At 45.8% G+C, this 144,179-nt stretch overlaps 1 protein-coding gene and 2 long non-coding RNA genes across 9 annotated transcripts; all 3 read left to right on the top strand.

Annotated features, from left to right (window-relative positions):
* The first annotated feature begins 3,807 nt into the window (after nt 1-3,807).
* Nucleotides 3,808-8,587, top strand: LOC126540252 (uncharacterized). Of its 5 annotated transcripts, XR_011893220.1 has the most exons (6): nt 3,808-5,079; nt 5,215-5,275; nt 5,348-5,439; nt 5,513-5,669; nt 6,231-6,395; nt 8,391-8,587. It is a non-coding gene; the product is annotated as an uncharacterized lncRNA (long non-coding RNA). The 5 variants fall into 5 exon arrangements; XR_011893221.1 differs by lacking the exon at nt 5,215-5,275; XR_011893222.1 differs by having other exon boundaries at nt 5,215-5,439; nt 6,248-6,395.
* A 29,340-nt stretch (nt 8,588-37,927) lies between these two features.
* LOC140216647 (uncharacterized) lies at nt 37,928-41,044 on the top strand. Its single transcript, XR_011893217.1, has 3 exons — nt 37,928-38,085; nt 38,738-38,800; nt 40,823-41,044. It is a non-coding gene; the product is annotated as an uncharacterized lncRNA (long non-coding RNA).
* A 12,964-nt stretch (nt 41,045-54,008) lies between these two features.
* LOC126536902 (protein RER1) lies at nt 54,009-126,449 on the top strand. 3 transcript variants are annotated; one of them, XM_050183953.3, is made up of 7 exons: nt 54,009-54,191; nt 54,355-54,454; nt 56,637-56,844; nt 73,857-73,935; nt 88,044-88,179; nt 97,874-97,956; nt 126,288-126,449. In XM_050183953.3, the coding sequence occupies exons 2-7, from the start codon at nt 54,389-54,391 to the stop codon at nt 126,304-126,306; spliced, it is 591 nt and encodes a 196-aa protein (XP_050039910.2). In that variant the 5' UTR covers nt 54,009-54,191; nt 54,355-54,388; the 3' UTR covers nt 126,307-126,449. The 3 variants fall into 3 exon arrangements, with proteins under 3 accessions (XP_050039910.2, XP_072143515.1, XP_050039935.1); XM_072287414.1 differs by having other exon boundaries at nt 54,009-54,257; XM_050183978.3 differs by having other exon boundaries at nt 54,011-54,191; nt 97,874-97,982.
* The last annotated feature ends 17,730 nt before the right edge of the window (nt 126,450-144,179 follow it).

Genomic DNA, 144,179 nt, shown 5'->3' with positions numbered 1-144,179 from the left:
GTGGTTCAGGCAACAATTGAACAACACTTTGAAATTGAGCCTTCAGGCCATGCGTTCGCACGCGCCAGTGCGTTCCGACAGGCTGCGCAGTGCTTTGAAGAAGTGAGAGGCAGCAATTTTTTGTTGTTGTTGCTTTAGCGTAACAAATGTTGACGGACGAATATATATAATGACGGAATATATACCAGCTGTACAAAACCGATGACGGCGGTTCATCACACGGGGAAAAACAGCAACCATCACATACAGACGTCAGTGACAGTTCATCTGGCAGTTAGATCACCTTCCGGCTAAAGGATGGTTCTGTGTTTTATTCTGAACTGATCGAACTCTAGTAATTAGAGTGAATAATGAAATCAGAATCACATTTATTTTCGCCATATATGCGGGTGCGCATGCAACGACCACTAGTATGAGAGCAAGAGTACGCGGAGATCAGTGTGCAAGTCGCAAGAAGAAGACATATCGCGTAAGTATTACATTTGCTTTACCAAAAATCACAATATTTCACTACTTCAAAAACACTATTGTGTCGTTCATTATTGCTTTCTTCTTTTGTAGTTAAACTACCGAGAAAATAACTATTTAACGGGGAACGAAATTTAATCAAGTGGATATTGCATTAGACAGTTCTCGTAATAGTCATCCGAACTGCGGAAAGAGTCAAACAAAACTGTTCGCGAACGGCGCGTTAATTGTAAACGGCCCTGTCGCAGCACAGCAAAAATCGTCAAACGATCTAAGCGCAGGCGATTCGTGGACTGTACAGTTCTATAAGGGAAACATTTCAGTTAGATGTTTTCACTGGGGAGGGTGAAAGAAGCGATTATACGAAGCCGAATTGTGAAGAGATGTCAAAATCTGCAATTTTTGTAGCTATTGTCGATTCATCTAAGAATAATTAAGGCTGCATGCCAATAAATGTAAATAAAATGGAGCATTTCTGCTGTCGACGTGGATTTGATTGGGAAGAACTAGAGTTAGATCAAATTCTTCCAATTTTTGCTCAATTAACTAATGACGTTCAACAATCAAGCAGTTAAGAATTAATAAATTCATGGTATATCATGAGTGTTTTTTCAAGCGCCATCTCCTGTGAAGCATATCTACCATTTTCGCATTGATTGTGTATGCATGCATGCACCTAACGAACTTCGTGCACATATAGACGTGATGCTTTGACGATAAATACTTATTAAAATTCACATTATTTATTTCTGCCTTGTAAAGGTACAGACAGCGGAGGCGCAGAAAAAGCTGTCAGATACAGATTGACAAAGCCGCAGCCCCCTTTCGCTTGGCAGAGCCTTTACAGCGAGACTTTTAAAACAAAGACAATTGCACACGGTAATAACAGGTATACAATAATGAACAAGTACAAAAGGAAACAAAACAAGATTATACAATATCTATACAATACTCCCAAAAAATGAAACAGAACCTACATGCTAACGTGCATAGCACCCAAAGTACTTCATGGTTATATTGCGCTCAGTTTTACAAACACGATATTAAGGAAGGGCAGGACGTGGACGGATGTAGCGCAAACTACCAACTGTTTAATACTGTTAAAGAACGCGCTTATATACAAGGAGATATGGAGCGGGGGGGGGAGGGGTTACATATAAGATATGACAAGGTGACGACGTGTGATCATAGTTTGGGTCAGGCATACATTGTTCACATGCACCCGTTCGCCCTGGCAAACTCGACCTCAGCTTTGATAAGCGCGATGGACGGAGTGCTTACGCACATCTCTTTTTCTTTAGCTATCGCAAGCGCCTCCCATATTTCTCGCTCCGTTTTTGTTTTTGATGTTCCAATGACTGTGGTGCTTTCTATTAGCGGGGAGCATTTGCATTGCTTGCAATGTGCGGCCAAGTTGCTAGGTGCTGTCAGAAGCTGACACGTGTATTTGTGCTCCCGTAACCTATCATTTAGACAACGTCCAGTTTGCCCAATGTATACTTTCCCGCAATCTAGTGGGATTTGGTAAACAATTGAAGTAGCGCATTCCACGTACTTTTTCGCGTGCTTAGTCTGACAGACCGTAGCACTAGGGTTGGCCTCTTTGGATCCGGCGTTCACCCTCTTGCACATGCCTTTTAGTTTTTGCGGGGCGGAGAACAGAACTTGAACATCATGGCGTTGGGCTGTCTTTTTTATCCGATGTGACAAGCCATGGATGTAAGGCAACACCACGCGTTTTTTCAATTTTTGCTGTGTTTTCTGCCTTTTCCTGTTGGCTCTGATTTCGGGCAACAAGTTTTCACAGATTTGCACCACCATGCTGTTCGGGTACCCACTGTTTCTCAAGCGACTTACTTGCAAATCGATGCTCTCCCTCACGGCATGGTGGCATGATTTTTCAATTGCTTGACTGATGCAAGCCTTGGCGATGCCTCTTTTTATGATTTTAGAATGGCCAGAGTCATACCTCAGGATTTCTTTTTCTCCTCTAGTTTTGTAGCACCAGCAGATGTGGCAGCCTCTGATCCTAATGTTTATATCAAGGTACTGCAATCGGCCTTCGGTAGGAGTCTCGTACGTGAACTCTAAACCTTCATGCGCTTTTTTGAACATGCTGATGACAGTTTCTACGCTAAATGGATCGGTTTGGTTTTCTTTCATGCACACCAAATAATCGTCAACATATCTGAAACAGGTAGTTATGTTCGTTTCTCCAAACAAGGCGGCAAGTTTCCTGTCTCCCACACTCAAAAATAAGTCGGAAAGCACGGGGGCTATACAAGAACCAATAGCGATGCCATCCTTCTGCTCATACACACTGTCACCATATTCGATAAACGCACCATGTAGATACAGTTTTAACAAGTTCACAAAACTAGAAATACTGCTCTTGCACACGTCCTGAAATTTGGTGTAGCCCAACGTGTCGATGGCTTCTTCTACTGCTTGTACCACCGCTTGCCTCGGGACACTGTAGAACAGGTCCTTCAGGTCGATTGAAAAACAAGACGTCGGCGGACTACTCTTTAGTGTTGCAATAACTTCGTCAGAGTTGCGGATCAAAAACGGGTCGTCGAAGGGTAAAGAGTTCAAGCAGGCCTGAAGGTAGTCCGCGATGCATCTTTGCCATGTTCCGCGATCTTCAATAATCGTCCTAAAAGGAATTCCCTCTTTGTGGGTTTTTACCGTGAAAAATGGCTTCAGAGTGAGTTCTTTGCTCTCTTTCACGCGCTTTGCCAATCTTGTCAAGCCCATGCTTTCACATGTTTTGCTTGCTTCATTTTTCAGTTTTGCAATTGCTTTGTACGTAATGTCGCTTATTGCGAAATTCTTACGGATCGCTTCTTGGGCGGATTTTTCGTATTCAGGAGCGTTCATCACGACAAACACGCCTGTTTTGTCTGAGAGTAGCAGTTTTAGATTTTCTTTCTTGAGGTACCTAGTCACTCTGCTTGTTCCTGCAGGTTTGGGTTTTTCTACTAGGCTCTTTTTTGACACTCCCGTCAAAACTTCTTGGATGCAAGTCACTTTTTCTGGCTCAGGGGTTCTTTCCGCGACTGAGCGTACCATGGCCAGGAACTGTACTGCCGTTACTGGAGGTTCAATTGCGTATTTTGGTCCCTTATTTAGGGTCTGTTGCACATAATCTGGGATGTTTCGACCGGATAGGTTGACAGCACCGCTTCCTTGAGGCTTACGCTTTTCTCTTCTAGGGAGGCTCTTGAATGAGCCTTTTTACAAGCTTTCGGCATGCAACTCTGCCAAGTTGTAGAAATACCTGATCATTGCTCCGCCCCGCAAAAACTAAAAGGCATGTGCAAGAGGGTGAACGCCGGATCCAAAGAGGCCAACCCTAGTGCTACGGTCTGTCAGACTAAGCACGCGAAAAAGTACGTGGAATGCGCTACTTCAGTTGTTTACCAAATCCCACTAGATTGCGGGAAAGTATACATTGGGCAAACTGGACGTTGTCTAAATGATAGGTTACGGGAGCACAAATACACGTGTCAGCTTCTGACAGCACCTAGCAACTTGGCCGCACATTGCAAACAATGCAAATGCTCCCCGCTAATAGAAAGCACCACAGTCATTGGAACATCAAAAACAAAAACGGAGCGAGAAATATGGGAGGCGCTTGCGATAGCTAAAGAAAAAGAGATGTGCGTAAGCACTCCGTCCATCGCGCTTATCAAAGCTGAGGTCGAGTTTGCCAGGGCGAACGGGTGCATGTGAACAATGTATGCCTGACCCGAACTATGATCACACGTCGTCACCTTGTCATATCTTATATGTAACCCCTCCCCCCCCCCCCGCTCCATATCTCCTTGTATATAAGCGCGTTCTTTAACAGTATTAAACAGTTGGTAGTTTGCGCTACATCCGTCCACGTCCTGCCCTTCCTTAATATCGTGTTTGTAAAACTGAGCGCAATATAACCATGAACGTTCACCAACTAGCCCCCTTCATTGCTTTACCCAAAGTACTGTTCGACGCATTGAAGAGGTCAAAATTATTGTTTACATAAGCTATATACATATTCGTATAGAGCTACCAATCCCTGGAAAATATTACACACACGCACGCACGCACGCACGTGCACAGCACACACACCAAAAGGAAACGGCGACGCGCTCACAGGAAGCGCCTGACAAAAAAGAAAAAAAAGGAAAAGTGTGGGGAACCGAGGTCGTATTGCGCTGTCGCATCTCCCTCTCCCAGAAGGAATGAAGCGGTTCTTGGAAAGCAGGGACGGGCGATTCTTTCAGTCGGCATCAGCTCCCACCAGCGAGGACGGGGCGAGAAAGCGAAGCGGGATTTTCCTTGCTGTCTATTTTTTCTTCGTCACGCTCAACGCCGGCTGCTCGCAGGGGCGCAGGCGAGTTCCCGCCAAATGGCGCGGGGGCGCAAGCAGTTGCGTGAGTTGCCGCCAAATGCTAGCTCTGGATGCCAGCTCGTTCCGCGTCTCTTGGTAGACTAGTTGGTGCATTTCTGTTATCATGGACTGCGCATATAAACGCAAACTACACAAAAGTGACATGGACAAGAAAAGCGCAAGCCCTTTCCATGCAGTGAAGCCACCGTATCTCGCCGTTCAAGATATGCGTACTCGTGAGTGGCATTTTAATTTCACGTTGTGTAATGCATGACTGTCTTTTTCATGGGAACAAAATCGCTTTGTATTGCGTAAATGGTTTTGCAACGTATGATAAACTCCTTGTTTTTTGGGCTTATTTTTTCTGACAGGAAGAAAAAAAAGGCTTTATATGAGAACGGATCAAGCGTTCGAGAGTTGGGACAGGGAAATGTGAGACGTACTTTCATGTATATATTTCTAATATTATTTTTTCGTCTTGTATCTTCCTTAATTTTTCTCTAGGAAACACTGGAACGACACTGCTTAAATTGAAGCACAGTGTGCGAATGACCTGCTACGCTCGGAACTGTTACCACCATTCGGGAAGAAATCAGGTGAGACGCTTGTCTGGTTGTCATTGCGGAAAAGTCATAATTAATTAGAAGTTGCTTTCGTTCCTTCCCACAGATGAAAAAACAAAACTGTAAATGCCTGTACGATATACGTCTGGTGCATTGCAGGTAAGAATGGATTGTGTGTGGCACATCTCCGCATGTGGACTAGAGTAGATCTAGGAACATCAGACAAGAAGCCGCGTATGTGAAACCCTGCGGATAGCCCATATGTAAGTTGTTCCTCAATTTTTCTGTTGTTGCATTTTCGTAGTTTACGTGTAATGCTTCGTCACCGCGGTCTCGACGTTATGTATACCTATACATTTGTCTCGTGGCAGTCTGCGTGCTATTTTGTTTGTGCAACTATGTGTTGTATTCATTTATCGCGCTGCCTGGATGTTTTTTTTTTAATGATATTCTGAGCCAAGCCAGTAAATCCATCCTTCCTGTCCTCATGTTTCCTTGGGCGGCTCTAAAGCGTATCTTAGAGGAATATTTAGCTTCAGATTCCCGCATGGAACAGATGGTGAGTGACATGCTGTGTTTTCTTTTTAGAGAAACTATGTATTCATGTTTAATATTTGGCTAATTTTCATTTTGTCATTCATACAATACCGCAGCCATATGCCATTCTGTCATAGAACGTTGTTTCTAGGTATATTTGTTTTATGTGGTTAAAACATTTAAAACGAGAGCGATCATATTTCTTATCCTGACCATTATTTTTTACAGACCACGATAACCACGTATTTGGATGTCTGGTTTAACTCTACATGCGCTGGTTCGTGCAGGTGAACTTTTTTTCCAGATACGGAGGAACGGACACCGGTCATGCCGTGCGCACTCTTCTGCAGGGCACACTTACAAATGAAGCTGCACTGCAGTTCAGCTGGAAAGGGTCGCAGGGAGGAAGCACGCCTTCGTGAAGCTCCCGGCCATCACGAATCTCATTCTAAGTAAGAAATTGGCATAACAATCAGCTTTCTTGTTCACGTTGCGAACATCGGTACCAACTGCATGCTTCGTTTTTTTTTTCTTCATTCAAACAAGCTGCTGCTTATTGCATCTTGCTGCGTCCAGTATTAGCACTTTCTTTAATAAAATAATGCCGTAATAAGTGAGTTCTACTTGCGGCGTCCATATTTTGTCACTGCTTTTGAGAAGTTTGTTTTACTTCACCATATAATATATGCTGTATATGCTGTTTCTGCTTTAACCCATGTATGCAAACTGTTTTCTGCAAAACATAGACCTATCATCGTTGCCATCATGTCAGCAAGTATATGTATCATGCCATAAACTTCCCCTCTTGCCTCTCCAGACATTTACCTATTCACCTCCTTGTGCCGCTTGGCGCTCCAGGCTCCGGCGCGTTCTTTGTCTCAGCGTTTCAACTTGGCTGTTTCATGCGGTGCTCACGGGAAGCAACAAGACCGATCGTTGTGTAAATAGCCGCGCTACCTATATAGACACAGTAGCCACTGTGTATGCGTGTTTTGTTATGGTTCCGTGTTCAGTTCCCCCTATTGCTAAAGACATATAAATTATTTCATTTCATTTCATTTTATTACCTTAAAGACCCCTTGATAGGGGTATTACATAAGGGGTGGGAATACATTAGTACATAATTTGCATAATACATAAGTGAACACGTAAACAACAAGAAAAAAAACTGCATGTGCTAAAGGGTTACATACGTCAGCGCAAATACATAGAACTATGTAATACAAAATAAAGTTGCACGAGCATATAAGTCTATTAGCACAAGTCATTTCCACTGTGAAAAGTGCGCAGTGACACTCTCCATGAACGTAGAAGGGCAAGTGATGTTGGAGATTTGGTGGGGCAGATTGTTCCAATCTGTAGCGGCATGGCAAAAGAATGAGGCGGAAAAGGTAACAGTGCGCATGCGAGGGCGGCCCACTTGAAAAGTGTGGCGTGTGCGATGAGATGTTCGGGCTGCGGGGAGGATATAGGGTGGTTGATTAAGCGAGCTGTGATAAAACTTATGGAAAAGTGAAAGGGTTCCAGTGCGCCGGCGCGTACAAAGGGGAAGTAAATTCAATTCTTTCTTTAAGTAAGATATGCTCACGTCATATGAATAATTAGAATGGATGAACCTTGTGGCACGGTTTTGAACGGCTTCGAGTGCGTTAATGAGAGATGTTTGGTGCGGATTCCATATGGCGGATGCATAATCCAATTTCGGTCGGACTATTGACTGGTAGGCCAGTAGTTTAACAGGTTTGGGGGCGCGTTTTAGATGACGCTTGAGAAAACCCAGCGATTTGTTAGCAGATGAAATGATGTTACTGACGTGTGTTCGCCAGGATAAGTCGTTAGATATAGTAACACCTAGGTACTTGTAAGACTGCGCAGCACACACGGGAATGTTATTAATTGTGTATTGGTAAGGAAATGAGTCGCGCCGACGAGAAAATACCATCAAGTTGCATTTCTTAGGATTAAGTTCCATTAACCACCGGTCGCACCATTGCTGTAAACAGTTAATGTCCTCCTGAAGTAAGTCTTGATTAGATGTGCTAGTAATTGTTCGATAAATGACGCAGTCGTCTGCGAACAAACGAACGTTGCAAGACACGTGCAGGGGTAGGTCATTAATGTATATTAAGAAGAGTAGGGGTCCAAGAACAGATCCTTGCGGTACACCGGAAGTCACTGGTAGGTGGTTAGATGCGCGGTTGTTAACTGTAACGAACTGAGATCTGTTTGTTAAGAATTATCAACTATCCGGTACTTACACGATTTGTGTCGTCCAGCCACTCTTCCTGACAGCTTCGATACTGATTTGCACGTCCCTAATATTGCTTTATCGTTTCTTTATCTGGCTTATGATCTTTTTGATTGTTTCGCTTCTTCAAATGGAATGCGACTAACCAACTGAACTATAAAGCGGGGGCAGCTTTCTTATGTGTGCCGCGTTATTGCAGCATCTGTGAGGAGCACCTTCCCAGACGCTTCACTGGCTTCAGTGGCTGGAGTCACGAAACGCTGGTTAGTCGGAGCAGCTGACAGGGATGGAGGCCGGAACGAGAGAAGGCGTCGTGACCCCGCTTCAAGCCTACCATCAACTAGCGTTTGAAACTTTTGTGAACGCGTGGGTGTACAATCCAAGACAAATACAAGAAATAAACACCTGTATAAAAATATTTTGCCTGGCATTTATGTGGCATGAAAAGTACAAAAAAGTGTTCGCTTTCGTGTGGTACTTCTATGCCGGCCACCACACAAGCATGATGCATGATGCGCATGCTGTTGTAAGTGCATGATGCAAATGCTACGATATTTTGGAGCGTCAAAAGCAACGTCGGCTTTCAGCACCGGGCCGATGCAATGCCGACCATTATTGCCGTCAGGGCCATGGCTTGCCCGCGCGTGGCATGTGGTCGGCTGCGTTGGCCAAATAGAATGGCCTTACGGCTGGCCGACTCACTACGTACCTAAAACCTTGGTAGGCCCTCGTATGGGACGCCGCGTGCGTCTATTTGTCGTACAAAAATCCCTCACGTGGCCTGATCCTAGGTGCCTAGGGACAGCATCATTTAGGGATTTTTGAGAAGGCGCGATGCTGGCGCCGAGCGACGCCGTGGCGAGTTCGTCCTCGGCGTGATCGTTCTCTGGACCGCGCGTTGTTCAACATTGCTCATGTGATCGTGCGTGCGTTGCTTGTGTGTTGGTTATAGGTTCTGTGTTACTTGGCGGAAAGCCGTGAGTAGTGGCGGTGCGGCAGTGCGGCTTTGGCCTCGATGAGCTCTGGCACTACAGAATCTACGTTGTGTGACCCGTGCTTTCTTGAGAACCCGGCGGTGGTGACAATTGAAATATCGAAGTTGCCTAGCGCCTCGGCAGCGAAGTTCTGCGAACCGCTATGTGGCGTCGCCGTGTCCGACTTTGCTTAACGGACATCGAGGGATGTGCTGCTCGCTGCAAGTCATGTAAATGCAACTGCGTCGACCGCCCACTGTTCAGCGCTGAATGTGTGTTTGGTGTGCTGTGCTTGAAACGAGTAGTGCAGCCGTGCAGCGGGGGTGGCAGAGGAGCAGAGTGGCTTAGGGGCTCCGTTTGCGCGTTCACAGACATGTCCCGTCTTGGTCTCATTAGCGCCTGTCGCGGGACTGTCGTGTGCTAGCTCCTTGCCTAGTATGAAGTTTACGACGCTAACACACAGCATGTTCACGTTTTTCCGCGCTATATGTCATTTGCATGACGGCCGAGTTGAAAAAGAGACATATAAGATTACTTTCTATTGTGGAAGTTCTGGAAGTCTTATTACGCAAGGAGTGCGAATGTAAACATAAACACATATGTGTGTCTAAAATTTTGAATTACTTATAATACCCTTTACGACTGATAAGTGGGCTACACGGCCTGTGTGAATCAGCTACCGTATGTTGCGACACTCTTACGTGTGGTAGACTGATGCATGGTGCGCGTTTATTTCTGTACTGTTGTAAAAACCATTTGTTTATTCACTCAATACAAATGTACGGCTTCTTCGCCGCAGTACATTTTAGTTACGCGGTGAAGCATACTAAAAGTGGGAGGGGGCCACTATCAGCCAGCATAGTATGTCCACTTAGGCGACCTGAGAGGCGGCGGGTTCGCGAGCGTATGATTGAAGAACTCTTATTATGTCCAGTGACAGTGGCCCCTTTTCACTTTTAGTATGCTTCACCGTACATTGCTTAGGCTTCACCGCGATATATTAGTGTATTGCGAGAAAGATAATCCTAAAAAGCCTAATTATGCAAAGTTTCTATTGTAGCTTGCTACACCGCAATACAGGGGTGAAAATTAGCGTCATGCAGTAAAGCATACTAAGAGTGGAAAGGGCACATAGGTTTACACTGTGCTCATTATTTTCAATTGTGACCTAATTTGCAAGTGCATCTGTGCTCGTGGTAAGCTTCATTGACAATTCTTTGTACATCACAAATTCATATTGCAGGGAAGCTTACTAAAGCACATTCGCCATTATGGTACGTGTTATTCACCTTCAATGCAGGAGCACAATGTGGATTCTTGCCCCTGCTTTTGGCTGGACTGCACATGCTCATTGAGAATTGATTCATTGTTCATAAGTGCACTGGTACTTTACTCTAAACTGGAAGGCTCAAGTTAATATGGAAGCACAATTTTTATTAAAGGGACAAGATGTTGCCGAGATGGTTGCAGCACAGCTTTTTTTTTCTTCCAGGCACCTTTTCTACTTGAAGCTTCCATTGCAGTGTTTCATACCTCTTTGAACCAGCACATAGTGTATATAAAAATTGGACACTGATTGGGAATATCACCTAAGTTCATGCCTATATATAGTAAAAAGATGTAGCACGACCAGACAAAATAAAAGAAGGGGGTGGGCTGTAGCAATACTAAGTGTTAAATGGTGCTTTATCCTTTCCCTTGAGTTTTCTTTCTGTTTTTGTGCTTTTTATGGATCCTCCGCAGTAACCATGCGAGTGCTGAGCTTGAGCTTGTTGGTTTTAAGTCTCATGGTTGTTACTAACAGAACAGTGTGATAAACGAACAAGGGCTTGGAGGCATCGGTTCACCTTGCTTGCCTCATGGTGCTGCTTCATAAGCACCGTGAGCATCCAGGCCAACTAGGAAGGGAGGTTTGTTGCAATTGCTTCTGAACTTTATTGCCACCAAACCAACAGTGCTCTCAATGAGAGCTTTTGGACAGTAGAATGCTTGTACCCAGCAAAGTCTTGAGAAGGAAGCATTCAGGATGTGCAAAAATGGGCTTTTGAAGCTGGCAGCATTACTGAAGGGGCTTTGCCCATCTGCCCTCTTTATGGATACACAAAGATGATTTCCTCTTTAAGAGGGATTGTTTCAGAGGTTGTTACATGGCAACAGTGTTGGGTGTTTAGTAGCTTGTCTTTGCCCACTGTTAATAACCTGTTCCTTCTCCAGAGCCCCTGTGATGTGCCTACTTTTTGGACACAATGTGCTCTCCATGCATGCATGCATTTTTAGCTTGTAAGGACGTCTATTAACCCCTTGCCTCAAGCTGGTCCTTGCTGATGTCACCCAAGAAGGCATTGGGGAGTATGGCAATGTACACTTACAAAACACTGTTGATACCAGTGAAACCAAATTAATGGAGCTGCTGTTCTTTTTTTGTCCACTCCATCCTTGTTAGTTACAATGAGCAATGTCCGAACAGAAGGCATATGTAGTTGGTCGTGCATAGCCTGCGCACTAAGACTTGTTGGCATGTTATGACCTTAGCAGTGTTTATATGTAAAAACCTTCTGATGTGTTGATGACTCCCTTTTCTTTATCATACTTTGCCTGATGGAGCCAGCAAGTGGGTCAACCAGATGTTCAACAGGCTTCCCACTAGTTTTCCTAGAGTCTCCTTTACCAGGGTGCTGCTCATAGATATCTGTTTTCTTGACCTTGCACTGCACTTCAACCATGGCCACACCTGCTAAAAGCATGCGATCAAAAAAGTGCTATACATCATGTTGCTCCAAACTCGTGACATGTGCTACAAGGCCTTGAGGAACACCCTCATTTATTTACGCCCTCATCATACTGTACGAAGCTTCGCATGATAAGTGTGACAATTAATATCTGCTGGTTTTTCAGTGTTATTCCTGTCCAGCTTGCTGAAAGCTATCCTGAGTGTTTCAAAAGCAAACGACCGCTGCTGTACAAGAAGTGCTTAAAACAAGGGTCGCTATAACCACATATGTCACACGAAATGAAGGCCACTGAGTATACAGGCGGTTTACTTCATATCCGAGAAGCTTGGTTCTCCCTTTGCTAGTGAGTGAACTCAACTTGCCCCGAATACATGGCCTGTGACAAACTATGTGCCAGATGCTGTGTCCCCTGCAAAGCTGAAGATGTGTATGAGATCCTGACCCTGCAGCGGCTTCTACACTGGGCAAACAGGCTACTATAAAAACGACTGCCTTTACTAATATGCTAATAACATGAAAACAGGCAGAAATTTGGCTATTCATTGGACCCAACTGCAGGTGCAAGCCACTCTTCCACTAGATGTGTGTTGTTCACAGAAACTGGAGCTATACAAATGCAGATAAAAACAATGATGTTTGAAAGTAGTAGCGTTGAACTACATTCTGCACAAGCAGTGCTATCTGCAGCACTGGTACCTTATAGCCACAATTCATGGCTGCACCACCATGCAAAGGCACTATTCTTGAATTATTAACTTCTATTATATTTATGGTGGCCATATATTGCAATTACATATCCACATTGTGTGCAATATGGTTAAATGTCAATTATGATAGCCATTCCTAATCTGAAATGCAACAAAACAGCAAATATAGGCAACAAATTGCAATTCAAAGACACAAAAGACAACCAGTGCACAGGATAAGTGATAGACTTCCTTTTATTGAAGAAGAAACGCGACATGTGTCATGCCACCACCAGTGGGTAGCAATCTTTCAAGCTTGGGTGACAGAGGCAAAACTTAGCAAAATGCTACAATCACGCTGTAAAACGGCCTTGGACACAAAAAACCGACATCATATTGTACAGAATGAAAGGGCAAGACTCCATCTAAGAACGGTCTATGGTACCACATACTCGAAATGGTGTAAAATATGTTGACATGCCCTACCCGTAAAGAAAAAGCAACAAACACAGAAAACACGCCTTAAAATGCAATGTGAAGAGTCTGAAACCAAGAAAAAACAACCCGAAAAAGGTTTCGCTAAGTCTTTCAACGATTAAAATTGTCAAACTGTATCATCACTTCTTAATGAACCTGCACAGCTGAAAAGGAAGGAAGGAAAGCCCAATAACAGGGCTGCAGAAAATGTCACCGAATAAATATACTTTGCTTACCAACGATACCTGTGGTTTAGTTGTGGTCTGTGTATAAACCAATTGTGTATAAACTTTTCTTGTTTAGAATGGTTTAGCGGATAGGGAAAAAATGACCATAAGAACACCAGGTGTATGCATAGTCTACGCAGAAAAAGCCACTGCTTTCTTACTTTATTTTCTCTGTACTACTATTCATGAGTATTTAAGTGCCTTAATAGCACTGCTAACATCCTACTGCAAAACACAAAATTGGGCAAGTTGTGGCATAAAGAAAATTGCAATTTCACTCATAATGTGAAACAATGATGCAGTAGCTGGTGAAATATGCGCAGGAAGCTTACTTCATGCAGTGTTTGTTCAAGTGAACACTTGCCAATGCAAGTCGGTAATCTCCTTAATAAAGTAAAATAAGAGTCGTATTTATTTGTGGCAGTTGTGCCTCAGTGTTGAAGTGCAAACACTTGGCTTTTCTTCCTCCTCTTTCATATCCGGACTTAGCCACTGATCCACACCAAAACAACCCTTTAGCTTCTTACTGCTGAATTTGTTTTGGTTTTCTCAAATCTATATTTGGGCTACCCATTGCTAGGCCTCTCGCTTTGCTTGAGGAAAACAAGACACCAACAGCTCCATCCAGTAAATCTGAGAAGCCAAGCACTAGAAGGAGATTAATGAAGCAGATGCACTCAATCATTGTCATCACATGCAAGAAGAAAACTTAACATAGGACTGCCTTCACAAGTGGGAAGGTCATGTGTAAGAACTTGAAGGTGTGGATGCCAGCTCTATATACAGTACGCAGACATTGAGCAGGTGTTAGCCAATCTAGGCACCTGTTGGCTAGATCACGCTCTCCGGTATCAGTATTCACCACGATTGTACCTTCAGCAGAGTGGCTGAAATGTAGAATTGTGGACTGCCACTCTTTTGATCGTATGTTTGAATCCTCGCAGCACAATGAGAACTTTATTTGCAATATTCTAGCAACAAATTCGGGAATTCCAGTGACAACACCAGTAGACATCGGAACAACCAGGGGAGTTAGCCCATAGCAGCTATTGCTGTAAAAAAGAAGACTGGCATAAGCACAAGAATTGAGATGGGCATACTACATGCCTTTGTTCTGGTAGTGGTCCACTACTTTGGTGCTACAGTTAATGATTCCCACTGTCACTGGACATAATAAGACTTCTTAAATTATACACTCGCGCACCCGCCGCCTCTGAGGTCGCCTAAGTGGACATACTATGCTGGCTGATAGCGGCCCCCTCCCACATTTAGTATGCTTCGCCGCACAACTAAGCTGTACTGCGACGAAGAAGCTGTACATTTGTATTGAGTGAATAAACAAATGGTTTTTACAACAGTACAGAAATAAACGCGCACCATGCATCATTCTACCACACGAAAGAGCGTCGCAACATACGGTAGCTGATTCACACAGGCCGTGTAGCCCACTTATCAGTCGTAAAGGGCATTATGGGTAATTCAAAATTTCAGACACACATATGTGTTTATGTTTACGTTCGCACTCCTTGCGTAATAAGACTCCCAGAACTTCCACAATAGAAAGTAATTTACAACACACAAACGCAAAGAACACTATATGTCTCGTTTTCAACTCGGCCGTCATGCAAATGACATTTAGCGCGGAAACACGTGAACATGCTGTGTGTTAGCGTCGTAAACTTCATACTAGGCAAGGAGCTAGCACACCACAATCCCGCGACAGCCGCTAATGAGACCAAGACGGGAGCACATTTCTGTGAACGCGCAAACCCTAAGCCACTCTGCTCCTCCGCCACCCCCGCTGCACGGCTGCATCAATCGTTTCATGCACAGCACACCAAACACACATTCAGCGCTGAACAGTGGGCGGTCGACGCAGTTGCATTTACATGACTTGCAGCGAGCAGCACATCCCTCGATGTCCGTTAAGCAAAGTCGGACACGGCGACGCCACATCGCGGTTCGCAGAACTTCGCTGCCGAGGCGCTAGGCCAGTTCGATATTTCAATCGTCACCACCGCCGGGTTCTCAAGAAAGCACGGGTCACACAACGCAGATCCTCTCCTGCCAGAGCTCACCGAGGCCAAAGCCGCACTGCCGCACCGCCACTACTCACGGCTTTCAGCCAAGTAACAGAGAACCTACAACCAACACACAAGCAACACACGCACGATTACATGAGCAATGTTGAACAACGCGCGGTCCAGAGAACGATCACGCCGAGGACGAACACGCACGGCGTCGCTCGGCGCCAGCATCGCGCCTTCTCAAGAATCCCTAAATGATGCTGTCCCTAGGCACCTAGGATCAGGTCACGTGAGGGATTTTTGTACGACAAATAGACGCACGCGGGACACGCGGGACGCCGACGGCCAAGTCGGCCACAGTGGTCGGGCATACATCGAGTTCCGATGATCGGCCGACGTTAGGCCAATGTCAATCCCCAAAGCTGGGCCGCCCTTGGTTGCCGAAGTCGGGCCAACCGTTTTGCAGTCGGCCGGAGACGTCCGGCAGACTTTTTGCCACGGACTTTTTGTTGCTTGGGCGCTAACTGGGTAGTGCAAGAAGAGCTGTCCGCAAGCGAAGGTGCATAGACCACAATGGACCCTTCTCTTTCGTTTGTGTTGAGGCACGGTTATCTAAAAATCAAGGACCTGGAAAACTTCTTCCGCCTATCCACGCTTCGGAAAGGAAGCTCAGCAGGGCGAAGTACGTGTACAATATAAAATAAAGTCTCAAGTGTTATTTCGGCGTGCTGCAACTCGCAAGTACGGAGAGCATCAGGTTTGTCTATAGGCATATCAGCATAAAAATCTAAGCATTTCAAGTTGGTTCATATTGAATATGTCCTGAACACAAGACTTAAGTATCTCCTATCATTTTATGTATTTTATCGTAATGTTTTGTCTCGCAATTATTTACAGAGAGTAAATCTTTTAATAGCCTTTTCCAGGGCAGCAGACAGAAAACGGTTTCCAAGGCAGCAAACAGCTATCATAACGAAAGTAAGCTTCCTACAGTGCCTACGCGCTGCATCTTTCTTTCTCGCAGGAGCTACAGCATCGCTCAGTACCTTAATTTGAACTTTTCGCAGACGCTTCGAGCAACAAGCGCGCACAAATAAATGTAAATAAACGCGACATTTTTTTCTTTACACACATGCGTTACCTCGCAATTACTCATCCAGTGCTCCTATACAGCAACTTTATTGCTCACATTTGAAAAACGCAGTCGAGCAGGCTCAGTACATTGCGAAGCGTGCTTGTCGTATCGGCGCAGGACATGCAAAATACCGAAAGTAGAAATGTGCTCGCGATACGACGATGCTCTAGAACAGGATTTTGAATTCATAAACGAACCAAAATGTTTGGTTAAGCTGATATGCCAAATCTCCGCGTTCCACTTGTTGAGTCAAGCGGACGCGGACGTCTGTTAAAAGGTGGAGATATCGATGGTACATAAGCAGGATGGTTCGCAACGTTGTTTTTTCTGTTACTAACGAAGTGGCGGCTGCAGATGCTTGAGTTTTCGCATGGTTACCACGGTCCTCCGTCAGGGCCACGCAACAAAATTACAGAATAACAAAATTGTCGCACTTTCTCATGCGAGCCGCTGTGTTGTGGGGAATGCAAGTAATCCGATTAACCAACAGGTTCAACGGCCCGTATCCAGCGCTCTCGCCTTTCCCCTTCATACGATCGCAATGGAAATCGGTAAAACTGAACGTTGTTATCCTGCCCTTCACGTTCATGGCGATTTACAACACAACGATTGCGGCGTTTCTTCGTAGCGCGCGGAGCTATCGTGATGGCCGTCGCTTCCGCCATCAGTCTGAAGAGTGAGCCAGGCCCCGCACACTCTCAAGTTCAACAAATGGCCACAAAGGGCGAAAAATCAATCGAGGCGCGTTTCAGCGTAAGCGCGCAAGTGGAGCTACTGTAATTTGGTCAAATAGTTTAATTTGTGCTTTCTCTGCTAGGGGCGCTGAACATGCTGAATTTTTTAATTTACACAAACCATTGACATGAACAATCGAGGTGTCTAAGGATGCTTTTTTACCTCAGGCAAATAGTCAGTTGATTTTCTTTTAATTTGATTGTTGAAGCTGCTTTTTAGTCATAGCGTCAAGGTTTTTGTGCTCGATCAACCACCGACAGCCGACAGCCTATTGGTATCGATGTGTTTCCTGGCCGTTGGCGTTCGAATACTACGGCGGTAAAACATTTTCGAAAGCATGCTGGTTTCGTCTGCGAGTCATTACATAGACTTGCTGTAAGAAGGTCTACTCTTGGCAAAGAATAGTGCCTCATTTTGTTTAGGCGTTGACTATCATAATGAATGCGGCGGAGGTTGAGGGAGTACGCTTGAAGGTACGTTTTTATGCCGTTGATCTCCATAACACCGTAAGTACGCAAACCGATGTCGCAGAACACCCGATGCATCATTGTGTGTTCTCCGTCATCGCTTGTTTGCTGTATGCCTACTAATTCTTCATTCCTTCAAGTGTTGTATCCTCCTTTTGTCCTTGTTCTCTTGTGCTTCACTTACAGTATGTCGTTCCGTCAGCTGTAATGCGCATTTGCAAAACCAATACGTTTGATAAGACGCAGTGGTTATCATAATTTCACTACACGTGTATTAAGCTGGTACATATGGTTCAGATACAGATACCTGTATGCGAACTTGCACGACGTTGATGCGGAGATTAGGATAATTATGACACCCGTAAGGAAGAGGCAGCTGACGGCCGTATAAGCTGTTGCGTTCTTTCCGCCAAACTACCCGGCCTGGTAGTGCTGTAAAGATGCTGTATAAAAGTGACACGCGGTGACACGCGGTGACAGGGAAATTATTATACTTAGCAGCCGACCGTACGTTTTGTAGCTTAGGTCTTCTTTCTTGTGCGTTTGTGCTACCCTTATTAATGAGCCATTTCTTGACTATGTTTTTGACTATGTAACCGCGTTTGTGTGGATGCGTAGACGTGTGCTTTTTGTTGTACTTGTAAAATGCAAATAAAATATTTTCAGGCTTACTCAATCTTTGGTGTCGTGTGCATTTATTCCAGTCGAGGCCATCGTGCCATCTGGAAACCGCATTCTGTCAGTAGCCCTACACGAAATGCAACAGCTGGAGCGCGGCGGCACTACTCGGGATGCCCTTAAAAGTCAGTTCAGAGAGTGCCTTAACTCGATATGACTCAGCGCTACATGTATTCTGCTGCGCCTCGATCGTGCTCCCGCCAGTTTGGTTGCTGTGTGGCAAACGTAGCGCCTACATAAATATGTAGGCGCTACGTTTGCTACACAGCAACTAAACTGGCGGGAGCACGATCGAGGCGCAGCAGCCAGAAACCCAGTAAAGCCACAGAACACCTGGTAAAGCGTGTGCAAACCTGGTGAAGCGTGTGCAAAACCCCGTTTCCGTTTCCTGTTGTACAGCGCCACCTGTGGTCACATACTTTAGTTCACGACGCCACCGCTACGCTTATTTCCGTAGCACTGTGGAAGGTACAGTTTCCCTTCTCTAAGTTTGTATAGGTGTTCTGTGAGTGAGCCAGCAAGCGCTTTATGGCACTTCGGCGGCGCGTCCGACTAGCGTAGAAATTCATAGCTCTCTGTCTGGGTGTTAAATGCACAAAATACTCGCAATATGGACCAAAATCTAGTTAAATCGTTGTTTCGCAGTTGCTATCTGCATAGGCAACTTAGCAAGGTAGTCGGGCTTCGCACTACTCAATTACTGCCTCTTTGCAACGGCAGGTGGCGCTACGTGTCTTGCAAAACTCCAGAGTCTGACGTCCATAAATTAAGTCCAAGTGCGATCAGATCCTATCGCGGCCCGCGCACTTGTGCTTTAGGTACGAGTGAAAGTGTGCGAGGGTGAGACAAGGAAGATGGTGGCTTCATAAGTGCGGCCTTCCCACGCGAGCAATGGCAAAGTGGGGAAGGAAAGCGAGCTCGCGTTAACGCGCGATGAAGCGCGCGCGAGGGGGCGGAGTGGGGGGGGGGGGGAGTTGGCGCGCGTCTCGGCCATGACTGCGCGTGGCTGTAAGCGCGGCTGAGCGCATACGCAGCTGCGCACCCTGCTCTAGAGGTAATCTGCTGCGTGTGGAAAGAGCGGGCATGCCAAGACGGCGTGGCATCATGTAAGCTGTTTTCCCGCACGTTTAGTATTGAAGGTTGCGCAATCTTGAGTTTTGATGACCCGTTGGAACGAGAAGCAGACGAAGCATTCGCTCCCAGCTGCCGGCGCTTTTCATGATAGCGTCGTCGCAGTGCGACCGGGCGACGCTTTGGGGGCGGAGTGCACGCGAAAGCTTGGCGTCACTTAATTCGTACCGCTGATGTGAAGATATCAACGTGGCATGAAACCGTATCATTCATCGCTTGACTCCTATATTCGTTAAAATAAAATTGTTTTCTCATTCAAACTTGCATTTTTTTATTGCCCAATAATTCGGAAAATTGCATGGCCCCTTTCCGTGCAACAAAAATCGATCGGCGACTGTACTCATTTGCATAACAGATCAAATTTCAATACAAGGAAATTTCTATATAATGAAGCGAATTGCCGATTTGACCTACTTTGTTATATCAATGTTTTAGTGTATAACGAAATTTCCTGTTCTCTACACGGGTTGGCAATGTGGGCTTGTTCGTTGATCATCGTGGAACGGCATGTAGTGTAGCGCAGCAAAAACAAGAACACAAGAAGAAATGAAACACAGACACAAGCGCCTAATTATGTCTGTGTATTGCTTTTTCTTGTGTCCTTGTTGTCGTTGCATTACACTACATGACATTCAATACTTTCACTGTCACATTCATGAGCACTGAAAACCTCGAATCAACTAATATCTTGCCTGATTTGCCATAATTAAAAAAGGAAAATGTGGGTATAGTAGGTCTAATTGAGTTCTGGTGATTTTAGTATCATTGACATATAGCTTTTAAGAATGTTTAATCGTTTCTTCCGTTAAGGTAGAGTACATGCTCAACTGCTACAATAAGTGTGAACGTAGGCAAAAACAAAATTTTTGGCTCTTGCATCAATTTTATGGCATGTTGCGTGGTCTAATCAAGTGGTTTCAATTTGATGAAGTTCTCGATTTAACAAAATAAAACCTCACATCCAAATAAAATTTATTACCTAGACTTACTGTACTTTATAACCAAAGTACTGTATAACTATAAGCAGCTACAACCGCCATGAGTGGCGAGCAGAATTGAAATGAAATTGCCTTAGTGGAAACACGCCGAGCGCTGCTGCAAGAGTACGCGCCACATGCACTGGGCAACTGCGGGAACTGCGGTACCACACGCAGTTTTTCAAAGCAGCACATAAAAGTGCCGCAGACTCAAATTGGTTAGTAAATGCATTCGGAACCAGTCTTTCGATTACTCAATTAATATATCAGCCACACACTCGCATAGCACAGCCATGTGGCAAACGCGGCCATGCGGACGCTTCACTATGTGCGGATCGGCTGGTTGCAATATTGGGGCACTCTATGGGTGCATGTTTAAAGCACTGCGTTTTTTGCCTATCGCGTGATCGTTGCGGGTGCTCCACGGCTGAGTGTATTGCATGGTACAGAATTGGCCCCAGTACCAAAAGTACACAGGTAGGGCAGTCTGTGCAGATGAAGCGTGAACGCGAGCTCAACATAACCACGTCGGCATTATTCTGTAGCGATTACTTACGCGAAAGCGTCAAATGGCCCATTGAGCAAAAAAGCGTCTGTCGTCTCAGCGAAACAGCACCTCAAATCCCATTGGCTGCACCACATCACGAGCGCGCCTCGATGAAACAGAGCGGGTGAAAGGGTACACCTGCTGTCGCTATAGTGCACCAGGTGTTGCGTGAGGGGATAAGGCGTCGCCGCGACGCCACGTCATCCTTGCTCTCGCAAGCCGCCGCCCGGTCCGTATCTCCCCCCTCCACTGGGCTTAGCTGCTACGCGTGCCTGCCGGCCTTGGTGGCCACTGCTGTTTCCTGGTCTCTGCTCGTGCAGCACGTCGGTAGCATGCGGTGTTGGCACCGCAGGCTGCTGCTGCTTGCTAGCTCAGGCCCAATGTAGCTCTAGGGTGCATCACTTGCAGCATAAAACTCAAAGGACTGCTCAGCGGTGTTCAATTGGGCATTAATGCTTTCGCAATCACAATTCAGATAAGACATGCTTAGCTGTCCTCACATGTTTTTCTTTAGTTGCCAAGTGGACGCATCATTGTTCACCATTCACAGTCTTCAATCTGTCGTCATCATTGCATTGTCATTTCAAATTAGTTGTAATATCACGCCGTCGGATGCTGCCGCCTTCACGCTGTGTAGTAGATACGCAGTCATTGCCATGCATGCACTCCATCCCAAAGTCGTTATGCCTCAATCGTGATGACTCTAGAATTGTCATCCCATCGTTGATCATGCCATCGTTGTCACCGCATCAGCATCATACTGTTGTCGGCATTCGACAGATGCATTACACAGGTTAGCATTACCTTTTCAGCTTCTAGAACAGAATGCACGTGGTGATCTACCGCAGTAATATTATGAGAGACACTTGGGCGGAACAATTGCTGGCCTCAATCGCCAAGCCTCCCTGTGACATCATTTATTTCAATCTCCATAATAATCCTAAATTGTGTCATAAAACTTCTACAACAAATGTCAACATGGTTGCCATAAGACCTTGTCTCTCATGAAAAACACAACTATATTGTCATGTTCACTAACTTGATCTCCTCCATTGAACTTAGTTCTTGCGTTGAATGGATGCTTTTAGCGTTTTAAATTCTGCTACTTTGTGCCACTGCCTCCTTCTCCTGAATAAGCTAACTTAATATTGGTCCCCATGCAATTACTAAAATTCACTGAATGCTTTCTTCATGACTAAACACAATTTGTATGTTAACAACTCCAATTCACAAATCTGTCTTTTGTCACTTCTGGCATGCCACAATGCTGAGTGTTTAGGCCCTTGATTTTTCTCATTTTAGATCTCGCAAAGAACTTAACTTAGAAAACTAAACTTTCTGTTGATGACTGTGTGTTTTCTCATGAAACAACCAAACTCTGGCAGGTCCGTTTCTGTTCAAACAGACTAAACAAATGGCCCACTGAGTAAAAAAGCCAGCGTCTGTCCTCTCAGCGAAATGGAACCTCAAATCCCATTGTCTGTGACCACATTGCGAGCGTGCCTCTACGCAGCAGAGCGGGTGAAAGGGTACATCTGCCGTCGCTCTAGCGCGCCAGGCGTTGCGTGAGGGGAGAGGGCCCCGCTGCAATGCCACGTCATCCTTGCTCTCGCAAGCCGGCGCCCAGTCCACATCTCCCCCCCCCCCCCAACTGGGCTTAGCTACTGCACGTGCCCAGTGGGGAAATGTCTCCACTAATGTCTCTTTGGAGTGCCATCACTAGTTAAAAACCTAACATCAGTACCCTAGCAAAAAGAAAAAAACTGATAGAAATTTCTACAAGTCTCTTAGGAATATGTATAGGTTGTACGGGTCCTTCTAAGAGTGATATATATTCCTACCTGACCCATAGAACTCTTTACCAGACTGGCAGGCAGCAGATAGATCTCACTATGCTGCCTACAAGACCAAGTAGCATGATGTATCAGTCTTTTAAACCCAGATAGAGATCATCATACGACATACATAAATCTAATTGAGTCACTGATAAAGCATGTTAGAAATAGCACACATGCTGGTGCCCACATGCCTGAAGAGATGTTTTTAAAATGAACTGAATATACAACCCTGAATGCATTGCCTGCCATGTGAACAGATTAACAAACACAGTTGGGATATTAGATTATCAAATAAAAATGAAGTGTATAAACTGTGCAATTATCAAAACTTTTTACAGCTTGTATGCAGATATATTATCCTAAACATGTTTCAACATAAATTAAAGCACATGTTTTCAAAGCACAGCAGCGTTACTTAGCCTGTTAAACTACATTGGGGAAGTTGCATGAGAAAAGTATCAGTCCATCTTTGTAGCAGGTGTGCTCCAGTTCTTTTAATACAAAATTACATTTACAAATTTTGCGAGACGGATGTGCAACATTTAATGCATATCCAAAACAGGATTACTGTCATCATCATCATCATCATTATATTTATGTCCACTGCAGGACGAAAGCCTCTCCCTGCGATCTCCAATTACCCCTGTCCTGCGCCAACCGATTCCAACTAGCACCCGCAAATTTCCTAATTTTGGTGCACCACCTAGACTTCTGCCATCCTCTACTGCACTTCCCTTCTCTTGGTACCCATTCTGTCACCCTAATGGTCCAACTGTTATCTAATCTGCGCATTACATGACCTGCCCAGCGCCATTTTTTTCTCTTAATGTCTATTAGAATATCATCTATACCCGTTTGCTCTCTTGTCCAAACTGCTCTCTTTCTGTCTCTTAAAGTTATACTTAGCATTCTTCGTTCCATCACTCGTTGCACGGTCCTTAACTTGTTCTCAAGCTTCTTTGTCAGTCTCCAAATCTCTGTGCCATATGTCAGCACCCGTAAAGTGCACTGATTGTATACTTTCCTTTTCAATGATAATGGTAAGCTCCCAGTCAGGAGCTCACAATGTCTGCCGTATGCGATCCAGCCCATTTTTATTCTTCTGTGAATTTTCTTCTCATGGTCAGGGTTTCCTGTGATTAGTTGACCTGGGTAGACGTACACCTTCACAGACTCTAGAGGCTGACTAGCGATCTTGAACTCTTGTTCCTTTGCCCGATTACTTATCATTATCTTTGTCTTCTGCATATTAATCTTCAGCCCCACTCTTACACTCTCCCTGTTAAGGTCCTCAATCATTTGTTGTAACTCGTCCGCAGTGTTGCTGAATAGAACAATGTCATCGGCAAACCGAATGTTGCTGAGGTGTTCGCCGTCGATCCCTACTCCTAAACCTTCCCAGTTAAATAGCTTGAATACTTCTTCCAAGCACTCAGTGAATAGCATTGCAGAGATTGTGTCCACTTGTCTGACTCCTTTCTTCATAGGTATCTTCCTACTGTTGTAATAAAGTTTATTTACAAAAGCAAAACAAAGCACTTTCAAGACTGTGGATACTAACTGTAGCTCTAACATGTCAGGCTGAGTTTGTGAATGCCATAAATTGGACACTACCAACGTGACTTCATTAAAGCTACTTTCTGGGCTAGTTGGTGCATACTTGATTTGAAAATTATAACAACGCTAATGCATCCATCCACAAAGGAACAAGGACAAGACACAAGCAACATGACTACAAACATGACTAGGGTTTATTTTACACTCCATTATCTAAAGAATAAGCAAGCAACTTTAGCCACATTTAAACAAACACATAAGAGGAAGAACACAGACTGAAGTACCAACTTCACCATGCCCATTTGTGTTCACAGATGCTGTATAGAACACCAGGTCTAATTGGCACATGCTTTTATAATATTACAACTTCATATGAAGCTATTTTCTCTAGACTATGCACTTTTGCATTCATCCCAAAAGTGTTGTGATACGTGACAGAACACAAGTGAGCTTGTGCAAAAAGAACAAACTGGCATGGCACACTGACAGGAAGCAAGGAAACAGGACAAGGATCGCTATTGGTACAAGATCTACAGCAATATATCAGAACATGACAATACAGCAATATTATTTAAGCAAAAGTGAGTAAAGATCTGAGAACTTATTCAAGTAAGAACATGGATTTACCATATTTAAAACCACATATTCATGAACAAAAGCAGCTAAACATCAGTGCACCTATTGCAAAATCAGAACACACAGTTCTTCACTGGGTTCTAGTTCAACCACCGCACGTCGAAATGTGTAAAAGCAGTTTAACCTGTGTAGCCTTCAGCACGCGTTAGCAAACAAGACTATCAGCAACAGGCTTCATATATAGTGTTTGGAGTCCTTGATTCAAACCGTAATACACTGTTACAATAAAATTTCAGAGTTTGCTTGTTTCATTCAGAAAAAAGATAGTGTCTTAGTCATGCCGCCACAGTTAACGGATAAACTTGCACCATCTACATTGAGTCAAAGGAGAAAATAAAGTGAGGAAGACAGATGCATGGTGTGAAAATGATGCTGTTGTATCAAGTAGCATAACTGCTCACTTAACATTCAGCTGTTTTCTATGCCTCTGCATACAGACTGAGAAGCTTTACCTCTTCACTATCTGCTAGTGAAGCACTGTTTGTTCACTGTGATCACCCACTCAAGGCAGTCACGTGGTTAAGTAGGGCCCTTCGCTACACGTAAGGACACCGACCCGAAACTGTGCATAAGTCCTGTAAAATATTGTCATGTTTTGGCTACTGCAACTGTTCATCAGCAGCCACTTCACTGCTGCCAACATGCAGACCATGCAATTCCTCAAGCACTTAATCAACAAGAGTACAATAATGAAGAGTGGCGAATTGGGCTAGCTGGTTTATTAAGAAAACAAGAAGCTATCGCAAGAAAAAATAAACACTTGAGGATTTTGATGTCTCTGGCTTGTTTAATATATTCAAACATCAAAAAGCTGATTATTACAGAACGCCATAAAGCGTGGTGCACTGTTACCAACTGTTGTTTTTTAAAGCTATAACCTGTTATTACCAGACATTCATGTACCATGGCTGAAGACATACTGTTCATCGTTGCCATGTCTTGAGCACGGGAATTAGTCTCTTTCATAAAGGTTTCGTATTTTCCATTCAAAAATATTGTCGTCTATTTCCATAAACACACAAAGGCGCATAACTTCGCTGGGTGTCACGTAAACTAGTGGCTCCTCTGTTCTTACGCAGACTGAAAGGTGCTTTGCATGGAGAATTTCAACCTGAAATAGTGTCTTGCATTTCAGAATTATACAAGAATTCGCTCCAGTAAGAATTCTACAAATTAGAGAAAACGCACCTGAGAAGCTGACAAATGCACTGTTTTTAGTCTTTATAGTTCAAGTGTACTGGAGAGAGTGGAATGTTTGTTGGTTGACGGCCATTCGGTAATATTCAGTGAAACTTGTTGAGCCACCGCCACGGTTGTGGACTACAGCCTGTTTTTCACTTTCATCCAAGTTCAGGCACAATATTCCAGTGCCTAACAAAACTGTCTGCTGACCAGCTCTCCTCTCCTGTACACCAAAAAAACTCACTGCTTCTGGTGAAAGATTTAAACTAGCTTTAGCTGCCTGTAACTTTCGAGCAAGTACATAACATTCCAATATTTGTAAAGGAACATCATTAGCTCCGCTGACCAATTTCACAAGAAGTTCATTTCCGCCTTCAAATACAAATGAAGAATGCGACCAATGAGGTCCTAGTTTAGCCGCACTTTTAGGAAGATGCAGGATTTGGTGTACAATGTATTGTGGTGTTCTTCCAGGCAGGCAGGAACCAGGCGGTTGCAGGGACAGTACGCAAAGGGAATTACTTTATTCCATTGACAAGGTAACTGGCGAGCACCAGCACAGCTGGGCCGCCGACTGTGATAAGCTGGGAAGAAGTGCGCCGGCTACGCTCGGCGCCGCGGTATATAAGCTCTTATCAAAGGGGCGTGTCGCAGTAGCGCACGTGTAGGTTATCGGTAGACGTGCAGCCACTACATGTATGTCATTGCACGCAATACATGCAAAGACTGTGCTCTCACAACAAACTCCGAGAGAAGATCAGATGATCTCATTATGGTCATCTGAAGTGACGGTGTCTAGTAGAAGTATATAGACACCCTCCACAAGCAAACTGGAATGTCTGGCATACTTATCTGGCAAAAAGCCATGAAGGCATGGTAATGAATAATGAAGAACCCACCACTTCCATTCACTAGCTTTCGAGATTGTGAAGTCTGATAATCTTCGTGGTGTACGTGTGAACCAATTCGGTGGCTTGATTGCCAATAACCTCCTGTTTAAAGAGGCTAAACTTTGTTGTGAACCAATGTAAACATCTTTTCTCTTTTAAATGTGATCACATTTTTATTCTTTTTAAGCTGTTGTATGGTGTATATTTGTTCCAACAATCTTTGCTTTCTGAATCCTGGGCTTCATATTTGGTTTATCTGTATTGTCTTTTGTGATAATATAAATGCATTATTTCTGACTCATTTTTTGGGCAAATGAGGAAGCTTGCTTCTCCTTGAAGCACATTACACCTATACAACACACATAGATACTGATAGACTATAGATCTGGCAAACTAATATGAATACACTATTACACTAATAAAAAGAATACACTAGTAGACTTGTACAAGCAGAATAGCACTGATATGTCCAGAATAGAACTAAAAGTAATTTTATCAGTGTATCAGTTGTATCGTTTCATAATGCAATAGAAAAAACTGATATAATTTTTATTAGGTTGCCCTATCAGATTTATTGCTAGTGATCTTTCAGTGTAAATGCATATCAACTTTTTGACTAATGCTGATAACTGAACACATGGCTTTTTTTGCTGCAAAGCAAAAGCAGCTACAATAAAATGTACAGGTTGGTTTTGTATGGCTTCAACTAAATATGAGAGTTGTGTTTTTTGTAGGTATATCCCGGATTGATGATGCATACTCCAGTTTTGATCTTACAAGCATATTATACAGTATAAGTTTAAGGGAAGCAGGAGTCCAAGAAAACTTGCAGCACAAAAAGCCATGTGTTCAGTTATTAGCATTACTCAAAAAGTTGATATGCATTTGCATTGAAAGATTATAAGTAATATGAATACCTATGTACAAGGTGCTTAATAAGAACAGAGTGTTTAATTTTGTAGGTAAATGTGTTAAAAGGACTAGGCATGATGTGAAAATCTCTTCATTTTACTTTTACCACCCCACCTTACCACCATTTTACCTTTATACACACACACACACACACACACACACACACACACACACACACACGCACACATATATATACCATGGCACCCATTCCGTAACTCTAATGCTCCATACGATAGAAAATACGATAAAAAATTGGGCAAGTTGTTGAAGCTTCATGGCAGCTACTGTATGACAGATGCCGACAAAAGTAATAGAACGGGACAGGATATAGCACTATCAAATGAAGTTTATTGAAAGAAAACAACCAATATATAACACACATCACGTGACCAACACCCGGCCCCCTGGCATATGCAGATACATACCAAAACAACCTTCACATCACCGAATGCACGTGTTTTGACGGCAACACACATGTCACGGCTGATTAATCAACATAAAAAAACAATTATTAAGGCACAATGCAACTCAGTGGCTTTACTTAAGATCTAACACGGCAACCTCGCTATCTTGCAGCGAGATGGATGGCTGGCTAACACATAGTGAGCCTTTCTTTCTAATGTGATAAGCCTCCATTAATTCATGTCAGAGCTTTTCACAGTGTGTGACCAGCAGAATAGTACTTTCAAAAACTGGATGACGCCCAATGCTGCAACAATGCACAGAAAGGCGTGGATGCGCAAAAACCCTTAAAAAAACTATGGTACTTCCCTAGTCGAATGTTTAAGCACCTTCCAGTCTGACTGATATATATTTTGTAGGCTTCAAGAAAAAGGAATCGAATAAACAACAATTCGTGTGCAAGAGACAAACTGTATGCTATATTTCACTTTCCAGTCCTCCCTGCTCAGACACCCGTTGTGAAGAATGTGCTTGTTTATTGCTTCACATAGTCCCTTCAGCTTATCTTTAAATGAAAACCCAATCCTCTCCTGGAACTTAGAAGCCACCTTTTTCTGCCTGTGTGACAATTAATAGAGGGGATAATGGCAACTTTGTTCCACTCTTGCTCCTTAAGCTTCTTCCACCCTGGTTGCACCTTAAGTTCCTTAATTAACGTGTTTCAAGATAAAAAAAAACACTGAAACTGAATAACCTGCCTCATTAAGCCTTGTCACCAGATTCCTTGCACTTTCAAGGATAAGGTGAGAATAGCTCTTGGTTGGGGCATCTCTAATTGCGTGAGTGGCAATACTGTATTTAATAAGTTTTGAATGGCTAGACCTATAATTAAGAAGGGGCTTAGAAGTTCTTGACTGATATCCCCAGCATACGTGATCCCACATTAAAGTAAGCCTGATATAAGAAGTTGCAGCACATTTTTTTTCTGGAACTTCTGAAGTGAAGTTGAAACCTTGCTATTGTTCTCTAAATCGCTTCAGTACTTCGATGACAGCTCTGCGAAAGCTATCATTTGCTCATGAAAACAAATAATCATCCACGTATCTGAAAATTTTAAGAGCAAGCCCACTCAGGTTTCGATTATTTTCTGGTCAACATAACTTAAGATATTACTGAGCACTGGTGCAACACTGGAACCTATGCAGATGCTAGCATTCTGGACACATATTTTACCTTCCCACTAGACCAAAATTGACCTTAAATAGAAATCAAGAAGCTCCAGAATGTTTGCAACAAGAATTTTGCACCTTTCAGCAAATTCCAGCTAACCTGTTTGATTGTGTATGCAGTCTTTAACAAACTGCAAGAGACGCACCTGTGGCAAAGAATTGTATAGATCTTCTGCATATATACTAAAGCCTGCCCATTTTCCCAGATTATGCTCCTGCAGGAAGTCTACAACAGTCTGAGAGCTGGCAGCAAGGAATTGGTCGTTGATTCCCCGCCTGTCAAGGTGTGTCCGCAGAAATTCTGAAACATGAAGCCATGACTTATATTCCGACACAATGGTTCTGAAATGGATTCCCTAAGCTTGTGTGTTTTGCACTGAAGAAGGCGCATAAAAGAAGACCTTTTTCCACCTTAACATCATTTGAGACTGTTGTCAAACCAAACTGATTCAACTTCGTGACAGCTCAACATTTTATGTCAGCTATATTGGTATAAATTTTATTAAAATTTATGTCAGTGGCTGACACACCCTCCTCCGGAAAAGTGCTTTCCAACATGACAACACAATGCCCTTTTTTGTCTCCAAGAAACCTCCAAGTTTCTGCCCCATAGTTAGCACAGGTAGAAGGCAATGATTATATGCTTGATTGTACACAATTATATATATATATATATATATATATATATATATATATATATATATATATATATATATATATATATATATATATATATATACTTTGTGTTCACCATCCAGGGCCAGGGAACAAGAGAAGCCAGACACCACTGACCAATTTCTGACTAAAAGAATTAATTTTTGACCTTATACATCTTGTTTTTACTGTACATGTCCCTCACCTCCATCCAGGTTCCCAACATTTATATCTAAAAAGCTTGTCTATCACCACATACAGCGTCTGTCCTGAAAGTAATGTCGGTAAATTTATTGCGATGTGACTGTATGTCAGAGCGGTCTAACTGGTTGAAACTAGTAGTGACGGAATCCAGCTAAGCAGCGGTCCGTCACTCAGTGTGCTCCGAATATCGGAGAGTGTTGGACGGGCCTGTCCGTGAGAGCTGTTTTTTATTCTTGTGCAAGTGAAATGCAGCGCTCATTAGAACAAAGATTTGCGATCAAGTTTTGCGTGAAACTTGGCAATACCGCTGCGGAAACTGTTACTATGCTCAAGACTACTTATAAAGAACATGCCCTGTCAGATCGGCAAGTGTTTCGGTGGCACAAGGCCTTTTGGAAGGCCGGGAAGAGGGCGACGACAAGGACTACGCTGAATGGCCATCCACGACCACTACGACTGACAATGTGACACGAGCGAGGGAACTGTTGAACTCAGATCAACGATTAAGTGTTCATTTAATGGCCGACATGTTAAACATTCCGAAAACTCAAGTTCATGAAATTGTTACAAACGATATCGGCATGCGGAAGGCGTGCACAAAAATGGTTCCAAAAGTGCTCACTGACAACGAAAAGTCACGCCGCGTTGAAACGTGCCAAGAAAATCTCAACATGTGCAAACGTGAGCGAAATTTTTTTGACAACGTCATTACAGAAGACGAGACTCGGGTATTTGAATATGATCTGGAGACCAAAAGGCAATCATCTGAGTGGCACACACACTCGTCCCCTCCCCAGAAGAAAGCCAGGATGAGCAAATCAAAGATCAAGATCATGCTCATCGCTTTTTTTTTTTTGACATCCACGGACTGGTTCATCATAAGTTTGAAGAACCTGGAACCACTGTGAACTCCAAATTTTATGTGGATGTCCTCGAAAGACTGAAACGCAGTGTTCAACATATCCGGCCGGACATTGCACACAACTGGAACTTGCACCACGATAATATGCTGGCTCACAGTGCCTTCATCATCACCGACTACCTGGTTAAAGCAGGGGTACCAACGATCCCCCAGCCCCCGTACAGCCCGGGCTTGGCTCCTCCCCCCCCTCTACTTTTTTCTGTTTCCATGCCTCAAAACACCCCTGAAAGGCAATCATTTTGGGACAGCGGACGTGATCAAAGCAACTAGCACCACAGCATTAAAGGCCATACCGGAGGAGGACTACCACAACGCATTCGAGAGCTGGAAGTCTCGCTGGAGCCGATGTATTGACGCAAAAGGAGAGTATTTTGAAGATTTTAAAACTTTTTGTAACAACAAACTCAATAAATGATTTTTAATCGCCTTACTGACATTACTCTCAGGACAGACCCTGTACATGCACCTTGAAGGTATGTATGTGGAAAGCACTTCAACCTCTGCTTGCTTTTCTGGCATGGAATAAAACAGCCTTTTGTCTCTAAACCACTTACTTTTAAACTATTCCATTTGGTTCATTTTTCTAACTGCTGCAGAGTTGCATTCACAACTTTCATAGTTAACCGGCTTCGTTTTCATTCTTGCTTCCTAAAATATGCCCTCCTGTCATGCATAATTTGGAAGGCCTTCTATTAGCAATGGGTATTGTATTTCAAGACTATCAGTGCAATGTTGCATGAAGAAACCTATTCTTGGAGTGAATTATTGTTCAGCTTGATATCATGATACTGCCGCATGGTTGTTATTTAACTCTGCAAGAGAATGGTCCTGCCATCCTACCAAGAGTGCATTTCATGGGTATTACTCTCTTTCTTTTGACATTAGTTTATGAGGCTCACAGATATGTATCTGCGTCAACAATAACACCTGACATCTAATTTTTGCAACATGCACTACATTTAATCAGATAAAAGTTGCATGTTTTGTCTCTTGGACCAGTCTGCTCAGTGGTAGGAGGTCGAGACCACAAATGCGAATGGCTGGCCAAGATCTGTGGTGTATGTCCCGTGTTATGGATCTGACAAGATTTCATGGGGGCAAGAAGACATGTCAGACATGATGTGAGCTTTCTAATTATTGTGCACAGAGTTATCAGCATGATAATATCCTTAATGCTATAAAGAGTACCTCCAGCAAGCAGTCTATATGCTTATGCCTTTTTGTTGCTTATGGCAACAAAATCCAACATCCTTTGAAACATGCTCACTTGCTGTCTGATGCACAATATGAAGAACGCTGCCTTGTCTAAATTTATTAGCAACAAGAAAGCCACTCTGGAAGCAATTATATACATACACAGCAACACACACTAAAACCTACAAATGGGAGAAAAAACACAAACTAGGCTAACAATAAAAGAAACCTGACACCCAACAAGTGTTACATGTTACTCAAGTATGCACATTCAACCTGAGTTAGAGAGATAGATGGTCAACTCCCGCACTCCTGTGCATGCATGTGGATATGTTAAGACTCAGCTACTCTTTCTATATCATAACTATCCCCATGTTTGTGAAATCTGGTGTACACCCGCAAGAACAATGATGGCTTGACAGGTGGCTCACCTTTCAATGAGTTCTATAAGGAGGATGCATCAACTCTTCCAGCCAATGTACACATTACCACATGAAAGCAGCAGCTTATAAACAGCACAACACAATACAGCACAAATTATATATTGGCCACGTGTTATTAAACTTACATCATTAAAGTATATTAGAATTGGTGCTAAGGCTGGTGCACAATATATGCATATACCTTAAACAATCATAAATAATGCAGGAGCTTGGAATATGATTGACTATTCTCGGAACTGCTTTGATAATACAAAAGTCAAGGCTTTGTTTTTGGTATCCCCCACTCCAATTCGTTTTCTTTTTTTTTTTTCAATTGCAGCATTGGCAAGGTTTGTGCCATGCGCTTCGACCGTGATTTTTCCTTGTTCGCGCACGGCCATGACCATAATACAAGAAAATCGCCCCAGTAATGCAGTGGTCCCTGCCTACTTTTTCATATACTTTACCGCAATACATTACGTATGCTTCACCGCATAACACGACTGTATTGCGGCAAAGCTGATTTTATGGAACTGACTTTATGTAACGGACCTTTTGTCCTTCTGCTGCTCGCATGAGCATAAGCTCGAAATACCACAAAATACAGACTTGGCTTGCTGCTGGTTGATTTCTAGCTAACATTTCGAGACGTCCACGTTGTTTACAACAAAATCGGTGAAGTTTCTCGCGCTCGGACGCGCTTCAAAAGGCAGCGTGACCACCTATAATTAAGGCAGTCATAAGCGGCAACGAAATCCACACAAAGTACATCAACTTCCACAAAGCTACTGGGCAACTCCATCAATAACTGGCACAGGGGCCACCCAGGAGCTGGCAAACGCTGCGATGACATCCCCACAAACGGTCGTCGCTTTCCACAAAGCTATCGGGCAACACGATCAGTCACAGGCACAGGTGAAGTCCGCAAAACACTACATGGGCAGAACTACTACGGTCATACACAATCACTTCGCCACAAGCTCTCACATTTAACGACATCAAACAGCTACAATCACTTCTCCACAGCCACGGACACAGGCGAAGACCGCACGGGCAGAACGGAAGCAACGATTCAGGGCTCTCGTCGCGTTCTAGTGTTCCTGTATATGCTCCTGTATATGCTCCCGCAGGGAGCAGAATTGTGCATAACTTTTCCGGCGCCGCTCGCCCCGCTATTGGCCGAGCGCGAAAAATGACGTCAAATGATCGGCGCCGCTGCGAAGCCAACTTTACGGGCGCATCGCCGAGTCATCCGAACTCGTCGTTTCCGTCAGTACCATCGCCATTGCAATCAGTGGACCGTCGATCGTGCGTTCAGAGGAGCAGCTAGAAGCTCTTGCATCTTGAATCTTTTTCTACTTGCAGATTTGCTGCTACTAAATAGTAAGCACTACTAAATAGTAAGTACTACTAAATAGTAATAGTAAATAAAAGTAAGCTTTGCTTAAAATGTGCGCATGTCAACATTTGAAATGCGCTGAAATCTGTGTCTGCACCGTATGTATCGAAAACGTGCAGCTGTTGTGAACGATGGTTAGTGATAAATGGCGCTCTGTTAACGGTCACTGACATAACTGCAGGCACGGTAGCTCTCTTGGCGACGGTCATTAATCGGCTGGTTTCGGCAGCCAAAATGCGCTAAGTGTCCACCTTACGTGTGTGAAGTTCTAAACACTCTTTAAAACATTTCTTGCTTTCTGACCATGATAAGACAACTTCATATGCATGCTGAAAATCATTGCACCGCTTTTTGTGGCAATGTACTGCGCGTTTGCGAGCGAACTTTGGAGCTGTTCGAGCCACGGGAATACTTTATTTTGGGGAATGGAAGGCGGTCCTACCCCCTATTTGTACGTCCGTGTGTGTGTTTGTATATGCGTGTTTACATAGGTACATACAAAGTTTCGGTTGGTTGGAAGCCCACCCCCTCCGGCTGCACGAATGACTCGTTCGAGCGTAGAGTGTATTAAGAAGTGCCCTTTGCTAAGCGCCTGCGAACAACTGGCGCTTGTAGCTCGCGACCACTAGAGAAAAAGGCAGAACACCGCGCGGCATTTGGCTCCTGCGCGCGCGAGGAGTGGCTTCGCTGCAGAGCTGGATCACGGCGGCGGACCTATGCGCAACTCTGCTCCCTGCGGGAGCATATACAGGAACACTAGTCGCGTTCATCGCTTTAGCACCACCTATTTAAAAATAATATACGGGGCCAAGCCAAACCATTATTCAGCGTCTATTTGGGTGAACCTGTTTCGGTATGGTGGCTAGAAGGGGGAGGTGACGGGAGGTGACGCCAGCGCCGGCATATCTGCCGAGAAAGCGCGATCGGCGCGATCCTCTCGTTCATGTGCTGCCGCAAAGGCCGCGGTGGCGCTGCGGTCAGCTTGGCGATGCAATCGCGCGGTTGCGCGCGTGTGCAGCTTCCCGCGGTGTCTGGCCGGCGCGACAGCGTTCCTGTTTCTTCGCGGCTACCAAAGTGTTCTCTCGTTTATGGCAATATGTATTTCGCTGCTGACATGTTAATGTGAATGCCGGACTTCGCCGAACAGATGAATTCCAACGCAAAAAACGCGAGGCAGCGTCACTGCTTCGCCCCTGGCTGCACGTCCGGCTATGTGTAGTCGAGGCAACAGGGAGGGTGCTCTAAACTTAGGAGGGTGCTCTAAGTTGCATATTTCTTCAAGGTCGAAAGTCTTTATTTTTTATTTAGTGGAAAGTGATATCCTTGCCTCCCCATTTCTTAGTGGGTGTTCAATGTTTAATGTTTTTCTTTCAAATTACACAGAAGCATGTTTAAATGTGATATCTCGTATTTTGAATTACCCTGAATGTATGATGTGCAGTGCTTTGCTATTACTACAATGTGCAATAAATTTTTGCTATGCTTTGTATTACCTGTTCTGAACCCAATTCACATTTTTAGGAGTAAGCTGACGCTTCATATTACTGAAACTTAAAGGGAAGCTGAAAGGTTTTGCAGAAAAAATGAGTGAAGAGCAGTACGCCGTGGTTTTCAACCCTCTGAATTCGAATATCACATCGAAATTGAGTGAAGGAAAGCGCAAACATATTTTATTTCGACGAAAAGTGCAGCAGCAGACACGCCCAGCTCGCGCGCCTCGTTTCCGCCTGTGATTGGTCGGGCGCCTCGTGACGTCAACAATGGTGTTCGTCCGGACCGACTGCGGCCGCTACACACGAAGCACGGTCCCAAGTAGTTTGGTGGTGTTTTGCTGAGACGGTCATGGAAAATTTCGAGAGCTTGCGTTTCTCTGAGGAGTTTGGCGTTAAGTCCAAACTCCACGAGAGCGATTTTGCGCGTGACGGTGACGGGCGACGGCTTCGAGCGACAAAACGAGCCGTCGCTTGAACAGATCGCTCGGTGCTGTAGCTCCATTGCTCGTTTCTAGAAATCTAGAACTCGTCGCTCGTCGCCCGGAAGTGCTATGAGCGACTAGCCAATAGTGCGAAGCCAGAACTGGATGTACATAACTCAAATACTACTGTTTGTCGCACGGAACGAGTAAACTATTGAATTTTACACGTGCAAGAATAAGAACCTAGTGCAAGACCTTCAGAAATATTTTATGCTCCTTTTTCCGTAAAATACATCGACTTAAATTGATAAAGCATGCGTCACGCTAGTTTCGGCGCGTATATTGCTGCCCTCATACCGGGAAGTCGTCGCTCAAAGCCGTCGCTCGCGTGGAGTTCGGCTTGCAGACAACGACTGAACGCGACAGCCATCGCCTCGCTTGTAGCGATATCGCTGTCGCGTGCAAGATCACTTGTAAGGGGTTTATACTTGCACATACTACATGTACGAGCCGACTGCGAAGAGCCGGCCTCTCCAAGAAGCAAAAAATGCTGGTGCAAGCACTGCTTTCCACGCGAACGAAGGCGAAGTGTTAGCATCTTCTTGTGTTGGAAATGTTCTTTGGCGAGTATGTTTTTTGCTAAGCTGCATTCAGCGTTCCAGTGAGTACGTTTCCAGGCAAACAACTGTAGTGTTATGTTCCTGCATGCCTCCTCGTAGAACGTAAGCGGTGATGCGATCTTCAGCATTTGTGCGCTGCCCCAAAGCTGTCGGCAATCTACACAGACGGTTTAAACGCGGGAGAAGTTTACCGGCTGTTGTAGCACGTGTAGTATAGAACCTTCATCAGCGCGCCATCCGCACGCTACCCACGAAACACAGAACCTCTTAAAAACTTCTTGAAACGGCTACAAACGGCTATAGACGTCTTGGTCTATGATAAGACTGAAAATAGAATTTCTTCTAAACATAACCTCAGCACTTGGAATATGCTAGTATATATTCTATCTGCGGCAAAACCCACTACTGGTGCCACTAGAGTCTGGTTTGGTAAACACATTCAGAATGTCTAACTCGAGAACTTTTCTAGATCTTTTTGTCTAAAAGTGCATAAAATGCCAAACGACGTGTTAAAAGATCGGTTACCGTCGGCCGTCGGCGTTAGCGAATAAAAGACGCCACAGACAAATCGAACTCGTTGGAAGCAACATAAGTTAATTGGCTTTGATATTAAATAATTTCACACCAGAACTTCAACAATCAAGGGCGTGTTATTGTTTTCCATACGGGGCGCGCACACGACGCCTGGAAGCCATTCTATGCTCGCGCAGCAGCGAAACGCCGGCGTTGCACAGCGGTGTCACAGAGTCACCGCGCTGCGATCACTTCGGCGACACGATCCAAATTTGTCGGACATCTCATTCTGTGCTGGAGACACTGGAAGGCAGGAAGTTTGAAAAAACGGCCATTGCCGCCCGCAATGTCTCGGTCGTGGGCTGGTCATGGGTTCGTTATTCCAGTTGTGCGTCATTCTAAGCCGTTCTGTACATTTATACTGGATATTAATTGGAGTCATTTAGCGGTGCTGATGCTGTTTGCCGTGTGTTTTGCATCAGTGCTTCGTGACATCGGCTGTATTGCGTGTTTTCGCCGACGGCTTACTACCACAATGGCGGGATCTGCGTTCGCCGCCTTCGTGTCTCGGTGCGTCTTTGTACGTCGCACGTTCGGATAACACTTTTTCCGGTAAGTGAAATACATAGCACTTCGTTTTTCGTCAACAATGTGAATATTTTTAGGTGTTACCCGCGACAGTTCTTGATATATGGGCTCTTCTGCCCTGCGAGTTTTCGTCATTACTTTTATACGAGTGTCTGCTTGTGTTCAGCCGTTCTAAAGCCCCTTTAAGCCGTTCAGCACTACCGCGCTCCATGACTTCCGCAATACCAGTCAGAACTTTGCCCTGCTTGTTAGTCTTTGTGGTTAACGTAGCACGAACCAACCGAAAGGAGTGCATTCGAAGAATGGCTGTAATGCTGAACCAGACTGAACTCGCCCTATTTTGTGTCCTTTTGTTCTTGCGTGTGCGCGCGTGTGTGTCAGTGACTGTGCAGTTTGTAGCGTTCCCACTTTATAGCAAAACAAAAATATAACTGCAATGTTTACTTCATCTATACAATTCCAAATTAAATCGTCTGCTGATGTACAAATTTCACTTGTGTTTTGTTCTAAATAAGCAGCAAAACCTTTAACCTAGTAGGTGCTTCATCTGGGAGTGAAAACACGACAACTTGGCATTTATTATTGAATGACTGTGACTGGGTCACCTTAGTTTTAATTGCAAATCTGCCTTTCAACTGACTTGATGCTATCTTATTTTGTTTCTTTCACTCTATAGACGGCTGGACATCCTTATTGTACCTTGGCGCTAGCTGGATGACGGGACCTCATCATGATCAGTGTAAGCCAATGTACTGTACCCTCTCTGGTCCTCCCAGTGCTTTTTATATGGGTTAAGGCCAGGGAGTGCTTCGTGGTAAAATAGCTAGTTGGTGTCTCACAAACGGGCATTTTTTTGCACTGGTCCATTATAAGCTGCCGCTATTATAACCAATTTCTCAGTGCCAGTGTACATACACAGTTCTACTAACAATTAGTTTCCCTAAGCCTTACAAAATGTACCTGTAGGTAGTCATTGCTATGTAAGAACTCAAAAATTAACTCTGCTGTGTCATACAAGTATACCATACATGAGTAAAAATTTGCTACAACAGTGTACATTACACCTTGCTTCCCTAATGCACAAATGTATTCAAGCCAGTATTTGATTAGTTTGGTATTCTAAATGTTTTCTGTGTGATTTAGTTTCTTTACAGGAATTCACCGTACAGCATCAGCAAGCAGTCTAAATTAAGATTTATGTGTGCTGTAAAAGGTGCGCTTTGCCGCTAGAATTGATAAAACATGGGCCGAGGCTTCCATACAAGGACAAACTTCAATTTCGCTCTACCACCATCAGCACTTGGCTGGCGCTTGCAAAATGAATCATCGGGTAGCTTGTGCCAGACTGTTTTTTAACCTTATTGTGAGGAGATCACAAAGCGATGTGTGGAGGCACCTGCGTCTGAGATGTAGATTGCGCTGCAACATATGTGCATGTAGAACAGGCATGATGCTCAGGGTTCCAGCAGTTTGCAGAGGTGCTTTTAAAATTTTGTCATAACTGCAATTTTACCTGTGCTGTTTTTTATCACCTATTTCAATAATATCATTGGAGGTGTTATCAGAATTTAGCAATCTATTTGCCCTAGCCCATTAGCCTGCCACATTTGCCTTTTCACTAGGTGGGAAATTATTCAGCATGGACCATTACTTGAATACACCTTTTTGTGTGCAGTGGCTTCTCAATTGCGAGTCAACATAGATTCTCAGAATTACCTGAGGCTATAGATGCACTGATAAATTTGCTACCTATATGAATCACTTTGCACTTTCTCACGCAAACAGCATGTTAACACTTCCAAGACAGTGGGCAATGTTATCGTTTGATCACATCGTGAGATACTTTCAATTTTGTGTGACGCATCATCCAAGGTGTTGCATCATTTGTGTGAGGTATTGCCCTAAACCAATTAGGGTCACATGAAAATATATCAACAAAAGTGATTGATCCAGCTGGGAGTGTTGCTTTGGAACACTACTTTATCACGAGTCCTCCTTTGCATGCTACCTGCTTACTCTGTACTGTGTCATGTTTAAGTTTGAAAAGAAGGCAACAGCTAGGCAGTGCAAAATGTCAAACTTGCTTTTAGTTTAACAATATAAAATGCTATTTAACTTTTTAATTAAGTTAGTACATCATTTACCTGCAGAGTGAATTACTGTTTTAAGCTGATTATATTTTGCAGGAAGCTTCTCAGACTTGTTTGACAGGTTGGTAAGTGGCTTTTTAGCCACAAAACACTATATAATAATTTAAAGGCTGACTCTGCTCTGCAACTTAATGACTATATGGCAGGAACAAGGTCTCCAAGTTGTGGCGCTGGCTAACACTCCCAGGGTTCTACAAGGACACATAAATACCCAAGAAAGTGGGTGGGAAAACGACGCCGCTGTAGCTCAATTGGTAGAGCATAGCACGCGAAATGCGAAGGTTGTGGATTCGGTTACCACCTGCTGCAAGGTGTTCTTTCATCCACTTTAATTTCCATTAATTTATCGTTTATTTCATTTATTAAGCACAAGTAATTTCCCCTATCTTGTCCTTGGTGTCAGTGTTTGTTGGCTTCTTATGATAGGAAATGTACTAGTCATTTTAACATCATCGCATACATACCTTAAAATACCCATAATATAAGAGAAAGGAGTGCTTAAATTTATTTTTAATGTGAGCAAACTTCTTACTTAGCACATATTACTAATTGAAGTGCCAATATCAATATTCCCATTTCCTCCCTCGCCTTCTTTTTCCTCTTCTGTGCAGGTATTGCTTGCCTATGTCTACAAGAACCGTCACGCGTGGCCTGTAACAGCAAGCTTTTGTGGGCAGCAAGTGCTCTCCTATGAAGGCTGGCCTACTCTGGCAGCGGCGGCAAATCATCTTCAAGATTTATCCATAATCACCTTTGCTGCTATTTGTCACTCTTGTTGATTACACTTTCTGCGTCTTTTATAATTTATTAGGTAATAAAGTATGAGTATGTGACATGGCGTGAAGTTGATGTCTTGCTGAATTTTCGCTTGCAATCATCTTTTATGCATGAAAAGCTCATCGTACAGTTTAAGAAAAAAAATAACAGCATATTATGATTTATCTTTCAGTTCTGGTAACATGCAACGTACAAGGAATTCACTAATGGATGATATGCCGAAGAACTGGCCATTATTTCTGCGTGATGCTGTGCAAGCATGTGGCCTTACAAGAGGCACCCACAAAGTAAGTTACAATTTACTTTTAAATGAAGCATGGACATCAGAAAATATATATTTATATTGCTTGTTAGAGTGGTTTGCAGAGTATTTTTCCAGATGTGTACTATCCTTTATTTCTTAACTCATTGCAGCACAGTGTTCTGTTTCGTATACTGGTGTAATGCTATTGTGCCCCCTGTAGCTGAAACCAGGATGTAATTTTTGCCTGAACTGCAGCATCACTGACAATTTTTCTTTGCTAGAAGCTATTTCAATTTGGTGGAGACCCAGCAGGGCGAAGTTTTGTCAATAATGACATGCTTCACGCAGAGATGTTCTTGTTTAGGTCAATGGGTGAACATTGGAATGATATCATCATACAATACAGATCTTGTTTTATTTGCAAAATAATTCTGACAGGCGGCATTCAATTGATTGGTCTAATTAAAAAGCACTAATTGACCAATGAGGTTGTACTACACTATTCCCATGGTTCACATCTGGAAAAACTACCTGTGCATCACTCTATCCGACAATATAAACTTTTTTTTTCTGATGTCCATGCCTCGTTTAAAATAAATTGTAACTGTGGGCAAACGTCGTGTTACTGTAACAGCTCCTGCAAAAATTTGAGGGAATGTCTAATAAAAGTCTTCAGTTGTTCTCGTCAAGCTGTCCATTAGCCAACTTTTAGCGTAACGTTAGCAGGGCTTACTGAAGTACTTCTAGACGTCCATGGCTACAAAATGTCTTGATCAAGACAGCTACTAGGCTTTTGAATTAGCCGTTCAAGACATCTTTTAGACATCAAACAGCTGCTTGCGTGTTTCGTGGGTACTCGTAACCGGCGAATTCCGTCGGCTACGTGAGATGGTCGGTTTCTTATGTGTGCGAGAGAAGGGGGAGTGCAGCGTCTTGGCTTGAGCAGGCTTTCCAACACATGCAAACTTTACGCTTGCACTGCGTTATGGTAGCTGCATGCAGGCTGTTTCACAACACGCGTGCGAATAGAAAATTCGCGGCGCTTGGCGATGAAACCTGCGTCAAGGGTGCACGATAAACAAGCACCTTCCGTTCAGCGTGCTAACTATTTTTTTTAGGAGAACCCAAAGCACGCATTATTGATAAACTCCGGTAGTAATCGTCACGGAAGTGGTTAGAGCATAACACCTGTTCTTGAGCGCTTGAAGTTGTTTCGCTTCACAGCAGCCTCCCACTTAGATGAAAGCTTCTTGTCTTGCAGGAACTAATGGAACATCGGAACATCGTCGCGGCCGCTGGTGTTCGTGCAAGCGTAGGCTGCACAGAACGCCTGCATGATCGGCCTACAAGTTCAATTGATGCTGCGCACGTCAACTACCACTCCTATATACGCACAAATAAAGGAATGTAGAGTCGAGCGAAGCAGATTAGGATGGCACGCACGCAGAAATAAGCCCGGCCAGGCACGGTCGCGGAGGCTGCGAAGGAGCGGAACGCTAGTGTTGACGTCACTACGCCGCCGTTTCCGGTTTTCACTCGCATCGTCAGCGTCAGCAGCAGCGCGCGGCGCTCGACGGGGGACGGAGCTACAGCGCAATTTTAACCGACGATTGCGTCGCTCCTAAGTGAAAAATCCCCCCAAAATTTTACCTTCATGGTTTATAAGGTTCCCGCATCCGTATATGAGCGTCTTATTGGATTCGACAGACTCTTCAGCTTCCCTTTAAGGAGTTTTGGAAGGCACCGGCCAAAGAACAGGCAACCTTTCTTTCTCTCATTTAATACCCCTTTTAATTTCCTTTTTACATATTTCTTTATGCCCTGAGGCAATAAACAAGGTTATTAAAAAAATGCAATCGCACGGACCCGAAACATATTTCAATCCTAATTCTTTTGGTCTGTGTCTCCTACTGTCGTCACGCACTATCTTGACCACACGGGACTCATTCGGACCCTTCAATTTCTGAAAATGAAAGTTGGATTCGCGAATAACGCTTTAGATACACCGATGTGTTACGCAGCAGATATATTGCAGAGGCAACCACTCGATTTTAATTGTTTTGTTTGTGGGGTTTCACGTGCCAAGTGACTCAGGCTATGAGAGATGCCGTAATGGAGGCATGAAGGACTCTGGAAATTTCGACCACCTGGGGTTCTTTGACGTGTACTAACATCGCACAGCAAATGGGCGCCTTGTTTTTCGCCTCCATCGAAAAGCGGCCACCGCGGCCGGGAGGCCATATCCCTCATCCTTGGGCACAACAATCGGGCGCCCTAACCACCGCACCACCACGGCTTAAAATTGCATTCTGTCAGCCGTAGTTACGTTCGACTAGCGTTTAATGAGCTAAACCATTGCTTGCAACAACATCACTGAAAGGCCGACGCGTTGCGTGCAGGGCAGGCCTGCGTCCTTGCGTATGCTCAAAGCCAGCGGCGCGTACCATGCATCGCATTACGGCCAACAGCGCCACCTACGCCCGGCTTGAAATGGAGGAGCGGCTTCCATCCGCCGTTGGCGTCACCTCTCCCTTCTAGCCACCATACCCTGGCCCAACGTTACTAGACTAGGTTCAGTTGTAAAACTCTCCGTAGGCGCCGTACATTGCGGGCAGTAGCGATGATTGCGGGTGCCCCATTTTCTTGGTTTGCCGCCAGAGGGCGGGAGCACCGCAGGTAGCTCTACGTGGCGCAGCTCTGCGTTGGAGAAGCGGCTCGGGTCCTCTGACTTCGCAACTTACGTACTCAGCAAGTGTTTTCATCGATGCGTTTTTAAATGTTTGTATAGTCTCGCGTTTAGGAGATTGATTAAAAAACTTTACGTAGCGGTGAAAATGCTGCGGCGCTGCCCCAGAGTGCGTTGTGGAGTCCTTAGTCCAGGGCCTCAGCAGCCGCGGCCGTCCACTGTGCTCTATATTAATCAGCTGCTGCTGATGAGTAGCTGTAAGTAGCTGAGTAGTTGCTACTTAGTACTAGTTAATTATTAATGCGAACGCATGGTATGACTCATGAGGCGATGTTAGCGCGACCACACGATCAGTGGTGTAGCAACAGGGGGGGCCGTGGGCCCCGGGTGCAAGGGGCCAGTGAGCGGGGGGGGGAGGTGTTATATACGTCTGAAGACACGCTTCTTTCCGCCGGCTACACCCGGGGAGGGGGGTGACAGAAGACCTATGGGCCCCGGGTGCCAGACGACCTAGCTACGCCACTGCACACGATGGTCCAAAAAATGTCGCGGGAGCCCAAGCGAACCAATCGAGGCAGTTCACGACGCCAGTTAAGGTAGAGGGAATTAGGCGAAGTTAATTAAGGCACAGTTAATTAAAATAGAGTTGAGGCACTCGAACACACGACCATTGGGGGAACCTTTCGAACCCGCGACCGTTGGCGTCAATCAGGGCGATGTTAATTGACACCCAGTTTCTAAGATATAGTTAAGGCACTCGAAACCACGACCTTTGGTTTCATTAAGGCGCAGTTAATCAATGTAGATATAATTAAGGTACAGGTTTAATTACGATAGAGTTCATTACGACACTCGAACGCACGAGCATTGGTAGAAGTCGAACCCACTTACTTTCGTGGTAATTAAGGCGAAGTTAATTAATGTATAGCTAATTAGGGCACTCGAAACCGCGGTCGTTGGTGACAGTTGAAGCCTCGACCTTTGGTGGTGGAAATGAATTACCTAACTAGGCAAATTACTTAATTAATTCGTCAATTATTTATTAAACGAACATTGATTAGGCAATGATTAATTAGTACATTACGCATTACCTAACTAGGTGGATTAAAAATAATTTAAATATCTCTAAGCGACGGCAAACAACATTACCTTGGTTGTGTCCAGCTACGCGGCATTCGCATATTTTAAAGCTCTGGCTGAAGTTAGCTGGGACACACGGTATATACACTCTCTCAGCACTTCATTTCGGTATGAAAAAAAAAGAAGCTAGCACTATTTCTTTCATCAGAGCACCACATCCACAAGTGCAATGTTGAAACCTACGTGAGCTTTGCTCGCTTGCGAGCAGACTTGCACATTCAAAGTAGGTTCTCGCTGGAGGAACTGAGCTTAAATATGCGTTCGCGTCACCAATTGAAATTGGATGACACGGCCCGTAAACTCTTCAAAATGCACACGGCATTTAAAACGCACAAGAGTGTCGCAAAAATGCACCGAGACTGCAGCAAAACAGGCATGTTTACAACGCCCCAAAAGCGCTACGTTTGCCACACAGCAACAAAACTGGCGGGAGCACGATCGAGGCGCAGCAGAATATATGTAGCGCTGAGTCATATCGAGTTAAGACACACTCTGAACTGACTTTTAAGGGCATCCCGAGCGGTTTTCGTTTATTTCGCCGCCGTTACCCCGAGTTGTGCCTCCGCGCTCCAGCTGTTGCATTTCGTGTAGGGCTACTGACAGAATGCGGTTTACAGGTGGCACGATGGCCTCGACTGGAATAAACGCACACGACACCAAAGATTGAGTAAGATTGAAAATATTTTATTTACATTTTACAAGTACAACAAAAAGCACACGTCTACGCATCCACACAAACGCGGTTACATAGTCAAGAACATAGTCAAGAAATGGCTCATTAATAAGGGTAGCACAAACGCACAAGAAAGAAGACCTAAGCTACAGAACGTACGGTCGGCTGCTAAGTATAATAATTTCTCCGTCACCGCGTGTCACTTTTATACAGCATCTTTACAGCACTACCAGGCCGGGTAGTTTGGCGGAAAGAACGCAACAGCTTACGGCCGTCAGCTGCCTCTTCTTTACGGGTGTCATAATTATCCTAATCTCCGCATCAACGTCATGCAAGTCCGCATACAGGTATCTGTATCTGAACCATATGTGCCAGCTTAATACATGTGTAGTGAAATTATGATAACCACTGCGTCTTATCAAACATGTATTGGTTTTGCAAATGCGCATTACAGCTGACAAAACGACATACTGTAAGTGAAGCACAAGAGAACAAGGACAAAAGGAGGATACAACACTTGAAGAAGAAATGAAGAATCAGTAGGCGTATAGCAAACAAGCGATGACGGAGAACACACAATGATGAATCGGGTGTTCTGTGACATCGGTTTGCGTACTTACGGTGTTATGGAGATCAACGGCATAAAAACGTACCTTCAAGCGTACTCCCTCAACTTCCGCCGCATTCATTATGATAATCAACGCCTAAACAAAATGAGGCACTATTTTTTCCCAAGAGTAGACCTCTTTATAGCAAGTCTATGTATGACTAGCAAACGAAACCAGCATGCTTTTCGAAAATGTTTTACCGCCGTAGTATTCGAACGCCAACGGCCAGGAAACACATCGATACCAATAGGCTGTCGGTGGTTAATCAAGTACAAAAACCTTGACGCTATGACTCCAAAGCAGCTTCAACAATGAAATGTTTAATAAATCAACTGCCTATATTTGCCTGAGGTAAAAAACATCCTTAGACATCTCGATTGTTTATGTTAATGGTTTATGTAAAGTAAAGAATTCAGCATGTTTAGCGCCCCTAGCAGAAAAAGCACAAACTAAAGTATGCGATCAAATCACAGTAGCTCCACTTGCGCGCTTACGCTGAAATGCCTCGATTGATTTTTCGCCCTCTGTGGCCATTTGTTGAACTTGAGAGTGGGCGGGGCCTGGTACAGTGCTTAGTGCGCGTGCGCGCCGTGCTGACCGAGCAAAGTGCGACAGCAGCGCCACGAGAGGCGAGGATCGGTGGTGGGTCCACGCAGTCACGGGAGTTCGGAAACCGAATCTAGTCTAGTAACGTTGCCCTGGCTAGGGTGGCTAGAAGGCATAGTTCACACCTCTCCTTCTAGCCGCGTGCGTCTATTTGTCGTACAAAAATCCCTCACGTGACCTGATCCTAGGTGCCTAGGGACAGCATCATTTAGGGATTTTTGAGAAGGCGCGATGCTGGCGCCGAGCGACGCCGTGGCGTGTTCGTCCTCGGCGTGATCGTTCTCTGGGCCGCGCGTTGTTCAACATTGCTCATGTAATCGTGCGTGCGTTGCTTGTGTGTTGGTTGTAGGTTCTGTGTTACTTGGCGGAAAGCCGTGAGTAGTGGCGGTGCGGCAATGCGGCTTTGGCCTCGATGAGGTCTGGCACTACAGAATCTGCGTTGTGTGACCCGTGCTTTCTTGAGAACCCGGCGGTGGTGACAATTGAAATATCGAAGTGGTCTAGCGCCTCGGCAGCGAAGTTCTGCGAACCGCGATGTGGCGTCGCCGTGTCCGACTTTGCTTAACGGACATCGAGGGATGTGCTGCTCGCTGCAAGTCATGTAAATGCAACTGCGTCGACCGCCCATTGTTCAGCGCTGAATGTGTGTTTGGTGTGCTGTGCTTGAAACGATTGATGCAGCCGTGCAGCGGGGGTGGCGGAGGAGCGGAGTGGCTTAGGGTTTGCGCGTTCACATACATGTGCTCCCGTCTTGGTCTCATTAACGGCTGTCGCGGGATTGTGGTGTGCTAGCTCCTTGCCTAGTATGAAGTTTACGACGCTAACACACAGCATGTTCACGTTTTTCCGCGCTATATGTCATTTGCATGACGGCCGAGTTGAAAACGAGACATATAGTGGTCTTTGCGTTTGTGTGTTGTAAATTACTTTCTATTGTGGAAGTTCTGGGAGTCTTATTACGCAAGGAGTGCGAACGTAAACATAAACACATATGTGTGTCTGCAATTTTGAATTACCCATAATACCCTTTACAACTGATAAGTGGGCTACACGGCCTGTGTGAATTAGCTACCGTATATTGCGACGCTCTTCCGTGTGGTAGACTGATGCATGGTGCGCGTTTACTTCTTGCTGTTGTAAAAACCACTTGTTTATTCACTCAATACAAATGTGCGGCTTCTTCGCCGCAGTACATTTTAGTTACGCGGTGAAGCATACTAAAAGTTGGAGGGGGCCACTATCAGCCAGCATAGTATGTCCACTTAGGCGACCTGAGAGGCGGCGGGTTCGCGAGCGTATGATTGAAGAACTCTTATTATGTCCAGTGACAGTGGCCCCTTTTCACTTTTAGTATGCTTCACCGTACATTGCTTAGGCTTCACCGCGATATATTAGTGTATTGCGAGAAAGATAATCCTAAAAAGCCTAATTATGCAACGTTTCTTTTGTAGCTTGCTACACCGCAATACAGGGGTGTAAATAAGCATCGTGCAGTAAAGCATACTAAGAATGGAAAGGGCACATAGGTTTACACTGTGCTCATTACTTTCAATTGTGACATAATTTGCAAGTGCATCTGTGCTCGTGGTAAGCTTCATTGACAATTCTTTGTACATTACAAATTAATATTGCAATGAAGCTTACTAAAGCACATTCGCCATTATGGTACGTGTTATTCACCTTCAATGCAGGAGCACAATGCGGATTCTTGCCCCTGCTTTTGGCTGGACTGCACATGCTCTTTGAGAATTGATTCATTGTTCATATGCGCACTGGTACTTTACTCTAAACTGGAGGGCTCAAGTTGATATGAAAGCACAACTTTTATTAAGGGGACAAGATGTTGCCAAGATGGTTGCAGCACAGCTTTTTTTCTTTCTTCCAGGCACCTTTTCTACTTGAAGCTTCCATTGCAGTGTTTTGAACATCATTGAACCAGCACATAGTGTGTATAAATATTGGACACTGATTGGGAACATCACCTAAGTTCATGCCTATATATAGTAAAAAGATGTAGCACGACCAGACAAAATAAAAGAAGGGGGTGGGCTGTAGCAATACTAAGTGTTAAATGGTGCTTTATCCTTTCCCTTGAGTTTTCTGTTTTTGTGCTTTTTATGAATCCTCCGCAGTAACCATGCGAGTGCTGAGCTTGAGCTTGTTGGTTTCAAGTCTCATGGTTGTTACTAACAGAACAGTGTGATAAACGAACAAGGGCTTGGAGGCATCCATTCACCTTGCTTGCCTCATGGTGCTACTTCATAAGCACCGTGAGCATCCAGGCCAACTAGGAAGGGAGGTTTGTTGCAATTGCTTCTGAACTTTATTGCCACCAAACCAACAGTGCTCTCAATGACAGCTTTTGGACAGTAGAATGCTTGCACCCAGCAAAGTCTTAAGAAGGAAGCATTCAGGATGTGCAAAATAGGCTTTTGAAGCTGGCAGCATTACTGAAGGGGCTTTGCCCATCTGCCCTCTTTATGGATACACAAAGATGATTTCCTCTTTAAGAGGGATTGTTTCAGAGGTCATTACATGGCAACAGTGTTGGGTGTTTAGTAGCTTGTCTTTGCCCACTGTTAATAACCTGTTCCTTCTCCAGTGCCCCTGTGAAGTGCCTACTTTTTGGACACAATGTGCTCTCCATGCATTCATGCATTTTTAGCTTGTAAAGACGTCTATTACCCCTTGCCTCAAGCTGGTCTTTGCTGATGTCACCCAAGAAGGCATTGGGGAGTATGGCAATGTACGCTTACAAAACACAGTCGATACCAGTGAAACTAAATTAATGGAGCTGCTGTTCTTTTTTTGTCCACTCCATCCTTGTTAGTTACAATGAGCAATGTCCGAACAGAAGGCATATGTAGTTGGTCGTGCATAGCCTGCGCACTAAGACTTGTTGGCATGTTATGACCTTAGCACAGTGTTTATATGTAAAAACCTTCTGATGTGTTGATGACTTCCTTCTCTTTATTATACTTTGCCTGGTGGAGCCAGCAAGTGGGTCAACCAGATGTTCAACAGGCTTCCCACTAGTTTTCCCAGAGTCTCCTTACCAGGGTGCTGCTCATAGATATCTGTTTTCTTGACCTTGCACTGCACTTCAACCATGGCCACACTTGCTAAACCTATAGCATGCGATCAAAAAAGTGCTATACATCATGTTGCTCCAAACTCGCAACATGTGCTACAAGGCCTTGAGGAACACCCTCATTTATTTACGCCCTCATCATACTGTATGAAGCTTCGCATGATAAGTGCGACAATTAACATCTGCTGGTTTTTCAGCGTTATTCCTGTCCAGCTTGCTGAAAGCTATCCTGAGTGTTTCAAAAAGCAAACGACCGCTGCTAGACAAGAAGTGCTTAAAACAAGGGTCGCTATAACCACATATGTCACGCGAAATGAAGGCCACCGAGTATACAAGCGGTTTACTTCATATCCGACAAGCTTGGTTCTCCCTTTGCTAGTGAGTGAACTCAACTTGCCCCGAATACATGGCCTGTGACAAACTATGTGCCAGATGCTGTGTCCCCTGCAAAGCTGAAGATGTGTATGAGATCCCGACACCCTGCAGCGGCTTCTACACTGGGCAAACAGGCTACTATAAAAACGACTGCCTTTACTAATATGCTAGTAACATGAAAACGGGCAGAAATTTGGCTATTCATTGGACCCAACTGCAGGTGCAAGCCACCCTTCCACCGGATGTGTATTGTTCACAGAAACTGGAGCTATAGAAATGCAGATAAAAACAATGATGGTTGAAAGTAGTAGAGCTGCACTATATTCTGCACAAGCAGTGCTATCTGCAGCGCTGGTACCTTATAGCCACAATTCATGGCTGGACCACCATGCAAAGGCACTATTCTTGAATTATTAACTTCTATTATATTTATGGTGGCCATATATTGCAATTATATATCATCCACATTGTGTGCAATATGGTTAAATGTCAATTATGATAGCCATTCCTAATCTGAAATGCAACAAAAGAGCAAATATAGGCAACAAATTGCAATTCAAAGAGACAAAAGGCAACCAGTGCACAGGATAAGTGACAGACTTCCTTTTATTGAAAAAGAAACGTGGCATGTGTCATGCCACCACCAGTGGGTAGCAATCTTTCAAGCTTGGGTGACAGAGGCAAAACTTAGCAAAATGCTACAATCACGCTGTAAAACGGCCTTGGACACAAAAAACCGATATCATATTTGAAATGGTGTAAAAAATGTTGACATGCCCTACCCATAAAGAAAAAGCAACAAACACAGAAAACATGCCTTAAAATGCAATGTGCAGAGTCTGAAACCAAGAAAAAACAACCCGAAAAAGGTTTCGCTAAGTCTTTCAATGATTAAAATTGTCAAACTGTATCATCACTTCTTAGTGAACCTGCACAGCTGAAAAGGAAGGAAGGAAAGCTCAATAGCAGGGCTGCAGAAAATGTCACCGAATAAATATACTTTGCTTACCAACGATACCTGTGGTTTAGTTGTGGTCTGTATATAAACTAATTGTGCATAAACTTTTCTTGTTTAGAATGGCTGAGCGGATAGGGAAAAAATGACCATAAGAGCACCAGGTGTATGCATAGTCTACGCACAAAAAGCCACTGCTTTCTTACTTCTTTTTTCTCTGTATGACTATTCATCGGAGTATTTAGGTGCCTTATTAGCACTGCTAACATCCCACTGCAAAACACAAAATTGGGCAAGTTGTGGCATAAAGAAAATTGCAGTTTCACTCATAATGTGAAACAATGATGCAGTAGCTGGTGAAATATGCACAGGAAGCTTAGTTCATGCAGTGTTTGCTGAAGTGTTGTGAACACTTGCCAATGCAAGTCGGTAATCTCCTTAAAAAAAGTAAAATAAGTAAGAGTCCTATTTATTTGTGGGAGTTGTGCCTCAGTGTTGAAGTGGAAAGACTCGGCTTTTCTTCCTCCTCTTTCATATCCGGACTTAGCCACTGATCTACACCAAAACAACCCTTTAGCTTCTTACTGCTGAATTCGTTTTGGTTTTCTCAAATCTATATTTGGGCTACGCATTGCTATGTCTCGCGCTTTGCTTGAGGAAAACAAGACACCAACAGCTCCATCCAGTAAATCTGAGAAGCCAAGCACTAGAAGAAGATTAATGAAGCAGATGCACCCAATCATTGTCATCACATGCAAGAAGAAAACTTAACATAGGACTGCCTTCACAAGTGGGAAGGTGATGTGCAAGAACTTGAAGGTGTGGATGCCAGCTCTATATACAGTATGCAGACATTGAGCAGGTGTTAGCCAATCTAGGCACCTGTTGGCTAGATCACGCTCTCCAGGATCAGTATTCACCACGACTGTACCTTCAGCAGAGTGGCTGAAATGTAGAATTGTGGACTGCCACTCTTTTGATCGTATGTTTAAATCCTCGCAGCACAATGAGAACATTATTTGCAATACTCTAGCAAGAAATTCGGGAATTCCAGTGACAACACCAGTAGACATCAGAACAACCAGGGGAGTTAGCCCATAGCAGCTATTGCTGTAAAAAATAAGACTGGCATAAGCACAAGAATTGAGATGGGCATACTACATGCCTTTGTTCTGGTAGTGGTCCACTACTTTGGTGCTACAGTTAATGATTTCCACTGTCACTGGACATAATAAGAGTTCTTAAATTATACACTCGCGCACCCGCCGCCTCTCAGGTCACCTAAGTGGACATACTATGCTGGCTGATAACGGCCCCCTCCCACTTCTAGTATGCTTCACCGCGTAACTAAGCTGTACTGCGGCGAAGAAGCCGTACATTTGTATTGATTGAATAAACAAATGGTTTTTACAACAGTACAGAAATAAACGCGCACCATGCATCAGTCTACCACACGAAAGAGCGTCGCAACATACGGTAGCTGATTCACACAGGCCGTGTAGCCCACTTATCAGTCGTAAAGGGTATTATGGGTAATTCAAAATTTCAGACACACATATGTGTTTATGTTTACGTTCGCACTCCTTGCGTAATAAGACTCTCAGAACTTCCACAATAGAAAGTAATTTACAACACACAAACGCAAAGACCACTATATGTCTCGTTTTCAACTCGGCCGTCATGCAAATGACATATTGCGCGGAAAAACGTGAACATGCTGTGTGTTAGCGTCGTAAACTTCATACTAGGCAAGGAGCTAGCACGCCACAATCCCGCGTCAGCCGCTAATGAGACCAAGACGGGAGCACATGTCTGTGAGCGCGCAAACCCTAAGCCACTCTGCTCCTCCGCCACCCCCGCTGCACGGCTGCACCACTCGTTTCAAGCACAGCACACCAAACACACATTCAGCGCTGAACAGTGGGCGGTCGACGCAGTTGCATTTACATGACTTGCAGCGAGCAGCACATCCCTCGATGTCCGTTAAGCAAAGTCGGAGACGGCGACGCCACATTGCGGTTCGCAGAACTTCGCTGCCGAGGCGCTAGGCCACTTCGATATTTCAATTGTCACCACCGCCGGGTTCTCAAGAAAGCACGGGTCACACAACGCAGATTATGTAGTGCCAGAGCTCATCGAGGCCAAAGCCGCATTGCCGCACCGCCACTACTCACGGCTTTCCGCCAAGTAACACAGAACCTACAACCAACACACAAGCAACACACGCACGATTACATGAGCAATGTTGAACAACGCGCGGTCCAGAGAACGATCACGCCGAGGACGAACACGCCACGGCGTCGCTCGGCGCCAGCATCGCGCCTTCTCAAAAATCCCTAAACGATGCTGTCCCTAGGCACCTAGGATCAGGTCACGTGAGGGATTTTTGTACGACAATTAGACGCACGCCTTCTAGCCACCCTACCCTGGCCAAAAGCGTAACAACGTTGCCAGAGTTTTTAATATTTTGCACATAGTTTTGTTAACATAAAACATAACAGTATAATGAGAATAAAATTATTTAGCGTACTTAACATTACTATCTAAATAAAGTATTGAAAATGTTTTGAAAAAGCTTCTTGCATGCTACTATAAACAAATAGCCGCTCTTTTATTTATGCCACGGCCAAGTCCATTCACGAGCCAACCAGCCAGCAGCCAGCCAGCTCGGGGTGTCTGTTGGTCATGAGCGACCGGAAGGTTGTGGAGGCCTTGTGGCTGTTTGCGCTACGTGGCGTACGAGCTGAATAATTTTCGCGATCGACCGTGCCTAGGTATTTCGCAGCTGCCAGCCTCTGCAGGCCGACGCATCATTCCAAACGCAGGTGGGTTCGCTTCTCCTATGAGCGGCCGGCGACGTGAACGAGCGGCGGCACAGAGCCGTCGTTGAGGTAACCAGCATTGGTCGCTTCGCCCGGCAATGAATGGCAGTCGCGCAGTGTTGGAAGCCGCAGGTGTCCACCTGTGGGCTTATCTCTCTGTGCGCAGTCGGGCTCCTCCGGGCGCCCCCCAGCTGCCAGACATGATGGAAGGTGGCGACGCGGTCCAGCCGTCCTCCTTGGCCGTGTTCTTCAGGCGCGCCGGTCAGGTGGGTGGCCGCGCCTACCTCCCTCAATTGAAACGCCCTCCTGCACCCTAGAAGTAGTGTGTACCTCAGCGGAGGATGTCGGCGTTACCACGCCTTGCATCTTTCGGTACAAGTGTTGAGAGAAATGTCCCGAAAGCCTAGTTCGGGACATTTCGTTGCACATCACGCGATCGCCACAGATGCCAAGTGTAGCCACGAAGACCGCCTGTAATTACTCTTACACGAGGGGCCAACCGTGCAGCCTTCTCCGCAGTATATGCTGTACTTCTTGAAATGCATGCTAAATCACTGTATACGTTACTGGGACCACTACCGTAACCAGAGTCGCAGCATCTCGCAGTTGGAAAAAGTTCTCAAGATTGCCGTGCTCCTGAATTCGCGCCAACAGCTTTGTAATGCATTCAGGTTGAATTACTGACCCACTAGAGTTGCACACACAAACCAAGGGGGCAGCAGTGTGCTTTGTAGTGCGTCCTGTATCTTCGTAATTATTCCAACACTGCATGACTGTTAAGCCCAAACCCATGAGAGTGATTTTGTGCGCGACGGTGACGAGCGATAGCTTTTAGCGACGAAATGAGCCGTCGCGCGAACAGATCACTCGTTCTTGTCGCTTCCATCTTCCAGAAGCGCTATGAGCAACTAGCCAATAGCACGAAGCCGGAACTGGATGTACATCAGTCAAGTACTACCGATTGTCACACGGAACAAGCAGACTGCTAAATTTTGATACGTGCAAGGATAAGAACCTACTGCAAGACCTTCAGAAATATTTTAAACTGTCCCTTACAGTAAAACACATCAACTTAAATTAATAAAGCACACGTCAGATACCGGCAACACCTGGGAGACGTCGCTGAAAGTCGTCGCTGCTCGCATGGGGTACGACTTGTAGGGGACTAGCTAACGCGTCATCCATGTACATTGCATCGCTTGTCACTGTCGCACGCAACATCGCTTGCATGGGGCTTATGCTGTAAGCTAAACAGCTGGATCACTTACAATATTTTGCACAGAAATGGCATTTTCATCCAAAATAAATTACAAATGCATGTCAGAGACCAACAAAAAGCATATCAACCCCAGGCAAAAGATTTAAAATTTGCCTGGTGGTTATCTATTATTGCAGGCCTCTACATGTTGTTTCTCTCTAAAAACAGTTTGTACACCCTTTGGCATGCACCGTGCAATGGAATGGAAAAGGACAGGCCAGGTTTGGGCATTGTAAACAGATGTAGCTTGAGTTTAATACTATCTGCTAAGTATTATGCCAATGTACACTGCAAAAACAGCTGAAAATTCAAACAAATATACACCCTTTATCTCTCAGTGAAGAAAAAAGGGTCGGGACATGCGGTTCTATAGTGGAGGAGCATTGCTTGGCGACCCTTCTCTCACTAAATGTTTCCTTGCACTCTCTGGACCGTGATCTTCTAGTGTACAACCACAATTTCAAATGATGCTTGGTGAAAAGGGCAATACTGATGAGTTACACAATGGGTAGTTTCTGATACGTCGTTTGAGATTGGAAGAGCAGATGATCTACCAGGGTGACATCGTGGATGCCAATTGACATTATTGCATAGACCGATATTGGCACATGAACTGGTACTGAAGTGTATTTTGCCTAAGCCATTCTCAATATTGGAGCTGTGCTCACTGTTTTCTGTGTTAAAGCATAGTTTCTTGCTTCACTGCTGGAGTGCAAAAGTGGACATTAAGAGAAAGCATTTCTTCTTTTTTATCTGTTTAAATAGGAGCCCCCAATCTAAAGCTTCTGCTTAAGCTGTAGATTATGCTTGTGCAGCAGTCAGGTCTCGCTGTCAAAGAAGACTCGATAAGCCAGAAGCAACAAAAGACTTGCAGGTGCTAAAGGTTCCACGCCAGCTTGCTATGATGCTGTGCATTCAAAGAGTTCCTGCTTGAGTGTAGTTAAATAGGCCACTTTGCATTCTGAACAAACTAGTCTCGAACGGTCAAGTTTTGAGGATAGATATTACTTATGGCAAAACGGCTTAAGTACAGTAAATGATATCACATGGGCCTAGTAATGCAAAACTGAAAGGGGGGGGGGGGGAGCCCGGCCTCTTTTTCTTCTAGTCAACCACCAAATGAACAAAAATAGGCGTTTGGTGTGCATACCCAAATGAAACTGATTGTTTTTCGGGCTCTTGTGGTGCAGAGCTACCAGCGGATGCTGGACGTGTGGACACCGTACACATTGGCACGGTGGCTGGGGGCAGTGCTGCTGCTGGTGGCGTTTCTGGGGCGCATCTTGTACCTGCAGGGCTGGTACATCATCACCTATGCGCTGGGCATCTACCACCTCAACCTCTTCATTGCCTTTCTTACGCCCAAAGTGGATCCGGCCCTGGGCACCGACGACTACGGTGCGTGGGAGTACTCCATTCTGTTCACCCATGCAGACTACAGCGGTGATCACCAAACGTTGGCACCAAACGTATTTGGAAACAATGCTCATAGTGGCAAGATGCTAAGAAGGCCTTGTTAATGCACAACTCGCACCCAGCAACTAGGGTTACTCTTCTTCATTGCTCCCTCCTAAGTCTTTGTTTCCATGCCACGCTAATATGTACCCGCTAACGTCTTGTGTCCACAAGGTCTAGCATTCCTGATTGCTTGTTTCATGTGACACACAGGGTGGCCAATTCAAGCTCTTCATTATGCGCAGCAACAAAGCAGCGCTCCAAAAGTGCACCTGCATTTTTACTAAGGCTGTTGAATTGGTTGCGGCATTCGCAACTTATGTTGCCAGCACACATTCTGGCTGTACACAAAGACACCAGGAACGCTGGTGTCTTTATCTTAAGGTCCTGTTTGATTAGTAACATGAATCACGAAACTGGCATTTAGTTTCTATCTTCCTTCTGCTAAAGAGCATGCTCAGGTCAGTGCAGTGACGGCACGTTTGTTTGCGTGGCCAACAGATGTGCTAGATGTGATGAATCTCCCTGTCCTCTCACATTGTTTGTCTTCCACACGCTTGACAACAGTGCACCTTGTAAACACCAGATATTTGCCTTCTGGTATAAGGCAGTGACATTTGTTTTAAGATGCAGAGTATTGACGATGAGGTATTGTTGGGAATACTGCGGCATAAAATTTGCTTATTGTACATGCATGCCAAAGGCCTTAGATGCTTACAGGCCTTTTGGTCTTCAGAGAGGTAAAAAAACCAAGCATACCAAGTTGCACCATAAATGTTAGTCTTTTTCTCCTGTACAACTTCCTCCTATTTGTGTGCCGAATTTTATGGCAGTCACGCAGTTTACAAGGGCAGCTGGTCCCATAAATATGAAAAGCTCAAATTACTACTACTCATGGTTGCCGAAAATACCTCATTCTTACAGATGCACTTATCAAAGCTGGTGAGAAATTCTTAAAATATAACAGTGCTGATATTGTAGCTGCATTGAAATTGTGGCATTTAGCGTGCTTTTCTAGCATTTGAGAATGGTGCCATTCATGGTCAATTCTTGTGCTGTCTCCTATGCTGTAGGAAACAGCTTGAGAAAATACTGTAGAACCCTGTTGACGCACTTCCTTTACATATGATTTCCTGGCACCAACATTCATGATAGAGAACACAAAAAATCACCTAGTACAGTCAAACCCGGCTATATCGAACTCGCAAAAAAACTCCTATCAGTTCGATATAGAGCATAATTCGATATAAGCCTGCTAAATAATTGGATGTCAAAAGCACATACCATTTATAAAATCACTTTATTGGCGAAACTAGCTTAGTTTCGCATAAATTAGTCCTGCATTTTCTTCTGCTTGGGCAATTTCGCTGCCTGCAACGCACGCGCTTCCCCACGTTGTCTAGAGTCCGAGCAGCTGAGGCCGCAACCTTCCGCATTCGCGCAGAAGCACCGGACTAATGCGAGTGCACCAATCACTTCGGAGGATGTGGGCAAAGGACCGTAGTTGCTTTCCTCAACGTGCCTACTTTCATTTGTGCTCGGTACGATGTCGGCGATGTAGTCTTCGTTTCGGGATCTACCGTCGTCGCGACACAATCATCTGCACTCACAAACTCGTCCACCGTTGATTCGAATGTCCCTGAAATTTTGACAGCTCGCTCCAAACACCGGCAACGGCTTCATCGCATTCATCAGAATTTGCAGTCATCACCGAGCACGCGGAAACCGGCACGTAGGAAGAACGCCTCGTACACGGCCGTGCGTACGCGTCGGGCGCCATGGGCACCGGGTTGCGAGTCTTGCCACTTTAGCCCTAATCGTGCCGAGAGTGCTCCTCTGAATCTTGCACGCTGCGGGGACATCGCGTTCGACGCGATTTGTGATTTCGATCTTCACGACGAAAGGCGAATTCTGCCGCTTCATCACGGCAACACTGCTGGAGAAGGCCCACAAGGCGCAAACACGATAAACCAGAGAAGCAGCCAGACAACTCGCACTTTCGCCATCTTGCACGAAGAGCGCACAAGAGCCTCTGATTGGCTGTCTGAGCAAGTGCTGTAGGCGGGCCAGGATCATTTCTTTGCTAGGGAGTGTCGATAGATAGCGATCTAAAGAAAGGAAGGACGCTTGATTCTGCAACCCGTGAGGGAGCACGGCGAAGCGTGGTCAGGGGAGAGGGAGTGGGAAGTGAAAGATGATAGAGAAAGAGGGAGGATAATAGACTTCACTATGCGCGACAGGGGGGAGTGTCGACGGCTCGCCCGAACAGCCAGAGGCAGCGCGGTCACGGTAGGGAGAGCGGTTGATGGAGCCGCGCCGCCGGGTTTCCCCGCTACCGTGAGGGAAAGCCAACTTCTGGGGGCACTTTACCGCCGCTTGACGTTCGATATATCGGGAGTCACTGCAATATTTGTTCGATGTAAGCGTAATTTTTGCTATATATACTCATTGTAACTATACCGTGACCAGAAATTGTTCGATATATAGCATAATTCGATGTAAACGGGTTCGATATAGTCGGGTTCGACTGTATAGTTGCACTTGTATTTTACCGATTACTGTGTAGATAGAAAACACTATCTTTTGCCACTAATGTACATCGGCAAACTATTATCATATGATCTGTTTTCCAGCCGCTAAATAACATGGGAACAAGAAAAGGCATGATTGAGGGCAGTAGCCACCCATTGTGGCAGCTTCTCCACAGTAATCACCCTCCCATGTCACATGGAAATGCCCGCTCGATAAGTTTCTTCACCAATCTGTTTCACAGCGCGCATGGCGTAGTGTCATTGGGAGTATACTGCACGCTTTTAATACGTAGTAAGTAAAAGCTGCCCGCCTTTGTTTCCTGCAGCAGGTGGCCAGTTGGGAGGGCCATATTTTGTTCTGCTGGCATCGGATATTTCGCAGCTCGATTTCATTTCAGTTTCCCATCGCTGTTTTAAAACAATAAGCAACGGCAAAGTACTCGAGCCATTCAAACCCCACCAGCTTGATGTGCATTAACGTCTCAGGTCACGAATATTCTTGCCAAATGGGCACATCAAAACTTCCAGCCAGAATGCTCTCCCCAATGAAGCTACTGACCCACACTGAATTCGAGGAGTGCAACCGTTGAATGGCAACTCCAGCAATTTTTTTACCATGTCATGATAATTACACTTTTATGTTCCTGAGATCCTCCTGTCATATGTTGGATAGTAGAATTTCTCTACAAATCCGAAAATAATTTTAAATATGCAAAAAAGCACAACAATGAAACCAACGCCTGGTCGATCAGTCAAGCAAACCCCCTTTGTGCGATGTAAACAGTGGCCTTTGAAGAGCAAATGCTCCGGTGATTCTTGACCTTGCCGGATCATTGGCACAATGTCTTCTGTTGACCTTGTCAACTGTACCAGCTCTTCAGAGCTGTCAAACGGTGACAGCTGCAATTCCGGTGAATTCAATAGCCATGAATCACCGTTTGCATTCGACCTGCCAGTACAAGAGCCAGCACGCTACAACCTGAAGATCAAGGGTAGCCCAGATATTATACGTGCTGCTTGCTCTTTTAGGTGTTTTACTACCCATTCTCAAGGAAGCATGTCACATACTTACCATAATGTGTTATGCAGCACGACTTTCAACATTTGTACATAAATTTCTAAAGCCGACGATTTCCCCAGAAGGACACCTCTGATGGTAAAAATATTGACCGGTGCATTTCTTTACATTGGCATTGTACAGCAACCGCTCCTCGTTTGCTTGAAATAGAATGCTAGACACGCATAAGTGACCTAAAGTAAGGTTAAAACATAGCAAAGCACGCAGATTGTATGTATATAAGCACTGTCGCATCACTTCGTCCCGCTGGTACAAGCGACTGGACACCTTCGAAAACAGTGAGAAGCAGAATGTGCGTTGTTGTGCTGCAGGGTGTCTACCAACCGGGAAAACCGGGAATTCTCAGGGATTTTTAGTAGTCTGGAAAAATTCAGGGAAAACTCAGGGAATTTGGGTCTCTATCAGGGAAAACTAGCGGCAATCTTACTGAAAGGGTCGAAAGTCGCAGTAATGCTGGCTCGAGTAACAGAAAGGAATCGTAATGAATCGTCTTTGATGCCCTGTCGTCGGCTGGAGGAGTTGCCAGTGTACAGTCAACGACCGACTTTCTGGATTCCCGATAATTTGGACGGCTTCGCGGCACCGTCATGTACCCCATAGAATCAACATATCAGAACGTGTGAAATTTCCGACGCAAGAACTCCTCGCCGTCCGATTTGCCGGACGTTTTGCCGTGACCGCAGGTCTGAAACGGCGATAAAGGCACCACGGCTGCCGTTTTGATTACTTCGCCACCTCGAACCGGCACTCTCGCACGCAGATCCGCTGGCAGCCGTTGCCACCACTGCGGCAACGTTAGGCCTAGCTGCTTCGACGTTCGCTATGAAGCTTTTTGCCGTTGGGTGTTGAGTTTTTTATTGAAAGAATTAGCTGCTGTCAGCAATGACATGGACTCCGCCTTTGTGGTCCTCGCGATTGACTTAGTAAATGCCGGTTCCTGAAAGTCAGCTTAGCCTCTGTACAGAAATGTTACTTGGTGAAGCATACATAAAAGTATTGCAGTGAAGCATAACAAGCGTGGGAAGGGGCTATTGCCACGGAACACAGTATGTATTCCTTAATTATGCACGCGTGCACCCGGCATTTCCTGTCGCAATACGAGCACCGATATGCCTAATATGTGTACCGACAGGCCTTCAGAGCGTTTTCGAATGTGCCTGTGGCGGTTTGAGCCCCTAAGGGCAGTAAATGACGCGTATTTATTTTTTTTCCAACTGGCCGATTTTTCGGACGTTTTCGCGGCCCCTAAGGAGTTGGAAAAATCGGTCGTGGATTGTGCAACTGACCAAGATGCTTCAAATGGTCCTTGGGGCAAACGAGTGACGGAAGGAGGACGAGAACAGAAATGACCTACGCATTGAGGAATAAACGGGAAAAGAAGCTTGCTGCCGGCGTTTTGTAGGTGCTTGAGCACAAAAAATAAAGTTTTGGCTGATGCCGAGATGCAGGTGTCCCTCATCCAAACCAAAATAAACTCTTTAAAGCAGTGAAACAATACTCGGGCGTCGTGCGCGGGCTGAGAGTATGTCCGAACAGTTGAGGTTGACTTACGAGCTGTTGAGGGAAAATCTCAGTTGTGACAGATTCGGGCCTCATACCACTGAGCTTGCTATCAGTTGATAGAAATAGCTCATATACGAAAATATTTGCTTCTATATGCATCTACTTTTTATTCGTACTTGAGGTTTCTGACTCCATTGCAATTTTTTTCGAATACACTTTATTTGCTGTGCATTTTACTAACCCCTGCCTTCTATTCTCTTTTTGAATAACATAAACACTACTCCTTAGTATTCAAATTATATTAAGTCGTAGCATTGCCATTTGTTGGGCGTGTTGGTAAATCGAATTGTGTTGTCGTCTCCCTTACGTCCTTGTTTGCTGGCGCTAAATATGCTTTCGATTATATTAAGTCGCTTTTTAAATTTTTTTCATGTGCTTGCTAGGGAGTGACAGCATGAGGCGATATGTTTTCAGCCCGTATTGACATGAAGCATAGTTCTGCATCACTCAGGGAAATTTGCAATGGCACTCAGGGAAAACCTGGAAAACTCAGGGAATTCGGAAATGTCAACTTGGTAGACACCCTGTGCTGCCTACGTATCATTCTTGGTACTCCTTTCATTCACACAATTCATGTTTTCCATAGAGTAGACATACATTAAGACTTAAGACGCGTATGATCATTCATTCAGAGAATGTGTAGTTTTCTCACAGAAGCGCCGATGCCAGTACTGACACTGCTGGCAGCTGAGCGAGGCAGTTTATGCTGCTGTGTCGAAGGGGCCTCCACTTGTTGCCTGTTTGAAATAAGAGGCAACCAGTGCACCCCGGAAGCTAAATAATGAGCCAACATAACAATACATGTCAAAATACACCCATGTATATACCTTACTTACTCACGTGCTAATCGCACCCCTGAATTTTGTTCTCAAAATTCGTTTTTTTTTCTTTCCTGTGTAATGATTGGACCCCGAACTTGTCGCAGCAATAAGTTGTGTGCCAAGTCTAGCTAATGATGACCGCGCTTACCATCTGTCGAATGTTGTCAAATGCTACACGAACGATTCTTGAAGCACAAAACATTATTAAGCAGATGCCCCATTTCATTCCTTTCGTCACTTTCCGCACTTCCATGAAACAAAAAAAAAAGCTACCACCAAACTTGCCTTGGCTTTATTATTTGCAGGTTTTATAATGGTTGTCGTCAACAACAAAAAAGGTGCCTTTCGATTGCTCTTGTGTGCACTCGTGGGCATGCAACAAATCGCAAGTGGCAACTATAGTAGCCATGTTCACAATGATACGTTAGAAGTGTACCCTATTCATATGCCAACACAGCTAAGATATTCACCCACCCTTAGTGGAAACGTGCCATATTAAGAAAGTAGCGACGACAAATGCCCCAGTTTCCGCATCATGCCCGCCATGTGTTTCTATGTCACTGGCAGCTACATGCACCCATCTCTGTTTCTGTCCCCTCAAAGAGGACATGGCTTCGTTATTGTTACAAACTTGCCGATATTAACGATTTCATTACTGATACGGAAGAAACTGTTTCAATGTGCGTAATTTACTCACGAGAAGAACAAAAATCGTGTTCGGCTTGCTCCGCCAGCCGCCATATTTGTTTTGCTGTCCCGCACTGTTACAGTGGCAGCCGCCTGCTTGTTGACCTGTTGTCATCCCACAGCAAATGCGCGATGAAAAAAAATTTTTTCGCAGGAAATTTAACCCGCGTAATGATTGCACTCCTGAATTCGCATCAACTTTTTTGACAAAAAAGTGCGGTCATTATGCGAGTAAATACGATAGTCACATTTCAGTTAGGGAAGTGCCTCGAGAACGACAATGCTGCAATGTTGATAATGCACCGTTCTGTCACTTGCTTTTTCTGTGTGCACTGTACGAAAAGAACAATTTCTAGGGACGGGCAAATATTCGGTGTTGTCGAGTATTCGATTGAATTATTCTTTACAGTAGAATCTCGTTACAACAAACTTGGCAGGACCGCTGAATTTAATTCGTTAGTTTGATTTATCGTAGTACTGAAATACCAATATTTTCATGTCATTAATTTATGTAACACAACAACGAAAATTACATACCTTTGCAGCAGATGTGCATGTTCATACGAAAATAATAAATGAGAATGCCGGGCACCGTTTAACTACAATTTATTGCTTGAAGAAGTCTGTAACCTTCTGGCAAGTAGACAGCAAGCGCTGCCGGACAAACGTCTCCACATCCTCGACCTTCCTCTGAACGTCATCATGGAGATCTTTACAGCGCCCAAGGAATGATCGCGTCTTTTCTAGAAAAACTAAAACATCTGAGCTGGAAACAGTCTCTTCCTCTTCGTGTGTTGATCTAGTGTCGGCATCGTCTTTGTCACTACTGCAATCTTGCTCACGCACTTCATTCACAATGTCTTCATTGGTGAGCTGTAATGCAGTCATTTGGGCTTGTTGGTATGACATCGTGAGGCTTATAGTACGTGAAAAGACAAGGACAAAAGGAAGACGTGAGACACACAGGTGCTAACTTGCAACAATCTTTATTTTCGAGCAATGAACCCCCACATATATACAACTTTTTCGCATGCATCATCATACATGCGCCGTTTGCAAAAAATGCCTCACACACACCATTACGTAGGTGAGCTAACTCTTTGCGGGAAAGGGCAATGATGGTTTTGAAACACAGTTATCCCCGAGCCTATCAATCATTTCTGCTTCGATAATTTCACGAGTTAATCTTCCTCAGGCTCTTCCCACAATGGAGCAGTCTCTGTATGCTGGAGCACACGTCAAGTGGTCACCATCATCCGCCCCGGCAACAGTGCACATGCAATGCCTGCAGTGAGTGTCAAGGAACCCACCCCATTGAGGCACCTTCTGCTTTGCCCCACATAATTTTCCCCACACTTTAAAGGAAGGTTCTAAACAACTGCTACTGCACATTCAATAAACGGTTCCTGGTGCTTCTTATTGCACATGCGCTTGTCAGACAGGCCTGGTCTGTTGTCTGCACAGACATTGCAATTTTGTCGAAACTGAAAACTCAACACTAACATTCTCACATTGACCTAATTTCTTTAAACGGTGTGATAGGCCGTGGATATACGGCCTATAGGCCTAAGTAAGGATTGTCGCAAGTTAGCGCCTGTGTGTGTCACGTCTTCCTTTCTTCCTTGTCTTTTCATGTACTATAAGCCTCACATTCATTGGTGAGCTCTGTGGATGTAGCCGCCGCGCTGTCGCTGTCAATGTAATCATCAAAGGTCACTGCTGTGTCAACAGGGAGCTTCTCGGTAAGCTCATTCCACAGTTATGGGTTGAGCTCCTCTGTGTCCTCGCAGTCTTGTGGTGTCGGTGAAGCCTTTCACCAGCAGTTGCTGATCGTGCTTGCCTTCACGTTCCACTACAACCCTGTAAGCATTTCGGCAGCTTGACGGATGTTTACCTCTGTGGGCAGCTTCAGTCGAATGTTGATTAGGAGGCATTGCACAAGACGCTTCAGAAATTCTGCCTTCACACATCTGATGATGCCCTGGTCCAAAGGTTCGAGCAAATAAGTACAATTCGGGGGCATAAATTCAAGTTGCACACTGCTCAGTATCACGTTCACGATATGCGCCAAGCAGTTGTCAGCGATGAGAATTTTTGTCTTTCTTCATTGTGTCGTCGAGCTGCAGCAGCCACTGAGTGAGCAATTCTCGTGTCATCCACGCTTTTTTGTTGGCACCCGCCGTGGTTGCTCAGTGGCTATGGTGTTGGGCTGCTGAGCACGAGGTCGCGGGATCGAATCCCGGCCACGGCGGCCACATTTCGATGGGGGTGAAATGCGAAAACACCCGTGTACTTAGATTTAGGTGCACGTTAAAGAACCCCAGGTGGTCAAAATTTCCGGAGTCCTCCACTACGGCGTGCCTCATAATCAGAAAGTGGTTTTGGCACGTAAAACCGCATAATTCTTTTTTGTTGGCTCGGTAGTCGCAAGGCAACGAGACGTTTTTCAAGCAGCACGGCTTAGCAGACTTGCCAACAACTAGCGGCTTGAGTTTTTCCGTGCCCTTGGAGTTGCAGCAGAACAGAACCGATACGCAGACATGATTTCTTTCCGCCCTTGCACCTGTCACCTTTGAAGTTCATTGTTTTATCAGGCAACAACTGATAAAAGAACACTGTTTTACACTATTGAAAATGTTGTCTGGAGAGAAAGACTCTATCTCTTGAAAGCGCTCGTTCTGCCAGCATCCCCACTCACGGCATCTGCTGCCTTTTCTTCACGACAAGCAACCTGCCACGCAATGCCATTCCTTTGCCGGAAGTGGTAAAGTCATCCGGCACTTGCATCGAAACTGGAGATGTTCAAGGCGGCTGCGAACTGTAGCGTCTTCTCTTGAATAATCGGGCCTGACAAGGGCACATCGTTTTGTCTAGCATCCTTAAACCATGTGAGGATGACGTCGTCGATGTTCTGGTTGTAGTTGCCAAGCTGCAAGCGTTTTCTTGAGGGAGCCAGCTGTGACTCTCGATGCATTTGCATGATCAATTCCCGATCCTTGAGCATTGTTGACGGAGGAATATCACTCTCCCTGCACAAGTCGACTTGCTTTCTTTCAGCATTCAGCTGCTTCAATATGTCCACTTTTTCTTTGAGCGAAAACTGCCATCGCTTCTTTTTTACGCGGGGGCCAGGAGAACTCATTGTCAGCAAAGCGAACGCCACAACACAACCACAGTACCGATAACTTTGCAGCTCCTGCTGATCGCTATCAATGTGGCAATGCTAGGCCCATGGAGAAAGAAATTTCAATTGAATTTCTTTCTCTATGCTATGCCTATGACGTAGTAGGGGAGTCCAAACAGGACCATACGCGATGTTAACGCTGATGCTGATGCTGCTGGGGCTGTGCCCGTTGAAACGGTTTCCCCAGCGCTTGGCTGCTGCTGCTGCCGATGGTGATTATAGGGGCGCGAAATGCGTCCACTATAGACAGACGCGCGCAGAGAGAAGAGAATGAACTTTGAGAGCAACCGGCGAGCAGCCGAGCGGCGGTGAAACTAAGCCTTTATTGTACGTGCCTTCCACGCCGAGGAGGCCGGCGCCGCAAACATAAACATCCGCTCATTGTGCAGACGCTCACGGCGGCGGCGGCGGAATCGGATCCTCTACAGCGCTCCCCCGCGTAGATACAAAGGTTGCTGTTGTCGCAGTGATGCCCAGGACACGTGTTTACTCACGGGCAGGGTTCGGATGGGGGATAATCGGGTGGGGAACGAGCGGGGAGTGCAAGAGAAACACACAAGTTTGTCATGTACGCGGGTTTCACACAGTCGATTGCAATCACGTTTTCACGGCCATTCTCAGAAACAGTAAAAGTCTTTTCTCCGTGCTGTAGCACTTTGAACAGGCTGTCGTACGGTGCAGTGAGGGCGGGCCGGATGCCTTCGCGGCGCACGAAAACGTGAGTTGAGGCAGCTAGGCCTTTGCTAACGAAAACGTCGTAAGTGGAGGGCTGTCGAGGTGATGTTGGTCGCAAGCACTCAAAGAGCGACCGAAGTTGCTCAATGTAGGCAGGAGGCGAGAGGTTGGGGACTGCAGGTGGTGCAAAGAATTCACCGGGTAGACGTAGTGTCGTCCCGTAGACCATTTCGGCAGCAGTACACCCGAGGTCCTCCTTTATCGCCTACCATATACCTAGTAGAACTAGCAGCAGGTCGTTGACCCATGAAGTTCGAGCGTCGCAGGCGATGAGGACGGCTTTCAACTGGCGGTGAAGCCTTTCCACCATTCCATTTGCTGACGGATGGTTGCAGTTGTGTGGATGTGGCGGATACCGAGGATGCTTGTTAACGCTCCGAAAAGCTCACTTTCAAACTGTCGTCCGTGGTCGGTTGTTGCTACGCTGGGACAGCCGAAACGAGATATCCAACTGGCTACGAAACTGACGCCACGGTTGGCGCTGTAATATTGTGTATGGGAAACGCTTCAGGCCAGCACGTGTAGCGGTCAACGCAGGTGAGGATGTATCGTTTACCACGCGATGAAGGCAGTGGACCGACAATGTTGATGTGAACGTGTTCAAAGCGAGAGTCAGGCGGACGGAAGGTTTGAAGTGGTGACTTGGTGTGGCGGGTTGTTTTTGCACGTTGGCGGCGTTGACATTCTCAAGCCCAGCGGCGGACATCTGCGTTGATGCCGGGCCACACATAACGTGAGGTGATGAGACGCTGAGGGGCGCGAATGCCAGGATGGCTTGAGTCGTGTAGCTTGCCAAAAACTTGACGACGGTGCGAGGAAGGCACGAATGGACGGGCACAGCCTGTTGACATGTCGCAGACGATCGTACCGGAGGAGAACGGCAGTGGCACCTCAGCAAACGAGAGAGATGTGGACCCTGCATGCAGGTCATGCAGCTCGTTGTCAGAATGTTGCCTCTGCGATGACGTCAAGATCCACAGCAGCAGTGGAAAACGCGTCGACACGTGACAGGGCATCGGCAGCCGCATTAACGGGTCCTTCGATGTACCGTAGGTCGACCATGAATTCGGAGATAAAATGCAGGTGCCGAATTTGCCGGGACGTGTGTGTGCTGTGGTTTCCACGGAAAGTGAATGTCAGTGGCTTATGATCCGTCAGTGTGGAACACAGTACCTTCGAGCAGGTGGCAAAAGTGGCGAATGCGAAAGTATACAGCCAGGAGTTCGCAGTCGAAAGTGCTGTATTGAGTTTCTGCCGGCTTCATCTTCTGCAAAAAGAAACCGAGTGGACACCACAAATTCTGCTGGAATTGTTGCAGAACTGCACCAACGGCACTGGAGGAGGCGTCGGTGATGAGCCGCATGGGCGCGTCAGTTAGGGGATGCGCTAGGAGGGTGGCTTGTGCCAGGGCATTCTTGGCTTCTTGGAAGGCGGCATCTGCTTCGGATGTCCACTCCAAGATCGCAGATGGTGCCTTTGGAGCCTTCAGCATGTCGGTCAGAGGTAGAATGATGTGCGCTATATTAGGCAGGAACCGACGGTGGAAGTTCAGAAGCCCAAGAAATTCGCGGAGCTTGCGAAGCGACGTTGGGCATGGAAAATCCCGCAGAGCTTGAACCTTCCTGTCCAATGGCTTGATTCCTTCAGGTGTGACAAGGTGTCCAACAAATTCGACGTTGTCAACACCAAAGACACATTTGGCTGTGTTGATAGTTAAGCCATGTTCCTGCAGTCGCGAAAACAGCAACCGCAGGTGGTCAGTGTGTGGCTCTGGTGAAGAACTTGCCACCAGCAGATCATCAAGATAGGCGATGACGAAGTGCAGACCACATATGACTTCATTGATGAAGTGTTGGAAAGTTTGGCCTGCATTACGTAACGCGAAAGGCATGCGCACGTACTCGAATAGGCCAAAAGGTGTTGTGATGGCAGTCTTCAGTATGTCCGCTGTTCCACAGGAATTTGATGATATGCCTTGACTAGGTCAATCTTGCTAAATATGGTTGTTCCAGCAAGAGTGGTAGCAAAGTCATGAATGTGCGGGAGCGGGTACCGATCGGTGCGGGTATTCAATGCACGATAGTCTCCACAAGGGCGCCAATCTCCGGGGTCACGGTTGGGCACCATGTGCAGGGCAGATGACCAGCTGCTTGACGATAGGCGGATTATGCCTAGCTGCAGCATTTGATCAAATTCTCTGCGAGCTGTGGCGAGGCGGTCTCCAGCAAGACGTCATGGCTTGCAGGACGCTGGAGGACCCGTGGTGACGATGTGGTGCATCACAATGTGTCGCACCGGAAGTTCCAGGTTGCTAGGTTTGGTAAGTTCAGGAAATTCACTGAGGATAGAGGCAAATTTTGATGATGGCGAATGCGGAGCTGGTTGCGTAGAGGCGGACAGCGGCGCGAGGATACCTTGCACGGAGAGGCTGGTCGTACAGTCCACAATATGACGGGAGCGGAGATTCACGTTCAACCTGAAATGGGTAAGAAAGTCCGCACCTAGTATGGTGAAGCGCACGTCGGCGAGGATGAAAATCCACCGAAATATGTGACGCAGGCCCAGGTCAATGGTGAGGGAGCATTGGCCATATGTTGCGATTGTGGATGTATTTACAGCTTGCAAAGGCGCAGTCCTCGAACAACGGTGTCGGTCCTGGCGAGAGGCAGGAATGACGCTTACCTCTGCACCAGTGTCCACAAGAAAGCGATGGCCTGCGATCCTGTCTGTGATGTAGAATAGGCGGCTTCCCGTAGTGGTTGAGTCACACACCGCCATTAGTGACCCGCTTCCATGTTTCCCTGCCAGCGACAAGGCTGTCGACATTTTGCAGCGCTGGCGCCGAACCTGGTGTGGTACCAGCAGAAGCCGTCGGAAGTGTGTCTTGGGCGGGAATGCGAACGTGAGCCACCCCTAGCCAGTGGAGAGCGACAAGGCATGTCCATCTGCATTGCTGCCATGGTGTCCATCAGCCTGTCAATTTTCTCCTTGAGACGAGATTGCCGGGCCTCGAGATCTGATGTGACAGTGGTCGAGGACACCGCGGAGCTTGCGCCGGAGTAGTCATTCACGTGGTCTGCGAGCTCTGCCAGTTTGTCAAGAGGCATATCATCCGCAGCTGCCAAAACTACGTCAAGTGTCTGAGGCAAGCGTTGCAGAAATAGCTCACGCAATAGTGGACTCTCGGAGTCTTGGGTACGGTTGCCAAGTAGCTGTTGCATCCGATGTAATAGCTGCGATGGTCGGCGATCGCCAAGTTCTTCCGCGTTGAGAAGTTGCTGCAAGCGGCTTCTCTCGGACACGGTTTTGCGTGTGAGCACTATGGCCTTGAAATGGTCGTAGGGTGCAGCCAGATGTGGGGCTCTCATGACGTCGTCGAACTCAGCTACCTCGGAGGAAAGTGCTGAGACGACATGCAGGTACATCACACATTGCGATATGATGCGCCACAAATCAAAGAGGGCTTCTACTTGCGTGAACCACATGGTGGGATTCTTCGGCCGAAACGGCGGCAGCCGCAGCTGGGCATCGGAAATGGCGTCCATGGCAGCGCTGGGGGCAGGGATGTCGCCTGTCACTGTTGACTGGGGCTGAGGAATCGGGGCGTCGTTGCTGGACACTGTAGTGTTCATTTCGTCTTCCATTAGGTGGGCTTGCTGCGTCCGGGTCACCAGGCTATAGGGGCGCGAAATGCGTCCGCTATAGACAGACATGCGCAGAGAGAAGAGAACTAACTTTGAGAGCAATCGGCGAGCATCCGAGCTGCGGTGAAATTGAGCCTTTATTGTACGTGCCTTCCATGCCGAGGAGGCTGGTGCCGCAAAGATAAACATCCGCTCGTTGTGCAGAGGCTCACGGCGGCGGAATCGGATCCTCTACAATGATAGGTGTAAGCCTCAGGGATTCGGTACCAGAACTTCAACGGAACTTCGTAACAATGAAGCATCTTGGTGATTACAGGATTAAATTATGTACGTTATTCTGAAATATTCGGTAATCTGAAATTCGTAGTACTGAAAGTTTTTCACATTGAAAATATAGGCATTTTGGCGGGGATTTAAAAAAATTCGTAAATCTGAAAATTTCGTTACTGTGGTGTTCGTAGTAATGAGATGTTACTGTATTCCTGATTTGCTTTGATTTGAAATCAGGTGTCTGACATTTTTGGATTATTCGGCACTCCCGAATAGGCAGCCTGGAACCACGAACGGCCGGTACAAATGCTTATCTGCGAGGCTATGCTTATGTGTCATGGCTGCCATACAATGACAGTAAATCTAGAAATCTTTTTGTTAAACATTTTTGTTAAAGATCCGGAAATTTGCGGCTCAAAACAAAAACAGCGTTAGCATCCCACGAAGTGCTGGAGTCCGCATTGCCATAACCATCAGAAGAAATCTTACCTGAATGACAATAACGCTGCAACGCTTCCTGCCTATTTGTGCCTTTTAAAGCCTTTATTCTTGCGTTCACCTCCGCGCATAACATCGCGCTGGCCGCGGGCTTTCATAATTGTGTAGTCGCCATCCTTGTTCACATCTATAGCAGCCGTGGTTTCTTCCACAGGAGTTGTGGCAAAAAGTAGTTTCATTTTGACTCAATACGCGCATCGGCCGCATGCCTAAAAGAAATCTGCATAGTCGGCATTTATGATCGCATAGAAAGCGACTGGGGTTTTGTCTGCAGTTGTTGCAGTGAATTGTAGTTTTGTTCTGACTTGGTGAGTGCATTAGCCGCATGCCTTAAGCACTGCAGAGTTGCCGGTCATAACCGCGGCCGCCATGGTTTCCTCTGTAGTTATTGCGGAAAACAGTATTTTCCTTTTGACTGTGTAAAGCTGCCGGGGATGAAGAGCACCGGCTACATAGTGACGCACGTGCAACCTGTTGGCAATCAGCTCTATGGCAAAAAATTAATCGGGATAAATGTATGGTAGTGCAAAGTTTGTCGCAAATGAAGGTGCGTGCCACGGCCGTGCTGCGAAGGAAGTCGCGAGGCCTCAATCACAGCTGCAAGAGCCAATCAATCACGAGGTGACGAGAATTGCAGCTTCCACTTTTGTGCAAAATGGCAAAAGGATTTGCTCATCCATTTACTAATAAATGCCTGTTGACATAGTAGTAAGCATTTGCTCATTATTTTCTGGATACGCTCGAAAATACAACATTCGGTTCATTTGCACTCAGATTTTTTTCGGTACCGTGAAATCCGAATTAACAAGGTTTTGCTGTAATATGTGATATATATTATTCGAAAGCTTCGATTCAGAATTATCCAGCCAAATCACAATTCGCTTCGAATTCGCTTGGAACCTCAGACTCACTATTCGCCCATCCCTATTTAATTTAAATTCATATGCTCAATACTTAACTACAAAAGTAGTTTTCTTCATTCTAATGGCTCGATTACTTCAGGTCAGTCGCTGATGTCCGTAGTTGCACGAATTCCGTGAATGAAAGGTCTAACCTTAGCTTAACACAAAGAAAATTGACTAAAACTGTGTGGCGAAGGCTGAAGTTTGTGCCGGCAACAACACAATGCCTCTGCCACCCATCACTTGCTCGTCCACACAGAACATGACTGCTCACGCCGAACACTAGCTCATGATCCTCGACAGTCGTCTGCCATTCATTCCGAGCTTGCTGTGCGTATGCTGCTGTTTATGTCATAACATAGTGTGTCCAGTAGGTGAGGAAGAGGCAAGGCAGGTGGTTCGAATAAATTAACCAAGTTCATTTGTAAAAAGTCTGTGAAACTCTCAAGCCTGCTGTTTGGAAGATTTGGTAGAAGTGTGCAGAGGAACGCACCTAGCAAATTTAATTGAGATCCATTGACCTCAAAACATCACCACAGTTGCTTGCTTGCCGAAGCCACAAGAACAACACAAGTCTCGGGCCGCACCAGCTCGGCATGCGTCGGCGTCTCATGCTGGAGCAATTCACTTGCGCTTAACAAAACATGGATGTCTACTACTACAGTTGAGTCTGCCAAATTTTTTACTGACTTCAGTTCGTATGTTTTTTTTCTTGTTTCTTTTTTTTTTTCAAAATGTGTGAACCAGATTCTACTGTGCACAGGTATTCACAAGCCCTCTGAATGCATTGTGGCTGTGGCACACACCTAGCTCTCCCATGTGCATTGCGTGACAAGAAAAAATGTTATCAAAGGACACTGCTAGTTGTATTGAAAGATTCGTTTGCATAAAAATAAAGTTTATTTTCATTGCTGTTGAAATTTCTTGCTAACCCTGGCTGGCTATGCCGAACTGACCTAAAATTGCACCGCTACCAGTGTTCAAGCTGAGTTGAGACATTGTAGTCGGTCATTTGTTTGTAGCACAATCTTCTGGTTTACAGAGGACGGTCCAGAGCTTCCCACAAAGGTCAATGAAGAATTTCGACCGTTCATTCGTCGATTACCAGAGTTCAAGTTCTGGTGAGTTGTGCCTGAAGCTCATATGCCATACTACTGCAAGCGCTCGATGTTGTCATACATAGCACTCCTTGAAACCCCTTCATCAACTACTCAAAAATCCTTCAGTTTCATATTTGTCTTAACCTAGCAAATATAATTGCAGGATCTTGGCACAAACATAACGGCTAACATCAAGCCAACTGGTTCGTGTAGAAGCTGAACTAGCTTTGCATTGGGGGAGGCACACAAAATAAATCACTGTTGTGATCAAAATTTGGAAGTTTATTTACCGTAGTAACTCAAATCTAACGCGCACTTTTTTTTTTTCAGTAAAATGGGTCCAAAAATTGCGTGCATGTTTGAATCGAATACAACCCTACATGTGTATTACCATATCGGCATTAGCATTTCATAATGGCTGCCGCATATGCGCTTCAAGCCTAGCTGCCCTAGCTTCCTCTATGGGCCGTAGTACGCGTGCTTAAGTTAGTCTACGAGTATACTGTCTGTCTTCCCATTTTATGCTTTAGCCCTGTCAGCATGGAAGTGCCTAAAGCCACTGCATACATGTTTTCAGGCGCTGGCTCGTAGATAGAGGGGCTTTAGAAGTTGTGGCTGCAAAGACACACCATGTTCATCATGACGCCGTATTTAAAAGGAATGTGATCATAGTTCCCGAAACTTGCGTGCAAGACTGGCACAAACAGAAGGAGAGGTGTTCTACTTTGGTGGCTGCTGTCTAAGGCATGGCCGTGTGGGCTCTATCTTGAAAGAAACAGGTCAACCTAGAGGCAGTAAGGGTAAAAGTAGACAAATTCAGGCAGCTACTTATAAATATGCAGCCTTAGAACAGAGATGACAATGACATAGAGCTAATGAATGAAGCCGTAACTAGGTTGGCTTCAGAGGCAGCAATTGAAGTGAGAGGCAAGGCACCAAGGCAACCAGTAGGCAAGCTCTCCCAAGTAACAAAGGACCTAATAAAGCAACGACGAAAAATGAAAGTGTCCAACTCAAGAGACAGGATAAAATTTGCGGAACTGTCAAAACTGATCAACAAGGCGAAAATAAGGGAGATGAGTGAAATAAAGAAAAAAGACTGAAGAAGCCGTAAAAGATGGACGCAGCCTGAAATCAGTGAGAAAGAAACTTGGCATAGGACAAAGCAAGAGGTAAAAGATAAGCAGGGTAATATCATCAGCAATCTCTAAGATATAGTAAAAGCAGTGGAAGAATTCTATACTTGCCTGTACAGTACCCAGAGGAGTCAGGATACCTCAATTAGAAACAGTAATGAACAGGATACAGAAACTCCTACTATAAGTAACGATGAGGTCATAAGGGCCTTGCAAGACATAAAACGAGGAAGAGCAGCAGGAGAAGATAGAATAACAGTCGATTTAATCAAAGATGGAGGAGACATAATGCTTGGAAAACTGGTGGCTCCTTATACAACATGTCTATTGACTGCAAGGATCCATCCCAGAAAACTGGAAGAGTACAAACATCATACTAATCTACAAAAAGGGAGACGTTAAAGAATTGAAAAATTATAGGCCCATTAGCTTACTCCCAGTATTATATAAAATATTTACCAAAATAACCTCCAATAGAATAAGGGCAACGCTGGACTTTAGTCAACTAAGGGAACAGGCATGCTTCAGGAAGGGATACTCTACAATGGATCACATCCATGTCATTAATCAGGTTATCGAGAAATCCGCAGAGTATACTAATAAGCCTCTCTATATGGCTTTCATAGATTACGAAAAGGCATTTGATTCAGTAGAGATACCAACAGTCATAATGGCATTATGTAATCAAGGAGTTCAAAACACTTACGTAAATACCTTGGAAAATATCTACAGAGGTTCTGCAGCTACCTTAATTCTACACAAGAAAAGCAGGAAGATACCTATAAAGAAATGGATCAGACAGGGAGAACAGTCTCTCCAATGCTATTCACTGCATGCTTGGAAGAAGTATTCAAGCGATAGACGGCGAATATCTCAGCAAGCTTCGGTTTGCTGATGACATTGTTCTATTCAGCAATAATGCAGACGAGTTACAACAAATGATTGAGGACCTTAACAGAGAGGGTGTAAGAGTGGGGGTGAAGATTAATATGCAGAGGACAAAGATAATGATAAACAGCCGCTCAAAAGAACGAGAGTTCAGGATAGCCAGTCGGCCTCTAGAGTTTGTGAAGGAGTACGTTTACCTAGGTCAATTAATCACAGGGAACCATGATCATGAGAAGGAAATCCACAGAAGAATAAAAATGGGTTGGATCGCATACGGCAGACATTGCCAGCTCCTGACTGGAAGCTTACCATTATCATTGAAAAGGAAGGTGTACAATCAGTGCATTTTACCAGTGCTGACATATGGGGCAGAGACTTGGAGGCTGACAAAGAAGCTTGAGAACAAGTTAAGGACCTCACAAAGAGCAATGGAATGAAGATTGCTAGGCTTTCTGAGAGACAGAAAGAGAGCAGTTGGGATCAGAGAACAAATGGGTATAGACGATTCTAATTGACATCAAGAGAAAAAAATGGAGCTGGGCAGGTCATGTAATGTGCCGATTAGATAACCGTTGTACCATTAGGGTTACGGAATGGGTACTAAGTGAAGGGAAATGCAATCGAGAACGACAGAAGTCTAGATGGAAATTCGGAAATTCGCGGGTGCTAGTTGGAATCGGTTGGTGCAGGACAGGGGTAATTGGAGATCGCATGGAGAGGCCTTCATCTTGCAGTGGACATGAAACAGGCTGCTGCTGCTGCTGCGGATGATGATGATGAAAGATCAGTTCTTGCGAGTTTTACAAACTGAAACAGCACGTGAAATGAAACTAACGCTAACTGCCATGCACACGCATCGAAGCATAAGTGGTCACCAATGTGCCGGCATAAACAAGTCATGGAATGAAACCAAGACACAACTGAGCGAAAAAACTAAAAAATTTGTATCCACACAGGGTGGCAACACTTGCTGGACAACAGATTTGAAAAATTGGCACATTTTTTCAAAGATATAGACGTATCATAAATGTACAGCATCGACCATTTGGGACTTGTTCGTGGCACCCTGTATTTACGTCTTTGACCCTCAAAGGGTTAACAAAGTTTCTTATGAGGCATACTTGCCATGATAGCATCATAAGAAAAGTAGTATGTGCTATAAATTCAGTATATAAAGGTCTAAACTAGCATAATGCCTAACCTAACTACGATACACAAGAGCACTGCTGAATGAATGTCCGACTCACCTCATCATTCTGGAAGATAGCATTTGACACTGAAAATTTGGGAGATCAGCAGTTGCTTTATAGATACAATAGGAGTACTAACCACAACACGAATTGCACATAAGCGTGCATGAGCATGTAGCATGGTCAGTGCACAGCTGTGACATTGACATTTGCTTACAGTCATGCTGAATGCAAAGGCTGCACTCACACAGGGCAACAGCGGCGACACTCAGTTTAAGCAGATTGCGAACCCATTGCACAGAAAAAGCATGAAGCACGCACTGGGAAAGAACACTGACTAAACTGACCAATTTAGGCACTCGCCAACAATCTCGCTCATTTCTCGTGATGTTACAGTAAATGTTACACCCGCATGGCGGCCCATGCGTCGTGCTCCCCCATGAGGCTTCCCACATTTCTCTTCCAAATTGCCTTCATCGTGCCGCGCAGGTGCGAAGGGTAGGCTCACTTCTCGGAGTAGTACGAGGAGCATTGGGTGGGGCTTGAAGCTATACGTCTAGACTGAGCGTCACCGGCGCTGTGATGTAAAGCTCATATGTACGTGTGTGAATGTATGTCAGGGAATGGGGAAATGCAGCATGGGTGCTGAAATTGTGCTGCCAATAGCACGGTGGCTGCGCCGTTATGTGCTGGTTCATCTTTTTTTTTTTCTGATACACTCATTCAAAGTGTAGTGCATGCTGCTTGAATTAACTTTTCATAATGTTGCCACCATCACCATGATTTTAGCAAAGGCTTTTTCTGAAATTGACCATAGGTCAGCAAAATAATTTGACTTCACTCAGCCGAGCTCACTCAGGCTCACCAAAATTCTACTCAGCCGGACTTGCTGAGATTCAGACCCATGGGTCAGTCTTAGTCTGAATGAGTCGACCTATGGGTGTATCCCTAGCTGAAATTCAAGCAGATGTAATCACATGCAAGCAGAGAACCAAAGAAAAGCAAATCGAGTCATTTTTACAACCACTAGGGCAGTAAAATGCTGTTTTTACTGTAGTTGAAGATTGCACGGGCTGCTTTGACAGCACCCACTGTTTGCATTTCTTTCACCTTGTTCATCAATGGCTCTTTTCAGAGTCACTTCTCTGGCAGATTTACAGAGGGCTGCTACTCCTTCCTTGACCTTCTCCTTCCAAGAAATACCTGCAAAATGATGTCTTCTATATGCATTCTGTGTTTTTTCAGGCTGCCCGGTTTCTTGGATGCTTTTAGTTCTTAGGAAGCCTGAAAAATCAAACATTGACTGTACACATATTTATAGAAAGCACACACTGAGCTATACCCATTTGAATCTCCTTGGTCAGGAAATTTTAAACTTCTGTGGTCAAGTGTTCAGCTTCATTTTGCATGGTCCAGAGTCACTAACATTGTCGTCCTTGTTGTGCGCCACCTATAAAGCAGGAGACACACGGTACGATTCGGCGTTCGATCCGACGTGCGCCGCCTCATGCTCAGGCATGCGGCATACGACTATTCAGGGCACACGGTGCGTGCATTCGAAAGATTGAGCGGCGCGTAAGCTCTGCTCAGATCCAGCCCCCCAGCTTGACTTCATAGCCACGTCAAGAAACGCAATACAGTAAAAGCTCGTTAATTCGAATTTCACGGGGACACTTAACGAGTTCGAATTAACCAAAATTCGAACTAACGAAAGTGATTAAGAAAAGGCCACATCTGATGACAAAAAAAGTACAGCAACTCTGGGTACTTTTATTTGGAAAAAAAGTCCGTAATGGTTTTTTGCTTTTTTCCTCTGAAAGTGATCGCTGTCGCTTTATCTTCCAGAGCTCGAATGAGCCGAAAAGCATAGTCTTCGCCTTCTTCGAAACTGAAGAAAAGCCGGGCGTGATTCAGTCCGTCCATTACCTGTGCCAACGAAGGTCGTACCGGTGTTTCACCAACATCATCATCTTCATCATTCGCGTCGTCATCGTCCACGGCCGGTTCTTCGTCTTCGCCGATGACTTGGGCGATGATTTCATCATCGGTCACGGCACCGCAGACCGCGGCGCAGCTGTCGACATTCACGTAGTCGCTGAAGTCCGTATCGCAGAGCACCTCCCGTACATGAAGCGGAGCGCGGACGTCCTCTTCAACTTCATTAGCATCTGCGTTAAGGGCTCCGAAACCACAGTGGCGGAAACAATTTGCAATGGTTTCTGTGGTTACCTGATTCCAGGCACGCACAAGCATGTGCAGGGCTGTGAGCAGAGTCACGGTATAGCTTTTCTCATTATCGGAGCACAGGAGCAACTTCTCAAGAATGTGACGTCTATAAAAACTTTTCAAATTCTTTATAACGCCCTGATCCATAGGCTGAAGAACCGCAGTGGTGTTAGCCGGAAGAAAAACCAGCTCAATGGCTCTCAATTCTATTTCCACCTTGTGCGCCGAGCAGTTGTCGACGAGGAGGAGAATCTGCCTCTTGGCAAGCTAAAATTTTCGGTCGAGTTTCCTCAGCCACTGCTTGAAAAGCTCGCCCGTCATCCAGGCCTTCTTATTTGCTGCGTAGTCGGCCGGCAGCGTGCGGATGTTCTTAAAACATCAAGGTTTCTGTGACTTCCCTATCACAAACAGGGGGAGCTTCTCTGTTCCAGTCATGTTCGCTCCGAGCAACACCGTCACGCGCTCTTTGCTGCGCTTGCTGCCTGCGCACACGTCCCCCTTGTACGTGATCGTTTTGTCCGGTAAGAGTTTAAAAAACAAGGCGTTCTCGTCGGCATTGAAAATATCAGATGGTGCGTACCTGTTCAGGTGGTCTAGTAGCGCACCATAACGCCACACAGTGCAGGTTTCTGCGTCTACGGCTTTGGCTTCGCCGCACACACTGCGGAAAATGAGGTCATGCCTGTCTCTGAAGCGGTGAAACCATCCGTCTGAAGCGGCGAAGTCGGAGACGTTCAAACGTTGCGCGAAATCAGCCGCCTTCGCTACGATGATGGGGCCACTCAATGGGATATCCTGGCTCCGTTTTTCCTTGATCCATGTGAGCAACGCTGCCTCCAGGTCCGGTTGCTTAGCTGTCCGAAGCCTTTTCCGATCCTTGCCGAAAGTTTCAGCCTCGTAGGAGTCCTCAATCGTCCTCTTATTCCGGATGTATGTCGACAGCGTGCTTTTCGGTATATCGTGCTTCTTTGCAATTTCGTTCTTGCTCAGTTTCCCTGCATCAGCTTCCCGCAGAATTTCTAATTTATCCTTCAACGTTTTGGCACGATACTTTCCACGTGACGACATCGCGGCACGCGAGCAGTGCCAGTCTGCGACGGACGCGTACAGAACAAAAGTGAGCAACGGCGCACTTTTAGGCTTCGACGTTCTGATCGCATAGGCGACGGAGAGAATGGCCGGTCTCGCGGTTGCCACCGAACGCACTGCGTATCCTGCTGTCCATGACGATGCGGCAGAGCATTTGTGAATAAGCGCAAGTGCTGCCCCCTAAAAACACACGATGATGATAGTGTATGTCGCGCCATCTGTCGCTTAACAGCAGAGACTGCAAGCTGGCTACGGCGGCGCGCAGTTCGAATTATCCGTGGCGGACCGGATTAGCATTCGAATTAACGAGCTTTTCAATACATGGGGCTCTATGGAGCATGGCCGGACCGTGCCAATTAGTTCGAATTATTCGAAAATTCGAATTAGCGAGGTGCGAATTAACGAGCTTTTACTGTATAAACTCTGCACAACACTGCTTCGCTTTACGCAAACACTGTCAATAAAATTATGCCCCTGCGAGTGACGGAACACTTCATGACGGCGCGTTGTCCTTTGACGACTCCGCTAACAGCCAGCGATAGGGCCGGTAGGCCTAGCTAGGCAGACGCCGCGGCCGACGGCACTTACGATCCAACCCGAGCTCGTCGTAAAGCGCTTATGTTTGCCAAAACAATTAACATTGTACACTTAGGTCGCCCGTAATTAAATACAATTGGTTTACTCGACGCAGTTGTTACGAAGGGCAAACGTGCAAGCGAAGCGAGCAGCCTCGCTCAGACGGTCGGTGTGTGATGTCTGCCCGCGAAATGTCCTGCGTCGCTGCTCCCGATTTCGCCAGTAGCTTAGTGCTAGCGTACTAGGCGCTGCTTTGCATAACAGGCACACGTTCCAGATATTTTTACTGAACTGGTAACTATTTCGTGTCGGAAACAAACTGCAGCAGGCAAGGAAAAAAAAAAACACTGCAAGAAACTGGCCAGCCAGCGCCGCCTCCTTGGAGGGAACATCTGAGAATGTCACATGCCAGCCGCGCTGTCATTGGCTGCGGCCAGACGAAGGCGCGGTTGTCGGACGTGATGGACGATGACAATCTGCCCGGTTTGTCGATGCCGGACGTCCGATCCGGCGCTTCGGCACGGCAAAACACCTTGATTCCGGCGCGTCAGATGCCGGATTGGTCACCGAATCGGACAGTGTGTCTCCCGCTTAATGGTGCATTAGTAGCCCAAGTGGTAACTTTCCTTTTCAGCCTTGGTCTTGGTCTCTTGGTCCAGCAGGTTTTCATTTGCCAGTAAAAACATGGAAAGTATAAAGCCAAACCTCCCTGTACTTTTCACCAAAACCATCACGTCACGGTGCCAGATATTTTTCACGGTGCCATCATGTCAGTTTGATCTAAAAAATTTTAAAGAATTTTCTCGTACCTTGGCGATTTTCGTACAAAAAGTTCTGGAAAGCTACCAGGGTGAGTTTTTATTCTTTTATAGTGCATGACCACATCAAGGGCCCCTACATACCCCGGACATTTTTTTGCTCATTATAAGCAAACACGTGCATCATGTAGAGAGTGCCATGACCAATACCTCTATCAAATGTCAGTGCTACGCACCACAGGAACATCACCATTTCAAAAAACTATCCCATGCTCCTTCCCTGGCCTTTCCAGTACCTCCTTGTCAACAAGCTGCTGCAGGTGATGTCACCTGGGGTAAAAGCTGTTGATTGGTCAGTTGTCGAGGGACGACAGCATCAAGATGAGAAGAGCCGACTGTGTGTTCCGAGAAAGGAGGGGCGCCGACTCATTGTGCACCACTGAACCTCTTGTGAGGCGATTAGGGGTGGACGATGACGGACCAGCCTTCCTTCTGGGGTGGCTGTCACTGCTCTGTCTAGAGTTAGTGAGTGCATGCAGCAAGGGAAGGAGTGAAAGGGGTAGCGGAGGAGAGCAAGAAACAGCGCCGGACACATGCTCATTCGTGAAACGCCTCTAACTTTCTGCACCACTGAAAAGAAATTCTTGAGGCCATTTGTTCCGAGTATACTAGTACACATCGGCCACTATGTAACCAATGTTCGAGTTCAGGGCGGTTTAGGAGCCCTTCAGCTGCTGTGGGAAAAAGTGCCGGGTAGTGTCGGCACATGTTCTTTGTGGGGATGCGCGACTCTCGCGCGTCCCCTGATGTTTTTCCCGCATAGCGCGTCTCCTGCAGGGCGGCTTCGCCCGCCGCGTGGCCTGGCACCCGCGGCGGTCGGAGTGGTTGAAGCGCAGTGCGAGAGATGGCGCTAGTGTTGCGCAGCTACTAACGCCGCCGACAGGCGAGGTTACTTGGGTGCCGGGAAACAAGGCGCTTCCTCTATTCCGGCAGGTCGGGGGACAGCGTGGACGTCCCGCGTGCGCGCTGACCCATGCTTCTGCGAGACCGTCTCGCGTGGCCGCCTTCGAACGCGCCACCGTTGGCGTGACCGAACACGCGAACGACCAGGCGTTGGGATCCAGCATGGGGCGAACATATTCGCTCGTTTTCCGGTCGCGGTGAGTCGGACTTCTAGATTTGTCGCGCGCCCATCGGCATGTTTTGTGGATAGCCACTCGGCTAGCAGGCATTGATCTATGAAAGGTGCAATAAATGCCCTTGTGATTGTTTGCACTATTGTGTTGTCGTTCCTTTGTCCCAAGAGTACGGAGGAGAACCCCATATCTCCCACATCTTACTCTATTCACACATGACCCGCAGCATCACTGATGCAATATTGCAGTCAAGCACTTGCACGTTCTTGTGGTACATCACATGGCTGGTTCCACTCAACAATGGTACGCTAAAAAAAAAAAAAAAAACTTGAGGAAATTTGTCCTGCAGCCTAATGTTAAATGAATGGTCCCTATGTGAGATACCCTAGTGTGGAGGTTTTGACTAGTCTGCTGTGAAGATTTTAGAAATTTGCATAAGACAGCTTTAGACACAAGTCAGCTCCTTCGTTCAGGCAGGGTTTCACATCTGTTTGGGCTCGTCAAGCTCGTGGCAATAGTAGCTGTGGCACAATTGCAGTGCACTAATACAGCGCTCTCAAATGTCCCTACAGGCTCTGCTTGATACTCACCTCTTGGAACACCTCTGCTAGTGGTGACAATTTCTTTCTTTATTCGAAGTGAGCTTATTGAATCTGGCATCACTTTTCTTGACGACGTGAAAGTAATACTTGAGCAAAACAAAGATGAAAAATTGCAGTTAGAGGGACTACTATCAAGCTCAGGCCATGTCTTTGGACTGTCATAGGAATGAGGAGATTGTGTGTTGCATTGATGGAAAGGAGCAGGCTTTTGTTACATAAACAAGGCATTGTATTTTTTATGGGGCTCTGAAAGTGACGCAAAATTACATGTGGCATTTTGCCATTTGCAAGTAAATGCATATTCATTATCAGAGGTAGTGAAAGCAGGCTAATTGACTGGTGAATTTCATGTATTTTATAAGCATAGTTACCATCGTTCCGAACAAATTGTGGAAACCTTTCATATTGCAAGGTGCAGTAGCATTGCCTGCCTTCACTGCCTCTTACTGATGTAACGATGTGCGAACTTGCAAACAGTAATGTATGTTCGGAAGGGTGACATGTTTGCCTGACCTTTTCGCAACCTCTGTGCAGGCATTCTTAGTCTTTTTTTTTTTTCTTGCAACAAAAATATCCATTTCAGTTGATCTTAGAATAAATTGCTGTGAGTCGGGGCTTGCACTGTGTAGTCCTCTTCTGTTTGTTGCGCCACGTATTAACAACCTTAGTGACAAGTTGACTAGCTAACCAACTGACCCACTGAGTTGCATTACTCTACTCAATGTGTTTATGAGTGCAGCACTTTGTTTACACACATGTGCAACATGCAGACAGATTCCAGGACCTACCGTATTTACTCGAACCTAGCGCACACTTTCTTTCCTATACAACGGGTCTAAAAATGGCATGCATATTAGAATCAAGTACGACCCTAAATCTGCACTACCATATTCCTATCGGCATTTCAAGATGACCACCTCGCATGTGCTTTGAGCCTAGCTGCTGTAGCTTCCTCCGCGTGCTGTAGTATGTGTGCTTAGGTTAGTCCACCATCCATCTTCTCGTATTCTGCGTTTGTTCTTTGAAGTTGGTTCTTTATTCTATGCTATGAGCATGGAAGTGCCGATTGCAAAAACATGCAAAGTTTTTTTTTTATATAGACACTGTGATATTAAACAAGATCTTAGCAGTGTTACATGAGTAAGATTACAAAACAAAATAAATACGAAAATGGGGAACTGCGCTAAAAAAGTTATTCACAAACGCTTCGCAAAAGCGGGAAAAAAAAACGGGCGCGAAGACAGGCGTTGCAACGTTACTTCAGCGATTTTTCAATTATTCAGTCAAACAGTGCTATCACTAACAGTCTCAGCAAGTGTAAAAAAATGATTTTTATTAAAGATATGTCTCGAAAAGTGATAATGAGTCCTGTGTTACAGTTTTATCGGCCAGCTTATTCCTATCTACTATAGTTCTAGGAAGAAAGGAATACTTGAAGCAGTTGACACGTGTTGTAAATGGAGTTACAGCTAGTGAGTGTTGCTGTCTGTTAGCGTAACCTGTTGTATAGGTGATAATGTGAGACGTGTCAATGTTGTAGTGACCATTTATTAGTTGGGAAAAGAATTTTAAACGACATACACAATGTCTATCACTTATAGAAGGCAAGCTGCTCTGAGATAAAAGGTTAGTAAAAGAACTACACCCTTATGTATTGTAGATGAATTGAACTGCTTTTTTCTGTAAGCTTTATAGCTTTCCAATATTGCTTTTAGTGAACGGGTCCCATGTAACTACAGCATATTCTGAAATGGGGCAGACGAGTGTTTTGTATGCCAGTAGACGTACTGTTGGTGTGGAGGATTTTAATACGCGTCAGAAAAAACAACCTGCGGCGACAGTTTAGCATACCGCTCTCTGGCATACCGCTGTTGTGTCCTACTTAACCCGGCTATGTTTCTTGGCCAAGGACCACTCTTTAACAGCAAGTTCATCACAATGCCGCAATTAAAAGCAAAGTGATCACGTGTGCGGAGACAGACGGAAATGGAGCCGCATCACGGGCGTTCAGAGTTCCTAAAAGTTGCATGTGGGACAGGCGCCAACAGGAGAAGCTTTCTACTCTGGCACTTTCAGGACAAGCCTGATTGAAAGCTTGTAAGCAGATCAGATGAGTGGTCACTCCACTTGCAGAGAACATACATCAACCTCACATATTTTCTCAAAACACACTCTAATCATGAACATCTATGTTTTAATACTGTTACCGATATGACATGTGCTACACTTTTCCGCAATCGTCCTTCTGTAAGACAACCTTTCTCGCTGTGCGTGAGGGAGCTTAGTGATGAAATGCGCGTCCCACTCCTCTAGCATCGCTTAATGCATCCAACCAAGCTCTTACCTCCTTGGTAGTGGCAGATTGTAGAATGTGACATATCCTTTCTAGAAGTTACAAAGCATGCTCCGGAGGTCGAAATCCTAATGCATTTCCTAGAACTCCAGTTCACATGCTGGGGTGTCCTGTGCAGCCGTCGGTCCATCCTGCACAGAATCCGATGTTCTGCATCCGGAAACAAGCATCTTTACGGCCGAGGCCTACACAGTATTGTCGGCTGTGAAGCATATAAGGAAATTAAAATTCCAAAAGGCAGTTATATATACAGACTCCCTAAGCTGTATATATTGTGAAGGCCGTGATGCCACTCTGCAAGCTCAAAAATCCAGTACCTAATGAAATATATTTATACCTGTGTAAAGCATATCTATCTAATCAGCATATCGTATATGCTGGGTGCCTGACCATAGGGGCATTGAGGGTAACGGTCTGGCAGACGATATGGCCACTTGCTTCTAATCTTGCCACTGCCGTCCCTGTCACAGATCTGAAACCTTTCTTACGAAAGAAACTCCAAGATCAGTGGCAATGCATGTGGGATGGAAAAACAAATGACAAGCTGCGCGTGATAAAGCCACAGGTAGGTTTTTGGCCCGCCCCGACAAAATCACGGCGAACAGATGTCCTATTCTGTCATCTCAGAATAGGACACACATTTGGCACTCATAATTTTTTGCTTACTTGAAATGAACCTCCAACCTGTGGTAGATGTTGATGAGAGGCTGACCATCCTTCACGTCCTCGTGGAGTGTCGGGAGGGCGAAGCTGAGAGAAAGAAACATTGTCCTCTGGCATACCGCTATTGTGTCCTACTTCACTGGGCTATGTTTCTTGGCCAAGAACTGCTCTTTAACACTAAAGCACTCCTCGGTTCCTTGAATGATGTTATCTTACATGTTATAAGTACATCAAATTCTTAGAGCATCCTCGTTCTAGAGGATGCATCTATATCTGTATTGTATAGCACACGGCTCCAGGCCCTTGTGTTTCAAGGGCTCTAACGAGGCAGTAGTGCTCTAGCCAATTTTAGAATATGACATAATTTATACATTGTATCATTCTTTTGCAATGCATCTTAATGCTCATAGTACACATCATATGTCATCACCATAATCATATTACAGATAGATTTTACACACTTTAAAGCGCCTATTTTTAAGGCCCCTTTAAAAAGTGTCCACTTCATAGAACTCATTACACAGTGAACTCCTTACCACGGCAACGACGTTCTTTGGCCATGTCTGGCTCTTGTGCCAATAAACACCACATATTCATTCATTTCTACTTTGGCTGGTGCTACATGTGGCGCAGCCCCTATCTTGAAAATGATCTGCGATGGAAACGGATTCTCCGCATCTGTGCACACCGCATTGTGTTCTCGTCGCTTAGTTCACGTTGAGGCGAGAGGCCACACAAAAGTAAATTCGCGCGCTCCTGCTACTGCACTTCCCCACTCCAGCGTTTTGATGAGCTTCCGTGCTCATTGCGTGAGGCGTGTTCATGTTTGCTTGTGCGTGCGTGTCACCGTGCTTTTTCATTTAGTTAGTAAGCAAATGTTTAAAAGATTATGTGGCTGATAAAACTACTATCCTTACTTCATATAGCTGTCTACTATTTCTGCGAAGATTCGCCTTGCGGGCGAAACTGCAACTTTTTTTATTCATCACGACTTTAGTGCATTAACCTTTGTTTTTTCGCATGATAGAAAGTTGTATTTCTTTATGAAAGAATGAGGTGTGCGGTACTGTAAAAGTCTCTTTCTTTAGGTAATGGAAAACGGGTGCGCATTACAATCGAGGGCTTTTTTTTTTTGTTTTTTTTTTGGGGGGGCCACGATAAACGGGTGCATGTTAGAATCTAGGGCGCGTTAGAATCGAGTAAATATGGTATGTTAAGCCGTGGGTGGTTTTGTATGCATAATTCTGGCACTCACCTTTGCACGTCAACCACACATTTATGATAAAGTAGTATATTTTGTTTTTTATTAATGTAAGAGGGTTCTTCCAGTTCTTGTGATAATGTGCTATATTGAAATACTATATTTCATTTTTTATTACTGTAAGAGGGTTCTTCCAGTCCTTGCAATAATGTGCTAGATTGAAATGTGGTAGTACCACCAGAACAGAGCAGACGACCACTTCCCTTGTGAAGAACTGTTGCGTATGTGTGCCATGGGGTTTTGTTGTGCAGGTATTCGGCCACCAAAGCAACGCTGGTGGCAATAGCGTGCACATTTTTTGATGCATTCAACGTGCCTGTCTTCTGGCCCATCCTGCTGCTCTACTTCATCACACTCTTCTGCCTCACCATGAAGCGGCAGATCAAGGTAGTAGCTCTGCATTCATTGTTCCTCCTGTCTGCAAGTCCAGTTGTCCATAAAATTGATAGGGCTTGTTAAACAAAATTTTGTTGTGAATTTTGCGAATAACCATTGAAACACTGGGTTTAGTGGCTCAGAAAGAATGTTTTCATTCCAAAAGTCAGCGCTCTTGGCTTGCTTGCACTTACTGGCAAGCAGCAATGTGGCTTGGTTTTTACCCAGGTGGCGAGTCATACTAGTTGGTTAATCTCGAACAGATCTTAAAGCACCACAGAACACAAAATATTTACAGAAAAGCACACAGGACAGCAGAGACAGGAAGTGCTGTCTGCTTTTTTGTCTGTGTTCAGGTGCACTTCAAGATCTGTTACAACATGGTTTTCACATTCTGCCGTGTCAACCATTGCAAAGTCTCCACTTTTAACAGAACTTGAGGTAGTGTCAAAGGCGTTTATGAAACAAAATGCAGCTGGAATTGGCACATATTCTGTAGCAACTTTCTCGCAAAACAAAATCGCCAGGCACACTTCTGACGATTTGTGTTCACTTGTTTCTTCACCAACAGCAATGTGGGGGTTGGGCTTCACACCAGTACAGAGGTGCAGTACAGCAGTCATGGGCCGGCAGGGAATTCTTCTCAATTTGGCTCAACCAGAGAAATCCTCAAAATGTGCAACACAGCTGTGTTGCTGCTAGCGTGACACATAAAATTGTGCACCTCTTGAATGAGCTTTCTTGTGACAAAAATGGCAATGATGGTATGCATGCAAGTGATACTTCTGGGGGCATTGAAAGAGAGTGGGTGCTTGTCTTTTACTAGGTTGGTAACCTTTTCATAGCAGCTGGACTCACAAGCTGGACTCGTCTGAGAGTGATTTCCTTCTATTTTGGGATTCCGCCATGGTTGCTTCGTGGTTATGGCATTGGGTTGCTAAGCACGAGGTCGCAGGATCAAATCATGGGCATGGCGACCGCATTTCGATAGGAGCAAAATGCCAAAAATGTCCGTGTACTTAGACTTAGGTGCACATTAGAGAACCCTACACTACAGCGCACCTCATAATCAGAAAGTGGTTTTGGCACATAAAACCCCATAATCTTATCTCTTCTATTTTGGAGGTGGTGGTGTCCATGCTTATTCCATTGAAAAAAATTTAGTGGAATCAAGAAAGCCTTCATCACAGGTGTTGTTGTGGCTGAAATTTTGATGCATTGTGTTCTCTTGAAATAAAAACTTAATTATAGAAGAAATTTTATCGAATTGGTATTTGCTATGCAGGGAAGTGCATAAAACATGCATGCATAAGATGGCTTCACCACTGAGTGCAACATAAGTGCGTGAAACATGCATGAAATGCCCCCCGAAAACTTGCTGCAAAATACCGGGCCTTGCTGGCGTCACTCCCAATAATAATGCAGCCATCAGTGGCGCTGTCTTCTCTAAACTCGGGCAACTCCTGTGGCATTGATTGGTGGCCATGCCAGGTGGTTCCAAGACTGAGAGGTGCTGACCCACTTGAGATAACCATACAGTAAAACCCCACTATAATGAAATTGAAGGGCTATCCAGAAATACTTCACTGTAACCGCTAGTTTGTCTTAATCCTGGGAAGCGAGTGGTCTTCAGCCTCACCGTGTGATGAGAAATGTGTTGCTGTATTGGTTTTCGATGCATCTATGGATACTTATGTTACCCCGGATATATCATACAGACACATAATAAGTTATTGTGTTTATGAAACATTCGTAACACCCCGTTGGAAATCTCATGCAAAAGTATAGTGCTGTGCTATACATGGATTGGACTGTTGTTGACCACCACACTCACTAAATTAAAAAAAAAAAAGAGCTATGCTGCACCCGAATTCTCCTAATGGGGCTGTGATCACTAATCACGCTTTTGGCATAAACATTCAGTTCTGACGAAACGGCACTGTTCCGGCATATGCTGTCAAACAAGCATTGAATCTGAAGTGCCTTACGTGCCATTGATGAAAAGTGAGCAAGGTACATGTCTCAGTTTTGCTCACCACAAATATGGGAGGCTCATGCAAACTGCAGCGGGTTATTATCAACAAGAGCAGTCATGCTGGTTGAAGATTGTAAAAGACCTCCCGGTCCAATACGTGCGTTCCACAAGAAAGCATGTATGACGCTTGTTCTTTCCCTAAGTGGTTCCGGGCCAGAAATGCTGAACAGGAGATGTCTGTGCTGCTGGCTTTGTCATTGTAAATGAGGCATTTCTATGAATGGCGTTTTAGGGTACCTCGAGTCGCCAAAACAAATCTGGATCTTTACATTACAGTTTTGTTTTAACATGGTCATTGCATGCTACATGCGCACTTCAGTAGTTTTCGTGGAAGAACCATCGTGGCAGCGACACGCAAGACTCATTGCTATGCTATTCACAAATGCACAGTCCGCACTGAGCACGTTATATTTCACGTAAGTGGCAATAGAATTGGAATTTTCTCCAAACTCGAAACCACTTTTGAATCTAACAGTGTCTGCCTGGTCAACTCGTTGTCAACATATGTTGATCAGCTATTTAAATGGTGCATTGTAAGGACACATTGCCGGGCACATTCATACATAATTATCAGTATAAGATCGCTGATGCCAGCACGGTGCATATTCGTACGAGATAGTTTGCTTCTGTGTTGCTTCCATTTATAGTGTGGGGCCTTGGATGGAGCAGAGTGTAGAGAGGGGATGACAGGCCCAAACAAAAACTAGATTTTTAATGTCTGTGTCAGCAGGTGACCAGAGCGCCAGCAAACCTAAACACGAGCCTGTGCATCTCTGCTGCTGCGATGATGTACTACCTCCCCCAGAGAGGAGGTAGTACGACGAGCGATGGAATCCGCAAGACTTGTCGTGGTGCAACAAGTGGGTGTGCTGTTGCGTGTGCCGTTTGTACAGGGTAGTCGATCGAGTTGATGGGGTTGTAGCTGGGGCAAGGTGCCTGTACTGACGGGTCGTCATTATGGGCTGGCTTGGTGCTCAAGGGCAATGATGTCCGGTTGTCCGTCAATGAAAATGACAAAGATGTTGCTGCGGCGTTAGAGCACGGGGTAAGAGCCAGGATAGTACAGTTGAAGGGGCTTGCGATGGGCCGACTCTATCACAAAGACTTGTGTTGCCGCCGAAAAGTACTGAAGGCACTCAAGGTGCAGGGGCTCTTGTGAGAACTGGGTGGAGAGATTGGAACATGGTACGCAAATGCGTAATGTAATCTGTGGTTGAGGGCAGTGCAGCTGTAGCTTCGAAGAAGCCGTAAGGAAATTGAAGGTTGGTGCCAAAAACAAGCTCTCCATTTGAGAAGCCTTAGTCAGCTTTCGGCACTGTGCATATGTCAAGAAGAGTTAGAAGGTGCTGCAGCCACTCTGTAGGTGAGCCTTGAGCAATGAGTGCAGTCCTCAGGGGACGGTGAAAATGCTCAACGAGGCTATTTGATTGTGGCTGGTAGGCTATCTTATGTAGTGTCGTGGTGCCAAGAAGACTACGCAGTTTACTGAAGAGGCTGGCCTCAAACTGTCAACCTTGATCTGTGATCATGGAAGATGGGCTACCAAAGCCTGAAACCCAAGTGGATAAGAAAGCTACCGTGATGGTAAGCACCGAGATGTCCGGAATTGGTGTAGCTTCCAGCCATCGTGTGTACCTGTCGATGCAGGTAAGGAGATAGCAGTGACCTTGGCTGGGAGGAAGTGGACCGACGATGTCCAGATTAACCTTGTCGAACCACGTGTCAGGTGAAAAGGTCTTTAACGGAGGGACGGGATGACAGGAATCAGACTTTCGATCTTTGGCATTGTAGACAAGATTGCACCCAGTACCGGACTCTTGTCTCAAGTTGAGGTGAGACAGAAAGCCAGAAAGGAGCAGCCAGAAAGGAGTCTCTGCATTGCTCGATCGCTGGGATGAGAGAGGTTGTGAACAGCTTGTAAAACGTGATGACACAGGTGAAGAGACACGAATGGCCAGGGTGAGCCAGTAGAGGTGTTGCAGATGATGGTGAAACCGTCAGGAAGAACAACGTCCTCAAGTTGCAGTTATGTGGACGACTAACAAAAAAAAAAAGTTTATTTCTGTGTTGACACGTTGCTGGCAATCTAGAAGTTGAGGTGGCGTAGAGGGGACATTGCCAACAGTGTCCATGCGACTCAGTACTTCAACAGGAATGTTTTCTGTGCTTTTGACAGGCCAGACATTGGTTGTAAATTCTCGAGATGAAAAAACTGACATATTCTTCTGAGTGTAGGTCTATGGGGGGGAGGGGGGGCGACAGGTTGACTACATAGATCTATAGGGCTTGTGGTCAGTGAGGATCACAATGTGTTGACCCTCGACGAAGGGGCAAAAATGCTTTGCAACAAGGTAGGTAGCCAGGATCTCCAGCCCACAGCCATTGTACCGTGTTTGTGCTGGCTTCCTTGAGAATAAAAGGTGAGAGGCTGCCATGCTCCATCAGTGCATAGCTGTGGAACAGCACCCGCAGCTGTGCTGGACGCGTCATATAATGGAGGTTGGTGCATCAGGCTTGGGGTGTACAAGCAGCGAGTTCCTGGCGAGCGTGATTTTTACTTGAGTGAATTCCTCGGTAGCTTCTTCACTCAATTGCAAGGTCAGTTCTTTGTTCTTTCTGGGCAGCATGGCGGGGAGAGGAACAATTAGTTGAGCGCATTTCAGGATGAAGTGGCAATAAAAGTTTATGAAGCCAAGGAACTGGCATCACTTTCTCACTAATGTGGGCAGAGGGAAACGAGGCATAAGCACGGCCTCAATGGCAAACGAGGCCTCAATGGCATAAGCATTACCTGGCAGCGGCTTAATAATGTGCAACAAGCACTTTGATGTTCGCCCCAGTCTTGCAGCCAGATTATGCAGGATTTTATGGTTAGCATTGCATTTGTAGATATCGGTGACCATTCCACAGCACACGTGAGGTGCGACGTTCGTGTGCAAACAGTAAGCAAAGCTTTTTGCATTCGACACAATTTGAGGAACTGCATCGGTCAACTCTCACATCTTATGGTCTTGGGAAACTGCCAGAGATGTGCAAAGTTTTCAGGTAAGATTCAGATAGGCATATTTTATATTTTTTGCTATTGCTGTATTAAGCTGTTTCACAATCATACTTGAGTTAGATATATCCAGAATCGATTGTACCATCGCATCCTAGAGCATGGCATTGTAAATCTCGGAGGCCGTGGTAATGAAGTATTTTTTCTACTTTATTACACTCGAAAGCCATTAGCATAACACAGTTTGTTCATTCATCACTTTTCTGGTTTAATTTCATTCACTAGTAAAAGATTTCTGGTTTAATTTCATTCACTAGGAAAAGAAGTTCATATTTTTTGCACTATGTTTACTGTGACCCATAAAGCCGTTTTGTTGACTTTGAGAATAAGGTTATTACTCAACTACCATTTTTTGTTCAAATTTGAAAACTTGGCATCTCCTAGCTCATCAATTAATCAAAGGAGCGAAAGAAAGTTGTGCAAAACACAGTCATCTGATTTTTCAGACTCCCTAAGTGCCACAAGGACTCCTGGGAAAAAAAATGCACCGATTACGATACTCCCTAATGTGAAATTGGAGCGAAGCTCTATATGTGTTTTCATTTTGCTTGTCAATATTTTATATCATGATTATATAGGTACACGGTTTATATTGGGAAGAGAACGGTGTGAGTAGCATGGCTGGCGCGGACAATCTGTCTCATGCGGCATGCTCATCTCACACCCCGGAGCCCTCGGTTCGATTCCCACCCAGACCAAAATGTAACAAATTTTCTTTTTAGTGCCAATAATTTACTTTGTTTACAGGAACCTCCCTGAGAAATTTGACGCCAATCTGAGCATTTCTTTACATGTTTTTACTCTTTGCGCTCTCGGCCATTTTCCATACCATCTTTTGGTCACGCTGACACCGACTGATTTTCCCGTAATTGAACATAAAATGTCTTCGCTTTAAAAATAATTAAAAAAATCGCCTCTGTTGTTAAAGTGAATGCGTCCAAATGTATTTTTTTATGTACAAACAACCCCTTATGTAATACCCCCCCAGTGGGGTCCTTAATCCTTTCAGGGTCAATGACGTACTTATACGGGGCTTTCGAACAAGTGCGAAATGGTCGATGCCGTATATTTACAGCGCCATCTGTACGTTTAAAAGCGCGCAAATTTCCAAATTTTTTCTTTCCTGGCATGTGCTGCCACAATGTGGGAATACAGGGAATTTTTTTCTCGCGCCTCCCTCTCGGTTTTCATTGCATGGTTTGTTTTACAGCTAGTTTGCTCCGGCGCGTCTGTATACTAGCGCTCGCGCATTGGCACGCATGCGGGCGGATGGCGGTTCGGGTTTTGTTCTGCAATCGGTTTCGGCTTCTTGGACTCGCAGAACAGATGGCTATCTTGTTACTAATCGCTCAAAGGGCAGCCGCCTGTTTCTCGTTCATTTAGTGCTCACAGGGGTGAGCATAGGAAGGATGCCGCCGTACATGCGTTTCCTTTTTTCTTTTGGGGGGGGGGGGGGGGGGACTCGCGATATCTAGTTGCCTCTGGTTGGCGATAAGATGAAGATTAGCAGAAGATTGTTACACGTTTTGCTTTTTTGACAGGCACACAACCACATAGTTTTCTTCGGTGCGCTCACCTACGCAGTTCGATTAGGCTGTGGACGTAAATATTAGTGAAGAGCAGGAACATTTGAGGCTTGCAAAATATTCTCATGTGCGCATATTCTAAGCCTTGAACTATAACAATGCATCAAATTTTTAATTCTCATAAGCTTATTTCCTTTTTTTATTGTTATTATTCGTGAATAAAGAGTAAATACATACCAACGCAATATATTTTTTTCGCACTTTACGGTCACCCTAAAAAAATTACGGTAAATTTTTTTTGAAATAGGTCCCTCAGAAGAATTGCGATCTGCTATAAGTGAAATTGACCATGGGCAGTCGTATATGAAGAAACAAAATCGACCCTGAGAGGGTTAAGGAAATAAAAATGAAATGAAAAGTGCTCAAATTGCCATAGCCACATCCGAAATAGCTCTAAAGGCAGGCCAGTGAACCTATTGGATGTCTCGGTGCTCATACTGTGACTGTAGACGGGGGGTGCATGTATGTACCATTAAGGAACACGCACTGTGTCCCGTGACTGTGGTCCCTCTCTACTCTTGGTATGCTTCACCGCAATACATTTTGCATGCTGCACCATGTAACAGCAGTATTGCAGTGAAGCTAACTTTTGGGAATTGGCATTATGCAATGCTTTAGACCGTTGCCATTGGCAAGGATGACTAAGGGGGAGTTGGCACCATTGCTAACAGCACTAAATCTTTTAAATGAAAAACTTGATGCCAAACGCTGGCGCTTAAGAGGAAGCTTTAGCTCGGGCCCAACTCTGATGTGGCCTATTCATGTACATGTAAAATGCAAATACACTTTTCTGAGGTGACTGCTGGACCGTTGTTAATGAAATTTGTTGCATTTGGGAGGGAAAATTAAATTCTAGTGACTGTTCAAAGCGAAATTTTGATTTAGGGCCTGAATTTTGTTACAAGAATTTTCAAAAATTCAGAAGTTAAACAAAATTGAAGCACGAAGTTTACAAATTAATATTTTAATAGTTCTGCATCAAGAATAGATATCACAGTTCTGTAAACGGCATTCATTAGATCGTTCAAAGTGGACAAATGCAATACATAAATTCGTATCCTATTTGAACTTGTTATGTTGTGTACAATGGTTTTGCAAATTTTGTATTTCTATATTATTAAATTTTTTCAGATTCACATGTGACTTACCAATTTTGTCCGCTTTAGATGTACTATTACATGTGATTCAAATAATTCTGATATCCTTTCTATTGCTGAGTTAGATTTTTAAACTTAATAGTTTTGTTCTGAAAATTTTCAGTTTTTGCCAATTTTTAATGAAATATTGACGACCTAAATAAAAAATTCGAAATGAACAGCCTCTAGATCTCAATCTTTTATTTTAAATGCTACAAACCTCTTAAAGTTTGGTGGAGTGGTTGCCGAGAAAAACTATTCTCCTTTTACATGCATTTATATAGGAGCACCCAAGCTAAAGCTTCCTCTCAACTTCAGGAAGCTTCATAGCGAACATCTAAGCAGCTTAGCTTAAGGACAGCACAAAACGACTACTACAGCTGCCAGCAGATTGGCCTATGTGAGCACTGGCTGAAGGCTATCAGATAATCAATATGGCGGCGGTGCTGACTTCGATTAATGCCATTTCGAAACTGTGGCCATGACGAAAAGTCTGATAAATCAAACGGCGAAGGTTTAGTGTCGAATATTTTAGGCATCCTTATACATTGGCTTTATGGGTTACGTAGTGGTGCCACTATGTAACCTACAATTGGTCATTGACTAGCTCTTTAAACTTGGCGCATACAAAATGCTCATTGGATCATTCTTTGAGTATGCTGATCCGATGTGGAGCTCCTATCAAATAAACCTAATAGACAGACTTCATGAAAGGAAAAATTGCGACATTATAACGTGAAGCTATAAAGGAAGCCCATACTTGTTTCTCAGAAAGAAAGCTTCACAGTTGAATCGAAATTCGTCCTGGTCTGATATGTCATAAGGTCAATATTTTGGTACCCTTTATTTTTGAAGCTGTGATTATTTGGCTTTTTCAGTCCTTTTCGAGGTGGGTACTTCAGTGGATGGTAGCCAAACTGCAAAGAGAAAACGTTCGTTTGCTCTCTTTCATCCATTTCGTTTGTGCTTTCACTCATGTATTCGTTCGTTCAGGTTGCTCGCTTACATTGACATCCATCATTGATAGTTACTGCCCATTTTTTTTCAGTGCAACAGAAATCTTGCCAATAATAGTGTCCAATACTGCAGTGGTAATGCAGAGAACATCGTGGAACATTTTTATCATAATTTTTATTGTGAAGTGGCAGTCATGTTTATGCAAGTGTGGCTGTTGCTGCAAGAAATTGATCCTTTGTTTTTATCAAGCCAATCTTCATGTGGTTCATGCTTCCTGAACTTCTGAATTTCTGCAATAATAGCTGCGTGCTTTTGTGAGTTCCTATATACGCTGTGCTATTCTACAGGTGGCGCCTTCGTTCATTCTATTGTGTGCAAGGATGGTGTGGTGACGACAAAATGAGCTGCTGTTTATTGGCAACTTCCCCCCTTTAAGTGCCCCTACACCACCAGTGTTGTCAGACCACTGGCTTGCAGCACACCATGCTTGACTTCTACCGATGCAATTGAAAGAATCAGCGTATTATTGGAAATTATTTTTGTGAAAATTCTTGTATTAATCTATATTGTTATCCTGTTTATCTGTACACAAGTGTGTTGCGATTACTATGTGCTTAGCATTGTTTGGGCCTGCTGTGTGTTCAAGTACTTAAACAGTAAATCTGTAGAGATGTCATTGTGTGACATTGGTCAGCGACCTGTTTTGAGTGCTTGGCCCATTTGTGTCAGTGTTGTTACGCGTCTCTCTTCAGTATGGAGCCAACAGATAATGAAACCAAGGAAACGACTTGCCAGGGAGGGGGCCGAACCCAAAACCCGTACAAATAATTTCCTCTGTGCTTCCCTCGGCTTCATTATTTGCTGGCTTCATATGAGAGTCGGCCTTAACAAAAATCGGGTCCCTCAGTCCCATCTTCTTGCCTTCTCAATGCAGCACATGCTGAAGTACCGGTACCTGCCGTGGACTCATGGCAAGACGCAATACCGAGCACGGGACATGGCAAGTGGCCCGCTCAAGTGAGGACCTCTCTTGCCTCCTGCTGGTGAGCTCGTCTTGAGGGCCGTTCAGTTCTCTAGCAGTGCTCACGTGGCATTTATGTGTCGAGGGTACATGTGCAGTGTGCCCCAGTTACTCCGGTCTGTCATCTTCATGTTTCACCAGCAGCGTTGGTCAAAAGGCTTTATTCAAGACTTTCCTTCAGTTTCGTTCAACATCATTGGACTTTGGTTTTGTCTAAGGACATCTTATTCAGCCTTTCTTTAAAACCTGGTTGTCCTTTCTGACACTTAACCCTTTGTGGATGGGTGTTACCTACAGGGAAAAAAAATTCTTGGTGTGTTTCATATTGAGTACGGAGTTTCTGACTAAATGTCTTCGGCCAACAATGAATGACCTGCAGCAAGTTTTGTTTGTTGGTTTAGCGCAGAAAGAGGAAGAAGGGGTTTAGGATACGACTCGCTTTCTTCTGAAAGCACAGTCAGAGGAGACATACTGATACAGGATCTATGGCGGCAGTTGTAGTGCATGTAATGTAAAGCAAATTCAATATGCACCTATGCTTAGCATCTTAGTCTATAAAAGTTCCAAAAGAAGCCATAGGTGGCTTATGGTGAAGCCCACTTCCAGCTTTCTGTCTAGTGTTGCCCCTCTATTACTTGAGGGTGTTTGCGCAAGATACCTTTCTTTTTGTTGTTTCTGCCTATTCCAGAATGGCAATGCACTTTGCACATTCAGATCAGAAAAAAATTGCGGGAGAGCCCATCTCACAATGACCGTTCACGGTAACGCATTGGCATCAAATCAGTATAGCAACACAATGTATTGCCACCGTCGAAACGAGTGATGTAGGAGGCATGCACAGCAACGGGATTCCGCTTTTGCACTTCCTCAAGTATGCTCAGCGCCACCCAGCACTGCCACTGCGGACCTGGTGCTTGTGGAAGTTGAGGAACACGCCGTGCGGCAACCGGCCCGTCTCATGCTTCTTTGTGGAGACGCTGCACCATCTATTGGCGCTGTCGAAAAGTCTGGGCTTGGCCTCCGAGACGAGAAGCGTGGCATGCCAGTGCCTGCAAATGCTGAGAATGGTTCCCTCGCTTGCTGGACACTCAGTGGCACACACTCAATGACCCATGTTGGCGTAGTTTGTTGAAGACCGGCACATGCAGCCCCCAGAGAGTGGGGTATCCAAAGAAGAATAACGAAGTACCCAAAGTATGCTAAAACATTATTAAACATTATTTTCAGGTATTGATATGTCCAGTGTCTACCAACCGGGAAAACCGGGAATTCTCAGGGATTTTGAGTAGTCTGGAAAAAGTCAGGGAAAACTCAGGGAAATTGTGCCTCTATCAGGGAAAATTAGCTGTGATTTTATTGAAAGGGTCGCAAGTCGCGGTAATGCTAGATCGAGTAACAGACATTAATCGTAATCAATCGTTTTTGACGGCCTGTCGTCTTCTGGAAGAGTTGCCAGTGTACAGTCGACGACCGACTTTCAGGTTTCCCGATAATTTGGACGGCTTCACGGCACCGCCACGTACCCCATAGAGTCAATGTAACAGAACGTCTGAAATTTCGGACACAAGAACTCTTCGCCGTCCCATTTTTCGGACGTTTTGCCGTGACCGCAGGTCCGAAACGGCATTAATCAAAACCACCACCGCTGCCATTTTGATTACCTCGCAGCCTCGAACCGGCGCTCTCGCACGCAGATCCGCTGCAGCCGTAGCCACCACTGCGGCAACGCTAGGCCTAGCTGCTTCGACGTTCACTATGAAGCTTCTTGCTGTTGGGTGCCGTGTTTTTTATTGAAAGTATTCGTTGCTTTCAGCAATGGCACGGACTCTGCCTTTTTGGTCCTCGCGATTGGCTTAGAAGCTTGGAAAGCACGGTGCGTTGCATAATGCTGGTTTCCGAAAGTCAGCTTCGCCTCCGTACAGAAACGTTACTTGGTGAAACATACGCACGAGTATTGCAGTGAAGCCTAACAAGCGTGGGGAGGGGCTATTGCCACGGGACACAGCATGTATTCCTTAATTACACACGCGTGCACCCGGTATTTCCTGTCACAATACGAGCACCGATATGCCTAATACGTGTACCGACAGGCCTTCAGAGCATTTTCGAATGTGCCTGTGGCGGTTTAAGCCCTTAAGGGCAGTAAATGACATGCATTTATTTTTTCCAACTGGCTGATTTTTTAGGACGTTATCGCGGCCCCTAGGGAGTTCGAAAAATCAGACGTAGACTATGCAACTGACCAAGAAGATGCTTCAAATGGTCCGTGGGGCGAACGAGTGGCGGAAGGAGGACAAGAACAGAAAGGATCTATGCATTGATGAATTAACGGGAAAGGGAATGTGCCGCCGCTTATTTCAAGGAGCTTGAGCTCAAAAAACAGTGTTGTCTGACGCCGAGACCCAGGTGTTCCTGATCCAGACCAAATAAACTCTTTAAAGCAATGAAACGCAGCACTGAGGTGTTGTGTGCAGGCTGAGAGTATGTCAGGACAGTTGAGGTCGACACAGCAGCGATTGAGAGAGGATCTCACTTCTGACAAAGTTCGGACCTCATACCAACGAGCTTGCTATCAGCTGATAGAAATAGCTCATATTCGAAAATCTTTGCTTCTGTATGCATCTCCTTTTTATTCGTATTTGAGAATGACCGACTCGATTTGCAATTTTTTTTTGAAGATATCTTATTTGCTGTGCATCTTACTAACCCCTCCTTTTTATTTTCTTTTTGAATAACATGACCACTCCTCTTTAATATTCAAATTGGATTAAGTCGATTTCAAAATTTTTTTCATATGCTTACTAGAGATTGACAGCATCGGGCGATATGGTTTCAGCCCGTCTTGACATAACACATAGTTCTGCATCACTCAGGGAATTTCGCAAAGGCACTCAGGGAAAACCTGGAAAACTCAGGGAATTTAGAAATGTCAACTTGGTAGACACCCTGATGTCTCTTCCTTAAAGGGTTACCCTTCACTTGTTGGGCTAGTGTTGTGTTAGCCCCGATGGCTAAAACGTGCACATTAAAGACCCGTGCAGAGCCAGCACCTGCCATTGTGCATCCCATAGCAGAGGAAAGAGAGAGACAGCTCAGAGGAACGGACAATGACAAGGCACTGGCTCAGGACATCGAGATGACTGAAGCCCGCCAATGCCGGTAAACACAACAAGCCGAAGTAACCGCTGGCTGGCGGTAGACAAAGAGCAGCCAGTGCCTAATAAGCTAACACATACGCACACTTCAATGTCCCGACTTCATCTTGACCCCGTCTTGCTAGCAAGGGCCCAAATCCTTCCAAAATTGGGCCAGTGGGGCAGTCCGCTGACTTTCCATGGGCAGGACTATGGCAGTGTTGCCAAGTTTTAGAGGCTCATGATGGGAAAATTTCCGGGTTGGCTACTTGGCTACTTTCTGGCAACTTTTAAAAGCAACGTTTTACTTGAAGTACAGACAAACCAGACAAAATATTCGAAATAAATTGTATAATTCTCTGTACTATGCCACTTATGGCACGAAATGTGCAACGACCATCATCGACATGCATACTTGGAAGGGAGGATGAAACCTTCACCTTGCAACCGACGAAATTGATTCAACAGGAATGCCTTCTAATAGTTCATTTCATAGAATGTGTCCTCATATGGTTGATTGCTCAGAAAAATATGTGGTGGGAACAGAGGCTTTATCACGGTTCTGTGATGAATTTGAGTAAAGGCAAGTGAGAACACAACAATATATCACTATGAAGACTACTACAGTCGATCCCGGATATATCAAATTATTGCCTATATCAAACAGTTGAAAAATCCTCTTGGGAATCCCATGCAAAAGTATAGCGCTATTGTTCGCGCATATAGAACTGCCGTGCACCGGCATATCGATGTATCGAACTCCGTGCTGAGCTGCGCCCTGCAAGTGCGCTTCCATCGCATCCCACCCCCGCAAGTGCGCTTCTCACGAAGCTCTCGCGATGTTCCCGCAATCTCACGCGCCGCCCCGCACTCTGAGAAAGAGGCGTGTGGGTAAAAGGCACATGACGAGGAGCACTTGGAGTGCGATTGGGAGTGAAAGGGAAGTGGGAGGGAGAAACCACGCTGACTGTTTGGTTGGCTGACACCGCTGGTGCAGCGAGACAAATGAGGTCAGTGCAGCGTGGGCTTGTGGTAGTGCGGAGACGCAGTGCATCTTTCGATTGGCTTTGTTCCTTTTATTCACAAGGCCAACGCGAAGGCTTGAGACTCGTGTGGTGCAGTGCGTTTTTCTTTCCGCTTTTGGCACGTGTTCCAGAGCCATGGCCACAAAAAAACGCAAGAATTTGGATTTTTTAACAAAGGCGGACATCATTCGACGGGTGGAGGCTGGCGAGAAAAAGTTGTTGGTTGCTGCGGCGTTCAGAATTCCTCGCAACACCCTGAGTACGATGCTCAGGAACAAAGCCGATGCCAAGTTGAAGGCAGTGCATTCCAGTCGTCCTGGAGCGTGTCGTGTGCGCGTCCCAACCTTTGACAAGGTCGAGAAGGCATTGTACGCCTGGTTTTTGGACACACATGCCAAGAACATACCTGTTGACGGCGCAATGCTCATGGAGAAGTCCAAATGGTTTTGCTGTGGCCTTCGGAGAAGAAAGCTTCACTGGTGGCACTGGTTGGCAGCAGCGATTTAAGAGTCGCTACAGCATTGTCGGAAAGACCCTTTCGGGCAAAAGCAAGGCGACTAGCACAAGTCACATAGAGAAGTGGTTGTCCGAAGAGTGGCCAAATATTTCCGACAGCTTTTTGCCATCGCAAATATTCAACGCAGATGAGACGGCACTGTTTTCGCAAATGCTGCCAAACAAGACTCTGCATCAGAAGGGCACTGCATGCCATGGTGGAAAGAACAGCAAAGTGCACGTATTGATTTTGCTTGCTGCAAATATGGATGGGTAATGCAAACTACGGCCGTTTGTTATCAGAAAGAGCAGGTCGCCACACTGCTTTAAGAATGCGAAAAGCCTCCTGGTTCGATGCGCGTCCAATAAGAAAACTTGGATGACACGCGATTTTTTCGTTGAGTGGCTACAGGCGTGGGATGCCGAAGTGGAGAAGTCTGGCCGCAAAGTTTGTCTTCTTGACAATTGTTCGACCCATCATGTCATCTGCCCATTAATGCAGATCACCCTCAAGTTTCTGCCGCCAAACACAACGGCAAAACTTCAGCGTCTCGACCAAGGCATTGTGAAAGCGTTTAAGGTTTGGTACAGACAACTGGTGCAGAGGCTCCTAATCAACCTTCGATTAGAAATCGAACTCAAGGTGGACCTCCTTGGAGCCAATCAAATGCTGGCTGGTGCTTGGAACGACGTGAAGAAATGCACAATTGTGAACTGCTTCCGCAAAGCTGGCTTTGTGGTAGCTGCAGACGACGGATGTCTTGACAGTGAAGACGATGACGCTGGATGCCTGGACAGCGAATTTCGCGAGCTCTCGGCATTCCCAGGCACCATCCCAGGTGGCGTTACAGCACGCGATTTCGTCAGCGCTGATGACGGCATGCAAGCTGTAGCGGATCGCACTGATGCTGAGATTGTGGCTGAGATCATCGGTGACGAGGACGCAGACTCGAGCAGCGGCGAAGGTTCCGACGAAGAGGACCAACCATCATGCACTGCAGCTGAATTTGCATCAGCTTTCAGCGTCATTCGCCGCTGTTGTGGCACAATGGAAGGAGCTGGCCTTTCTCATTTGGACACTGTCAACAAGCTTGAGGACAGCTTAATGAACTTGATGGTGCAGAAGAAAAAGCAAGCAAAGGTCACAGATTTTTTTTTCTGAAATAAAGTTCTCTGGTCATCGCTCTGTCTTTTTGTTTTTTTACTCGCCTTGGAGGCACAGATCGGTAAGTTCCCATTAGTCACGACATCGGGAAATTGCCTCGAGATGTGTGGAGTTGTTAGAGAAGCTTTTGACATGCATATCTTATATTTCGAATTATCGATATATCGAACTATTTCGCGATCCCCTTTGAGTTCAATATATCCGGGATAGACTGTATAACCCCTTCAGTCACAATGTACACGTTCGTATACATGACTTAACTTTACCATTACTCTGCAATGGTGGCAAGGAATAGACAACCTACGTTAAGCTTTGGGTAAATTGAACATTCCGCTTTCCTAAAGTACACACATTTCACTTCGGAGTGAAATGTATTGCTTCAGACAACTGCTTTGCTGAAGGCACTACCATGTTCAATGGGACGTTTGAAGTGGGGCATTTCGGTAGTAATTGCTAAAGATTTTCTTCCCTTGTTTTGCTTCCACCCATTAATTACCATATTTACTCTAGTCTAATGCACACTTTTTTTCTGATAAGACAGGTCCAAAAATTGCTTGCGCATTAGAATCGAGTATGGCCCTAAATCTGCGTTACCATATCACCATCGGCATTTCAAGATGGCCACCTCGTACACGCTTCGAGCCTAGCTGCCGTAGCTTTCTCCATGTGCTGTAGTAAGTGTGCTTAGGCAAAGCTTCCTTTGGCTTAGGTTAGTGCACCGTCTGTCTTCCAGTTTTCTGCGTTTGCTCTATCAGCATGGAAGGGCCTTCTGCAATGACACGCTGAGTTCATTGCAATGCCTCAATTATAAGGAAAACGATCACGTGTGCGAAGGCGGATGGAAATCGAGCCACATCACGGTCGTTGAGAGTTCCCAAAACTTGCGTGCGAGAGTGGCGCAAACAGGAGAGACTCTACACCAGCGGCTGCTACGTACGGCGCAGCTGCGCGGCCCCTATCTTGAAAGCGATTTGCGACGGAGACAAAAGTCTACGCATCTAGGCGCACCATGCTTTGTTTTCATTGCTTAGTTCACGTCGAAGCGAGAGGCCGCACAAAGGTCGATTCTCTCGCTCCTGCTACTGTAGTGCCTCATTCTAGCGTTTTAGAGTTTCTGCCGTCACTGAATGAGACGTGTTCATGTTTGCTTGTGTGCACGTGACACCATACTTGTTAATTTAGTTTGTAAACCAATGTTTAAAAGTTTATACGGTCGATAAAACTACTATTCTTATTTTTCGTGTAGCTGTCTACTAATTTGCTATCGTAATCGATGCTTCGCCTTTCGGGCGAAACAGCGACTTTCTTTATTTATTGCAACTTTAGTGCATTGGGAGTAAATCTTTTGTTTTTTCCAATGAAAGAAAGTTGTATTTCTGTATGAAACAGTGAGGTGCGTGGTACTGTAAAGGACTTTTCTTTTTTTAGGTCACGGCAAACGGGTGCACGTTGCAATCGAGGGCGCTTTAGAATCTAGTAAGTATAGTAACCTGTGCATGTAATGTGAGCTGGTGATACAATATTTTTAATTAAAAAACATAGCATGACTGACGGTACAATAAATGAATATTTAAGCACCATGTCATTATGATGGGTTTCTATAACATGCGCAGAGTTATTCTCATCCCACCTTGACTTGGGAGACCCCAGCACCCTGGCAAAAGAAAAGAAATGCAAATTTCACACATTTGTTGACAGTCGATCGTAATTGGTGACTGAAGGGGATAAAAACACTTTTCTTAAAGGATTAGAAATCCTGTTTAGTATTGTATTTACTTGATTCTAACGCGCCCTCTATAGTAACACGCACCCGTTTTCTGTGGCCAAAAAATTTTTAAAAATGAGAACCTTGATTGTAACGTGCACCCGTTTTTCATGACCAAAAAAAAGTGTACAATACCACTCACCTTGTGCTTTCATAGAGAAATTCTATTTTCTCTCATTTGGAAAAAACATATTTATTCTCAATACAATAGAACCCCGCTGTTACGTTCCTCACTGCTGCGTTTTCCCGGCTGCTACGTCGTTTTCATCCGGTCCCGGCATAGCTTCCATGGGATCCAATGTATAAGGAACCCCGCTGTTACGTAGTAGCTGTGAAAACGTTCCCGCATGATGCGTCGCAACCCGAACCCGCCTGGGCTAAAGTAGGCAACGCACTTCAACCGCCATTTTGACTTTTGACGAGTTTTGACTGGGCTTGGCCGGGCTTGGCTATGGAACTGGCTGCAAGAAGCCGCACGCCAGTTCGAAAGGCCGCCACTAGGTGGCCATTCGTGAAAATGCTCTCACTATCATCACTGTCATTACGGTCCCCGCATGGTTTGTTGAACGGGTTGACTCACGGAGGAAGGAAACTCAGGAGAGGCCCTGACGTCACTCTTTGTGAAGCTATAGCTAAAGGGAAGCCGGAAGTTGGCGTTGCTCATGGCGTTGCTCCGCCTATCGGGCCAGCTCTCCTCTCTTGTTTACATTTCTCGCGAAACCACGCCGCGCTGCGTGCAACCGGGCTGCTCGGACGCGCACGCTCCGCAGCAATACTAAACAATCGTTAGCACATTAGCATGATTACGCCAAAGAGGGCAAAATTTCCCGCGGATATTTCTTCGTCCGTTGCCATTGCCGTGGCGCGGTGACGACAAGGAGCACGAGCCGCATGATGCCGGGGAGTTGCCAAATCTTAGCTTTGGAGAAGCCGTCGCGGCTATGGACCTCCTCCGCAGGTACGTCGCACCTCACAGCGACGCTGACAGCAATGCGGCCTTCCAGGCTATTGAGAAATGTGTGGTGATTTCTAGCGAGTGAAAGAAATGGCAAGCCACCATTCTAGACTTTTTTAAGTTCTAAGCGCACTCTGTGGAAATAAATTGTCTATAGTTGAAGCTGCACTTTTTTCATTCATTTTCGGAGCTTTCCTCACTGTTGCGTTTTCCAGGCTGTTACGTTTTTTTTCCTCGGTCCGGTGAAAAACGTATGAACAGGGTTCCACTGTACACTAAAGTTGCGATGAATAAAAAGACAAATAGAAGCGGCATACCTTGCCGCCAACATTTTCGCTGCGCCCAAACTGCTGCTGGGTCTCTTCCGCCAAACGTTATCAATCCATTCAGCGACCAAGTCCGTGGTCATCGAACCTTTTTCATTTGTGCACAAAATCACGCCACTCGGAAACACAATTCCTTTCGGGAGCGTCTTCCGTCTGAAGATCAGATACAGGGACAGCTTGTGCCCATCCACAGTGCAACAAAGCATTGTGGTCACTCGTTTTTTCGTGGCCGGAAGACAAAACAAGCACTTGCTTCACCCGTTTCTTTTCAACGGTTGTGGTGGCAGGCATGTCAAAGTAGAGCAGCGTCTGATCGGCATTTCCAATCTGTCCAAAGTGGTAGCCTATGGTAACTTCATAACGCACTGCTGAAAACTGTGCAATTTCTTTTCATATTCTTCGGGCAATTTTTGGCATATCCCTCTCTGCCTTCGAAGAGAAGAGCCTTTTCTTTTGAATTTGTTAGCCAGCACCTGCTCACTTGGATGCATTGGTCCTTTCTGTAAGGCTAACTGCATCACCCATACTTTGAGCAGATCGGTCGTCACAGGCTGCTGTGCCGCTCGGTGCTCTTGCACGTATCCCACGAGCAGCTCTTCTATGTTGGCAAAGTGGCTCTGCTTCGGTCCACCGAAACCCTTCCTTGTTGCTTTGCTGGTGAAAATATTCTCCTTCTGTTTGCGCCAGTCCCGCATGCAAGTTTCGGGAACTCCGAATGCCCGTGATGCAGCCCGATTTCCGTCCGTCTCTGCGCACATAACTTTCCGTTTAAAAGCGGCATCATGGTGGACTCGGCATGTCTTCGCAGTCGGGCGCTTCCATGCTGATTGAATAAACACAGAAAACGGGATGACAGGCGGTAGACTAGGTTACACCAGCGCCTGGTTACACGTACAACATAGAGGTATGCACATGGAGGAAGCTATAGCAGCTAGGCTAGAAGCGCGCGGAAGGTGGCCATTTTTCGAATGCCAATGGTGATATGGTAACGTGGATTTAGGGTCATACTCGATTCTAACGTGCATGCAATTTTTGGACCCATTCTGTCGGGAAAAATGTGCGTGTTAGGTTCGAGTAAATATGGTACATGATATCCCCTTTCAAATGAGAGCTATGGCACAGGGGTACATTGACAAATGACTTAAGCTCGAGAGTTGTGCACATAACATATTCAGTGACAACTACTTGCGTTCACATAATCATTCATACAGGGATAACTTTTCCTAAGTACGAATATAGAGCCAACAGTTCTAACTTGATCCCTAAAGACACGTCTTACAATGGACTCTCACTAAACGAAACTTCAAGAGACCAAAGAGATTGCCGTATTTACTCAATTCTAATGCGCCCTCAATTGTAACACACTCGTTTTCCGTGACCAATAAAAAAAATAAAACGCCCTCAATTGTAAGGCGCACCCATTTGCCGTGACCTAAAAAAAGTCCTTACAGTGCCGTGCACCTCATTCTTTCATACAGAAATAAAGCTTTCTCTCATTTGGAAAACCAGATTTCCTCTCAATTCACTAAAGTTGCAATAAATAGAATGTCGCAGTTTCGCCCGAAAGGTGAAGCATCGATTGTGATAACAAATTAGTAGACAGTTTTGCAAAAAGTAAAGCTAGTAGTTTTGTCGGCCATATAAACTTTTAAACATTCACTTACTAACTAAATTAACAAGCATGGTGTCACACACGCACAAGCAAACATGAATAGGCCTCGCGCAATGACCGCGGAAACTCTTTATCAGAATGCTGGAGTGAAGAAGTGGGGTAGCAGGAGCGAGCGAATTGTCTTTTGTGCAGCCTCTCACTTCAATTCAAACTAAGCTATGAGAACACAGCACGGTGCACCTAGATGCGTAGACTCTATCTCCTTCGCAGATCGCTTTCAAGGTAGGGGCCGCGCGGCCATGTCGGTATGTAGCAGTTTCTCGAGTAGAACGCCTCTCGTGTTGGTGCCAGTTCCACACGCAAGTTCCGGGAACTCCGAGCGCGCGTGATGCAGCCCGATTTCTGTCCTCTCCACACACATGATCACTTTGCTGTTAATTGAGGCACCATGATGAACTCGGCATGTCTTCGCAGTTAACACTTCCGTGCTGATAGAGCAAACACAGGGTACGGGAAGACCGGTAAGACAGGCGGTGCACTAACCTAAGCACACATATTACAGCAAATGGAGGAAGCTACGGCAGCTAGGCTCGAAGCACGTACGAGGCGGCCATTTTAAAGCAATAGCATTAAAGGGACTGATAACCAATTTTCATGGTACTCGCTTTTTTAGTGCAATGGAAAGCTTACCAGCTAGAGCATCTAATCATGAAGTAGTAACGCAGGAAACACCGTGGAATATTTATCAGAATTTTTCTATTAGCAATGAGGATGAAGTCGTTTACTGGAAGCATGCTGAAAACTGTGATGGGTGAGCGTGATAGCGATTATAGGCCTGCACTAGTGGGAGGCAGATAAGTGTGGCCATAGGTGTGAGAAAGTATTATTTTGCTTATGAAGTCGATGTTCCTGCGATTCATGTTTCCCAAAGTGTTAAAGTAGTTCTGTGATAATAGCTACGTGTTATTGTGGTTTCCTGTCTAACTACTTTTGTATGTGATTAGTCAAAACAAAACCAAGTGCATTGAAAACGAAATGACGCTTTTACACGTGATACATAGTTTGTGTTGCTGTAGCCAAACATGCGCTTCTGATGTCGTCTCTCGAAGACCTGAGCGAGCTGGAACAAAGGATTTTAGCTCACATGCATGCTCAAAATTTATATCCTTATGAAGTAGCACTCGAACGTCATGCTTCAATGGACGTGAGCGGAAGCGATGAATCTGACCTGCAGGATGGAACACCGCCTTGAGAATGGTAAACACTCACTCACACCAGGTCGACCCGACACCTTCTGTCTGCCGACTGTAGGCAACATCGTTTTTTCCTTTGTGTTGGCACCTGTGTCACATTGTACCGACGCCGACAATCAGTGGAGAACTCAGCATCGATACAGTGTGATAGAAGCACCGACATGAAGGTAAAATACGCACCCATTTACAGCACAACTCATCGATGGCATCTTGTATCACAGGGAGATCGTAAAACTCTAGTTACTCGCAAACTCGCGCTATACTTCCGCACGCCGAGCGCCGCTCATCAACGTCGACTTCCTTGACTTCGTAATACGCATAGAATAAAGCACAAGTGTCTAAAATTATACTAACTGCAATTTCAAGCAATAATTATACTGCACATAATGACAGTCGGCTTTCGTACAGTAATCTCTCTACCACATTTCGAAGTATCAAGATTTCTTCACCAGGCCTTGCCACTTATTGGTTTTTTCTGATTTTCTTTGCCAATTTAAAATTATGTTTCCTACTTAAATCTCTAGCAGTGTGCTGGATTCTATCACTATAAGTCATGGGTCATTTCACTTCCATCAATGTCTCAACACATTCTGGCCATTTGTCAGTCTCTTTAAGGAGCTCGTGTCGCAGAAAATCCAGTGTCTTGCATCCGGCATTGGATGTTGTTTCAGCAAAAAGATTTTCGAACCAACCATACTCAGGTCCTCCATGTGGTGCAATAAATGTACTGAACTAATTGAATTTCTCAAGCTAAAAATGCGGAAAAATTGTAAACTAGGACTTGCACACAACCTACAGACATGACAGCTCTTGGATTGTAATTTGACTATACGAGAAAACCTAATTCTGTTACACGAAAACTCAGGTACCCCTTCGCACAAACAGACCGGCCAGTGTCCACCATTCGTGTGCACCGGCGCGATGGGTGTCTTGGGGACCCCGGTTCCTTGTAATACCTCCAGCTGGCACTCGCCTCCATCACATCGCAGCCCACGCAAGAGGCCGCGTTTCTACCACAAAGCCCGCTTTCATGCATAGCGTTCGCGGATAGTGTTCCCCGGTAAAAATTACGGTTACATATGCTCCAGTTGCCAGGAAGTGTGAGAAGCAGTCAGGATATTTGAATGCTATCGTGTTCCACTCTTAAAGGCGAAGCTTAAGCGTCCTCCAAATTTTTTACATGCCGATGGCGACATGGTAATGCAAATTTAGGTTTGCACTCGATTCTAACACACGCACAATTTTTGGACACGTATCAGAAAAAAAAAGTGCACATTACATTCGAGTAAGTACAGTAGTTCCACTTAACAGGAGTTCCGTCTACTGAGAAAGATGTGCAAAACTGCAGCGCTTTGTGCCCTCTTAAATACGATTTTAGGGAACTCTAAGCATTAGAAGGTGAACGTAGCTGATGGCTTTTCACAAAGCAGAGAAAATTACAAAGGGCTTTGGCACAGCATTAACAAAATTTGTTATGCAGGTACTAGTCATTATGCATTGAAAATGCATCAATTCTTGATTGCTTGAGTCCTTGCCACTGCATTTTTAGGATTGCTTTGTCCATAGAGCTCAAGCTTTGTTTGCATGAACATCTTGTATCCTGGTTCGTTCTGAAAAAGATTCTTGAGAGCTTGCACAGCTATTTCTGCTTCTTGAAGTGTGATAGCTGCTTCTGTAGTAGCTACCTCTTGAGATGCCATTTCTGGCTCATCCTCTTCTTCTTCATTGCATACCTCTGCAACAATGTTTTCCACTGTGTTCTCAGGGCAAGTTGAAACATCACTGTCAATCTGCATGTACTCTTTGAAGGCCAGTGGAATTTCCCTTAAGGGGACATGGGTTGTGGCGACCAAAAATCGTGAAAAAATTCGATTTTCTTTATGGCATTTTTGAATGTACAGCTATTATTGCATCTAGATTGTTAATTTCATACCGATAACATCAGTATTTTAGCCGCAGTGACGCCTTATATGACATGTACTAGCTGAATTTCAGGCGGAACTTGCGCTGAAACGGTACATTTTCCAAAACGCACGCCTGCTCTTCCACATGTGCTAGCGCGGACATCTTGGTCTCATTTGAAAGAGGCAACTCTTCCCTTCAAATTCCTGCCAGCCCGCCCCATTCAGCAGTTGGCCACTTAGAAAATGTGCGGCAAGAAAAGGTACTAGAACACCCTCCTGTTCGTCACTCGGTGCACGTGACTTAAGCTTGCCTCCCGATTGGTGGAACTGCATGGCCATCGTCTGCTCTGCGGTTGGAGCCACGCATTGAGGCACGCCATCTTGCCCCAGTGTCAGCGAGGAAGTAGGACGCGATGTTTGAAACGGAGTGCAAATTTCGGACGCGGCACAGGTTTGGTGCAAAAAAAGTGCGACGGATGCTCATCGAAAACTTCAAAAGATGCTTCTTGACACTGAGCTGTTCCAGCTGTAAATTTCTAAATAAAATAGGGTTTTGCACATTTTCTCACTTTTCTCAAGACATGTTTTTGGGTCACTTCACTAGAGTGATATCTCAGGATCTAGAACAGCTAGAGCACTAATTCTTTCTTTAGCAGAAAGCCTAATCTGCATATCACAATGTGCTGAGAGCAGAATTTCAAATTTATGTGCATGTATATTTCCATTTTATTTTCTTTTGGTGTGGTAGCCTTAGGACAAAGAAAGAATTTTGATCACCCGCAGAATGGCTAATTAAAATTTCATTTGAAAACATTTTGCAGCATTGCAGTTACTGCACATTATAGTATCTAGCTATGTAATAATATTCACTTTCTGTTAAGCAGTTTTTTTCCATTGTCTCCAGAAACAATAGAGTGGCAGCACTGTCAATTTCCTGAACTAATGGACGTACAAGAAAAATTATTGCATATTTGAAATCAGCGCCAAAAACTAAGTAACCGTGTTTATTTTCATCATATTTGGCCATAAGATGCAGGAAATAATCTCCAGAACCCATTTCCCCTCTTAAAAAAGTACTGACACAAAAAATTGCAATCTTTTTTTCTGCTTTAGTAAGTAGCTAATGACCCAGTAATCGCAGCATGAAACATCATTGGCTTCAGAGCGTGGCAGGTAATTATTTGGAGTCTTGTTTGTAGGGACCAGTTCAAGTTTCAGTTTCAGAGAGCAACAAGCTGGGCCAGAGAAGAAATGTAAACACAGCCGGGCACCTGATTGCAAAAACCTGACTTATGCTCTGACGTACGCGCCAGCTCACACGCTGACATGTGAGCTTCGTGATCCTAGTTGGTCTGCTATGCTTGCATGTGCTTAGCGATGTCCTTGCCACCATCGTCTTCATCGCCGTTTTCGTTGTCCAGCGGGGACAATTGCCTGCAGGCGGGAGTCGCCGCCGTATTAGACGGGGCCAATCTCTTTCGATTGGACCCACTAGAAAACAGCAGCTCAGATATTGTGGCTGGCGACTGCGAGGACGAACCATTCTCAAGACCCTCAGATCGGCCATGTACAGTGGTCAGTGCAGCGCAGTCAAGCTGATAGTGGGAGAAATCTGCAGGCACGACAGAAACTGCAGCTTTATTCTGCAGTTGCAGTGACAGAGAGAGCATCCCACTTCAAGCAACATCTGAGAAGAACAACACATGCAAGCGGCATGGCAGCCAACGAAAATTTGTGACGTAGTATTTTCTCGGTTGTGAAATTCCTACCCTGCGTTCTCCCATACCGGACCTCAAGGATCGCATAACACATACGTCACAGGCCCGCCTTCATTTTTTTCTCCTCACTTTCTTTTTTTTTCAGCGCTATGCACTTCCACTGACGGTGTCGCGCGAGCTGTTGGCTCGTTCGTGCCATACACTATTTTGTGCGCTGTGCACAGGAAACATAACTAGCGGTATAATTCAGTGCTACACGAATACTGAGGCAGAACAAGCTGATCGCAGAACATGATCACGCGCTGGAACACGGTATAAAATGCCATAGCTTTGGTGCCTGCGCACGTGACCGCACGACCGTAGGAACAATCAGACAAAGTAAAATAAAACACGCAGACATTCCATTTGTGTTTTATTATTTCCCTAAATTTCAATTCGTCAATTCAAGCAACAGATTGTACAGATAACAGATGTTGTCTTGAATAATTCTCGAAGTCGCGTATCCCCACGAGTGATGTCACACATAAGCACAGGCACACGAGTACATCATCCTCCAGCTTGGAGCGCGGCGGCCGCAAAGAGAAGGAAAAACTGCTTTCAGTTTCAAATTTCAAATCTTCCCGTGGCGCGTAGCGATGTAATACTTTGCAGACACGATCGTTATCACTTAATGTATGCTCTGCGCTTGTCAGCTCAAAATAGCCAGACCTGGTGAGGGGCCCTTTAATGCACACTGCTCTAATAAGTTCTGCTTCTCAGTGGCATCTTCTCCACTATCATATTCAGGCAAATCCTGCATGTTAGAAGTCTGGTCATCCGAAGAAAATCCTGCATGTCTGAAGCAATTTGCTATGGTACTTCCGATCAGTTGCGTCCAGGCATCGCAATGAGGTAACTAGTACCAAGAGTGTCCACCTTGTATTCTTTGTCCTGGCTCATGCATACCAGCATCCTCTGCAGAAGACTCTTGTGGAAGTGGATTTTGAGGGCTTGGATAACTCCTTGTTCCATTGGCTGTAACAGTCCTGTGGTATTAGCCAGTAGGAACTCTAATTGAATTGACTTCAGTCCCGTTACAGTTCCATGTCCAGGGCAGTTGTTAACGAGGAAAGGAACTTTCCATTTCTGCCGTGAATATTGCACACCCTCAGTGTGAGGCCACTTGCTAAAGAGAGCCTGCATCATCCATGCTTTTGTGTGTGACTCGTAGGCAACAGGCAAGGTTGCTATTACCTTAAAAAAGCGGGGATTTTTAAATTTTCCGATTGCTAGCAGCTTCTACTTGTCGCTGCCCGACATGTTTGCACCCACGAGAACAATTAGCCTCTTTGCCAAGTTTGCCACCCGTGCATTTGAACTTAGCGGGTTGGCTAGTTTAACAACGTCATCGATGCATTGCATTTGCTGCGCTTAAAGGTGAGATTTTGATGGCAGGAGCCTAAAAAAAAAGTGCCGTTTCATCCACATTGTAGATATCATCAGTCTTGAACTGACGCAGGATCTCCGGAAGCTGTCGTGCCTTCCAGTCGTTGCATGCAGTGTCATCAGCTACTGCAGTTTCCTCTGAAATAATGCGGAAAGCGGGGCCATTTCTTTCTTTGAACCTCATCAACCAGCCTTAGCTGCACAGACGTCTTTTATTTCGAGCTGAAAAACAAATTCCTCTGCTTTGGCACAGATTAGTGATCCATTGATCAGGATGTTTTGGCTCCGGACTCTGCTCAACCACAACACCGGGCATTTCTCCAGCCCTTCATGGTTGCCATGTCATAGCCTTTTCTTTCGAGGCCCGAATCATGAACTTTCAAAGGTATCCGCCAAGCTTCTCTTTGTCATGCAGAATCCTTGTCAAGCTGCTTTTCAGAAGCCTCTGTTTTGTCGCGAGCGCCAGCTTTGTGTCACAGCCGCTTTCGAAGCCCACAGTGATATCCGTATTCTTCTCTAGAGTAAGCGCATGGTGAGTGCACTTCTGTGCCGCCATTAAAACAGTGGTGACTGGGCCTTGTAACTTCACCAGCATTCACCAGCCACTGAACTGAGAAGACGCCGACGTGGCATTGAAGTACAGAATACGACCACCACAGCACGAATGAGGCTTGTGAATGCAGGCGCTAAGCCTTGTAAGTTCACCAACTTGCACCGTCCACACCGAAGTGATGATAATGGAAAGTGATTCACTACGACAAGGACTGCGCTGACACTACTTACGGGGCTAAAGGAAGACACGGGTACGAAGCATAGCTGGAACTGGAAAAACTGATGCCCATGGCATAGGTCGTACAAGTTAACAAGTGCAATTATTTACATTTTATGTTCCACTGTCAGTTCTGTTTACATGGGGCTGCAAAAATTGTGGTTCCTATTACCGAAAAGTTTTTACGTTATTAAGTGCAAAACCAACCAATGTAGAGACGGTCTGTCTGTTTAAGTGGCAATTCCGTTTAAGCTATTTCTGTTTACCGAGATTCTACTGTAAACGCATCGAAAGGTACTATGTGGAACAGCTTAAAAGAACAGTTCATAATTGGCTACAGAAATGTTTTCTTCTTAAGTGATTGGCCATGGCAGCAGCTTGGCAACCTTTTGGCTACTTTTTAAGCACCTGCAATGAACTGGCTACATTTTTGGATACCTTTTGTTATTTCCTGGCTACTTCTTATTTTTGACCTGGCAACTCTGGACTATGGTGAAGTGGCACTCTTTAACCCATTATGACCCATCATAAAACTGCCGGTGCTATTTGCATCGAATGTTGTCAGTAATGAAGCAACGAAACAAATATAACGTCTTAGAAAATTATTCAGAAATATTTATTTGTTGTCAAGTTACAAGTGTGTACTACATTCAAACCTCGATGTTCGAAACATGGATATATCAAATGTGCATATCGAACACTTTCTATATCACCTGAAATATCGCATGCAATTTTTATTTTTTATTTCGGATGGGGTCGGATGTAAAATGGATATATCGAACTCTGCCACCCCAGACCACGTGCGCTCTGTTAACAGGCAGTGAGCTTTCTCCCAACACCCTCGAAGATAGCGGTAGCACCATGGGCGTTCCCGACTGCTGCGCACTATAGGTGCACACATCGATCGCGCCGGCATTTGAACGTAGCGGATTGGCTAGTTTAACGTCATAGACGCATTGCATTTGCTGCGCTGACTCCTCCTCGGTGCTGTGCTCTGCACCTGCCACGGCTCGCGGTTTGCATGGTTGCATCCACAAAGACGCGCAACAGTGCGCACTCACCGGACTCACTCATAGATGCCTTGGCAGATGCCACTTATACTTTGTTACTGACAGTGTTTCAAAATACTTCGATTGGTGGACGTGGAGATCGCAGCAGAAGCAGCGGCGAAATGAAGATGCTGCTGACATTGATACCGCAAGCGCTGATGTTGCCCCGTTCCTGACTTCAGCTGTGGCTGTAGCTGCTTTGGCCTTCTACGCCACTATTGCGGCGCAATAGAGGGAACCGGCCCGTCGCTTGTGAATGGTTTAGACTATGTTGAGGACTCCGTGTTTAAGCACGCGGCTGCCAATAAGAAGCAGCCTACACTCCTGCAGTACTTTCAGCCAAATTAATAAATACTTTGTGATGCTTCAGGTCTCTCTCTTACAACGTCGTTGTCTCTCTCTTACAATGTCAGCATATCATCTTTAAAAAAAGAATCTTCCTTATTGCTTCTATCCCTTCGTTGCCGCATATTGCCACCCTTTCCCTCTTCCACAGCTACTACTATTCGACACTCAATCGACCACCATGCATTGTTCCCCCAACGCGCCGGTCATGGTGCATTGGCCATGCCCAGCGAGTAGCACAACCATGTTCACGCGCAAATACATATTCAGCCTCATTTTTCTACCGAGCATTTAAAGACTGGAATGACCTTCCTCATCAAATCACTGCCATCTGCTGCTTTTCACAATTTGTTCAAGATGTAACAATTTTTTATTTGCATAATTAAATGCATTATAACACTTGCTTGTATATGTTGTATTCCCACCCCTTATGTAATACCCCTACTACGGGGTCTTTATAAGGAAATAAAATGAAATGAAAGTGAGTATTTACTGCATCACGACAGGGGCGCGATCGGGGATAGTTGCCGAAGCGCGCATTCGGTTGCGCCGTATACGATTGGCCAACTTCCCACAGCTGACAAAGTCAGCATTGCCTAGGCTAACTACATGTGGCGCAATCGACCGCCCTCTCCCAGCTGTTGAATTCAGCACGGCCTAGACCAATTGCGCGTGGTGCAACCGACCATGCGCTCTGAACAACGATCCCCAATTGGATCCTTGGTTCAATGATTGATTTGCAGAAGTTCTTGTCGCGTTTTTTACGTGATTTTATATATCAAATTCTGGCTACCGTATTTACACGACTGTTAGTCGACTCGAATGTAAGTCGACCCCCCCCATATCGCGTGACAGGAAAATCACGTCTATAGTATCGCGTGCCAGGGGAACCATAGAAGTAGCACGTAGCCGGCAGTCAAGTGGAACGCGTCAAACCAATGCCAATGCCTTTCAACAGAGAAACCCACGAGCGGTGTCTGCTCTGAGGGTGCCACCGCAAATGGGAACAGTGGTGCTTCCATCAACTATCGACACCTTCCCGATGAGTGTTGTGTGCACTGTAAAACTCTAAAAAATATTGAAAAACCCTTCTGAAAAGCGAAGATACGTGTAGGGCCACAGAGCAAACATAAAATTGTAACTACATTGTAGCTCCCGTTGGTCTCGCTTTTTTTGGCGGGGCCACGTTTTGGCTTCGATTGTAAGTCGACCCCCCAACTTCAGACTTTCAAATTTTAAAAAAGTGGTCGACTTAAAATCGTGTAAATACAGTATATTTTGCGGTTACTGGGCTGTTCGATATATCGGGGTTCGACTGCAGATGTAGTAAAGTGAGCGCCAGCCGCGTAGCCAGAAATTTATTTCATGGGGGGAGGGGCGTCCGTTTACAACTACCACTCCTCCACCTCTCTCTCTCTCTCTCTCTCTACATATATATATATATATATGTATATATATATATATATATATATATTAAGGGGATGTTGGGAGTATAAACAGACAGTATTTACAATATATATACAAGCAGAGTCAATGTAGTTAAGATGGCTGACCAGCAACAACATGCCGCAGCCAGGGTCTCGCGGTCTTCTTCCTTTCTCTTCTTTTATCCTTCCGTAACAGGACCCCCGGGTGCTGAAGCGCCCTCTCGGCACATGATAGGCGAATAATTGCAAGCAAAGTATGGCTTCAGCCACGAAACGTGCACAATGTCAATGGGCACCGGACTTGAGGATGGATCAAACTGTAACGGTGAAATCTCGTAATTGACGTCGTTTATTTGACGTAGAACTTCATAACGCCCTATGTAGCGAGAGAGAAGCTTCTGGGAGAGACCAACCCTACGACATGGTGACCAAAGGAGCACCAACCACCTGGGGCGAAATTAACATCGCGATGGCACTGGTCGTAACACTCTTCTTGTATATGCTGTGAGGCTAATAAACGAGATCGGGTGACTTGACATGCCATGTAAGCATGATGGATGACTTCACCACCGTACTCAGTTGCAACACCTGGCATAGAAGGGAGGATGGTGTCAAACAGCAATGTGGGGTCGCGACCACACAAAAGATAAAAGGGTAACTATCCTGCGGTGTCATGTCGGGATGAGTTATAGACTAATGTCACATAGGCCAGCGTGGCGTCCCAGTCGTGGTTATCGTTGGTGACATACATCGACAGCATCTCTGAGTGTTTGCTTGAGACGTTCCACAAGCCCGTTCGTTTATAGGTGGTAGGTGGTGGATAGCTTGTGCTCAGTGGCACAAGAGCGGAGGATGTCGTGCACAACACGAGAAAAGAATGCACAGCCACTGTCTGTAAGTAACTATCGAGGTGCACCGTGGTGGAGAATGATGTCGTGGAGGAGAAAATCGGCGACGTCAATTGCGCAACTAGTCGCCAATGGCTTTGTTATTGTGTAGCGTGTCGCGTAATCAGTAACGACGGTGATCCACTTATTGCCTGTAGTTGTCGGAAAAGGACCAAGCAGGTAAAGGCACACGTGAAAGAAAGATTCAGAGGGAACTTCAATTGGATGGAGTCATCTAACGGTGGCAGGGGACGTTTCTTCTCCCATACTGACACAATTCGCAAGTTGTGACATAACGACATACAGAGCAGTAGAGACCCGGCCAGAAGAACCGGCGTCATACACAGTCGTATGTACGCAAAACTCCAAGGTGTCCCGCCATCAGTGCATCGTGAGGTTGTTCGAGAACGATGGGTCACAGATGACAAGGAAGGACAAGGAGCAACTCGGGGCTGTCAGGGTTGATATTGTGGTGGTAGAGGATGCCGTCGTGCAGCACAAACATGTGGCACGTGCCATCAGTGCTGCCAGATTGCACTCCGGCAATGATGGACTGTAAGGATTCATTGCGTTGGTGTTCAGCGCGCATGTCGGTCATGTTAGTAAAAGCCATCATGCAGGTCACCGGATCATGCGCAGCATGATCAGGAGTCAGGAGGATCCACGGGATGACAAGAGAGGCATTCAGCGTGCTTGTCCAGACTTGTAGTTGACAACAAATGAAAATTCCTGGAGCCGCAAAGCCCAGTGACCAAGTCGTGCTGTCGGGTCCGAGAGGGAAGACAGCGAGCAGAGGGCGGGGTGGTCTGTAACGACTGAAAATGTGCGGCCGTACAAATATGGCCAGAACTTGGCGACAGCCCAAACTAAAGCCAAGCACTCCCGCTCAGTGATGGAGTAATTTATATCGAGAGGTGAAAGCAGGTGGCTGGCGTAAGCTATCCTGCACTCTATACCATTCTGCTGTTAGGCGAGAACAGTGCCAATGGCGTGGCTGCTTACGTCTGTGTGGACTTCGGTCGGTGCGGATGGATCAAAGTGGGCAAGTATGGGAGTGGTGGTCAGAAACCCGATGAGAGAGGCGAACGCATGAGCCTGCTTTGGGCCCCATGAGAATGGCGTTGTTCTTTAGAAGATCTGTCAAAGGCCGAGCAACATCAGCGAAGTTTTTGATGAAATGGCGAAAATAAGAACACAAGCCCTACAAAGCAGAATGTGGCACAGGGAAATTGAACGGCGCAAACTTTTTCCGGATCTGGTTGTTCACCAGATCTGCACTCATCCTGCAGTTCTGCACCAGAGCTGCAGTTCTGCACTCAGTCGGGTTGCGATAATGCGGAGAGAAGCGTCGGGGTGAAGTGAAAATAGTAGAAGGGCATTCGTTGGCTCTGGGGTTGGCGACAGCACAGACAGAACGTAGGCCAATGTTTTCGAGTTCCTGGCAAACGATGGCTTGCATGAGGGGAACTGAAAAGGGGTAGCATCAGGGCTACGCGAACAAAAAGCTGCAGGCACCATCCCACCCACTTCATGTCGAACGATTCGTACCATGTCCTCTGATGGCGACAAATCCTGCTGTGCGGGCTGATCTTCACGCGTCAACGTTGCGGCAGTATTGGGAAGCCTGGCGAATGGTTGCAGGATGCGTCGGCTTTTGGCCTCCTCGAATTGTCGGCACTCTTTGATGATAGCATCAACTGTAGAGCAGCTTTTGCACATGAGCAGATTAAAGCAGTCATAAGCAATTCCCTTCAGCACATGCCCGACCTTCTCAGCTTCTATCATGTCGCGATAGGCTTTATGACATTGCGCCAGCGCGTCCTGGATGTACGAGACATAGAACTCCGTGGGGGATTGGGCACGGGAGGCCAGTTCCTGCTTTGCGGCAATTTTACAGCCGGCTGGTTTGCCAAACAACTTTGTCAACATCTCTTTGCATTGGTCCGAGCTGGTTAGCTCCTCTTCGTGGTTTTCCTACGACACTTTTGCCATGCCTCTTAGGTAGAACAGCAGGTCAGCTAGCCTAAGCGTAGGGTCCCATCTGTAAATTCCAATCACATTCGTACATAGCCACTCGCTCTTCAACGTCGGCACCATCAATCCTGCAGAAAGTTCCAGGATCATTAGGTTGCACAACCGCAACCGAAGGTGACAGCGACATAGTTGGCGATGATGACGTCTGAGGTGGCAACGACTTGATCCTGTGTGCTCACTGTCATTCATGGTGGGGACGGTGATGCGACATCCACTGCAGAGCTCCATTTCCAGACGTGGTACCTAGCACCTCCATCCAATATGTTACGGGGATGTTGGGAGTATAGACACTCTATTTACAATATATATACAAGATGAGTCAGAGTAGTTAAGATGGCTGACCAGCAACAACACGCTGCAGCCAGCGTCTCGCAATCGTCTTCCTCTCTCTTTTTTTATCCTTCTGTAACAATATATACATACACACACACACAGGGTTGTTACACATGCACACACATACAGGTTGTCCCACATAACTTGAGCCAAAGTTTTAAAAAATGAAAGGCACTCCTGACGCAAGTTGAACCGAATGCATGATGTTGGCACTGGCCTAGATTTACTCAGGCTATTTTTCATTTTCCCCTTAACTGACAGATTAGTTATGTTTAATTAACCAACTTTTCAGTATTGGCTGCAGACCCCAAGTGTGATACGCAGAGTTGTAGAGCACCTTGAGAAACCTCTCAGTAAATTGTTTCGAATACTATATATCTCACGTCGTCCATTTTTTCCGCATTCCAAAGAAAGCCCGCAAAATATGAAAAAATACCACGTGATGGGGCGCTTCCACACTGTAATTGTGTGCTGCTTTCGAACGTGCGATGGATGAACAAGGTCAGCTACAGCGAGACTGGCCCACGACAGGGCGTCGTGCCTGGTGTAGGTATCTGGCCATGCGGCTCTTATCGCATGACTGCGCAAATGCGTGCTGCTGGCCGAGCATTGCCGAAGTGATAAAGCGTCTAAGGCCACAAAAAACAAAAGACAGAAGCAGCATTGCTTGAAAGAAGGAAAGGGTGAAGCATGTGGGAACGATGGAAGGCAATGACGGCTGCTACAATTTTGCCTTTGTACACAAATGACCTTGTAGTAGTTTTCGAATTGAATGATGATGCTACAACTTTATACCCTAGGACTCGAATAACAACGTATGTATCACACGGGGACAAAACTAATGGCAAAAAAACCTTGGCTATATTCAAGGAAGATTACGCTTCCTTGTGACACTTCCTTGCGATTATGCAAGGAAGTGTCGCTTCTCTCGCTTAAGAAATAACCGAGTGAATTACCAAGGGCTTGTGCCTTTCTCTACCTTTTTCTGTGTTTGTTGGGCTTGTCACAAATTTGGACAGTTCTACGAGTTGACTGTCAGGTAGATTGGCACACATCGTACAGTTGAATCTCGATAATTCTAACTCAAAGGGGCCCGAAAAATTGTTTGAATTAAAAGAAGTTCGAATTATAAGAAGGACTTGTTTTTGAAGTATTCGTGCACCATAGCACAACATACGAGTGGTGCGAGTTGTGAAATATCGCGGTACGCAAGCACACAGCGAGTGAGGACCACGAAACTACTCGCACCGGCCAACGCTCACTTCCCGATAACAGCAGAAAATGAAGCTTCAATTAGCGGGCTAAGCTTGCGCCGGGCTGGTGGGGCTCGTGGCACAGGCCCCAGCGCGGAGGCGTGCGCATACGGAGACCATCGAAGATAAGGGAGAGGGGAGGGCAAGGGGAGCGTGGTTGCGAGGAAGGGCAGGAGAGAAGTGCATTTGTTTTCCCACCAGCTTGCTGGATGGCGCTCATTACCTCTGCCACCTACCACCTACTACCACTGAAGCAGCGGAGTTGCCGAGGCCAGGGCTGGGCCTCTGCTGCTGCTTCCCTCTGCATGCTCGCATGTTTTTTAATTCATCTGCTGACAGATCGGCATTGTGTTTACCTTCTTTGTCCTGCGTTCTTAACGCAAGTCGTGTCTTACCAAGATGATGAAGTCATTGCCGCTGATCATAATCATGTTGTTGTGATCCCTTCCATTGCGGCATCAAGGCATTCAAAAGACAAGAAGAATGAGGTACTGGGTGTTGCCTTTCCGTCTTTATGTTCAGGGTGTGTCTTGTACAGAATCAGATATGGCGCACTGTCTCCAACAACCTTTCCATCGAAACACCTTGGTTTAGACACGTCATTGTAAAAAAACAAGTGCGAACAAGACCAACCAAAAGAAGCATGAGTAAGAGCTGATGCGAGCAGACAATAGTGTGAAAGAAGCGGTCCGGCTGAACCAGACGTGAGTACGAATAGTGCGGTCAGACGGGTCCGCATGATACCAGTTTCTCGCGTGTACGTCAGTACAGGGGCCACTTTCATGGGGCTCTTGCATTGCCCAGGGGGTGCTGCAAAAAAGGTGCTAAAAAGCGCCCTCTGTCCTAAAGTGGGTGGTACCAAGCTCGGTCGTCTGCTTTGGAAAGCACGTTTACAATATGGACCCGCCACTTTCGGTTGTGTTGTATCACGGCCTGCAGCGACTATCGGGCGCCGAAGATTTTTTCAGGGGTGGCATGCTGCGTAAAGGCAAGAAATTATGCAGTGCCGAATACGTGTACGCCGTTCAAGAATTAAGCGGCAAAGTTTTAGCGCGGTGTCAATCGCAAGTGAAGCAAGTCGCGTACGAAGTGGAACTTCAGGTTAGGTTTGCACGCTGCTAGATTCAGGCGCACAAACGCGTGGAAATGCTTGCTATAAATGAATCCACAGCAGCGATAAGCAGACATGTGTACGTAACTGCTCGAGCACATGACTGTACGCGCCGCGATGTACGAACTGCTCGAGCGCACGATCGTACTCGCCGCAACGGCAGCGGTCTTTCGACATGCCGCGAAACGGCGGGCTTCCTGTAATCTTTGTTGACTGCATGCCACTAAACAAGTGTAGCGGCCATCTGTCCCTTTTAGTAACTGGTAATAACTGATGCAATGCATATGAGCTCGCACGTACGTGCGAATCGCGCTGCAGCACGAGCTCGTGCGCTGCTCGCTTGATGTAGCTTTTTATGATAGCGCTCAAACATCGATCTGCTGTAATCAATACTACCTTGCTGCGCTGCCTCAACATGCTGGCTTGAGGTCAAGTGTGAGCACATTTAACTCTGTAACCTGTGCTGCTCGTAGTGGGGTAGTGAATTGTCACCGAATCAGTGCGACCATTTGTGGTCATTTGCACACACCTGGTCACTTCACCACTTCGCATCGGTCGAATTGTTAATTGTCGCTGTGGCCGGGTCTCGAATCGTGAATTACCAGCCATGCCTGCTGCTGTGTCGGTCTGCTGTCGGGACTGTAGGTGCAAAAGACCGAAATTTAGAACGCAGATAATCAAGCAAGCTTCAAGGCAGGCGAAGCAGTCAGCATGGCGCGAAGTTTCGCTTTCAGCTATGCAGCGCGCCCGTCGCTCCACTTCGTGAGGCCTTGAAGGAAAACGATAGAATCTGATGTTGGGATTCAGGCCTTCTTGTTCATGGCAGCCCATGACGCAGAAGTAATGACGGTGACGCCTTTTCGAGGCTGGGCTAGGTCTCTCCGGATCGGTGTCACCGATTCCTTCTACTCTCAGCATTACGTCCCACGGCACACGGAGAGTGCGTTTTCGTTAAACTATAGGCTGTGGCGAGCTCGCAGCGTGGTCGGCATGGTCTGTGAGAAGTGACGAGCCTTTTCGCACTTGCAACAAGGCAGAAAAAAGTGCGAATCGACGCAAAACTCGGCCTAGAAACGTGCCTCGCCACAGCCAGGGCTCGATACGACCCAAGCTGGTACGACCCAGATGTCGTTTCCCGCGCCGCCACCAGGCGCCGCTACTACACCTCAAACTCCAGCGCAAGACGCCCATTGATCTCCTCCACTTGCGGCTCGCTTGCTGCCACGGTGAGCCACGAAAAATTGGCCCGGGACTGATCCCTCCTGTGGCACGCATTTTGCCACTAGTGTGGCTGGGGCGTTATGGCACAATGCAGAAGCAGTGGCCTTGCCATTTGAGAGAGGGCGACATGTCCGCCGCGGTACTTTTTTTCTCTTTTATCGCACGCGGTGTTGAGGGGTCTTTCCAAGCCTTTCCTCTATGGTGGGGTCAGAGCAATGCTGGTTGAAGGCGCTGCCACGTGAATTGGCGTGCTGCTGAGAACATTGTCGGAGTGAAATATGTTTGAATTAACCGTCACAAATGCTTGCACATTCAAATTACCGGGCGTTCGACATACTGGAATACACATAATTTGACCACAGCACGAGTTCAAATAAACTGGAAGTTCGAATTAAGAGTGTTCGAAATAATGAGATTCAATTGTATCAGCATCTTCTGCAGTCTCTCTTGGCAGTGGTTATGCATGCTGATTTGTTATCGTACACTTCAGAAGGCATACTGTCCACCTTGAGAAGTCCTTGAGATGTTCTAAATGGTGCTCTCACTACGAGTGGTGTAGCAGCTGTTTTCTCTGTGTGACAACTCGTGTTTCTCTCCACATGCCCTGAAACCTGGTTTGTACTGCTGTCCCCACTAGGCTTAGTGTGATTCATCACCGGTGTGAATGTTGCAAACAGAGCTAACTTCAGTCTCTGACACTTGAGGGGTGCTTTCGGTGCAGGGAGGCTCACGCTGGCATCTTGTTTTAGAATCCTACTTAAGTAGAACATTGTGAAACCTTTCACTCCGCATTGAAGGCACATTGTCTCAACAAATTTCTTCAACAGTGCATTTCTGTGTGCTCAACATATTCTGCATGGTTTTTCTGTATTTCTACATATTTGCTTTTGTATTTTCTTTTTATATACATATAATCTGAGTTTAGCTTTCTGTTTTGAATATCTTATGCTAGGCTAACTCTGTTTTGCTAGGCTGCTTCTGAGCATTACACTGAAAGCTATCCCAACTAGAATTTGGCTACGGATCCAAATCGTGCTTGCAACAATTTTTCCTGTAATAACCAACTACTTTCCTGATGCTGTGTTGTACCTTGCCTTGAGTATATTGTGTGTTGTGTGCAGCAATGTCCAGGAGCTGTGACAAGGCTGGCATCTTCAGGACCTGTTTTTCCAGAATTGCATCCCTGTCGGCGAAGACGGGACCGATCGGCAGTGGATGCCCACCCTGTTGTGTGCCGTCAATAAACTGGAGTGGGCCACAGAAGGGGCGCCCTCCCACTTTGTCGTGATGCGTCTCCTGACAGGGTGCACATTTTGTCTGTGCCCTTGCTGCTGTCCTCCGTGTCATATTTGCCTGCCCATCCCATGTCTCTTTGTGCTGCTTAGTCTTCCCATGGGTTCTTCGGTTTACTTCCAGCCTTGTCTGTATCTTAACACTGCATTTTCCAAACCGGTTCATTACATCGTTCCACAGTCCTTTCACTAGTTAATATTTGTTTTGTTCCCATAATGCTCTGTGCTTCATTACGGCACAGTTGCCTTTTAAATTCATTTGCATGCAGTACAGCCTCTACTGCTGATGCCAGACAAGAGCTGGCATCGATACTTGCCAGCTGACCTTTGTTGTGATATGAAATATGTTGCTCTGGCAATCTCAGTTCTTGGTCATATGTAGCAACCGCACGTAGTGGAGTCCTGCACATCTCGGACTTGAGGCATAGCATAGGGTTTTTTAAGCAAAAATGTACAGGAGGAACACATCAGCAAGTGCATGTAAAAGTAATTGGTGCATTCTACCCATGCCAGGCAGCTTCTTCGCTAGCCAAGCTAGTGTTAGGAAATAAATCGAGCCAGCAGAGCTTTGTGCCTCCACCCTTACCAGCTACATTGGGGCTTAACCTCTGTGGCTCTAGTTGTAGCGCCAACCCTTCTTGCGAGGCTGCTGTGCAGTAGGAGTGTGTATCCCTTTAAGGGCCCCTCGCCAAGCCACATAGAAAATTTCGGTTATACAGGAGAAGTTGTCACGTGCCTTCTAGGGAGTGTTTTACCACAAAATTTTTCAAATTGGTTTATTAATAGTGGAGACGGAAATATTTGAGTGCCGCGAACCGATGGTTTTAGGAGGCGAGTGTCGCCGCCAACATAGGCACGCTCTCCACTTTGCCCCGTCTAGCTTCCACAAGCAAAGTTCCTTCCCTGCATTCTCCTATACCGGAGCTCGAGGATTTTGTGACACAACCGTCACGGGCCCTGCCGTCTCTTCTTTTTCCCCTTCTTTTTCTCTTGCTTTTTTTCTGCATGGTGCACTTCCACTGACAGTGTCGCACTTAAGCTGTTGTGTTTGTCTCACTTCGCGCAGTAGATGATTTTTTTTTATGTGCACGAGAACACATGACAAGCGTTATAAGTCAGTGCTACACGAACACTGAAGCAGACACAATCGGATCACGGAGCATGATCACATGCTAGACCACGTTAGAAAATTGCACAGCTTCATTATCTGCGTGCATGACTGAATGACGGGAACAAGCAGACAAAACGGAAGTACATCTCTCTTGCTACGGTGCAAAGTAAAACAAAGAGACTCAGAGATTCGGTTTGTGTGTGTTATTATTTCTCTAAACATTAATTCATCTATTGAAGCAACATATTACACAAATAGCAGATATTGCCTGAAATAATTCTTGAGCAACGTCCACTATGAGCAACGTCGCAGCACAAACAAGTGTACGCAGGTGCCATTGCGTATATATGTACGTCCCTTCTGGCTGGGAGCGTGGTGCTCGCGAAAAAAAGGGCAAATGGCATTTGTGTTTGAAATTTCAGCTCTCCCTGCAGCACGTAGGGATGTAATACTTAGCAGACATGATTGTATGCACTGTGCTTGTCAGCTCAATATGGCCAGACCTGATGAGGGGCCCTTTCAGTCACCCGCTGCTGTACTCTTCTATAGCACAAGAAAGTGCAATGAATATTCCTTGCCCTTACTGAATACTCGGTCATTAACATCTGCTTCTGGTAAGCTATGGAGCCCTTCTTGAACTAACTTTATTCATCGCTGCAATACTAATGCTGTGGGTGACCTGACTGTTCTCTCTTGCTTTGTCGCAAACAGGTGCTTTGTTTTCAGTGCTTGCAGAAACTGACTGTTGCCACAATAATTTTCTGAGAACATGTTTGTTTTGGTATAGAGTAGGTACTTCAGGTGAGTTACGGTCTCGATAACAGTGATGCGACATGTGCACGCATGTTTCAGTACACTGCAGACCACACCTTGGCCCAAGCAGGATTGATATAATCAAGAACAAATACAGTCACAAGCAATCAGTAAAAACAGACACTGCTAAATCGTTGCCTAATCACACTATGCTAGTACAAAGGAAAACATGTGGAAGGCGGGAGATGGAAAACAAGGTGAAAGCAAGAGCCAACGTTTTGACAAGTGGACTTGTCTTCTTCAAGGCGACATATGCTTTCTTCACCACAGTATATATAGGTGAGGTTCTTCTAAAGGGGAGAGGGCATAAGGTGCTACAATGAGTGAAAGTGTGTTAGCGGCGAGGGTGTCGAATTGAGAATAAAGAAGTGCTGTGGCCAGGGACACGGCCATCTGTCAATCTCGTGTCAAAGCCTGTGTGTCAGCGCCATGCACAGCAGCCCTCTATTACCCATTTCGCTGGTGGTCATGGGCCATAGTGTCTCTGAAAGAGGTAATAGAAGGAGCGGCAGAAACCGGTGCTCGCGGAAAAAAAGGATAAAAGAAAATACTGAAATGGAATAAATATATAAAAAAGAAATGGAAAGAAAAAGAAATGCTAAGAAACCAAACTAAGTGTTGTTGCCTATAGCTTGAAATTTAGCATAGCGAATAGATTCTAAAGCGCCCTTTCAAAACATTATGCCTATTAGTTGCAATGTCTTGGACTTGGGGATAAGGTATGATTTTCTGCATTTTCTTTCTCATTCAGAACAGAAATTTGCCGAAGATGTAGAGTTTCAGTTCATCAAAGTTATGACCCGATTGGTTGAAATGCTTGGAGATGGCTTTGGGAAGCTTTTTAGCTGTGTTCACGTGATGTCCGTTAAATCTAAGATTCATTGATTGTCCTGTTTTACCGATATATGTTTCTTACAGAAGGAACATTCAAGCATATAAATCACGTCCAAACTTGTAGAAATAAAGCTAGATTTGACTTCGTGTGTATAACTATTTGCGATACTTTTAATTTTAACGCCATTTTGAAGGTGGCTGCGGGTTTTGCACCTGGGGCAGACATGTTTTTATTACGGGGGAATGATGGCTGACTTGTGTACGCTAACATTTCTTTAAAGTTCCTGTTGCGGCGATAGGTAACCCTTGGTACATCTGGGAATGCTTTTCTCATCATCATCGTCAGCAGCCTGTTTTATGTCCACTGCAGGACCAAAGGCCTCTCCCTGCGATCTCCAATTACCCCTGTCCTGCGCCAACAGATTATAACTAGCACCCGCGGATTTCCTAATTTCATCTCTCCACCTAGTCTTCTGCCATCCTCGACTGCGTTTCCCTTCTCTTGGAACCCATTCTGTAACACCAATGGTCCAACGGTTATCTAACCAGCACATTACATGACCTGTCCAGCTCCGTTTTTTTCTCTTCATGTCAATCAAAATATCGTCCATACCTGTTTGCTCTCTGATCCAAACCGCTCACTTTGTCTTTTAACGTTATGCCTAGCAATCTTTGTTCCATCACTCTTTGTGCGGTCCTTACCTTTTTCTCAAGCTTCTTTGTCAGTCTCCAAGTCTCTGCCCCATATGTCAGCACTGCTAAAATGCACTGATTGTACACCTTTCTTTTTAGTGATAATGGTAAGCTTCCAGTGAGGTGCTGACAATGTCTGCCATATGCAATCCCACCCGTTTTTATTCTATAAATTTCCTTTTCATGATCAGGGTTCCCTGTGATTAGTTGACCTAGATAAATGTACTCCTTCACAGGCTCTAGAGGCTGACTGGCTATCCTGAACTCTTGTTCCCTTTCCCGGCTATTCATTATTATTTTTGTCTTCTGCATATTAATATTAACCCCACTCTTGCACTCTCTTCTCTCTGTTTAGGTTCTCAATCATTTGTTGTAACTCGTCTGCATTGTTGCTGAATAGAACAATGTCCTTGGCAAATTGACGGTTGCTGAGATATTCACCGTCGATTCTTACTCCTAAGCCTTCCCAGATTAATATATTGAATACATCTTCCAAGCAGGCAGCGAATGACATTGGAAGGTTGTGTCTCCCTGTCTTACCCCTTTCTTTATAGGTATCCTCCTGCTTTTCTTGTGTAGAATTAGGGTAGCTGTGGAACCTCTGTAGATATTTTCCAACGTATTTACGTAAGCGTTCTGTACTACTTGATTATGTAATGCCTCTACGACTGCTGGTATCTCTACTAAATCAAATGCTTTTTCGTAATCTATGAAAGCCATATAGAGAGGCTTATTGTACTCTGGATTTCTCGATAACCGAACAGCGTGTGGCAAAGATGTCATCGTGTTTGAACTTTATACAGAATATGACGGCGACGGCAGAAATTTGCTTGGAGTGTCCATATAATTGCTATCGCAATAAAATCGAACACTGTGCAACAAACGTTTTTGTGGCCATAGCCTAGGGTCGAGGCTCAATGATATTACCAGTATACTTAATCCTAATCCAATTTTCATAGTGGAGTTTTGAGTTATATATATTCCTCTGGTTTGAATATCTTCGCGTGATAAAACGTATTGATCAATTGATTCAGTTTCCTTATTGTGGCATGGTCGGAATAGGGTGTATACACTGAAGCTCAGTCGCAACGCGGCGCTGCGGTGCCTCGGCGCAGGTTGCCACATTTGTGGTTGCTCTTCAGCAGACGACATGGTCTACCCGGTGTTGCTGTGCAAAGGCATCTATCTTTGTTTTATCACGTGTGGTTCCTCTTCGAAAAGCAAACTACCATTAATTGTTTCACTGAATGTGTTGTGTGAAGGTGCAATATAGTGAACTTGGTGGTGTAGGTGCGAGCTTTGCCTAAAAATGTGAATCGATCTTCGAGTATGTGCTTGTGGGTCCGGACGCATTAGCACAGTGCATGGTGCGGTTCACGCGCTTGTTCTAGCAGGTCAAGAAACAAGCACAACAATATCAGTATTCGATGCCAGCATTCAAGGGCAAGATTCTATGACGTGCTTATGTAGCTGAATGTGGGAGCAAGCATCTGCGTTTACGAGCATACAGTGTATTGAGCTGCATCGAACTTCAGCAACAGCTCGTATTCCTTTGACATAATAGTTCTGCGGAAACCCGCAGGGTGAAGAGAAGTAATTAAGGGAAAAGGAGACATCCACCCAATTGTAGCATTTGCTACAAAGGAAACCCGTACGGGTTCCTCGAAAGAAAAGCTTTGCAATTGAAGAAATATTAGTCCCGGTCCGGGACTAATATTGCTCTAACCAAGTGCAAACATTTTAAACTTTTACAAAAACATGTTAACAATTACACTCCTGCGATAAAATTACACCAGCAGCAAAGAATACATTTTGTTACTGCTACTGTGTGTGCTTGAGCTCTGTGCCACCAGGTGGCTGCACCGTGCAGACCATTCACATTGACGCTTCTGCTCATCTCGTGAAACGACACGGTCAAACGGCCAGGCCCTGTCGCCTTGCACTTACCCTAATACCGGACTCTCGAAACGCTGTTGTGGTAGTAATCCGGTGTAACAGGACGGCCACAAATGTGCAAATTGTGGCGCCGATCGGATAGCGAGTCAGATGCGCTGCAGTCAGTCCACTCATCTGCTGCGTTGCTGAGGGACACGATGTCGCAGCTTGACATATTGCCAGTCGCTACGTTTGCAGTCCACAATGCAACAAAATCGAATCACAGTGCTCGCGAAAAGACAGACCAACTCTGACCGTGGAACTCTCGTCAAAATGGAGCACGTAATACAAGCAAACGACGCTTGCTGTGTGCCGGAAGTGCTTAAGTGTAGTGAGAAATTCTTCTTGTGCATTCTCTTTCTGTTACATTCTCTTTATAGAAACAAATTAACTAACATTTCAACTATTACGAACATCATTTATTGACCATAAAAGTGAAAAAATTATCGATGACGTGCCCTGGGCAGCCAATCGGATAGCTCACCCTACTGACGTCAATTGGATGATTTACGTCATATGGGTAGGGGTGGCTGAAAATTCCACTGAGCAGTCTACTGCGATCGGCAACAATGCACATTTTTAAAACCTTATAATAAATTACACGCTTTACGTGGAGCACTTACATGTGTCAATTAATGATCAGAAGGACCTACTCTAATGACTCAGTACGTTTGCACAAATCGTCAAAATCATTTCAGGGTTCCTTTAAGCTCTGCGCCAACAGGTGGCTGAACCGTGCAGAACGATCAGGCCGCTCACATTTGTCCGCTAGAGAGTGCGCTAAAATTCCTTCATAAGCTTGAGTTTATGCCTCCAACCATCCGTCGAAACGCCCAGCTCACCTGTGGTTACCGGAATACCAGACAAGTTCAGCACTGCGACAGAATACTCGCAACGCACGCTGCTTCGACAGCTCTCGCTTGGGGTCCACTGCCAAGCAGCTGGCGGTGAGTTTGGAGAGGCTTCGTGTGCGCGCTCCTGGAGAACCGGAAGTCGACGGCACAACGTGCTATCATGACGCAGAGCCAGTGAAGGCAGAGCTTAGCCCCGATCACTTGGCGAACGAGTTGAGGAGAGAATGCATGATGGAGGGTCACTTGTAATCGTCCATAGCTCTCTTAATATGAGACATTTCACAAAAATTGTGGTGCGAATGATTAACTTTAGCTGTACCCTACACATCTACAAAATTTGACCAAAGCATTTCAGGGGCCCTTTTTAAGTGTTCATCATTCACATCACTGCCAGTGAGTGCCTTTATCTGCTCACCTCGCATGCGCTAAGGGAATAGCCAGAGATGTCGATGCTGATCTATCTCCTTCAGAAACATTTCGAGAGATTGTGTGGGACTGGAGCAAGTGCTGTTTATCGATGCAATCGAGTGGTAGACAAGAGGGTCCCAATAGAAGTGGTAATTACAACATTCGCGGGAACTTCCTGTACATCAGAACTAAAGGTGGCCCCTTGGGTTCAGAGTTGAACCTCTGGAATCGCGTCTGCTACAATGTCGCAATTGCTGGCCATGGCCATAGTAGTGCAGGGTGCAGGTCAAGTCAGCGTTGTTGCACATGTGGGGAAGAGCACGATCAAAGTGATTGTAGTGCCCAAGATGAGTGATGCTGCCTCTGGTGGAAGTTGATCACCCACCCATTGGATGACGGCGAAAATGCATGCTGCTGGCCGAGTGCTGCCGAGGAGATAAAGAACAGCCTGCCGCTTCCTCGTTGCCACTCGCAATGCAGCCGACCTTTTTCACCGAATGCACGCTTGAGAGCAGCGCAATACCACTGCGCAAACGCTCCGTCACGTGGCTTTTTTCATATTTCGCGGGCCTTCTTTGCAACCCGGAAAAAGGGACTACGTGAGACGTATCGTGCAGGAAACAACTCGATCAGACCTGAACATCGCCCCCGAGGGCTCCGTGGTCGCTGCGCATGCGTGAGCTGAGAGAAGGTGAGAAAGGAAAATAACTCTTTTTCGCAGGATGTGACATCGCATTGTTGCTTGTTTTTACTTTTTTGAAAGAGCTACTCTCGAACGTAGATTAGCCATTGCCGTCGTGTCGGTTGCAAGACGTTCTGCGCGCGCTTGGCGCGCTTTTGTGCGTGTCGAAAGCGTATAACATGCGCGATATTCGTGTGAGCGCAGTTTGACTTGAGCAATCATTGGCTTGGACTCAGTGACATTTGCTTTCGTCATATGCGAGTTAGGGGCTTGCCGACAGGCAAACCGCCGCTGTACTGAGGTGAATACCTGGTTTTTCGTGAAGAGTAATGCTAGTTTGTGCATTATCATATTGTTGCTGCTCGAAAGATGACATCTTAGGCAGATTTTTTTCATACAATTAACACAGATGTTTCCATCTTTCCCCTTGTGGCTCAATCGTAGTAGACCTGTTCGTTTTTCAGTTACTTTGTTATTTATCTTTGTTACATATCAGCATTATGTACTATCAAGTTAGCGGGAATATAAAGCTATTTGATGTTGTATTCATGGGGGAATCCTAGCCGATCCCTCGTCATGGGTATGTGCCCTATGTCACAGGCAACAGTCATTCTAGTCTCTAGTGGTAAAAGTATCCCAAAGCCTGTTTTGTCTGCTTGCAGATGAGTTGGGATTTAGACATCAATGACAGCTCACAAAGCATATTATACGGGAATTAGCCAGCCACCTCCGCAGATGGAGAATTCTGCAGTTTCCAATCGTACTGTTTCTGTTGTCCTTGGCAGAGATGTTGATTGTACTGTTACGTTTCGCCTACGACGCGCGGTATAGCCGGCGCGGATGCAACGGACGCCGGGGCTTCATTCAAAGCGGCGGACATTTTGGCCCGTTCAGCGCTGCCGCAACGCCTCCCCGCCAAGCGCGTCCAGGCATGTTTCAATGCCACGTGTATTCGTGTGTGCGTGTGTGTGTGTGTGCATGTTGGTGCCCACGCTTGTCAAAGCGCGGCAGCCGGGGAGAGGAGCTCCCCAAGTGTGAAGCGAGGAGGTCTGACCGGCGCCGGCCCGGCGGATGCGTCACCTTCTAGTCTCGACGTGCCCGAGCTCCGCCGTCACGTGGCCTCATCCAGAGACGTTCCTTCTTGCCCGCGACTCCGAGAGTATAAAAGCAGCTGCCCCCGGACGCCAGGAGAGTGGCTCCGATTTCTTCTGTCGAGTAACGTGCTCTCCCGTCTCTCCACTTCGGTCGACCTGACCGCCCGCTCTTTTGCGATGCTAGAAGAAACAAGTTGTTCTGTTACCAGTCGACTCATGCTTTGCCGGGACCTTCGGATGCTTCCAGTTGTGCCCCAGGCCGCCAGGCCAACGCTACCCTTGGGGCTTGCGACCCAGATGCAACAACGGGTGCCAGCGGTGGGATTGCGACAACTGTCTGCCAGCGGTGGGATTGCGACAACTGTCTGCCAGCGGTGAGATCGCGACAACGGAGGCCAGCAGCGAAGATATGCGGTCGACTGTATGCTGAGCAGCACAACGACCATCCGGGAGCAGTGCAACGAGCCCTGTGTGATGACTGGTTGCCTGCAGCGGAACGACTGCGCTGAATTCTTGGCTGCGAGGTTTGGTGAGTGCGGGACTTTCGTCTTCTGAGTTTTGCCAGGCTTTTGTTAGTGTCAGAAACAGAGCTGGTAATTGTGGTTGTCGTTGCTGCCGGGTTAGCTTGCGGCAAGACAATAGTAGGCAGTAGAGAAAGCAGCATTCAGAGCAGCCATGGATTTGAAGTCGTTGCGCAAACCGAAATTGCTGGAGCTTGCAAGAGAGTTGGGTCTGGATGTCTCAGACAAACTCAGAAAACCAGAACTGCTAAGGGCTATTCTTGAGTTAGAGGCTGAGGATGACGAGCTGTCGGAATGCCTTGAGACCATTGAGGAGAGGGAGACGGCAAAAAGACAGGAGCGCGAACTTAAAGAGCAAAAAGAGAAACAGGAGCGCGAACTTCAAGAGCAAAAAGAGAACCAGGAGCGCGAACGTAAAGAACAGAAAGAGCGAGAGCAACAAGAGAAAGAAAAAGAGCGCGACCGTCAACACGCTTTGGAAATGAAGCGTCTCGAGGTAGAGATGGAACGCGCTCGTAATGGAAGTCAGGCACACGGTGCAGGAGAACGAGTATTGTTCAAAATGACTGACCTGATGCGGCCGTTTAAGCTTGGAGAGGACATTGGTTTGTTCCTGGTTAACTTTGAGCGAACGTGCGAGAAGCAGGGGTTCTCTCGGGAAACGTGGCCACAGCGCTTGCTCACTTTGTTACCCGGCGAGGCGGCCGACGTAGTCGCTCGCTTGAAGAGAGAGGAGGCAGAGAATTTCGACAAAGTGAAATCGGGTCTGCTAAAGAAGTACAGGCTGTCAGCGGAGGCGTTCCGTCGGAAGTTTCGGGAAAATGAGAAAGGCAGAAGTGAGTCATATATAGAGTTTGCCTACAGGCTAATGTCAAACATGCAGGAGTGGCTCAAAGAAGAGAAAGCGTTTGGTGACCGCGAGAAAGTTCTGCAGTGTGTCGGGCTGGAACAGTTTTATAGTCGGTTACCTGAGAACGTGCGGTACTGGGTCTTGGATAGGCCCGGTGGCTAAAGCCGCTGAGCTAGCCGAGAAGTTTGTGACGCGTCGGGCTCGCGGAGCTAAGGACGGTCAAAAGGGTGAATATGGCTCCAATTTTGAGAGGCCGAAGTTCACACCCATGAGAGCAAAGGGGAACACACGTAGTGCGGATGCGAGTGAAAGCAGTCCGACCGAACCTAAGGAGACGGCGGCAGCCGAAGCCGAACGCAGAAAGCGGTTCGAGACGAGGCAAGCGCGCGTGCGTTATACGTGCCAGAAGCCGGGTCACTTTTCGGCGCAGTGTCCGGAAACAAAAACAAAAGTCGTGTTTTTGTCATTATGCAGCACTGACGAGAACATGAAGCTTCTCGAGCCTTACATGCGAGACCTCATCGTGAACGGGAAAGAGTGCCGAGTGTTTCGCGATTCCGCAGCTACGATGGATGTAGTTCACCCCTCTTACGTAGAACCCGATATGTTCACGGGCGAGTGCGCATGGATCAAGCATGCCGTGGAAGCTCATAGCGTGTGTCTGCCCGTAGCAAAAGTGCTTATTGAAGGACCTTTCGGAGCACTTGAGACGGAGGCCGCAGTGTCATCTATACTGCCCCCCCCCCCCCCCCCCCAGTACCCGTACCTATTTTCGAACAGGTCCGATCACCTCCTGCGCGAGAAGGGGCTTTTGTTTGGTGAGGCTAGCGTTCAGGCCTTAACCAGATCGAAGGTTCGGGAGCTAGCTGCAAAGGCGGTAGTTGCGGGGCCGACGTCGAACAATGAGAAAGGGTCAGAGGCGCAGCAAGCTGATATCCTGAGCACGTCCGAACTGAATACAATTGAGCCTGTAGCGTTGAAGGCACCAGATACTGGAGAGGACATGCCCGACACGGGAAAGTTAGAAGATCTATCTGCAGATTTGCTCATCGCGTCTACGTCAGACGGACTTATTAGGTTGCTAAAAGTCAGCCGGTCGGCTTTGATAGCCGAGCAAAAAGAGGATGGCAGCCTAGAAAACATACGCTGCAATGTCAAGGAAGGTATCGCCAAGAAAAATGCTCGTTTTGTGGAAAGAGGTGGGGTCCTGTACCGGAAGTATCTAGACCGCAGGGGAGTGGAGTTCGATCAGCTGATCGTGCCTCAGTGCTACCGCCAGGATCTGTTGCGCTTGTCGCATGGGGGTTCGTGGTCCGGACACCTAGGAGTTAAGAAAACTAAGGACCGTCTCTTGCAAGAGTACTATTGGCCAGGGTGTTTTCGGGACGCAGACCACTTTGTGAGGACATGTGACACCTGTCAGCGGGTGGGCAAACCAGGGGACAAATCGAGGGCGCCGTTGAAGTTGGTACCTATCATTACGGAGCCTTTTAGACGGCTCGTTATTGATACAGTGGGACCTCGGCCGGTAACATCCACGGGGTACAGACACATTTTGACTGTGATCTGCCCAGCGACAAAGTTCCCTGAAGCAGTGCCGCTTAAAGAACTCAGCTCAGTTGAGATAGTCAATGCACTACTGTCCATATTTGCGCGAGTGGGTTTTCTTGCGGAAATCCAGTCAGATCAGGGCACAGTGTTTACTAGCGCTTTGACGACAGCCTTTCTCGAAAGGTGTGGGGTAAAGCTGTTACACAGCTCAGTGTACCACCCACAGTCGAATTCCGTTGAGAAGCTCCACTCCGTCATGAAGCGCGTGTTGAGAGTATTGTGGTTTGAACAAACTGGCTGGGAGCTGTGTCTGCCTGGGGTGATGCTTGCATTAAGGACCGCGCCGCATGCGGCTACGGGGTTTTCGCCAGCTGAGCTAGTGTACGGTTGCTCGCTGCGATCTCCGCTTCGCATGCTTCGAGACGGATCACTGCCCTCTCCAATGGCTGCAGACCATCTCTTCCACAAATGGCCGCCTCCTGCGCTGGAGCCTCGCTTTGCAACAATATTCCTTTGAGGTGCGTTACAAAAAGGGGAGTCTCAACGGTAACGCCGATGGCTTAAGTCGAAGCCCCTAATGTAGGAATCAGCCTCAGAGTTGTTTGTTACTGATGTTTTTCTTCCTGAGGCAGGATTTTTAACATATCGCTTTTGTTTAGTGTTTCAAAGTGATGACGTGCTTTCTAGTGCAATTTTCCAATTTGTGGACGTGTTCTGAGTGCTGCTAGACTATTGTAAGGAACTAGGCAGTAGTATAAAAGGGGAAAGAGCCTGGCAGGGCTTAGTGAGGGTTGTGTCGTGCTTGCTGACTGAGCGGTTGAGTTTCGGCGTAGTTCTAACGCTTGCTGGGAACGAGAAACAAAAATGGCAACTCTCCCGAAGTCACTTTGCAGTGTCCTGTGTGAACCTGAACGTGAGAAACGAGGCCTTCTCGGTGCGCTGCGCTGAAGAAACGCCGAGGGACGACCGACTTCGGTTATGAGCATCATCGAGCGACATCCCTCCGGACAGCGGATGCAGTCCCCTGACCATCGGGATCTCCTTCCCCCGGTGGGGCGGTCTGTTACGTTTCGGCTACGACGCGCGGTATAGCCGGCGCGGATGCAACGGACGCCGGGGCTTCATTCAAAGCGGCGGACATTTTGGCCCGTTCAGCGCTGCCGCAACGCCTCCCCGCCAAGCGCGTCCAGGCATGTTTCAATGCCACGTGTATTCGTGTGTGCGTGTGTGTGTGTGCATGTTGGTGCCCACGCTTGTCAAAGCGCGGCAGCCGGGGAGAGGAGCTCCCCAAGTGTGAAGCGAGGAGGTCTGACCGGCGCCGGCCCGGCGGATGCGTCACCTTCTAGTCTCGACGTGCCCTAGCGGCGCCGTCACGTGGCCTCATCCAGAGACGTTCCTTCTTGCCCGCGACTCCGAGAGTATAAAAGCAGCTGCCCCCGGACGCCAGGAGAGAGGCTCCGATTTCTTCTGTCGAGTAACGTGCTCTCCCGTCTCTCCACTTCGGTCGACCTGACCGCCCGCTCTTTTGCGATGCTAGAATAAACAAGTTGTTCTGTTACCAGTCGACTCATGCTTTGCCGGGACCTTCGGATGCTTCCAGTTGTGCCCCAGGCCGCCAGGCCAACGCTACCCTTGGGGCTTGCGACCCAGATGCAACAGTATGCAGAGGGAATATATTGTAGGGCAGTAAAAATAACTTGGGATGACAAGGGCCAAATATGGTGGAAATTATGGTAGACTATGACCAGCATTAGTGCAAGCCCTGCGGTATCTAAAAAAAAATTAGTAAAGTGCTGGTTTTCATACGCTATAGCTGCTGTGTGCATTAAGCTCACAAGTCCCTTCTTGGCAACATCACCCAGGATTGCCCACTCCAAACACTCTGTCACATGTACTTTGACAGCATCTACTTTGATCTACTTAATTGCATATCACTAAAGACTCACAATGCTGCATTCAAATGGAACCAAATCGTTCTCGAAAAGTTCTTGAAACCAGCCAAGCAAGTTTTCGAGAACTTTTAATCTGACAAAATGAAAGTTATTTGAAATAAGTGATGCAATGCTGATGAGGTTTGGGCATGCATTTCAAGGTGCTTGGTGTTCATTATCTCTAGTAATAGTGAACCTGCCAAATTGGCAAGGGTCTTGAATGAATTCTTCACTAGGCCCAACTATTTTGTTGCTGCCCTATGTTGTCTCTATAGGAAGAGTGCGCGACAAAAATCTTGTGGCTTCATGTTATCATAACACCCTATAACTTCCTTAGATGTAGGGCCATTTGATATTCACCAATAAATACACAGGATTTAGATGATGCCTTTAAAGATGTGCCCCTCATGCTTACATGTAAAGGAGCACCGACATTAAGCTTTCGGACTGAATATTTTTATATTAATCTGGTTCCACATGGCAGTTTTTATGGCCACACCATGCCACTGAAAGCTACGTGTGCTTTGAGCGATTCTTAATGTGTGCTAAGACTTGCTTCACTAAATAAATTTTCTTGTGACTCTTCTCAAACATCTAAATTAAAATTAGTTTAATTCTAGAGTTCTATAAGTCACAACCACGATACGATTACGAGGCATGCCATAGTTGCGGACTCTGGCTTAACTTTAATCGCCCGAGGTTTTTAACATGCACCCACTCCACAGTGTGCACCAAGACAGCAAGGAAAGGCCAATGTTGTGCTGCATAGTGGTCCTAACATGCTCAGTTTTCAATGACCTAATAATGGCATGGCTTACTCATGAATAACTGTAGCATGCATCATTTGTTTGTGACCGGCCATGCAATCTTGTCACTAGATGATGGGGCCACACTGCCTTTTGAACATGTTTAAATGTTTGCGTTAAGGATACATTTGTTGCACACAGAAGGAATTTGAAGTTTCGTAGTGTAATTAACTGAATGACAGCTACACACGCATAAGAAAAAAATTGTGCCATGACTGCTTAAACTCTGCAGGGTTTGAGCGTGACCAATTCTTGTGATTTTACACATTTCGCATGACTGAAGGTCATTCATTACAGTTATACCAGCTTTTGTACTCTTTAGACATGCTATTTGCCCCGGTTTTATACAGTAATCATAGATAGCCACACCACACAATGTTGGTAGAAGAATTCAGAATTTTAGTAAAATGGGGTTGCTCCATGTTGAGGTGCACCAGCATGTCATAGTAAATGGAAGCCGGAAGCAGCAGTATATTAAGGTATTGTGCCGCACCATGTAAAGTCAAATTATTTTGCCCCCCTCCACTCTCGCTGGCAAAACCCGCTGATGAAGCATTGTGAGGAAGCTTTCGAGGTACGCTGCGCTCTTTCCAAAACAGCGTCCGAGGCGGCCATCTAATTTGCCTATAGGATGAAAAGTCCCTGGACAGGAGTGCTTCAAACATGTGGAAATAGCTATCAATTGCGCTGCTGAATTTCTAGATATTTAGTTTTGCCCTCAGGTTGCAGAACACAGCAATGCTATAGCAAGCAGCGTGGTGAAAGCTGTTTCAGGGCTCTACCACGGCATAGCCAGCACTGCATGCACATACTATACACAAGCATGAGGTTTTAGCAGCAATATTTAACAGCAAATTGTATTTGTACAACTTTACTCTGTCTTTAACACTGCCAGGCTTTAAAATACATAAGAGGTCACTGTCTTTCATTTGACATGTTTATTCAAAAAAGTGTGAGCATGGAAGGGGTTAAGGATCCTTTGTCAAGCCAAAATGCTTCCTGGCATGATAAACTAAAGCCTTGTTGTTGTGGCTTCGACGGGGCGGCCGGACGGAAGGGTTACGACATGAGGCCTAAACGGCCGGGGCGCGCAGCGCCGCAAGAAAAGAGCCGGACTGCTCCAGTCGGGGACCAGACAAAAGAGAGTTTTAGCCCAGCGGGTTTACGGCCAGCGGAGCGGAGCGGGCGAGCGGAGGCGCGACTGCGCATGCGCACCACGCTGAGGCGGCCAGCGGTTTTACGGAGCAGCGTTTACGCCCGCTGGAAAGCACTCCCCAGCGGAGGGTATACGCAGCGCGCGAGCGTGCGTAAGCGCGCGCGGGCGTGTATGGGAAATGCAAGATGGCAGCCGCGAACATGAACGCCGGTAGCCACCCTAACTACAGAACCTTCTAGCCTCTGTACCCTAACGCCGGCAGCTCTGCATCGACGACGGCGACTGCGGCGCTGACCCGTACATTAGTACTCAGTGCATTATTAACAAATAATGTACTGAGAACATATAATATATCTTTATTCAACATTTCTTGCATAATAAAAGCAAGCGTAATTCAAATTCATTTCTCAGTAACTCCTATTCGGACCACTAGGTGGGGCAGCAGAGCGCCCCGCTCTTGACCCCGCTCGAGCGGGTGAGTGATCCGCCGGGCTAAAACTCTTTTTTTCGCGAGCCGCTCCGCTGGCGCAACGGTGGCGACCACGAGCGGAGCGAAACGTAAACCCGCTGAGCTAAAAGTCTCTAAAGACTGACTATTTCTGAGGAGGCAACTTACAGGAGGCACTTACAGTGTTTGGCGCTGGGAGGCGCCCTGATGTAAAGAACCAAAACCGAAACCAGAAGTTACGGATACCACATCACCTCTCCCTTAAAAGAAAAAATGATCTACTCGCTCTCCTCGCAACAAAAGTAAGTCACGAGTCAAGAACACATGTTAGTACTGTAACACACATGATTAGTGATACATCTTTCCACAATAGAAAATGATATCTCTGGCTTCCCCATTAAAAAAAAACGCACATGAACACTGAAATGAGTTATTGCACTCCATATCTGCAGTTCCAGTACTCGTCTTGGGAGGACGATGAGATGCAGCCTTGCACACACAGATAACACAGAAACTTCACAAAGTACATAAGTATACAGTAACAAACATGAAAGGAAATACTTTTGGCGTTAAGAACCGAATTCGCATGGGAGGGTTGAAACCTCTGTAGACAGTAACCCAAGGCAACAAGCTACTTGGAAACATAATCCTTAAATTGTTCCGGAGGTTGTCTATGGCGTGTAGACCTACGGAGGACTGGTTCAAGTTGTAGAGGAGGAACAGCAGAAGTGTTACTCGTACTGGGGCTAGAAGGTGTGTCAGAGACCTGAGTGCCTGCAGAGGCAGTGTCTTGGGGAGGAGTGTCGCACGGACGTTCAGGAGACTGTTCTGCACGGGGTGAACCCAGAGGTGGTGGTGGTGAGACAGGTGGTTGCAAAGAAGGGGTTGCAGCATAAAAATGAGTACCGGTAGGAACTGGAAGAAAAGGTGGAAAACCATCGTCAAAGGATGTTCCATCATTGAAATGACCCCTTTCATTTGTTTCCCCCTGACGTACCGAGTACTTCACCAGTTTATAAGCGTTCCAACGCTTGCCATTTTCAAGCTGGAAAGTACTTCGACCTACTTTGCTGTAAATTCTGAACGGACCGGAGTATTTAGGACCAGATTTCCGTGAAGTACGTACCCTAACCAGATCGCCTGGCTGAAACTGAGGGCATTTAGTTGCGCGACAACGATCCGCATACTTTTTTGTATTTTCCTGTTTTTCACGTACTCTACTCTGCACTTCCTCGCGCAACATTGGAGAAGCAAATTCAGGATGAATTGGAGGCATGTTTGCAACGTCCAGGCGAGTTCGTGGTTGTCGACTATGGAGCAGACGAGCTGGAGACAAACCGGTAGTCATATGGGGAGTAAACCTGTAAATTGCAAAGTATTCTAAGACCGCAAGTCTGAGGTCTCGCTGTTCCAAAATAGCAATCTGTATGAATTCTTTAAGGACACGGTTAAATCTTTCTACCTGGCCATTGGCCTGTGGGTAGTAAAGAGAGGATAAGAAATGCCTAATGCCTCTTTCCTTCAGGAAGTTTTCGAACTGTGCAGAAACAAACTGTGGTCCATTATCAGACACTATAGCACCAGGAAATCCTTCCCTACTGAATATGGACATGAGACTGTGCATGATGGCTTCCGATGTGACGTTAGGCATAAAAGCAACTTCGGGCCATTTTGAATGATAGTCAACCATGACCAAAGCAAAGCGAGCATACTGTGGCGCACGATCAAGAGGGCCTATTATGTCTATGGCTAACTTTTCCCATGGTCTTAATGGCCATTCGACAGGTTGTAATGGCGCAAAAGATGGTTTGGCAGATTTATCTGCTTGTTGGCACACAAGGCCGTTTCCCACCAGTTCCTCAACTTGCCTATCCATGCGAGGCCACCAGTAGATGCCTCTCAATCTGAGCTTGGTTTTAGTAATGCCTAAGTGACCTTCATGAGCAATAGACAGGAGGGTCTGACGCAAGGAAGCAGGAGGAACGATACGTTCACTTCGGAGAAGCAGATTATCCATGTAGGACAATTCGGACT

This window comes from Dermacentor andersoni, chromosome 3 (genome assembly GCF_023375885.2).
Source record: "Dermacentor andersoni chromosome 3, qqDerAnde1_hic_scaffold, whole genome shotgun sequence".
Taxonomy (NCBI): Eukaryota; Metazoa; Arthropoda; class Arachnida; order Ixodida; family Ixodidae; genus Dermacentor; species Dermacentor andersoni.
This window is presented reverse-complemented; position numbering and strand designations above follow the sequence as displayed.

Excerpts from the sequence above, each read along its gene's own strand:
- LOC126536902 (XM_050183953.3), top strand. The coding sequence starts at position 54,389 with ATGATGGAAGGTGGCGACGCGGTCCAGCCGTCCTCCTTGGCCGTGTTC. Across the intron at positions 56,845-73,856 it reads CCTGGGCACCGACGACTACG|AGGACGGTCCAGAGCTTCCC; the intron begins GTGCGTGGGAGT and ends TCTGGTTTACAG. Across the intron at positions 73,936-88,043 it reads TTACCAGAGTTCAAGTTCTG|GTATTCGGCCACCAAAGCAA; the intron begins GTGAGTTGTGCC and ends TTTGTTGTGCAG.